Raw genomic sequence first — 144,179 nt, forward strand, 5'->3', positions numbered from 1 at the left:
AATTTTGCTCTTTAGGGTAATTTCGTGATCTACGCTACTACACAAGCTAATTCAGTAATTTTATCAGTTTTATGCAATTTGATTCCACCATCTACCTAATGAGCTAATTTGCCCATCTCTTACCCATATTGGTCCGTAAGCCCATTGGGCCCGCTTTTGGCCCATCGAGCCCCTTTTTCCAAATACGCTAAAACGTCACGCGAACGTGCTTACCACCTTGCGGTGCCGATCTAACAATTACTCTATGACTTGAGAGCATTCGCATACCCACATGACCATGAAATGTCGAATTTGAGATTTCGGCTTTTCAATTGAACTAAAGAAGGGTGTTCAGACACACCGATTTATGACAACGCTTTTGAGATCCCTTTCGATGTCCTACAATTTATTATCACAGTTCTTATTTACAAACCATAATCACTAAACCCCAAAACTTACTTATCCATGATCGAACCATATCCCTAAAAAGCCTTTGAAACCTTACCCTTTACCAAAGTCGATAGCTATCTCCGAATCCGATTCCTCCAACTCCCACGCCTTCAATCCAACACTTAAGAAGACACTAATCATTGACAGAAAACATCAGTTAAAAGCCTTTAGAGCCACATGCCCAAATCGACAGCCTCCCTAGATTTTAGGGACTTCAGCTTTTTTCGAAGTTGTAAAATAAGACTAGATCTGAAGTGATGAGCACTTACCACTTGTTCCTCTTTGATTTCTACACGATCCGATGCGATTTATCCTCTAAATGATGGTAGAACTCGAATCTAGAAGATCTGAAGTTTCGGCTATAAGTCCCTAAATCTATGGTATTTCGACTTTTTAGGTGATGAAGAAGATGATGGTTTGAGGCTATAACCTTGGAGTAACGTTGCCGACAGATATTAAGGGTTTAGAGAAGATGAATGTTGATCACAAGGAACAAAAATACTGAAGGATTTGGCTTTGGAGAAATCGGCACAAGTAGTGAGTTTTCAGGATTTCGGCCTTTTAATGGCGATTGGTGATGAAGGTTTAATGGAAGATGGGATCGACAAAGAAGGTGAATAAGATGGTCGAAGGTTTCGCTAGAAGGAGAAGCATAAAGGAAGAGAAAACATGGAGGAAAAGAGAAGAAGAAAATTCGCACAATGAGAAATAGACTTGTGTTTTCGGCTTTTGTGAGAATTCGTAAAAGATGAAAGAAAGCTTTCAGGTGGCTAACCCTAATTCTCCAAGATAGAAAAGAAAAGAACCTAACCCTAATATTAAATTAGAGCAATCGGCCCATCTCTCTAAGGCCCTTGTCGAAATTTACTTGTGTGATCACATGCCTAGTACATGCCTAAAATTAAAAGAAAAACAATATGCCTACCTTACAACTTGAACCTGGACCTCCAATTCCTTCCCAGCGCCACTTTTTTAGGAACTTAGTGGCGCCACCTTGCCACTTCACCAAGGCCTTATTTGTGTCATAACTTACGCAGTTCTTCTTAAAAGCCCACTTAACCAAATCTCCTATTCACTTAAAAATCCCACCTTGATATTTTACCGTGTTTAGCTTAGTCTTGGGCCTTCTAAAGGTCTACTAACACATTTAAACATAATTCTAATATTTAGAACATGAAAATTTCAAGATTTACTAAAATCACAAAACCCAAAAAAAATCCCAAAAATCGTGGTGTTACAACTAATATTTTTTTCCTTTCCAATAATAATAATAATTTTATAAATATATCTAATAATAAAATTTCAAATATCAATAATACAAGAAATAATAAAAATTTTCATAAAATTTTCAAACATACATACAATAATATTTTTCTAATAATAATAATTTTATCTCATAATACTAATTAAAATTTCATAAAAATTTAAAATATCCGTAATAATAAATACAAGAAAATTTTCTAGTGGTAATTTAATAAAATAAAATTTTTCTAAAACGATAATATTTAAAACTTCCTAATTATTCGTGTTTTCTTCTATTCAATCCCAGACTCAAAACTCAACTCTTCTAGGCCCCAAATTCAGGATGTTACAAGGCAAGTGTACCTATCGAACAGTAGTATAGTTTTAGCAAGTTCGGATTATCGAACCCAAAGGAACTAAAAGTACTAGTTATGACTGTCTTTTTATTATCTAGCCTAAGAATAAAAAGGTTTCATTTTAATTAACTAATTATCTAAACTAAAAACTCACAGAGAAAAGAATTGGGGAATTGCTTTTGGGAAAATCGATTGAATGAAGACAATACCTAAGGAAAAATCCACCTAGACTTTACTTGTTATTCTGGCTCCGAATCGGACGATTTATTCATTCAAATTATTCCGTTAGAGATCCCTAATTTATGTCATTATCCCTATTCAAGACTAATAACGTCTAATCCCTAGATTAAATAACCGAGACTTTTCTCTAATTAACACTCTAGGGTTGCATTAACTCGATCTATGGATCCTCTTATTAGGTTTCACCCTAATCCGGCAAAATCTTGTCACCTTATTTCTAGGCGCGCAATCAACTCCGCTTAATTATGACAAATGTACTCTTAGATAGGGTCTATTCCTCCTCTGAATAAGAGCATGTCTAGAATCAGTATCCTGGGATATCAAAACAAGAATTAAGAGCACATAATTTAGAACAAGTTAAATATTTATCATACGATTCAGAAAATAATAACAAGATTCATCTTAGGTTTCATTCCCCTTAGGTATTTAGGGGTTTTAGTTCATAACTAAATAAGAAAACATCTCAGAAGAATAAAGAATACAAAACATAAAGAAAACCCAAAACTCCTGAAGGGAAATTGAGGAGAGATCTTCAGTTTTGATGAAGAATCTGGCTTCTGAGATGGATCAATCGGCTTCCTTGAAGTAATTCCTTACCCCCTATTGTCCTCTTATTTTCTTCCTCCTCTAGGGTATATTTATAGGCTTTGGAGTGCCTAAAAGCCCTCAAAATTGGCCTTTCCCGAATTGGACTCAACTTGGGTTCGGTAGGGACACACCCGTGTTCGATTACTTCAGGGCATGCTCGAGCCTGTTAGAATGGCACGGGCATGTGCTATACCCATGTGAGTTGTGCTTCGATTCTGCCAGATTGACACGACTGTGTGGTCTGCCCGTGTGAGGAGGTCCAGGCCGTGTTGATTTCGTACTTTGGCCCATTTTCTCCATTTTTGGCCCGTTTCTCGTTCCTTTCGCTCTCCTATGCTCTCCTAAGTATAAAACATGAAATTAAAGCATTAGGAGCATCGAATTCACCAATTCTAATCAGAAATCATCTATAAAATGCATTAAACATGGGGTAAAAATATGTATAATTTTCGGTTTATCAGCAACCCAAATTGTCAATCGAAGAACCACCTACAGTCGAACTAAAGATACTTCCTTCTCATTTGAAATACGTTTATTTAGGTGGCTGTTCCACTTTGCCTGTGATTATTTTAGCAGAACTAACGAAAGATCGAGAGGAGCAACTAATTTTTGTTCTAAAGAAATTTAAGAAAGCAATTGGTTGGACCATAGCTGATATTCGAGGTATAAGCCCTTCATTTTGCATGCACAAAATTATTCTAGAGGAAGATGAAAAAGCTCGAATTGATGGGCAAATGAGGCTCAATCCTATTATGAAGGAAGTTGTGAGATAGGAAGTGATCAAATGGCTAGATGCAGGAATAATCTATCCTATTTCAGATAGTTCGCGGGTAAGTCCGCTGCAGTTTGTGCCGAAGAAAGGTGGAATTACGATTGTTAAGAATGAGCGTAGCGAATTGATCCTAACAAGAACTATTACTGGTTGGAGAATTTGTGTTGACTATAGAAAGCTAAATAAAGGCACTCGGAAGGGCCAATTTCCATTGCCTTTTATGGATCAGATGTTGGATCGACTGGCAGATAATGAATTCTATTATTTTTTAGATGGTTATTTAGGATATAACCAAATAGTTGTAGCCCCAGAAGACCAACATAAAACAACCGTTACTAGTCCGTACGGTACGTTTACTTTTAGGCAAATGCCTTTTGGTTTATGCAATGCACCTGCAACCTTTCAATGATGCATGATGGCAATATTCACTGATATGGTTGAAAACTTTGTTGAGGTTTTCATGGATGATTTTTCTATTTTTGGTAACACTTATGATATTTATTTGAGTAATTTGGCTAAGGTACTGAAGAGATGCAAAGAGACGAATCCATTTTATGGTTAAGGAAGGAATTGTCTTAGGGCATAAAATTTCAAAGAAAGGAATTAAAGTCGACAAAGCAAAGGTGGACATAATTGAAAGATTACCGGCCCCAATGAATGTGAAAGGAGCCAGAAGTTTCTTAGGCTATGCCAGTTTTTACCAAAGGTTTATCAAAGATTTTTAAAAAAATTTCTAAACTATTATGTTTGTTGTTAGAGAAAGATGCAGTGTTTGACTTTAACAAAGCATGTTTAGAAGCTTTTGAAGAGTTGAAAAAAAGGTTAATCTCAGCCCCAATAATCATTACACCCGATTGGAGCACACCTTTTGAGTTGATGTGTGATGCAAGTGATTATGCTGTTGGAGCTGTGATAGGTCAAAGAAAAAATAAAGTGTTCCACCCCATTTACTATGCAGGTAGAACCTTGACGGGAGCCCAACTCAATTATACGGTAACTGAAAAGGAATTATTTGCTATAGTTTTTACTTTTGACAAATTTCGCTCATATCTTATAGATACCAAAGTTACAGTATTTACTGACCATGCGACCATTAAATACTTGCTCACGAAGAAATATGCAAAATCGAGGCTAATCTTTGGATACTTTTACTCCAAGAATTTGACCTTGAGATCCAAGACAGAAAAGGTATTGAAAATCAAGTAGCTGATCATTTGTCGAGGTTGGAGCAAGATGGGGTAACTTGATCACATGTGCCTATCAACGAGAATTTCTAGATCAACACTTATTTAAGGTGAGTCAAATTCATGAAACACCTTAGTTTGTTGATTTTTCCAATTATCTTACATGTGGAATAATTCCTCAAGAAATGACATACCAAAAAAGAAGAAATTCCTTCATGATAGTTGGTATTATTTCTGGGAGTACTCATTCTTGTTTAAACAGTGTGTAGATAATATAATTCGAAAGTGTGTAGCTGAAAGTGAGATTGTTGAGATCTTATATCCTTGCCATTCATCTCCAAGTGGGGGACACTTTGGTGGTGCACGTACTGCAGTAAAGATTTTGCAAGCAAGTTTCTTTTGGCCTACACTATTTAAAGATTCTTATGTTTATGTGAAGAATTGCGGTAATTTTCAAAGAACTGAAAATACATCACAGAGGAATGAAATGCCCTTAAAAAATATTTTGGAGATTGAATTATTCAACATATAGGGCATTGACTTCTTAGGATGTTTCCTTTTTTGTATGGGAACAAATACATCTTAGTTGCTGTGGATTATGTATCCAAATGGGTTGAAACTGAAGCATACCCTACAAATGATGCTAAGGTAGTCATACGATTCCTACATAAGCATGTGTTTACACGATTTGGGATACCAAGAGCAATTATTAATGATGACGGTTCTCACTTTGTGAACAAATGGCCTAAGTGGTTGCTTGACAAATATGATGTGACACATCAGATTGCTACTGCCTATCAACCTCAGTCCAATGGGCAAGTTGAAAGAGTGAATCGTGAAATCAAAGGTATCCTTGAAAAGGTAGTACCCCTAGTAGAAAAGATTGGTCTCGAAGGCTCGATGATGCATTATGGGCCTATCGAACAGCATTTAAGACACCGTTAGGAATGACTACTTATCGATTGGTTTTTGGGAAGGCATGTCATTTTCCATTAGAGTTGGAGAATAGAGCTCATTGGGCTTTGAAGAAGTTGAATTTTGATTTTAGGCAAGCCGGTGAGAGAAGGATGTTACAACTGGATGAGTTGGAAGAGTTGATGTTGTTTTCCTATGAGAATGCCAAAATATGTAAAGAAAGATAAAAAAAGATGGCATGATAGTCATATACGACCTCGCGAGTTTAAAGAAGGCCAGAAGGTTTTGTTGTTTAATTCAAGGCTGAAGTTATTTCCTGGGAAGCTGAAATCTTGATGGAAAGGACTTTATACCATCTATCGAGTTTATCCTTATGGAGCTATTGAATTATACGACAATTATGGAGGTACGTATAAAGTTAATGGTCAACGTCTCAAGCATTATTGGGATAGTGACGTTGAGCGAGTTGAATCCTCGTTCAAATTAACAGACCCTTGATTTTTTATGAACTCATTTTGTAAATAAATAAATAATTAGAATTTATTTTCTTAATTTAGTACATTTAATTAATTCTGTCTAGGGAGATTGGAACTTAAGCAAGACCGCTATGACCCCTCCGACCTTTCCTGGGAATTAATTTAGTGTAATTTGTTAAGAAGAAATTTTCTAATTAAAATTTAAATTTTTTTCTAGTTTAATTTATTTTGTTTAATTTAAAATGTTTATATTAATAAAAGGGGTCAAATTTGTCCCAAGTACTAATCAGTTTCTTGTTGATGAATAAGTTTGTAAATATAGTCTGAATTTGAGGCCCAAGACAGCAGATAAAAGGGAAATATCCACACCTATTGCCGCCACTTCCATTGCTTGCCTCCTAAGTAACCTTAATGTAGCTAAATTTTTGCTACATGTTGCCCTAGTTTTCCTTATATAAACCCTTCTTCATTCTACTAATTTTTATATCCCTTAAAGCAATTTGCTTAACCCTAAAAATCCCTAAACTTCCTTCTTGCACATCTAGCCTCAAATCCCAAAAGAAACCCCTAGTCCATTTCTTTTCTTTTCCCGAAACCACCTAGTGCAAAGGATCATCGGAGCATCAACGTCACTGCTACACGTAGCTGCTATCACCACCGCATACCACTATTGCTATCGTACGTTGCCATAGCCGCTGCAACCTCTTCGCCATTGCAAGGTTCACCGAAGGAAATCCTACCCACTTGCCAATTTCTCTTTTTCCCCTATAAGCAAAACTTTTCCCAATTTTCAGGAAAATACCATGTCTCGCAAAACAACTAGATCATCGAAGACTACTCCTGAAAACTCGATTGTGATCGATGAAGAAGTAAAAGAGAGATTTGATTCAATTTTCAAGCATCAACCTATGATACCGGAAAAAGGTTTTAATTTGAAGAGTAATGATTTGATGGTTCTCCCTATGCCAATTAGAAAGACAATCAATGCTCTCAAGTGGGAACGATTTTGTGATGCTCGTTCACTTCCCGATGATGAACTAGTCCGAGAGTTCTATGCAAGTTTAACTACACAAGATGCTACTGAGGTCATCGTTTGGAAGAAAAAGGTACCTCTTACTTCTAAGTCCATCAATGATTTGTTTAACTTACCTGATGTTGAAGAAGATGAGTACTACCCTATGATGAACAACATAAATTGGGATGTTATTCAACAGTACTTGATGTTGTGACAAATTCGGGATCCCAATAGATTATAAGAAAGTATGGGAGCCATTCTTGCAGAAGGGAATACTTAAAACCAGTAGCAAAGGTATGGTTTTATTTTGTTCACTATAGTTTTATGCCTATCTCACATAGTTCCACCATCTCGATGGAACGACTGCTCTTGTTATATGCAATCTTGATAGAAAAGTCCATTAATGTTCAGAAAATTATTCTCAAGGAGATTTATGACTGTGCTAAAAAGAAGACAGGAAGTGCTTATTTCTCATCATTAATCACTTCTCTTTGCTTAAGGGCCCGTGTTAAAACACAAGCTAATTTGAAGAGGCAATATGTCCAAGGGTGCATTACAAGTCATGACCTTGAAAAGTTAGTAGAGAAGGTGCATGAGCTAAATCAAGGTGAGCAAGAAGAATCAACTGAGCCAGATACTAAGGAGTCAACTAATGAAACTGAAACTGAATCAATTACATATATTGAAGAAGAAGAATCTGATAAGGAACCAAACAATCCTAAACCAGTGAAGGATCTGAAATCCCTGAACTAAGGGTTGAGCCAGAAGAAGAACCAATCAAGCTAAGTGTTGAACCTAAATATATAAGTGTTGAACCTAAATATATAAGTGTTGAACCTAAATATACAACTCCCATGCCAACTTCTACAGGTACTTCAAGGAAATCGGAGTTGTCAATTTTGATGGATATGTGCAAGTTCATGCACAATCAACAAAAAACTTACTGGAAATATGTAAAAATTAGAGATGATTCGATTTGAAATACTTTTAAGAATATCTCTAACACTTTTGTTCCTGAGTTCTCAGATGCTATCTTTGAGACATAGACGGAAGATACTGACTATAAAAGCAGAGAATGAGCTAAAGAAGACAAGGGGAATGAGTCAGAAAAATAAAGGGGGGATTATTGTCTTTTTATTTATTTATTTTAGGTCTTTAAGAATCTATTTCTTTAGTAATTAGGATTTAATTTCTATAAGATAAAGCATATGTAACACCCCTAACCCGTATCCATTGTAGGACTAGGGTTAAAGGTGTTGCCGAACAAATCGAAACATTTTACGAACAATTCATATACCTTATTAACAATCATATTCAAACATTACCATAGAGTCCCTTATATAGGTCATCGAGACCTTAAGCATGCATTAGAAAGCGGTCGAGACTAAACCGAGCTCATGCAATATTTTTGATAACTTGAACATTTTTCAAAGTTGTATAGGTCACACGCTCGTGTGAACAGGCCGTGTGCCTCACATGGCTTTAGACACGCCCGTGTGTCTAGGCCATGTCAAATAGGGCATACATACTGACTTGTCCATACGGCCACAAGACACGCCCGTGTGCCAAGCCGTGTGAAAATTAGAGAGGCTGCTGACTTGGCTACACAGCTGACCACGGTCGGAACTGACTTTGCCACACGGCCTAGCACATGTCAATGTGTGCAACCATGTGGTTTACCCAGGCTCATTTTGAAATGGCCCTCGAGCAACACGGCTGAGACACACGCTCATGTCTCTTCCCATGTGGGCAAAAATAGGCCATTTAAAAGGCCAATATGCCACCCTTTTAGGGTCCTCCCTACAAGTAACATTCAAGCATCAAATACATCATATTTCCAACCAATTTCAACCACAAAACATTCATCATTCATATCATGTATTCATCAACTAAATTCATGCTCATTATCCAAACTAAAACATACCTTATTTACCTATCAAACACATTCAATTATACATGTCCTTATCACTAAGTTTCACATTCTTTCTCATGCCAAACTATTACCAAATTCCAAAATAAACATATACCATAACTTACCAAAATCAACCATTTCATTTAGTCATTCAAAACTCTTTCATTTACACAATCAAAACCAAGCCAAATCACATGGCTAGATATATACATAACCAAACATATACAATTACTTCTAGCCTATACATGACATACTTCAATATATACATTTTCAAAAGGTACCAAAATATAGTTTGATAGTGTGGTGATAATCCTCGATGATCCCCAAGCTCCCAATAGCTTCGATATCTAAAAAACTGTTGAAAACACACACAAAGTAAGCTTTCAAAAGCTTAGTAAGTCATATACAAATAAACTTAAAAATATAAATATACAAGCATCATAATATACATATACTCTTTAGCCAAATGCTATCACAAACCACATAGCTCAAATACATTTCACATATTCCCCATTCATTTGCACATATAGCATATTTTCTCATACTTTTGTCACATATAATCACTTGATTACAAAGATGCATATACTTATCTTTCAACATCAAATATGATACACAATTTCAAACGTACCTGAATCGAATACACATTTCATATAATCATTCATTTCTAAGAAAGCCCATTGAACCGTTTGGAATCATAAGGATACGCGGATAGCTCGGAAAGCTCGTACAATGCCAACGTCCCAGATGTGGTCTTGCATGTAAACAAATATCGATGCCACTATCCCAGACAAGGTCTTATTGAAATCAAATATGATGCTGATGTCCTAGGCATGGTCTTACATGTAAATCATAAGTCGATGCCAACGTCCCAGACGTGGTCTTACATGAAAACATATATCGGATCCTATGTCATGACATATGTATCCTAACTATTCCTATGGTTCGTACGAGGCTTTTCAAACGTCGAAACTTTGTTGATGATTTCTCAGATATCTCATACTCAACTCATATAATTATTTATCATTTTTCAATAGCATATAAACATTCAAAACACATTTATTTGTATATTGACTTACCTCGTACGGAAATGAACGAAAACGAGCAACTATTCAATAACTTTTGTTTTCCCCCGATCTAATTCCATTTTCTTTGGTTCTTGATCTTAACACATTCAAATTTAACCCTTTTCTTCACCAAATCATTCAATTCAATCCAAAAACACATATTTAGGGCATTTTACAAATTAGCCCTCACATTTTCACATTTTGACATTTTAGTACCTAATTCACAAAATTACAAAATACACAAAATTTCCTTACACATATGCTTAGCTGAATTTTCATAGTGTTCATATAAGTCAATATATTTCATTTATTTCACATTTTAGTCCCTTAAAATATCATTTTCACAATTTAGCCCAAATTACTCAATTTCATCAAAAATTCAAAGACAAAACTTAGTAATCTAACACATATCTTTCATTTACTAACATAAAACTTCATAATGCTCATAGTTTAATCAATGGCATAACTCAAAATCATGAAAAAAATCAGAAATTGAGAGATGGGCTTGATAGTATACAGAGCAACGATTACAAAAACATAGAAATTATCAAAAACCAAACAAAAACGGACCTTTAATCAAACTTGGAAGTAGCCGAACCCTAAAACAACATGGAAGCTTTATTTTATTTCTTAATATTCGGCCAACAATATGATAATGAAGCCAATTTTTTATTTGATTTTATTCAATACATAAAAATTACACTAATTACTATTATATCCTTAATGAATTTCATTTATAAACATAAAATAAACGGCTATAATGGTCCACTTACACCTCCAATGATATATTAACATTATAAGGACCTCAAAATTAAGAATACATAGCAAATAAGTACTTTAACAAATAGAAGGCCACTTTTACATTTTACGCGATTAAGTCCTTTTATCAAATTGAGCATACAAACGATTAAATTTTCATACGAAATTTTCACACATACTAATTCACATATAATAAGCATGGAAAATAATATTAAAATATTTTTCTAACTTATATTTTTTGTCTTGAAACCACTATTTCGACTAGGGTCTAAACCGGGCTGTTACACATAGCAAGCATGAATAAATGCTTCTTTAAAAAGAAAAAGACTAAGTGATGTGGTAATGGGAATGAACATGCCTAGGATTGGATTATGAGAAAGACTTGGTATTTAAGCAGTCTTAATGACTCACCTCTCTTTCTTTTTAACCCTACCTGGTGTTCAGTTTTCATTCGTTACTTTGTTCTTGCAATGAGGACATTGCTTCTTTTTAAAGAGGGTAAGGTAAATAATTGCTCAAAATCTTTAAAATTTTAAAGTATGTTTCAATCATTTCTTTCATGAGTATGTTTTAATAAATGAATGTTTAGAGAAATTCTTTGTTAATGAGATAGCTTGTATGCAAGCATGAATGATGATTTTATCTGAGTGATTGTATGTTATCATGAAAAACGGAATGATTGTATGATCTTAATCATAGGTAATGTTTGCCATGAAAACTTAGTTTCCTTTGAGATTAGACATGCATGAAGGTTTATATCTTTATAATTGAGTTAGTAACTTTCTTGAGGCAAAATCTTAGGAGACATAAAAATCTAAGATGATATAGACACCATTTTCTTTGGATCGTTTGAGCCTTTTTAAGCCCACCTTATGATATTAGGCCTTTGAAACCATAATTTTAAGCTTAAAAGGCTTGTTTATTGCAGTGAACCTACATTACAAGTCATATCTCCATCTTTTGAAGTTATCCTACCCGTCTTAACTAAAATTGTATTGGTAAATGACATTTGAGGAAATTTTCAGAGGATGTACGTGTTCATGCTAAAAGAGAGAGAGAGAGAGAGAGAGAGAGAAGAAAAGTTTGCTCAGTTTCCACAAAGAAAAATGTATGAGCATGAGTTCAAAATAAGTTTGGGGGTATTCCAAAGAATCACTTAAAGAAAAAGGTGGAATTTCGAGAAATCCAAGACAAAGTTAACGGTTAAGATTTTGAAATTGAAATGTCCCATCTCTTAAAACCTTACTTCTAATCGAGCCCCATTCCAGCCTTATCAAAGACCTACAGATTTGATGATTATGTCACCTACATTAGTGGAGAGGAAGTACTAAGTTCAACATATGAAGACCATAAATAAGCCTTATGATTGTTTTTCTTGATTGAGGAGAAATTATGTTGAATGAAGAATATTATCTATGGATGTGACTTATATAAATACTATGATTCATGTTGGCATATAATGAAACTTAGTATAAAATTTTCTAAATGTTTGTGTATGATTTACTTGTTAATAAAGAAGATCTATTAGCATGAATTTATTAATACATGATTATGGGGCAATGATTGATGCTGCTTACACTTTTAGCAATTTTGCTTTAGTGAGACCCTGTGCTATGCATGACCATTACTCGTGATTTAGCAATGATTTAAGTTTGGGGTGTGTAAATGGAAAAATATATAGGATTTTTCCTATATAATTCATCACCTTTTATTTAACTTTGTTGTTAAAACCAAGTAATTATTTAATAAGTTAATGAAATAGATGAAAATATGAAATTGGGACATAGAAATTATTAAAATGTGATTTTATGCTTTATTATATAGTTTTCATGCAAAAATAGCTTCTTTTATATTAATTTGAGCATATTATATTTTCAAGCTATAAAGTGGGTCATGCATGATTAAATTAAATAATAAAATATAAAGTTATATTTAATAATTTTTTTAATATATTTAATTAATAAATTGGGTTTTAATTAATTAAGTAAATTGATTAATTAAAGTGGTTAAATTATATTATTTGGTCCTCTAAATTATCTACTATTGTTGGACAGGTCTGAGAGCTTTATGTTGATTACGAAACTATCCAAATGGAGGACCAAGTCAACCTAAAATTCAGCTGCATGTGGATCTTCATAAATCAAATTTTGGTTTAATTACACAAAGTCTTGGAAGAGTTGAAGAAATCAGAGATTTACCTGGAGATTTGCAATTGACTGAGTCCTAATCCTGATGATGTTATGGCACTTAAATCAAGAAAAAATTAGCCACAATCCCACAAATCATGGCCAGCCACTCTTGGATGAAGTTTCAAATGATGGACATTCCTATTTTTAGCAAACTAGCTCCCTTGCCTCACCTATAAATAAGACCTCATGTCTCACTTATCCAACATCCCTCACCCATTCATCATTCTCTCCTCTCTCAACTCTCTTATCTTTCTTTCCCCCTCACACCTATCCTCATCTTTGCATAAGAATTTTTAACAAATTAGCCTCTTAAAGAGCTCTTGGTTGGCCATCTTGGAGAGCAATCAGCAAAGGAGCAAAGCAAAGGAATGAATGAGCCCTCGTCAGTCACAGTCTTGGGTGACAGCCACTTTGATTTGGGTTTAACCTTTGTTTTCTTTAACTCAATTCCAGAATGTTTGCTATGTGTTTACTGTTCTTGTTTACAACAATGATAGCTTAATTTTATTTAAGTTAGGATGATGTCTTTGATTAAATAATAATTTTTTGATTCATGCTTATAATGTTTGTGCCCCAATCGATCATGTTTTCAATTAAAATCAAGTATGTATTTTGTTCATACGTGATTGAAATGCACCTGAATTAGCTAACCAATCCTAACCAAACGACGGCTAATGCAGACCTAATTGAAATGTTCATGCTTAATTTAGATCCTAACCCGATTAAGTTGCAGGTTACATAACAACCCTAACCAGGTTCTGTTATCAGCATAGTTTTTAGATTTGTGTGATTAAACTGTTTCAAACCTAACACGTCCCAGTTACCTCGCACGAATACTAAGAAACCCTTAATAAATAAGGATCAGTAAAATGTGTATTTACTAAGTAAAGGATTCCGAAAGGACCTAATGTGGTTTCCAAACTCATGAAAGATCGAGTTGTCATGGAATGTTTTTTTGAATATTGATAAGCATGTTGATAATAATTTGATTTTAATTAAAGTAATTTTCCTAGCTTATTTATGTTATAATTGTTGCTTATGGTGTTAGTTCTACTAAAATCTATTTCATTCATATAGTTGTATGTTAGGATAAATCACATTAGGGATCATTGCATCTAGATTAATTTTACATAATTTTAATCAATACTTCCAAATCAAATTGTGTTTCTATTTACCAAGTTGTTAATAATATTTTTATAATTGAGTAACTTAGAACAAATACAATCCCTACAATAACTAGATACTTACTTATTACTTGATAACGACTGTGTACACTCGCACAAACCTGAGCGTTACAAGCAAAAAAAATGTATAATGATTTGAAACAGTTGTATTGGTGGTAGGGCATGAATCGAGACATTTTATAGTTTGTGTTGAGATGTTTTGAGCAAAACATAAGGTGCCTTCGAGATTGCTACAACCAGTGATGATACCTGAGTGGAAATGGGATAGAGTTACGATGGATTTCGTATCGGGTTTGCCCTTGTCTCCGAAAAGAAAAGATGCTATTTGGGTCATCGTTGATCGGCTGACGAAATCAACACATTTCATTTCGGTACGTACAGACTATTCACTTGATAAATTGGCTGAGTTGTACATTTCAGATATTGTTAGATTATACGGAGTACCAATTTCTATTATTTCGAATAGAGATCCGAGGTTTACATTACAATTTTGGAAGAAATTACAATAAGCTCTGGGTTCAAGGTTGAACTTTATTATCGTATTTCATCCACAAACCGACGGTTAGTCTGAGAGAGTAATTTAGATTCTCGAAGATATGCTTCTTCGTTGTGTTTTTTTGAAGGAAATTGGGAGAAATATTTGCCATTGGTTGAATTCGCATATAATAATAGTTTTCAATCGAGCATAAAGATGGCACTGTTTGAAGCATTGTATGGTCGCAACTCCGTTGTACTAAACCGACCTTAGTGAGAAAAAGATTCACGGGGTTGATTTGATTAGAGAAACGAAAGAGAAAGTGAAAGTAATTCGTAATAGTTTAAAAGCAGCTTCAGATCGACAAAAATCGTATACGGATTTGAAACATAAAGACATTGAATTTCAGATCGGTGACAGAGTATCTCTGAAAGTATCTCTATGGAAGAAAATTCTTTGATTTGGTCATAAAGGCAAACTGAGTTCGCGATTTATCATGTCGTATGAAATTATTGAAAAAATAGGGCCAGTGGTATAACGGCTAGTGTTACCATCAGAATTAGAAAAGATTCAAAATGTATTTCATGTGTCAATGTTACAACAGTATTGATCAGATCCATCGCATATCATTTCTTCGACTGAGATAGAAATTCAACTTGATATGACGTATAGCGAAGAGCCGATCAGAATTTTAGCTCAAGAGGTTAAAGAATTGAGAAATAAACGCATAGCTTTGGTGAAAGTATTGTGGCAACATCACAGGGTCCAAGAAGCCATGTGGGTATGAGAAAACAGTATCCTAACCTCTTTTCTGGTAAGATTTTCGAGGACGAAAATTCTTAAGGAGGGAGAGTTGTAACAACCCGTTTTTAGTCAAATCAAAATAGTGGTTTTGAGACCACAAATCTAAGGTTAGAATAATTATTTTATTATTATTTTAATGTCTACAGCATGATAGTATGTTTGTGTGAAATTTTTGTCAAGAAATTTTATTGTTTGAATGCTTAATTCGATAAAAAGGACTAAACCACGTAAAGTGCAAAAGTGATGTTCTATTAGTTAAAGGTACTAAATGGCTATTAAATTAAAAAGTGGAGGCCCTTATGTGGTAATTAGACATTATTAATGTTAGTGGACATTTATGGACATATTATAAGTGAATTTTAATGTTAATAGCCCAGGTTAGTTTAGTAAATTAATATATAAACTTAAGTAAAATAACATAAAATAAGATATCATCTTGTTCATGAATTTTTCACCGAAAATTAGAATTAGAAACACCCTTAAAGAAACTTCAAGGTTCGGCCAATTATTATCTATGCATGTAAGTCCATTTTTGTCCTATTTTTATTGATTTATATGTTTTTGAGATCGTTGCAGCTTAATCTAGCTAGCCCAGGACTAATGTGCAAAATTTTTAAAGGTTTAGGGTTTTTCCATTGATGAATGTTTTTGTATTTTGATGTTCTGATGATATAAAATGCATGCTTATTGTTAGATAAACAACATTTGAAAAGGGATTTTTAGTAAAATTTCAAATTAAGGATTTAATTGAGAAATGTTGAAATTTTGTGGTTAAATTGTGAAATAAATGAAAAATGTGGGCTGTTAGGGACCTAATTGAAATTTGGCTAGCATGGGTTTAGGTTGAATTGTATGAATTTCTATTTTTATGAAATAAGGACTAAATTGTAAAAATGTGAAATATTAGGGTAAAAAAAGTAAAGTTGCCTTAATATGTATTTTGGACTAAATTAAATAGAGAGATTATTAAATAAGTTAATTATGATTACATTTAGATCAAGAAAAGTGAAATACGAATTTAGATCAGGGAAAGAACAAGGTTTTAGATTAATCGACTCATTTCACTATTTTTGCATTCGAGGTAAGTTCATATGTAATAAGCATTATTATATTTGTGTTTAAAATGCTTTGATATTGTATAAATTGTGAATATGACCTTGAATACATATCCTATGACAATTCAACAAATGAGAATTCCTAGTTGAACCTTAGGAATAGATTAAGATACAAATAACATGTCATTAGGGGTTATGTGATATGGGTGTTGGTTCGTACGTCCTACCGGTGGTTGAATTATCCAGCATGTGTTGCAGATACTCATCAGCTTTTGTGAGCAGCACCGTGTAGCTTCGTCCGTCAGCTTATGTGAGCAAACTCGTTGATAGCTCGAGAGTGAACATTATATTGTGATACGAGAATGAGATAGCTTCGACTCTATTTGTGGCAGTTAGGGTGCGAGATTCCCGAGTATCTAGTAGTATTCCTAATGGTTCAACGGGTATTTCAAAGATATGAAATGGTGAGGAATAGATAAGTAACAATACAGGTATGTACGAAAGCTATATGAGCATTGAATTTATGGAAGCTATAAGTTTATGGCTATATATGTGATTGAGTACAAGTTAACATTTTGATTAAAGGTTTTGTAATATATATAATTTTTATATTATTTGATTAGTGAATAATTGATGAGTTTTCTTATTAATTAATACAAGCTTACTAAGCTTTAAAGCTTACTCTGCTTAGTTTTCCATGTTTTATAGTGATATCAAGCTAGCTCATATTCGGGAATCATCAGAGACTTCATCACATTATCCAACTATCACTTTGGTACTTTTGAACTTAAGTATTTTAAGTATATGGCATGTATAGGGACTTTGGTTGTGACATCCCTAATTTAACCCTAGTCGGGAAGTGGTTTCGGGACCACAAAACTGGGTCACAAAAACATTTAAATACCTTATTCCATGCCAAATATATGTGAAAATGCATGTGTGAATTTTTAATTCTTTGATTTAGTTAAATTGAACGTGAATTGAAAGAAAAAGGACTCATGTGAAAGGATTTAAATATATGTGGCTAATTTTAAGAGGTTAGTAAAAGAATAAAGTAAAATAGATGGAGTTGCATGTCAAATAGTCCATTTCCTAAGGATAGTGGCCGCCATGACAAGATTATGGGCAAAGGAACATGTTTCCAACATGTTAGGTTAGTGGTGTATGTAGGAAGCCATAAAATAAAAGCTAGCATTAAAGAATTGAAAAAAAATGATGAGCATGGATGCCCCCATTTGCCGTGAATTGAACAAGAAAACAAAAAAAAAAGTGCTCATCCTTTCTCAAATTTTTGTATTGCCGTGAGTGAGGGAGAGGGGGTTGGAGAAGCTTGGCCATACTTGCAACTAGATTGAGGTATGTTTGATGTCATTCCTTAAGATTCATGCATGTTTTAGTTGTTAGTTTGAAACCTACCTAGCCCATGGCTTAGATTTCTTTGCTATTTGATGGAGATGAAGTTCGCCATGGAGGTTGTCTTTCTTGTTTGGTATTTTAATGTTGTTGTGACAAAGCATGAAGAGAAGTGAGATGAATGTTTAATAAAAGGAGATTTTTGTGCCATTGAGTTCTTGTTGTTATATGTGTATGTGCATGAGTATTCGGCCATGCTATAGAATCCATGTTGCAAAATAATTAATGCTTAATGTGATATATAATAGTACTTGTGAATGAGCTTGAGAGTATCTAAATTATTAGTTGGAGGTGCCGAATGTGGTCTTGGATGAATTTTAAAGAACAAAGAAATTTTGGGTGACTATAGGTCAAGGACATTCGCCAAAGGCTTGTGTGCTAGCAAAGTCGGCCTAGATGGGGTAAATGTTAAGTGTTAAATGTTCATGAGATAAAATTTTGTGATTTGATGAATTAATGATGATAGTATAGTTGATGTCATGTATAAATATGTGGCAAGACGGTTAAACTAGTTAATTTATTGATTAAGCTCAAGAAGCTAGAGGTGGAGAATCAAGCAAAGGCAAAGGAAAGAACATCGAGTAGCCGAGTTGGAACCATTTTACCCAATACAAGGTAAGTCATTAAGCATATATTTGATATTGCTTAAATGATTGTAATATCTATGCAATTGTGTTTAATGAGATGAAATATATACAAATGTATGTGTATGAAAAGATGATATTGTTGAACGTAAAAGAGATAGTGAAATGTGTAGGAAGTTTGCTTCGGCACTAAGTGTGCGAGAAATAGATGTGTACGGTGATTTAGATTGGCACCGAGTGTGCGAGCTTGTAATGTATGGCACTAAGTGTGCGAGTTTGGACTATATGGCACTATGTGTGCGGGCTTGAATCACATGGCACTAAGTGTGCGTGATTGAGTATTAAGCACTATGTGTGCGAACTCTACACATATCTCCGATTGAATATTTATATGGAGGTGTGACTTTATCGAGATGAGTATGGACAGCGGAAAGAGTAAGTACCTTGAGTTCATGGCTAATAGATGCTATGTTCATGCTCGGGTGGAGTTGGTAAGATTTAAACCTATGTGATGATTTCAATTGCATTCCCGTAAATAAGGTATCGTGGAATAGATGAAAGTTCATTTGATTGCATGATTGTTGCGAAATGAAATGATGTATGGAAATTGCTTCAAATATCCTATTGAATAGTATATGAAATGTAAATGTATGACTTGGTATGAGATTGATCCGAAGGTCTAAGGAACTATGGTATAGTTCGGTATGGTGGAACACTTGGCCTTGTTTCATTATTTCATTTTATGATAATTTTATTAATGGATGGTTGTGGAATGCTTATGACTTCTCGAGTTATAAACTCACTCGGTGTTTTCTTGTCACCCATTTTAGGTTTCTTGGACTCGTCTCCTTTTGGGTGCTCGGAACCGTCAACGAAGTCATCACACCGTGAGCAATTTTGGTATTGTCTTCTTAGTCAACTTAGGAGAACATTTGGCATGTATGGGCTATTTCGCTTTGTTAAATTTTGGGTTGTAAACTTTAAGCCATGTGAAAATGGCCTATGTGGTCGTTTGAGTGGGATGCTAGAATCTATAGCCACGAGTCTTAGAAACCTTAATTTTGATAAGGTGGCCATAATTTGTGTCATGTATGATGGATGATTAGTAAGGCTTAGGAAGGATTCATGAAATTGGCATAGTCTACTGCAGTAACTGTTGCGGACAGCAGCAGTGATATGAGATCGAAAAATCACTAAAAATAGTAGAAGTGGAATTAATTGCTAAAAAAAATTACATACTCGAAACTTGATGGGTCTATTTTCATATGGATGAAACGAAACGACCATATGAGCTGTATTTTAAGAGATATTCAAGATTTCGTGAGACAGGGCCAGAACGGTTTCTGGATTCTATGTTTCGACTTTGAAAATTTACCATAAATTATCCAGAAACAATTAGAAGTCATGCCTTATATGAATAGATTCCCCTTTGAGTGTAGTTTCATTAGAAACAAACGGCATGAGCATTGGAGCTCTGTACGAGATGATATTTAGGTCGTAATGCGCAAAGGTCAGTGTAGTCGAACCCCGAAACAGGGGTGACTTTAACTAATAAACTGTACCAATTGGCCTGACTAAAAATTTTAGAAATAAATCCACGGATGGATATATGAGTCTAAATTCGGGAAAATTTACGAACTGGTTTTCGAGTTCTGGAACTCGAGATATGATTTTAAGGTGACAGGGACACAGCTTGCCACCGGACTGGAAATGTGAAAATAGTCTGTGTGACACATGAGAGTTGGTCCGAGAACCCTCGTGTCCGACTCGCGACGGTATCGGGAACGGGTGTTACAATTTTATTGGTATCGAGCTATGGTTTAGTCGGTTCTAGGACTACCGTAGGCGTGTGAGTCTAGCTATACATGCCAATGTGTTAGTGCTTAAAAATGTGATGACTTCGACGGTTAAAATTTTTGTTTTGATTAGCAAATGGAACCCGGGGTAGAGAGACCCTTGGCCGATGACGTTGAAAGTGTAGCGGCTGCTCTGCGCAAGGGACACCGCTGTTGAGCCTCACCATCCGCGAATAATCAAGATGAAGGGCGAAACAAGCCTTCTTCACCATGATGAATGAATGGGTCACGAATATGCCCGAACCAATCCTACTGTCCAACCATTCCCAAATTTAAATAATCCACCCCAAGAGCCCGTAATGCCATCGCTTGTTGATCCTGTGAGGTCGAGTAAACCACCGTGGACTTGATTAGGAAGCGTGGGACCGAGGAGTTTAAGGCCATAGTTACTGATGATACCGAAAGGGCCGAGTTCTGGCTTGATAACACCATTAGAGTGTTTGATGAACTGTCATGCACACCGATGAATGTCTTAAGTGTGCTATATCCTTGTTAAGTAGACTCACCCTACTATTGGTGGAGGACCTTAATTTCCATAGTCCCAAAGGAACAAGTTACTTGGGATTTCTTCCAAACAAATTTCAAAAGAAATACATTAGTCAACGGTTCATCGATCAAAAGCGTAAGGAATTCTTGGAGCTCAAGCAAGGTCGTATGACGGTATCGAATCTGAACATGAGTTTGTAAGACTTAGTCGGTATGCTCTGGAGTGTGTGGCTGATGAGGTTGCTATGTGCAAAAGATTTGAAGAGGATTGAATGAAGAGTTAAAGCTACTGGTGGGTATTTTGGAGATAAAAGAATTTGTAACACTAGTTGAACGAGCCTGCAAGGCGGAAGAGCTCGGAAGGAGAAGAGGAAGGCGAATTTGAAGCTAGAGATTATCGTAAAAGATCGACGGGCAAGGCTCCTTTTTCTACTGTAAAGAAGTTCAGAGAGGACACAAATAAGTCGAGGGTGATTGCGGGGATTTCCATTAGAGCACGACCACCGATGGACTCACGAGCTACTTCGGTAGCTAGTGTGGGCAATAATCATCAAGAAAAGCCCGAATGCCCCCAATGTGGAAGACGACACATAAGTGAATGTTGGGGTAAGTCTGCTAATAGGGCTCATTATGGATGCGGTTCAAGGACCACTTCATTAGAGATTGCACGAGCTAGATGAGAAGAATAAGATGCAAGGTGCAAGATCTAGTGGGACGACGGCTAGAGGTAGACCCCGAGGATTTCAGGAGGTAGGGGTGGTAATCGAGAGGGTCTCGATACGGTTGTTCGATCCGAGACTCGTGCTCCTACTAGAGCATATGCTATCCGCAAGACGAGAGGAGGCATCCTCCCTAACGTTATCACCGGTACTTTCACTCTCTTTGATACTAGTGTGATTGCATTGATTGACCCCGGCTCTACTCATTCATATGTATGTGAAACCTTAGCATCCAAGAAGACTCTACCGTTGAGTCTCTCGAGTTCGTAATTCAGTGTCAAACCCTTTGGGTCAATACGCACTCGTTGATAAAATGTGCAAGAGATGCCCCTAATAATTCGAGAATCTGCTTTCCCTACCGATCCGATACTTCTACCATTTGATGAATTGATGTTATTCTTGGTATGGATTGGTGACAGTGCATGATGCAAAGGTGGACCGCAAAGGAAAACCATTGATTTGAGGAGTGCAAATAATGAGGTAGTCCGAGTCGAGTCTACTAATTTAAGAGGAGTGCCAGCGATAATATCTTCTATGACCGCTCGGAGATATGTGAAGAAGGGGTGTGAAACATACCTTGCGTATGTGTTTGAGAGTAAAGAGACGGAAAGGAAACTCGAATCGGTACCAATGGTTTGTGAGTATTCAGATGTTTTTCCTGAGGAGTTACCGGGGTTGCCACCGGTTCGAGAAGTGGAATTCGGCATCGAAGTGGTACCGGGTACTATGCCGATCTCAATAGCCCCGTATCGCATGGCATTAACGGAATTAAAGGAATTGAAGGTTCAATTGCAAGAATTGACGGATAGAGGTTTCGCTCGACCGAGTTTTTCTCTATGGGGAGCACCAGTATTGTTTGTGAAGAAGAAGGATGGAACTATGAGATTGTGCATCGACTATCGTCAGTTGAATAAAGTGACGATAAAGAATAAATATCCGTTGCCACGAATTGACGATTTGTTTGATCAATTAAAGGGAGCCTCAGTGTTTTCAAAGATAGATTTGAGGTCGGAGTTCGGTAAAGAGTTTGTCATATACAGTGACGCATCCTTGTTTGGGTTAGGTTGTGTGTTGATGCAAGAAGGTCGAGTTGTGGCTTACGCGTCGAGACAACTAAAGCCGCATGAGAGAAACTATCCGACCCATGACCTTGAACTAGCATCCATAGTGTTCGCCTTGAAAATATGGCGGCATTACTTGTTTGGAGAAAGGTGTCATATTTATTCGGACCACAAAAGTCTTAAATATTTGATGACTCAAAGAGATTTAAACCTGCGACAAAGACGTTGGCTTGAGTTGTTGAAAGACTATGAACTCATCATTGATTATCACCCGGGAAAGGCCAACATGGTGGCCGATGCTTTAAGTTGCAAGGCACTGTTTGCTTTGAGAACGATGGATGCTCACCTATCCGTTTCACCCGATGAGGTGCTAGTAGTCGAATTAGAGGCCAAACCGTTATTGATTCATCAAATACTTGAATCTCAGAAGGTCGACGCTGAATTGGTCGCTAAACGAGTCGAATGTGTTTCGAATGAGGAATCGGAATTTCAGATTGACGACAATGATTGCTTGACGTTCAAGGGTCGATTATGTATTCGAGGATTCAAACTTGTTTCAAGATTCGGACGAGGCTCACAAGAGTCGAATGTCATCCACCCGTAGTACTAAAATGTACAATGACCAAACGCCAATTTTGGTGGCCCGTGATGAAACGAGACATTTCAATTTGTTTCAAGGTGTCTGATATGTCAACAAGTGAAAGCGGAACATCAAGTGCCATCGGGATTACTTCAGCCAATCATGATACCTGAATGGAAATGGGATCGAGTGACAATGGATTTTGTATCTGGGTTACCAGTGTCGGCAGGTAAGAAAGATGCGATTTGGGTTGTTGTGGATAGACTGACTAAGTCGGCTCACTTTATCCCCGTGCGCACGGATTTTTCGCTCGATAAGTTGGTAGAGTTATACATCTCCCAAATTGTTCGATTGCATGGGGTACCTACTTCTATCGTGTCGGATAGAGACCCAAGATTTACGTCGCGATTTTGGAAGAAATTGCAAGAGGCTTTGGGTACCAAGCTGCATTTTAGCACTGCTTTTCATCCCCAAACCGATGGTCAATCCGAACGGATAATTCAAATACTCGAGGATATGTTGAGATGTTGCATCCTTGAGTTTAGTGGTTCATGGGAACAGTATTTACCTTTGATTGAATTCGCTCACAATAACAGTTTTCAATCAAGTATTAAGATGGCGCCTTTACGAGGCTTTATACGGTCGTAAATGCCGTACCCCATTATTCGGATGAACTTAGTGAAGGTAAAATCTTGAGGTTGATTTGATTAAGGATGCCGAGCGAAAGTTCGAGTAATTCGTGAAAGTTTGAAAGTCGCCGGATCGCCAAAAGTCGTATGCGGATTTGAGAAGAAAAGACATTGAATATCAGGTTGGGGACAAGGTATTTCTCAAAGTTTCACCCTGGAAGAAGGTGCTTAGATTTGGTCGTAAGGGCAAATTGAGTCCAAGGTTCATCGGTCCGTATGAAGTATCCGAACGAGTTGGGCCAGTAGCGTACCGATTAATTTTACCCCCTGAGCTTGAAAGGATTCACAACGTTTTCCATGTCTCGATGCTTCGACGATATAGGTCTGACCCGACACATGTAATCACTCCATCTGAGGTCGAGGTTCAGCCTAATTTGAGTTATGAAGAAGAGCCGGTTCGCATTCTGATGCGCGAAGTAAAAGAGTTGCGCAATAAGAAAATCCCATTGGTGAAGGTGTTGTGGCATAAACACAGAATTGAAGAAGCCACTTGGGAACTTGAGGACTCTATGAAAGAGCGATACCGAGCCTATTTACCGTAAGATTTTCGGGATGAAAATTTCTTAAGTGGGGAGAGTTGTGACATCCCTAATTTAACCCTAGTCGGAAGTGGTTTCGGGACCACAAAACTGGGTCACAAAAACATTTAAATACCTTATTCCATGCCAAATATATGTGAAAATGCATGTGTGAATTTTAATTCTTTGATTTAGTTAAATTGAACGTGAATTGAAAGAAAAGGACTCATGTGAAAGGATTTAAATATATGTGGCTAATTTTAAGAGGTTAGTAAAAGAATGAAGTAAAATAGATGGAGTTGCATGTCAAATAGTCCATTTCCTAAGGATAGTGGCCGCCATGACAAGATTATGGGCAAAGGAACATGTTTCCAACATGTTAGGTTAGTGGTGTATGTAGGAAGCCATAAAATAAAAGCTAGCATTAAAGAATTGAAAAAAATGATGAGCATGGATGCCCCCATTTGCCGTGAATTGAACAAGAAAAACAAAAAAAAAAAAAGTGCTCATCCTTTCTCAAATTTTTGTATTGCCGTGAGTGAGGGAGAGGGGGTTTGGAGAAGCTTGGCCATACTTGCAACTAGATTGAGGTATGTTTGATGTCATTCCTTAAGATTCATGCATGTTTTAGTTGTTAGTTTGAAACCTACCTAGCCCATGGCTTAGATTTCTTTGCTATTTGATGGAGATGAAGTTCGCCATGGAGGTTGTCTTTCTTGGTTGGTATTTTAATGTTGTTGTGACGAAGCATGAAGAGAAGTGAGATGAATGTTTAATAAAAGGAGATTTTGTGCCATTGAGCTCTTGTTGTTATATGTGTATGTGCATGAGTATTCGCCATGCTATAGAATCCATGTTGCAAAATAATTAATGCTTAATGTGATATATAATAGTACTTGTGAATGAGCTTGAGAGTATCTAAATTATTAGTTGGAGGTGCGAATGTGGTCTTGGATGAATTTTAAAGAACAAAGAAATTTTGGGTGACTATAGGTCAAGGACATTCGCCAAAGGCTTGTGTGCTAGCAAAGTCGGCCTAGATGGGGTAAATGTTAAGTGTTAAATGTTCATGAGATAAAATTTTGTGATTTGATGAATTAATGATGATAGTATAGTTGATGTCATGTATAAATATGTGGCAAGACGGTTAAACTAGTTAATTTATTGATTAAGCTCAAGAAGCTAGAGGTGGAGAATCAAGCAAAGGCAAAGGAAAGAACATCGAGTAGCCGAGTTGGAACCATTTTACCCAATACAAGGTAAGTCATTAAGCATATATTTGATATTGCTTAAATGATTGTAATATCTATGCAATTGTGTTTAATGAGATGAAATATATACAAATGTATGTGTATGAAAAGATGATATTGTTGAACGTAAAAGAGATAGTGAAATGTGTAGGAAGTTTGCTTCGGCACTAAGTGTGCGAGAAATAGATGTGTACGGTGACGAGATTGGCACCGAGTGTGCGAGCTTGTAATGTATGGCACTAAGTGTGCGAGTTTGGACTATATGGCACTATGTGTGCGGGCTTGAATCACATGGCACTAAGTGTGCGTGATTGAGTATTAAGCACTATGTGTGCGAACTCTACACATATCTCCGATTGAATATTTATATGGAGGTGTGACTTTATCGAGATGAGTATGGACAGCGGAAAGAGTAAGTACCTTGAGTTCATGGCTAATAGATGCTATGTTCATGCTCGGGGTGGAGTTGGTAAGATTTAAACCTATGTGATGATTTCAATTGCATTCCCGTAAATAAGGTATCGTGGAATAGATGAAAGTTCATTTGATTGCATGATTGTTGCGGAAATGAAATGATGTATGGAAATTGCTTCAAATATCCTATTGAATAGTATATGAAATGTAAATGTATGACTTGGTATGAGATTGATCCGAAGGTCTAAGGAACTATGGTATAGTTCGGTATGGTGGAACACTTGGCCTTGTTTCATTATTTCATTTTATGATAATTTTATTAATGGATGGTTGTGGAATGCTTATGACTTCATCGAGTTATAAACTCACTCGGTGTTTTCTTGTCACCCATTTTAGGTTTCTTGGACTCGTCTCCTTTTGGGTGCTCGGAACCGTCAACGAAGTCATCACACCCGAGCAATTTTGGTATTGTCTTCTTAGTCAACTTAGGAGAACATTTGGCATGTATGGGCTATTTCGTTTTGTTAAATTTTGGGTTGTAAACTTTAAGCCATGTGAAAATGGCCTATGTGGTCGTTTGAGTGGGATGCTAGAATCTATAGCCACGAGTCTTAGAAACCTTAATTTTGATAAGGTGGCCATAATTTGTGTCATGTATGATGGATGATTAGTAAGGCTAAGGAAGGATTCATGAAATTGGCATAGTCTCATGCAGTAACTGTTGCGGACAGCAGCAGTGATATGAGATCGAAAAATCACTAAAAATAGTAGAAGTGGAATTAATTGCTAAAAAAATTACGTACTCGAAACTTGATGGGTCTATTTTCATATGGATGAAACGAAACGACCATATGAGCTGTATTTTAAGAGATATTCAAGATTTCGTGAGACAGGGCCAGAACGGTTTCTGGATTCTATGTTTCGACTTTGAAAATTTACCATAAATTATCCAGAAACAATTAGAAGTCATGCCTTATATGAATAGATTCCCCTTTGAGTGTAGTTTCATTAGAAACAAACGGCATGAGCATTGGAGCTCTGTACGAGATGATATTTAGGTCGTAATGCGCAAAGGTCAGTGTAGTCGAACCCCGAAACAGGGGTGACTTTAACTAATAAACTGTACCAATTGGCCTGACCAAAAATTTTAGAAATAAATCCACGGATGGATATATGAGTCTAAATTCGGGGAAAATTTACGGAACTGGTTTTCGAGTTCTGGAACTCGAGATATGATTTTTAAGGTGACAGGGACGTAGTTTGCCAGCTGGACTGGAAATGTGAAAAATAGTCTGTGTGACACATGAGAGTTGGTCTGAGAACCCCTCGTGTCCGACTCCGGCGACGGTATCGGGAACGGGGTGTTACATTGGTCTTGTTGGTATTTGTGTTGTTAATGAATTTAGTCATTTGAAATGGCTTGTAAATATTAAGAGTTTGGTTTTGTATATAGCCATGAGAGTTGGCTTAATTTGGTTGGTTTGGTTGTGTATGTATGTATTTGCATAGTGTTGTGAGTTTGTTGATGGATATGTGATCTTAGTTGGTATTTGGAAATTGGAGGTACTAAATGGTTTAGAATTGAATTTGGAATGTTTGTGAGATTAGGCTAAATGATGCATGTTTGAAAGTGATTATATTGTTGATTTGAGATTATGGGTTTTGGTATGAAATTGAATGGCACATTGTGGTGTTGATGTGTTTTGCATTGGTTGGTATTGAAATGGCATTAAATATGCTTGATTGAGGTTGGTTGAATGCCTGATTATGCCATGTTTATGTGCCAATTGGGTTGGTTTAGGTTTGTGCAAATTTGGGTGGCAAGATGGCTTGGTAATAGCCTATTTTTGTCCACACGAGCAGAGACACGGGCATGTGTCTCAGCCGTGTGTGACACATGGTCAAGTTACACGGCAGTGTGTGTAACAGCTTGATTTAGACCCTAATGGTTGGATGACCGTGACAGAGTACGAGCAGAAATTTGTGAGACTCAGTCGGTATGCCCGATAGTGTGTTTGTACTGACATCATAATGTGTAAAAGATTTGAAGATAGGCTGAATGAAGACATTAAACTACTAGTTGGCATACTTGAGAGAAAAGAGTTCGTGGTACTGGTTGAGCGGGCTTGCAAAGCTGAAAACTCGGGAAAGAGAAAAGAAAACCTGACTTTGAAGCTAGAGATGCACGTAAAAGAACATCCAGTAAGTCATTCCAGTTGGCATCAAATAAATTTCGAGATGATTTCAGCCATTCTAAAGCCACTTCAAGTTACTCAAGACGGGATCAGAATAGACCACCAGTGAGCTCGAAAGCTACCTCAGTAGCGAGTGTGGGTAATGTCAGATCGAATCAACCCGAGTGTAAACACTATGGTAAACGACATCCCAGCAGTTGCAGATTGCATGATCTGGCTTGCTTTAAATACGGATCGATAGATCATTATATTCGAGATTGCCCAGTGTTAGCTGAGGGAAATCCAATGCAGAATACAAGATCGGGTAATCCTGTAACTCAAGGTAGACTACCCAGAAATCCTGGTAATGCGAGTGGCAGTCAGAAAGGGACTAAAGATACGACAGTCAAATCTGAGGCTCGTGCATCTGCCAGAGCCAATGCTATCGTGTAACACCCCAAACCCAGGCCAGACGTTATGGTCGGATCCGACGTGTCACATTGAAGTTTTTAAGAAAACCCATGCCTCCCCTCAGATTCTCCACACCCTACTTGCCACTAAGCCACAAGGCTTTTTGTGTCATATTTTATCCCCAATTAATTATAAGGTCTAAAGGCCAAAGTCCAGGTTCCCTGAAAAAAAAAAACCAAAATAAATTGCAAGAGCCAAGGCTTGAACCCAGGCTCCCATACAACCTTAATGACGCCACAACCACTAGACTACAAGCTTCCTTGTGTCATTTATTTAACACAATAATTTAAAAACCCTCATCCAAGCATTCAGGTTTTTTTTCACTTAATACCAAAATTTTTGCTAAAGCCCAAGTTTGAACCCAAGATTTCTCTAACACTTCTCAGGGCCATTAACCACCAAAGCAGACATTTAATTGTGTTATTTCATTGCACAATTAAATACCTATATACAACCTCCTTACTGACTCGCACTCAAGGCCCAATACTTCTAGGCCCAAATTTGGGGTGTTACAATCCGTGTACAAGAGGAGGCTTCATCCTCAGATGTTATTACTGGTGCATTCACTCTTTATGATACTAATGTAATTGCATTGATTGATCCTGGTTCTACTTATTCTTATATGTGTGAGACATTAGTATTCAGCAAGACTCTGCCTGTTGAGTCTACTGAGTTTGTGATTAGAGTGTCAAACCCATTGGGTTGTTGTGGATAGATTGACTAAATCGGCTCATTTTGTTCCAATACGTATGGACTACTCACTGGATAAGCTAGCTGAATTGTATGTTTCTCAAATTGCGACATTTCATGGTGTGCCTATATCTATTGTTTTGGATAGAGATCCAAGGTTTACATCGCGGTTTTGGAAGAAACTGCAAGATGCACTAGGTACGAAATTACATTTCAGTCCTACTTTCCATCCGCAAACAAATTGCCAGTCTGAGCGAATTATTCAAATACTTGAGGATATGTTGAGATGTTGCATTCTCAAGTTTGAAGGTATGTGGGAACGATACCTGCCTCTGATTGAATTTGCGTATAATAACAGCTACCAATCAAGTATCAAAATGGAACCTTATGAGGCTTTTTACAGTCGTAAATGTCGTATGCCATTGTACTGGACTGAGCTCAGTGAAAATAAGATACACGGGGTTGACTTGTTCAGAGAAACTGAACAGAAAGTGAAAGTGATTCGTGAAAGTTTAAAAGCAACGTTAGATCATCAAAAATCTTATGCGAACTTGAAACGTAAAGATATAGAGTTTCATATAGGAGATAAAGTCTTCTTGAAAGTCTCACCGTGGAAGAAAATACTCAGATTCGGTCGTAAAGGCAAATTGAGTTTGAGGTTTATTGGGCTGTATGAGGTTATAGATCATATTGGACCAGTTGCTTACAGACTATTGTTGCCACCTGAGTTAGAAAAGATTCATAATGTATTCCATGTTTCGATGCTTCAGAAGTATCAATCTGATCCTTCACATGTGATTAGTCCGTCTGAGATTGAAATTAAGCCCGATATGACGTACAAAGAAGAATCGCTTCGCATTTTGACTCGTGAGATTAAAGAATTGCGGAATAAGAAGATTTCGTTAGTTAAAGTTTTATGGCAAAAAATAGTGTTAAGGAAGCAACATGGGAACCAGAGGATGCAATGAGAGAATGCTATCCGAACCTATTCATCGGTAAGATTTTCGGGGACGAAAATCCCTAAGGGGGGAGAGTTGTAACAACCCGATTTAGACCCTAATTGGAACGGTGGTTTTGGGATCGCGAATCTGAGTTAGAAAAATATTTTAAAATTTTTTCTGTGTTTATTATGTGTTGAATTTATATCTGTGAAATTTTCGTGATTTAATTTTGTCGTTTGAGTGTCCAATTAAATAAAATGACTTAATCGCGTAAAATGAAAATTAGGTGGTTATTTCTAAAAGGGGCTAAATTGCACTTGGATTTTTAAATGGAAGCCTTAAAGTTGCAATTAGGCCAATATAAGTGAAGTGGACGGTTAAATACATATATTATATAACTTTATTATTATTTCATTAAGGTTATTTAAGTAATTTATTTAATAAACATATAATAGTTAAAATAAGGTTATGAAATTCATTTTATTCATTTGTTCTTTTGACCGAAACATAAACAAAGAAAAAGAAAGAAAACTAAGCTAGGGTTCGGCATACATTCAAGCTCAATCAAGGTTTGTTTTTGTTCGATTTTTGATAATTTCTACGTTTTTGAGATCATTGCTTAGTAATCTTCAAGACCCATACTTTAATTTTTTATTTTGATGAATATTTTGATTTGTAACATTGTTGATAGCTTGTGATTTTTGTTGTTTGATGATGAAAAATGAAAGGTATGTTTTAGATTAACATATTTTGTATTGGAGTTTTTGATGATTTTGAGTAATTAGGACTTAATTGCAAAAATAATAATTTGAGGGACTAAAATGTGAAATAAGTTGAATCTATGGACTTGTTCGAGAGTGGGTAAAATTTGGCCCAGCTTAGGTATTTGCCCAATAAGTTGAATGCGTATTTTGTGTTTTATGCAATAGGGACTAAATTGTAAAAATTGTAAATGCCAAGGGTAAAATGGTAATTTGCCCATTTATGTGTTTTTTGGACTATTGAATGAAAATATGTTTGAATGCGCTTAATTTGAATATGTTTAGATCAAGAACCAAAGAAATTGAATTTGGATCGAGGGAAAGCAAAAGTTGTCGACTAGCTGCCCTGGTATGTTTTGTATCGTCCGAGGTAAGATTATAAGCAAATAGACGTACTTAGCTTCAATTAAATGTAATATATTTATGCTAAAATGAAAAACATGATTTTATACATGTCATAGTCAAATATGACTAAGCTTGGTTGCCATGATTTCAAATTTGTTTCGATCGAGTTACGACGTCCAAAAGTCCTGTATGAACCTCAGGAATAGTTAGGATACATATGTCATGACATAAGATTCTGATATATGTGTACAAGTAATACCATGACATCGATATGTGTTTACGAGTAAGACCCTATCTGGGACAGTGGCATCGATATGTGGTTACATGTAAGACCACGTCTAGGACGTTGGCATTGTACGATTTATGTGATTATCTGAGTGTCCTATCTGATTCCGAATGGTTCATCGGGAATCAATAAGTAGGGAAAAAATGTGTAATATTAGCTAAGTGATCAGGTATGTATCAGTTTGGTATTTATTTGCAATAAGGTAAGTGAGTGTTACGATATTAGTTACAAGCATGTGTAACATAAATGAAAAATATATGTATAAATATATCATGTGTATTCGGGTTATTGGGAAAGAAATATGATCCTTGTTGATGTGATTTTATTTTCGCATATATATAATGTTCTTGCATGTTCTGTTACTCAGTTAATGTGTGTATGTAAATTTTATTTTTCTTTAAAAGCTTATTTGTACAAAGGTATGTATATTATGTTTATATTGATAATTTGGCTTTGAAAATGGAACATTGACTTGATGAATTAATCTTGTGTACATTCGGCAAAGGGTACAGATGTATGTGTTCAGGTATATTATTATTGAAGTTGAAAGTTGAGAATAAGCTTGATATTGATATTTTGGTTAGTTAAAATAAGTTAATTATATTATCGGTTTGTTATTTTGCTTATGACTTACTAAGCTTAAATAGCTTATGGTGAGTATATTTTTTCTTTTGTTTTATAAATTTTGGATTCGAGTTACAAGCTCGAGGATCATCAGCAAAGTCTATCACACTATCTATAGCTTCGATATTTAAATGTTTGAATTCGAATTATGGCATGTATAGGTTGAATTATATTTTGAGTATGCTGAAAGTTGGTTGTGTATATAAGTCATGCGAAAATGGCTAAATTATTATATTAGTGTTCAGTTATGATAGGTAAGACTTATATTAATCTTGATTACTAAGTTGTGTGCCTTGAATGCATAATATATGTGATGAGTACAATATGTTTTGATAATGGCTTGCGTATTATGTTAAACTAGGTTGTGCAAATTTTTAGTCAAATGCATAATGAGCTTGTCTATTGGAAATTGATGATAGAATTCTGGATGTGTATGTGATTTTTAAGCAGCAAGATTCGACCATGAAAGAGTACTGGCATAATGTGTATTTAGTATGCTTATTAATGTGTGATGGAACATATTAAATGAGGCATTGTTTCAATAAAGGGTGGTTATTTTCTAGCTTGGTTAGTTTGATTATTAAGTGATAAATAATGTACGTGGTTCATGATTAACTTAGTCGACTAATTGATATGTATTTGGTGTTTTAATGTTAAGCATAGCCTTGGCTTTTGAGTAAATGCGCATCTTGCATGCGTTCATGATGAATAAGATATACATGAATGTCTTGTTTTATATTAAGTCTATTTCAAGGGCGTAATCATAATATACATTTGATTTGTTTTGATAATATGTATATTCGGTCATATAGTTTTTTATAAAAAAAAAACATTGCATTATTATAAATTATGAAGTTAGTGGGTAAGGAGAAAGGAATACGCATGATTCAAATTTTGAAGCTCATTTATGTAGTAAGTCAAAACATGCATTCATGATATTTTAAACTTGTTATATTATTTAAGTTGTTGCATGCCTTGTATATGCGTAAAGTGCTTATGATTATGGGTTCTTATTACCTATATATACATGGTTATAAGAACTCGTTAAATAAGAGTAAATAGTGAGTGTGTATAATGTAATATAAATATACGGGTTAGTCGATTAAACCAAGAAATAGAGTGAGTTGACTTATAACCAAATGCTTCCTTTTAGTGGTATTATTATGTAAAACATATGAGATTCATAAGGATTACCATGCTAATGATGTATATATGAAATTGTTGATACATTATATTTTATATTGTAATATGTGAACGATATGACTATGTATATATATATGATGTGAATTGTCCTAATTTAAGAGTAGTATTAATTTATGAAATAAATTATGATTAACTTTCGAGACTTGGGTTTGTGAATAATTATATATATTATATGTACTTGTTTGAGATTGTGTTTTATTCTGTGATGCCTTATGACCTTATTCCGGTGACAGAAACGGGTTAGGGGTGTTACAGTGTGTCCCCTGGTGTTGAATTAGAAATCAAGTCAGTATGCTCCACATGGGCCAACACACGAGTGTGTGACTTGGTTGTGTGGCATAAGCCAATATACCCTACAGGTTTGGCACAGCCTAGCACATGGCTTGGCACATGGATGTGTGTGGCCATATCTTAGCGTACACGGGCTAGTCACACGGGCATGTATGTTGGCTATGTGACCCAAGTCAGAGAGTTACACGGGATCAGCCACAAGCTAGGACACGGCCATGTGATCCCTTTTCGAATGTCCATAGGCCTGTGACACGAGCGTGTCTTTAGCCGTGTGAAACACACAACCAGGCCACACGGGCGTGTGCCTCCTGTAGTTTGAAAAATTTTCTAAGTTTCGTAAAAATTTCTTGAATTACTGGTTTAGTCCCGAACCACACCTTAAGCATGTTTTGGGCCTCGTAGACTCATATTAGGGACAATGTGAATGATATTAAATGATGATTACTTGGAATTTGAAAATGTATGTGAAATAAATTTTTAATTATTTTATAAGTTCGGTAATGCTTCATAACCCTATCCTGGCGTTGAATATAGGTGAGGGATGTTACAGAAAAATATTTATCGTTGGTTGAATTTGCATATAATAATAGTTTTCAATCGAGTATAAAGATGGCACTTATGAAGCTCTATATGGTCGTAAATGCCGAACTCCGTTGTACTGGACCGAGCTTAGTAAGAAAGATTCACGGGGTTGATTTGATTAGAGAGACCGAAGAGAATGTGAAAATAATTAGCGATAGTTTAAAAGCAGCTTTAGATCGACAGAAATCATATGCGAATTTGAAAAGTAAAGACATTGAATTCTAAATCAGCAGCAAAGTGTTTCTAAAAGTATCTTCGTGAAAAAAGATTCTTCGTTTTGGTCGCAAAGGAAAATTGAGTCCACGATTTATCGGGTCGTACTAGATTATCGAGAGAATAAGGCCAATGGCATATCAGCTAGCTTTACCGTCATAATTAGAAAAGATTTATAATATATTTTGTGTGTTGATGTTATGCCGATATAGATCAGATCTGTCACACATGATTTCTCCAACAGAGATTGAAATTCAACCTAATATGTTGCATAACGAAGAACCGATCAAAATTTTGGCCTTAGAGATTAAAGAGTTAAGAAACAAAAGCATAGCTTTAGTGAAGGTACTTTGGCAACGCCACGGTGTTGAAGAGACTATGTGGGAACTTGAAGAAGCTATGAAAAAATAGTACCCTAACCTATTTTTTGGTAAGATTTTCGAGGATGAAAATTCCTAAGGGAGGAGAGTTGTAATAACCCGTTTTTAGTCAAATCAAAATAGTGGTTTTGGGAAAAAAATTATTAGGTCAAAATATTTATTTTATTATTATTTTAATGTCTACAACATGATAGTATGATTGTGTAAAAAATTCATTAAGAAATTTTACAGTTTGAATGCTTAATTTGATAAAAAGAACTAAATTGCATTAAGTGTAAAAGTTGAGGTCTAATAGCTAAAGGGATCTAATAGCTATGGCACTTTAAAATAGAGGTCCTTAAATGGAATTAGCCCATTAATAAGTTAGAGGATGATAATGGCTTCGTATTTAGTGAAATAATTAATGTTTTTAAAGGTTAATTTTGTAATTTAATAAATAATGATAATTAAAATATGTAAAGAAAAGTTATCATCTTTCTATTCTTTCTTCAACTGAATTTACTACCAAAAAGGAAGCCATGAAAGCTTGCTAGGTTCAACCTTGGTGTTTTGTGTGCATGGAATGATTTTTCATCTCGTTTTGTTAATGATTTCTATGTTTTCGGAGTTGTTGTAGCTTAATATAGCTAGCCCAGGGACTAATTTGCAAATTTGTTAAAGATTTAGGGTTTTACCATTGATTAATATGTGTGTATCTTGATGTTTGATGATAGAAAATGAATGGTTGTTGTTAGATAAACAACATTTGTTAAGTGATTTTTGATAAAATTGTCAATTAGGGATTAAATTGAGAAATGTGATAAATTGTGTGGTAAATATGTGAAATAATGAAAAATATGAGCTGCTATGAGAATAGGTAAAATTCAGCTAGCATGGGTGTGGACTTAAGCATGAATTTGTATTTTTATGAGCTAGGGACTAAATTGTAAAGAAATTGAAATATTAGGGGCAAAAGTGTAATTTTGCCATAATAAGATTTTTGGGTTAAATTGAATAGAATGATAATTAAATAAGTTAAATTTGGTTATATATAGATCATGAAAAGTGAAGTTTGAAATTAGATCGGGGGAAAAAGAAGATAGTTGATTAATAGCTCGATTCTCTCCGTATAAACCTGAGGTAAGTTTGTATGCTAATAAACATTAATTTAATTGTGTTTTAAATGCTTTATTATTGAATTAATTGTGAATACGACCTTATGAAAATGTTTGACGAATATTCAGCAATTTGAAATCCCAATTGAACCTTAGGAATAGATAAGATACAAATGACATGTCATTAGGGTTTATTGTGTTTGGGTGTTGGTCCGTACATTCTACCAGTGGCTGAGTTTTTCGGCATGTGTTGTGGATTGATGTGAACAAATCATGAAACATTTTATAATTTATGAATGTCCGTTCTTGAAAACTAACTATTATCATGACAAAGGCAAGCGCACCTTATCGAACAGTAGTATAGCTTATGGCAAGACTGGGATGTCGAACCCAAAAGAACTAAAAATGCTAGTATTAATTTTCTTTTTATTATCTAGTCTAAAAATAAAGCGGTTTGTTTTATCTAAACTAATTACTAAACTAAGAATGCACAGAAAGTAAATTGGGGAAATAACTTTTGGGAAAACTAAATGATTTGAACAATACCTAAGGGAAAAATCCACCTAGACTTCACTTGTTATTGACTCTGAATCAGACGATTTATTCACCTGACTTGATCAGTAGAAATCCCTAAGTTATATTATTATCTTTCTCGAGACTAACAACATCTAACCCTAGGTTGATTAATTGAAATCTCTTTCTAATTAAAACCCCTAATGTTGCATTAACTCAATCTATGGATTCCCTTTTTAGGTTTCACCCTAATCCGGCAAAATTATGTCACCCTATCTCTAGGCATGCAATCAACTCCACTTAATTATGTTAGATCTACTCTTAGACAGGGACTTTTGCTCCTCTGAATAAGCACATCAATATTTGAATCAATATCCTAGAATATTAAAGCAAGAATTAAGAACTCATAATTAAAAACAAGTCAAATATTTATCATATAATTTAGATAATAATAACAAGATCCGTCTTAGGTTTCATTCCCCTTAGGTATTTAGGGGGTTTAGGTATTTAGGGGGTTTAGTTCATATTTATGAAAGAAAATATCTCAAAAGAATAATGATAAAAAAACATAAAGAAAACCCAAGAACTCTTGAAGGGAATTGAAGGGAGATCTTCAGTCTTGAAGGTGAATCTGGCTTCTGAGAGGGATCAATCAGCTTTCTTCAAGTAATTCCTTGCCTCCTACTCCATGTCCCCTTTCTAGGTACCTCCTGGGGTTTTTATATAGGCTTTAGAATGATTCAAAACCCTCAAGTGTGGCCTTTCCTGAATAGGACTAGATTTGGGCTCGACAGGGACACGCTCGTGTGACACGCCCGTGTGCAAGTGCTTCAACCCGTGTTCGAGTCGGTTGAATAGACACAGGCATGTGGTCTAACCATGTAAGAAAGTCTAGGCCGTGTTGATTTCCTACGTTGGCCCATTTTCTCCGTTTTTGGCCCGTTTCTTCCTCTTTTTATTCTCTTATGCTCATCTAAGTATAAAACATGAAATTAAAGGATTAGGAGCATCGAATTCCACGAATCTAATGATAATTCATCCAAAAATATACTAAGCATAGGATAACAATATGTATAAATTAGGACTTATCAAATACCCCCACACTTAAGCGTTTGCTTGTCCTCAAGCAAAATCCTCAACTCACAATTAGGAATTCATTTTTCTCAACTTATAATTTCTGTCAATAATATCTCAGAATAAACCATAAGTAATCATACATTGAGAATTCGACTAAAAGAACATCAAAGTTTCAAACATTCCAAGTTGAGCATTTTATCACGAAAACATTAGGTGTCTCCCCTCATATAAGTAATCACCTTTGATTCAAAATATCACATAATTCAACATCCTCACTAATGATTCACTCAAATCACTCGAATTTTTTAAGGACAACAAATGAAGCACGTATTAGTCAATATGAAAAGTTATTACCATAGGCTTGCGTGAAAATCAACTCTCCACCACTATATATTGAGATTATTCATCAATCAAAGGTCTTTAGAGGGTTGTAATGTGGCTTTGGTTAGGGGGTGTGGTCACAAGCTTGAAAGAAAAGGTTAGAATCGAGATTGAATTGAAAAATTACCTAACTAGAAAAATACTAAAATTTGATAAATTACATTCCTAATTAGACGTTCCTAAAATTGAGCTTTTCTTCATGGGATCTGGAATTAAATACTTAAGCTCAAAAACAAAAAGTTACTACTAATATGTATGTAAGTTTCTTTTTTAAAACAAGTTAAATATTATAGAACCTTGCTAAAAATAAAACATAGATAAGCAATTTATTCAAATCTAATCTCGACAAAAAATAGGGATCACATTAATTGAGGGGATTTCAACAATAATAGGTTATGGGTTAATATTGAGGGTAAATCAATGAATGGCTAGTTAGGCTCAAAGGGGTTCACTAAGGATTAATTATGGAGGTAGGATTTTGTAGAGTGAGTGGGTTAAACCTAGGTGCCTTTATCATCTCAACATATCAAATCAATGGTGTGGTCTTGACATGCATAATCAAGCAAGTTCTAGAATAACAAATCAATATTGACGCACTCATAGCAGTAATAAGAGTGAGCATGAAAGAAATAATAGATGCTCTAAAGGCTCAAGATCTCACAAAAATTATGGCTTTTTTATGTTAAACCTGTGAATTTCAACTCAAGATAATACCTAAACTTGGGGAAACCACCTAAAAAAAATCAACTTATCATGCTTGATTCTCTAATTCCTTAAAGTTTATACAATCAATGCATGAATTCCTATGTTTTAATCCAAGACATATCAATAAAAATCATAAGTTAATCAAAATTCATTCTAATAGTGATATGAGTGAGTTACGTGAGAATAAGACAAAATTCAGGGATTTTTCTAAAAAGATATACATAACTCCCCCACACTTGCGATGTACATTGTCCTCAATGTACAAAGATATATAATAGCGATATAAATATGATATCGAAAGAGAGGAAGAGAAGTGAAACTACCCTGAGAGTGGATGAAATCCTCGAATTCGCTAGAGCGAGAATTGAAGATAAAGCTGAAGGAAATGCATGATTCTAAGGGATAAATGAGAAGACACTACTGTGAAGGAGAGTTAAGGGTATAATTCGATGATTACCATAAAGAAAGGTAGAGTTTAAAAAATATAAAACATGAGTCTTCAAAAATAAATAGAAATAAAAGTAAAAAAAATAAAAATAAAATGAGTCTAAAAAGAGGCACGACTGTGTCGCCCAATACTGGTCTCACACGGCAGTGTCACACGCTCGTGTGGCTCGCGTCCAGCCCGTGTTTATCGCAAAATGAGGAATCGCCACGCGGCCTGAGGACACGCTCGTGTGTCTAAGTCGTGTTGTCACATGGTCGTATCGCATGACCGTGCGCGATGTGGTTCGCTTCTCCAACGCCCGTGTATACATGCGCACACCCGTGTTCTTTTGACAGTCTCGACAACGGGTGGTGACACGGGCGTGTCGCATGCCCGTGTTAATTTCTCAGTTTCTTCCACGAGTGTAGCGCACGCTCGTGTTATTTTGACAGGATTGCCCACGGCCATGTCACACAGTCGTGGCAATGTATCGAATCTCGTGTTTTGGGAAAATTTTTGCTCTATTTTTACACGTCCGTATCGCACGACCGTGTGGCCGCCCTGGTATGAGCACAGCCTAAGTCACGTCCGTGGGCTAGGCCGTGTTTGCCCCTGTCAAATGTCAAAATTTCCTGCAGTTAAACTATCAACAGTTAAAGAAAAATTAAACCCTATTTAGTGAGGTTAGTGCTTGGGTTGCCTCCCAAGAAGCACTTATTTATAGTCTAAGCTCGACTTACCTCTCTCTCGTGTGATTACGGTGGATTAAGGAGTTGAAACTCCTCACCTCTGCTATCAATTTTATCAAAATAAGGTCTGAGTCGAGTATTATTTACCTTAAAAGTTTCAAATACAGTATGTGTTACCTCGACTGTACCATGTGAGAAGATGTTCATTATCGTGAATGGAGTCGCTCTGTCCGTATTGTGCTTTAGAGTAGGGGGTCATTTGCATTAACAATACTTTGTCCCAAACTTTAATTTGCCTTGTTTCATCACTATGTTTATTGTGGTGTCGCTTTGGTTTTTTGTGTGCTTTTGGTTTCTCCTTGACAGGTGTTCGCCATTTATCTAGTTCATCAACCTGAAGTCTTCGTTCTTCATAGATGGGTCCTTTGTTGTTCTTGCACATGGCTTATGTATGCTCTTTAAACGTGTTTCCTACAAAGAAGGTTGCACTACAGGACTTGTATTAGTAGCATGAATTATACAACCACCTTCAATATTCGATGTTTTATTCAAATTATGAGCTTGAAGAGTGATCATTTCATCACCTACACGAATTGTGAGTTCACCATGGTTCTAGCAGTTGCTAAAAAGGGTCATCCTAAAATCAAAGGCACGTCACTATCCTCTTCTATGTCTAGAACAACAAAGTCTACTGGGTATATAAATTTATCGATTTTAACAAGAACATCTTCAATGATACCCCTAGGAAATCTAATGGTTTTATCAGGTAACTGAATGCTCATCCTAGTTTGTTTGGGTTTCCCAAGACCCAGCTGTTTAAACATTTTATAAGGCATAACATTAATACTCGCCCCTAAATCAGCCAATGCATTATTCACGTTCAAACTACGAATCAAACAAGGAATCGTAAAACTCCCTGGATCTTTCAACTTGCTGGGTAGCTTATTTTGTAGAACGGCTGAGAAAACTGCGTTCAACTCTAAATGCAACGCCTCATCCAACTTCCATTTATTTGCTAAAAGCTCCTTTAAAAATTTAACTGCGTTTGGCATCTGCGAAAGAGCTTCAATAAACGGTAAGTTAATGTGTAATTTCTTTAATATTTTAAGGAATTTACCAAATTGTTCGTCCATGTGGTCTTTCCTTGTCGCACTGGGGTATGGCACACGAGGTTTGTACTCTCTACTTATCGATTTTTGCTCATTGAAGTCTTCCTCACCTTTACATTTACTTACCATAATTCATTGCCTTGGTTCTGGCTCAGGTTCGGCTAACCTTTCTTCATCTTGAGCAGTAATCGCATTAAGCTGCTCCCTTAGATTAGACTTAGTGTTACTCGTCAGGCTACCTTGTGGTCGTTCAGAAATCAGTTTGGCAAGCTGGCCTATCTGAGTTTCAAGCCCTTGAATTGACGCTTGTTGATTCTTAAGTGCTATTTTGGTATTCTGAAAACGAGTCTCTAACATCGAGATAAATTTCGTTAGCATCTCCTCAAGGTTCGGCTTCTTTTCCTGTTGGTAAGGTGGTTGTTGAAAACCCGAAGGACGTTGTGGCCTTTGATTCCCTTGACCACCCCACGAGAAGTTGGGATGGTTCCACCAACCTGCATTATATGTGTTACTATATGGGTTATTTTGAAATCTAGAATTATTATTACCCATTTATTGAACTTGTTCCTCCTCGGTGCTAGGATTGAAAGGTTGATATTCTGTGTGCGCTCCTCCTCCATTAGAATCGCACCTCATCACTGGATGTACCTGAGTAGAACCATATAAATCGTCAATCTTTTTATATAAAATTTCTACCTGGTTAGATAGCATAGTAAGCGTTGAGGTTGAAAACACCGACTGCTTTTGTCGACTTTATTCTCATGACTTGCCACTGATAGTTATTCAGTGACATCTCTTCAATAAATTTGTAAGCCAGTTCAGGTGTTTTGTTATTGATAGTCCCACCAACAGCTACGTCTATAAGTTGCCTTGTTGAGGGGTTCACGCCGTTGTAAAACGTTTGAACCTGCAACCACAGTGGTAACCCATGGTGAGGGCACCTTCTCAATAAATCCTTGTATCTCTCCCATGCATCATAGAGTGTTTCTAGATCCATCTGTACAAAATAAGAGATATCCTTCCTCAACTTAGCTGTTTTAGCCGGCGGAAAATATTTAAGTAAAAATTTTTAGGTCATTTGTTCCCAAGTAGTGATTGACCCTCATGGTAACGAGTTCAACCACTGTTTAGCTTTGTTCCTCAATGAAAAGGGAAACAACCAAAGGCGAATGGCATCATCAAAAACGCCATTGATCTTAAAAGTGTTGCAAAACTCTAAGAAATTCGCCAAAAGGGTGTTTGGGTCCTTGTCCTGCAAACCATCAGACTGAACAAACTGTTGGATAATTTGAATTGTGTTAGGTTTTAGTTCAAAATTATTTACAACAATAGCAGGCCTAACTATACTTGATTCAGTTCCTATTAAAGTAGGTTTAGCATAATCATACATAGTGCGTGGAGCAGGATTCTGATTTATTGGATCAGCAGCTATCGCAGGAGGTAGCGGGTTTTCCTGATTTTCAGCTATCTCCTCGGCTACGGTGTGAATATCGTCCTCTTGCCCTTCCTCTATGTATCTTAGGCTTCACCTTATTTCTCTTCGGTTCCTGCGAGCTGTGTGTTCAATCTCACTATCAAAAAGTAATGGTCCTGGCAGGTTTCTTCTAGTCATAAACTATAAAAACCTGTCAGAAGGAAAAAGAAAATTAGTAAAAAATCAAAATAAAATTTAAATTGCAATAAAATAAATGGCTAAAGTAATAAAAATTAAGTGTTCCTAATATCTTAGTTCCCCAGCAACAGCGTCAACAACTTGATGTGATGTGAATCGTGATAAGTTTTATAATTTATGAATGACCATTCTTGAAAACTAACTATTATCACGACATAGGCAAGCGCACCTTATCGAACAGTAGTATAGCTTATGGCAAGACCGGGATGTCGAACCCAAAGGAACTAAAAGTGCTAGTATTAACTTTCTTTTTATTATCTTGCCTAAAAATAAAGGGGTTTGTTTTATCTAAACTAGTTACTAAACTAAGAATGCACAGAAAGTAAATTGGAGAATTAACTTTTGGGAAAACTGAATGATTTGGACAATACCTAAGGGAAAAATTCACCTAGACTTCACTTGTTATTGACTCTGAATCAAACGATTTATTCACTTGACTTGATCCGTAAAAATCCCTAAGTTATATTATTATCTCTCTAGGTTGACTAACAACATCTAACCCTAGGTTGATTAATTGAAATCTCTTTCTAATTAAAACCCCTAGTGTTGCATTAACTCGTTCTATAGAATCCCTTATTAGGTTTCACCCTAATCCGAAAAAATTATGTCACCCTATCTCTAGGCGTGCAATCAACTCCACTTAATTATGTTAGATCTACTCTTAGACAGGGACTTTTGCTCCTCTGAATAAGCACATCAATACTTGAATCAAAATCCTGGAATATTAAAGCAAGAATTAAGAACTCATAATTAAGAACAAGTCAAATATTTATCATATAATTCAGATGATAATAACAAGATCCGTCTTAGGTTTCATTCCCCTAAGGTATTTAGGGGGTTTAGTTCATATTTATGAAAGAAAACATCTCAAAAGAATAATGATAACAAAACATAAAGAAAACCCAAGAACTCTTGAAGGGAATTGAAGGGAGATCTTCAGTCTTGAAGGTGAATCCGGCTTCTGAGATGGATCAATCGGCTTTCTTCGAGTAATTCTTTGCCTCCTACTCTGTGTCCTCTTTCTAGGTACCTCTTGGGGTGTTTATATAGGCTTTAGAATGATTCAAAACCCTCAAGAGTGGCCTTTTTCGAATAGGAATAGATTTGGACTCGACAGGGACACACCCATGTGCAAGTGCTTCAACCCGTGTTTGATTCAGTTGAATAGACACGGGCGTGTGGTCTACCTATGTAAGGAAGTCCAAGCTATGTTGATTTCCCACGTTGGCCCATTTTCTCCGTTTTTGGCCTGTTTCTCGCTCTTTTTATTCTCCTATGCTCACATAAGTATAAAACATGAAATTAAAGGATCAAGAGCATCGAATTCCATGAATCTGATGATAATTCATCCAAAAATGCTAAGCATGGGATAAAAATATGTATAAATTACGACTTATCATGGATTCTCATCAGCTTGTGTGAGCAGCACCATGTAGCTACTTCTTGACCGCCAGCTTGTGTGAGCAAACCCATTGATAGTTCAAGAGTGAGCATTATATGAGATATCAGATTGAGATGGCTTCGGCCTAGTATTGGCACTTAGGGTGCGAGATTTTCAAGTATCCGATATTATTCCAAATGGTTCAACAGGTATATTGATGAATTGGAAGAGTATGAAATTGATACGAATTAGTACAGGTATGTCCGTGAACTATACAATCATTGAATCGAAGAAATTGATGAAATTCACGTCTGACCTTTGGATTGAGTATGTGTTAGGCTTTTGGATTTAAATTGAGTTGAATTATGTGTTGTTTAAGTACTTGAATTGTAGTTGAATTGTAAGTTTTACTTATTAAGCATACGAGCTTACTAAGCTTTATAGCTTACTTTGTTTACTTTTTCTTATTTTATAGTGATTTCGAAGCTTGCTCAGATTGAGAGTTGTCGGAGATCTCATCACACTATCCGACTGTCATTTTGGTACTTTTGAACTTGTTTAACTGGTTATATGGCATGTATAGGTGTTGTGTTTAATATGGTCTATATGTTGGTAATGGATTTAGCCAATTGATTTGGCTTGTAAATGAAGTATGTTTTGGTTTATCTGTATAGCCATGTGAATTGGCTTATTTTGGTATATTTGGTTATGTATATATATGTGCAAATGACCTTTTTTTATGTGGTTGAAAATTGATATGTGAATGCCTTCTTAAGATTTGGAATTGAAGGTAGAAAATGGTTGAAATTGAGATTGAATTAATATGCTGGTAATAGGCAAATAATGCATGTTTGAAAAGTGACCATTTAGGTGATTTTAGAATTGAAATTGGTATGTTTTAAATTGGCAACAAAAATGTTATGAGCAATATAGTTGTTGGTATTGAAATGGCATGAATTAGGCTTGGTTGAGATTTGTTTGAATGCCTATTGATGTTATGTTATATGCCATTTGACATGTTTAGGTGGATGCAAGTTTGGGTGAGAAAGGTGGCTTGGAAAATAGCCTATTTTGTCCACACGGACATGTGTCTCAGCCGTGTGTGAATCACGGTTAGGTGACACGACACTGTGTCCCCTGGTACGTAATTAGAAACCAAGTCAATATGCTCCACACGGCCCTACACACGGGCGTGTGACTTGGCCATGTGGCATAAGTCAATATACCCTAGCACACGGCCTGGACACAGGCGTGTGAGTCCATTTCAAAGGGTACATGAGCTAGTCACACAGGTGTAAGGTTGGCCGTGTGACCCAAGCCAGGGAGTTACACGGAGTCGGACATGGGCTAGGACATGGGCTACGATACGGCCATGTGATTCCATTTCGAATGTCCACAAGGCCTGTGACACGGTCGTGTCTTCGGCCGTGTGAGACACATGGCCGGGCCACACGGGTGTGTGTCCCATGTATTTTGAAAAATTTTCTATGTTTTCCAAAATTTTCCTGGGTTATCGATTTAGTCCGGAACCACTTCCAATGCATGATTTGGGCCTCGAGGGCTCGTATTAGGGACAATATGATTGATTGTGAATGATTTTTATTTGGATATGAAAAATGTATGAGAAATGTATGATTGTTTAATTGTTAAGTCCGATAATGTTCTGTAACCCTATTCCAGCGATGGATACGGGTTAGGGTTGTTACAGCCTAAGACAAAAACACAGCCTGATGTTGATTTCCTTGAATCTTGACACATTTGGAAGTCAGAAACAATATATCCGATAGGAGTGAGGTCTCATCCGAAATATACAAGCATATAATCCCTCATTCTTTTTCAATACTTGAGTATATGCTTAATTGCTTATCAGTGCCTTGGTCCTAGATTCACATGATATCGACTTACCAACCCCACTACAAAACTAATATCTGGGCATGTGGATAGTATATTAACATGAGACTTCCAACTACCGAAGCGTAAGAAACCTTTCTCATGTTCTCTCTATCTTCCACTGTCTTAGGACAGTCCTCTAAACATATATGAAATCTTGATACAGAGGGTTGATTTCCCTTCTTCGAATCAGTCATTGCATAATGCTCCAATAACTGGTCTATATATGAAGCCTGAGTCTGTGCTATCACTTTGTTCTTTTGATCCTTTAGGATTTGAATACCTAGAACAAAATTAGCTCCTCCCAAGTTCTTCATGCTAAACTATTGGGTTAACCATAGTTTAACTGATGACAGTATCCTTACGTCATTCCAAATGAGTAGAATATCATCGACATCTAGAATGAGAAAGACCACATTTTCATCCCTTAAACATTTTTAAACACAAGGTTAATTTACGTTTTGCTCAAATCCAAAACTCTTGATCGCTTGATCGAATCTTTAATTCCATGAGCGAGACACTTGTTTAAGTCCATATATGGATCTAAGTAGTTTGCAAACTTTATTCTCATTTCCTTTAGCTATATATCCAATGGGTTACATCATGTAGATGCTCTCTTCAAGATAGCCATTCAAAAATCTGGTCTTAACATCCATTTGCCAGATCTCGTAATTGAGAGTTGCCGTAATAAATAGTAATATGCGTATTGACTGGAGCATGGAAACGGGAGAGAAGGTTTTTTTGTAACCAATACCTACTTTCCGAGTATAAACTTTTGCTACAAGTCTAGCCTTATAAGTTTCCATTTTCCGTCTGAATTTCTTTTCCTTTTGCGACAAAGACGTTGGCTTGAATTGTTGAAAGATTATGATCTTGTTATTGACTATCACCCTGGAAAGGCTAATGTGGTTGCCAATGCTTTGAGTCGCAAGTCACTGTTTGCTTTGCGAGCAATGAATGTTCACTTGTCCGTTTCATCCGATAATGTGTTAGTAGCAGAATTAAAAGCCAAATCGTTATTGATTCATCAAATATGTGAAACTCAGAAAGTTGATGATGAATTGGTTGCTAAACGAGCTGAATGTGTTTCGAATGTGGATTCAGAATTTCAAATTGACAACAATGATTGTTTGAGGTTCAGAAGTCAATTGTGTGTTCCAAGAAATTCGGAACTTATTTCGATGATTTTGAGCGAGGTTCATAGCAGCCGAATGACAAAAATGTATAACGATCTGAAACGTCAGTATTGGTGGTACGGTATGAAACGAGACATTTCTGACTTTGTCTCGAAGTGTCTGATATGTCAACAAGTGAAAGCGGAACATCAAGTGCCTTCGGGATTACTTCAGCCGATTATGATACCCGAATGGAAATGGGATCGAGCCACGATGGATTTTGTATCTGGGTTGCCATTGTCACCAAGCAAGAAAGATGCGATCTGGGTTGTTACTGATAAATTGACAAAGTCGGCTTATTTTATCCCCGCACGCACGGATTATTCACTTGACAAGTTAGCCAAACTGTATGTTTCTCAGATTGTAAGGTTACACGGGGTACCTACTTCTATTGTATCGGATAGAGATCCGAGATTCACATCGCGATTTTGGAAGAAATTGCAAGAAGCATTGGGTACCAAGTTTCATTTTAGCACCGCTTTTCATCCCCAGATCGATAGTCAATCTGAGCGGATCATTCAGATACTCGAGGATATGTTGAGATGTTGCATCCTTGAGTTTAGTGGTTCATGGGAACGATATTTGCCTTTAATTGAATTCACTTACAACAATAATTTTCAATCAAGCATTAAGATGGCACCTTACAAAGCTTTGTACGGTCGTAAATGCCGTACACCGTTATTTTGGACCGAGCTTAGTGAAAGTAAAATTTTTGGGGTTGATTTGGTTAAAGATGCTGAGCAGAAAGTAAAAGTAATCCGTGAAAGTCTGAAAGCAGCTTCAGATCGTCAGAAGTCGTATGCGGATTTAAAACGAAAAGTCATTGAATATCAGGTCGGAGACAAAGTGTTTCTTAAAGTTTCACCTTGGAAAAAACTGCTCAGATTTGGTCGTAAAGGCAAATTGAGTCCAAGGTTCATCGGGCCGTATGAAATATCCGAACGAATTGGACCAGTCGCATACAGATTGATTTTACCCCCTGAACTTGAAAAGATTCACAATGTTTTTCATGTCTCGATGCTTCGACGTTATAGATCCGATCCATCGCACATAATTAATCCATCAGAGGTGGAAATTCAATCTGATTTGAGTTATGAAGAAGAACTGATTCGTATCTTAGCTCGTGAGGTAAAAGAGTTGCGAAACAAAAAGGTTCTGTTAGTAAAGGTATTATGGCTCAAGCACGGGATCGAAGAAGCTACTTGGGAACCCGAGAACTCTATGAAAGAACGATATCCTAACTTATTCACTGGTAAGATTTTTGGGGACGAAAATTCCTTAAGTGGGGGAGAGTTGTGACAGCCCTAATTTGACCCTAGTCGGGAAGTGGTTTCGGGACCACAAAACCGTGTCATAAAAATAATTAACTGTTATATTCTATGCTTATTATATGTGTACATGCATATGTGAAAGTTTCATGCTCTAATTTTGTCATTTGTATGTGAAATTATTAAATAGGACTTATGTTAAATAATTGTGGAAGGTGATAGGTAATTTTAAAAAGGGGGTCTATTAATGCATGTCACAAAAGGTTTGGACTTGCATGTCAAATATACATTTTTGTTTATAGTGGCCGGCCATGATGATGCTTTTATATTAAATATATGTTTTAATTATTAGTTAAATGGCTTTATACTTTATAATATAGATGAATAAAATAAAATAATAAAAGAAAGAATGGTGAAGAAAACAAAGTCTCAGCTTTGTTCTTCTTAGCTGAATCTAAAGAAAGAAAAAAAAATGGAGCAAGACATTCGGCCATTTGAATCATAAGGAAGGTTAGTAAATTGTGTTAGGTTTTTTTTAAATTCTAGCTTGTTTTAGGTTACTCATCATGTCTCTTACTTAGGCCATGTTAAAATTTTGGATTTGGGTGGTGAATGGAGCATTCGGCCATGGTTGTTAATGAAGAGATTGGATTATTTTCTCTATGTTTTGATGAATAAGTGTTGATGAGATGATATATTTTCTTTTCATCTTTTAATTAATTAGGTACTTTGCTATTTCCAAATTAGTCCTTGCCCTTTTTCTATAATTCTATGATGAGTCACCAAGAAAAATCTACATACTACTCTTAATGGTCAAATTACCATATAAGGACCTCTAGTTTTGAATTCCATAGCTATTTGATTCTTATAGCTACTAGAATTCAATTTTCGTATTTTATGCGATTTAGTTCTTCTCGTAATTAAACACTAAATTGATAAAATTTTCATATCACAATTTTCACACGACATATCTACCATATTACGAACCATATAATAAAATAAAAATAAATCATATTTTTGGGTTAGATTTGTAGCCCCGAAACCACTGTTCCGATTTCACTGAAAATAGGTTGTTACAGTTTTAATCCTCATCTCATGCTAGGCAAATTCACTAGGGACCTATATCAAGTCATAGAAACCATCATTTCACAATTTCACCATGAAATTTTATCATTTTTACAAATAAGTCCCTAAATGATAATTTCATCAAAAATTACTTTACAAAACTTGTTTATTTATCACTAAGGACTAATAATATTTCATAAAACATCAAGAATCATGCAAGAACATTCATGGAAAAACCCTAATTCTTTGACAGTTTTGCAAATTGATCCCTAGGCTAGCTAGGTTAAGCTACAACGATCCCGAAAACATAAAAATCGTTAAAAACATAACAAAATTTCACTTACATGCAAGGGATATGTAACACCCCAAACTCGGCCTAGACGTTATGGCCGAATCCGGCAATGTCACATGAGAGTGTTTTGGCAAACCGTTTCAACACATAACAATCGTTCCAAATATTGTCTGATACTTAGTTCAAAGAAAACTGTAAATTTATTAATTTTCTCAAAAACATTTCTCAACACGCGGAAGCTTTAAAAATCCAATTAACTCTTGTTACCGTTTTACTTACGAAAACCTTAGTTAAGTTAAAAACATGCTTTGGCGTTGCAGTTTATATTCCAAAATCACAGTTCAAAAACCCAAATTAAAACCAAAAGTCCAAGTCCATAATCAACAAATATCCCAAAAATAATAAAATAACATGGTAAAGAGTTATAAACATAAAACTCATGAGTAGATAGCCGTGGTCTCCGTCGAGTTCAACGCTGAACCGATCAAACAAATAAGGGTGAGTTTTCGCAAACTCAGTATGTACATCCCCACAGTTCAGCATGCATATAATTAGATAATAGAATATAGTCATAATTCGGGCCTGAACCCTTTACAGAATCGATGTAGGCATTGGCCCACTCGGAAACAAAATCAGATACAACTTAGAGCCTTAGCCCATCTCAGATATAACATGCATAACAGATCAGAATAACAAAACATGCCCACCAACCCTGCACACCAACTCCGTCCAACCCAACACACCATGTAGGGATAAAATTGACCCACCCATCCCTACATACCAAATATGGGGTTAAAATCGACTCATCTAACCCTACACACCATAAAGTACCGTAATGCGGCACATGTCATAAATATGCAGCTTAGCTGCCAGATAACAGGCTTTAAATGCCTTTCAGATACTTCCTTCAACTTCATCAAACCCACCTCAATGCAATGCATCATACAAGAATGGCATGCTATAATGCAGATTAACAGACATATTTTCATATTCAGAACAGACAAATATACATGCTAAGTGTAACATGGTAGTACATACATCGCAATATCAGATCACATAATCAAGGGTCTAAGTAAGGCTTACCGACCCTATCACAGGTCACAGTCGACTTGGGCGACCCATGCAACCTTACGGACCGTTTCAAAAAAATGGGCTCACACGCCCATATGGCCTGCCCGTGTGGGCCAACACGGCCCAATTTAGCCTTGGTTGTGTAGATCACACGGCCTGGCCCAGAATTCCACACGCCCATGTGGTTCACCCGTGTGGGCCTACACGTCCGTGTGGCCTACACGGCCCAATTGGTCGAGCCCGTGTCTCACACACGGCCTCGCCAACCATCACACAATCGTGTTCGTCACGCTCGTGTTGCAACGCACGGCTTGGTTCGTCGACCACATGCCCATGTACTGCCACACGGCCTACCACATGGGAGACCACACGTCCGTGTGGCGTCAACAGAATGCTTTTTGACTTTCATCGAATCTCGTTTTCAGTGCATTTGGAGTACACACCTAGTCTCGTTTGAATCCAAACATAACTCTGAACACTTCAGAACCAAAATATTAGCCAACAACACACCACAAACATCCCTACTTTGCGATTAATCGAAATCCCAAAATCAAACTACTCATCCTTAAATTGAAGAACACTTACTGCTAAGCCACGAATTGATTTGTTACGAAACAGTACAAAAAGAGCCTTAAACCTCGTGACGTGATGCTGCCACAAACGTCAGAATTATCTCCAATCAAAGTTGGAAAAAAAATAAAAGTTAAAAAAAGCAAAGCTCTACCTACCAGAACCCCGCGAAGGAACTACGATTCTAGCAATAACGGTGAAAACAAAAGGGATGTGCAGCAAAATTTTGAGAGAGTGGAAGCAAGATGAAAGATAAGTGAAAAGAGAAAGAAAAAACGTCAAAAAAGCAAGGAAAATTCGGTAGAGTGAGCAAAACCAAAAATCATGGGATACTCCCCAGTCCCTTAATTCTCTCCACTAGCCAGCATTTTAATGAAATTCAAACTCCTACACGGAACTGGCAGCAAAAATAAATCCTTTGCTCGCGCAGGGACTCGAATTCTAGACCTCCAAGCACACTAACACTTCTCTAAACCACCAGACCAACAGGCCCATTCTAATATGGTTTTACAACAATTAAACATAAGCCTAATGAACCAGATTAAGGATTTATTCAAAAAAAATCAAAATTTACCAAATACAAGGCTTGAACTTGGGACCTCTCACACACACCTAGAATAATTAACCACTGAAGCAGATACATAGTTGTGTCATATTTTAATAGAATCAGAAATATAAATTTTGGGGCGTTACATGATATACCTAGCCAAACCTTCAAGCCTCTTCAATGGGGTTTTCTATCCCTAAATTCAGTGGAGAGATGAGCTAATGAAGATGATACATTATTTTTATCATATTTTACTCACATTTTTAACCTTACTAATTAACCTTAAAATCACTTAATTTTCTGTCCATCTTTGTCCACTAACATTATAAATGGTCTAATTACCATTTAAGTCCACTAACATTTAAGTTTTATAGCAATTAGACTCATTTTATTAATAGAACTCTACTTTTACACATTTTACAATTAGTCTTTTTTACGTAATTAAACATGCAAACGTCAAAATTTTTTAATGACATTTTAATACGACCCTACTAACATTCCTAGACATTGAAATAATAATAAAATAATAATTTACTCGTCGAATTTGTAGTCCCAAATCCACTGTTATGATTTCACTAAAAATGGGCTGTTACAGTTCCAATGACACTCAAAACATGCCAAAACAAACATCCTAAGGTCTAACCAATGTGCCATCTATGACGCCATATTTCAAGTATTTTCACAATTCATTTCCTTAACTAAGTTTACAACTTACAAGCACATTCAAATAACTGATTTTCTATCTCAAAATCCTATACCATAAAATCAAGTATGCACCTCATTTAGCTACTTATACCACATCATCATATGCACATTAACAACAACACCAATAAGTACTTATGAACCCTTACAAACATAATCAAATTCTCCTATTACATGTGATATAAGCCAAGATATATTCAAAAGCTACCAAAAGATCCCCAAATAATGTGATTCATCGAGCTGATTTGATCTCCCGATCCACAAAAACGTATCTACAAGAAATAAGACAAAAAACACGAGTAAGCTTTCGTAAAGCTTACTAAGTTCGTCGATTGAACGGCAAAGCTTACCGAATTAAACATAATAATAATTCAAATACAAGATTAAGGAATAGAGTTCCTATCAACAAGGTTATTATTTGAATTCCTGTCAATCACAACTCACAAAAGTAGAGAAATGCTTAGTACAATAATACAAATCAATTTCCACTTTTCAATAAATTTTTAGAGATCAATAAAACATAACCTGGTGAACTAAATAAAATAACATTGACTACTCGACAAATACCCATATATCCATGTAATTCCTTAAACATCACAAACATCTTAGTTAACATATCTATATACATATATAGCATATAATCACACCAACGCTTAAATATTCATTACAAATTATACTAGTCAACATATTCATCTCACATTCAATCTTATGATACATATTTCACCCAAAACATATTACCTGAATAGCAAATGGTTGAAGGATTCCATAATGTTTTTCAATCATGGTCTTATTCGTCTGATTCATGATGCCACAGCACCTTTCAGATATGGTCTTACGCGTTAGAATCGTGATGCTATAACGTCTTTTAGCTATGGTCTTACTCGTTAAAATCATGATGCAATAATGTCTTTCAGCTATGGGCTTACTGTTAAAATCATGATGCCATAATGTCTTTCAGCTATGGTCTTACTGTTTAAATCATGATGCCATAACGACTTTCAGGTATGGTCTTACTCGTTAAAATCATGATGTCATAACATCTTTCAGCTATGTTCTTACTCGTTTCCACTATGATGCCATAACATCTTTCAACTATGGTTTTATTCAATTCCGGTATAGTGCCATAGTGTCTTTCAACTATGGTCTTATCTGTTTTATTCAAGCCAAAAAATTTGATTCATATATATACACAAATAGATAATAATTCACCAAAACAATAATTAATTGAATTATCAAGTTACGAACTTACAGGACGAATTTGCAGTAACGGTTCAAAGATCTTAATCAGTGATCGATGTCGTATCAATTCATTATTTCCATTTTCAATTACACACATCAATATAATCTAAAATTATGCAATTAGGTTCATATAATACATTTAAAAATATACTAAAATCAAACTGAATAAACTTACCGGACTAATTCGCAACAACAATCAAAGTACAAAGACTACTCAACAACTTTTTCTTTTCCTCGATTTTCAACACGTTCTTAATCTAGAATAATAATTTCATTCAATTAATTAATTCTCACAGTAAAATTAACTCATTTTATACAATTCAAGTCTTTTTTGACATTTTTACAAAATTTGCCCAAACATTTACTTTTATACAACTTAGTCCTTAAGCCCAAAACTTGCAAATTAACTATTTTCAATAAATTCCAAGTTTAGCCGATTTTTATTATGTCTTGTTACAACCCATAATTTCTATTATTTGACATCAAGTCCTTTTAATTTTATCACTTTACATTTTAGTCCTTTAACATTAAAATTACTAAAAATTACTTTACAAAATAGTCTTGTTTAACAATCAAGCTTAATAATTTATCATAAAACTTCAAGAATATCCAAAACTCATCAATGGCACAATCCATAATCTTTAACCGTTTTGAAAATGGAAATACGATCTACCTGGACCTAATTGCAACGATCTCAAAAACATAAAAGTTACAAGAAATCGGTTAAAAACAACTTACCAAATTGAAAGACAAGCTTGGCTGAAGCTCAAAACCCCTAGCCATGCCTGTTCGGTGCTTCCCCAAGAAGAAAATATGGAAGTGGTGACTTTTTCTTTTACTTTATGCTTTTATTTCCTTAAAATTTACAATTTACTACTTTACCCATTAAAAACAAATGAAAGTTCATGAATATTTATCACTTATGTCGTCCAATTAATACCCATATGGTATATTTACCATTAAATTCCCCTCCATTTAATAATTTAGACCATTTAACCAATTTTAATCAATTTTTGCAACTTTTACGATCTAGTCCTTTTTAATTAATTAACTATCTAATCGATAAAATTTCATGATCAAATTTTAACACGATACTAATGACCTTGTAAATATTAAACAATTAATATTTACTTACTAGCACGTCAGAATTGTGGCCCCAAAACTACCATTTTCGACAGTACTGAAAAATGGACTAATTAGTAAATCCTTAATTAATTAGGATTTAATTGTAATTTACCCCAGTCTAGAGAATTCCACACTATTCCTACCATTTGGCCATTTAAGGAGGATCCAATTACCCATTTGGTCCTTCAATTATTTTAAATTCCACCTAAACAAACTTTATTTCAATTTAACCTTAAACTAATTAGGACTTAATGAATAAATAACCCAAAAGTTAGTGGATTTAATCATGTCACCACCACTTGGACTTTTTGACCATGTTTTAATCACCATTTTGGTCCCTTTAGTATTTTAAATCTATAGCAATTCACTTTTGCCTCTTTTACATATTAATCCTTTTACCTTAATTAAGCAACCAATTGTCAAAATTACCGGGCCAAACTTCAATTTACCTATAATATGACTCTGTAAATATTTACTGCCTTAAATTATGGAAATGAGGTCCCAATACCTCATTTTTAAAAATCACTTGACTTTTGGACTAAACCACTTATATTTATTTATTCGTTCAATTTACAAAAACAAAATATTAAGCCAAAGTTCAATATAATATTATAATTAACTCAAAACATTACATAATAATACAAACTTATTCATCGGATTTGTGGTCCCGAAACCACCATTCCCGACACCATTAAAAAATGGGTTGTTACACGTATACTTAACGCACCAACTTTTGGTTCCTTATTTATTTTAACTCAGGCTTTTACTTACATCAAAGTGTACGAGTCACGCATACATAGTCTGCCATCCACTTAAGATTTAGGTATGTCACACTCTGAACATCATAAGTGAATAAATCCATAAATGGATTTAAAATCTAATTTGCTTAGGTCTTGCCCGATTTACTATCAGTCTAGTTAGTCACATCAATGTCTCTATCTTCTAGGAGTCATCTGCTTCGATGCCCAAGTTAAGGTATCTCCCCAGTTAGACTTGATAGACAACATATTAGTCCTTTAATCGATTTTCTCATTTCCAATTAGACTAAGGACATGTTTAAGTTCATCTACTAATGCAAGTTGTTTTTCCGTACTATGATTCGACCACGTAATACCACTTAGTATTAGTTAAAAATTTCCTTCCATTTTTCTTTGTGTGCAAAAACCATGTGAGGACACTTATACAAAGTATATTAATGTAATCAATGAATTTGTTTTATTAACTAATCTGTTTGAAAAATTACAAGTTTACAAATGAATACACTACACTCAAGGCACCAAATCCAACAAATATTGAACAAGATTTAGAAGAGAGCCCGATTGAGAATGGGGATGATAAGAAAAGGCACAAGTTTGATATTTTGGACTCTGATGTTTTTGAATTTACGGATTCATTAGGGGCTATGGATGAGAAGTTAAATGCTCACTTTCAACAATTATCGGCGATTGCCAATGTGCAAGTCGATCAAGCGCCATGAAAAATATTATGTTGGAATGTTTGGGAATTGGGGAGCCTGTGGGCTATTTGAAGACTTCGACAGGCATTAAAGACTCATAATCCCTAAATTTTCTTCTTCATAGAGACAAAATTGAATGGAGTTTGAATGGAAAAGGTTCAAAGAGATGTAGTTTTAACAACAACCTTGATGTTCAGGCTAATGATACTCGGGGTGGCCTCAGTTTAGCATGGAATCAAAATGATACGGTCTATGTTCGGAGTTACTCAAATAATCACATCGATGCAAAAATTCAAGAGGATAAAGGAAGAATAAAATGGAGACTAATGGTTTTTTTATGGGGCCTGAGGAATGTTAGGGACTACTTCAAAATTTAAGGAGCAATCAAAAGCTGCCATAGATAGTATGGGGAGATTTCAATGAGATCATGTATTCTTATGAGAAGGTTAGAGAAGTGCTGTGGGAAAAGAGACGAATGGAGAAAATTCACGTGTTAGAGGAATGTCAGCTAGTGATCGTTGGATATTCGGAACCATAGTTTACTTGGAAAAGAGGGAATATACCAAAAACAAACATTCGTGATTGATTGGATAGAAGAGTGGTAAATTTAGAATGGATGAATGTGTTTCCTAATTTTTTTTTCCATTAAGCACCAACCACATTCATTCTCAGATCATTTTCCTCTTTTTATTCAAGCAGGTAAAAGGAGGGGAAAGAGAAAATTTAGGTTTGATGCCTAATGTGTTTTTGATGAGTCTTATAAGAAGGAAGTAAGATGGATATGGGAGTCGAGTCCGAAGAATGTCATGGAGAGATTGGTAGCCCTTAAATTTGGCTTGTAGAAATGGGAAATGCGCATCAAAGCAAAGCAAGTAGAGGTATAAGAAAGTTTAAATAGAAGACTGGAGTATTTGAATGACTTAGAAAGGGATTATGAGATGCTTGCAGAGCTAATAGATGTAAAAGTGCATCTTAATCTAGAAATTAAGAAAAAAGAAGTGCATTGGGAGAAACAGGCTCGGGCAAATTGGTTAAAGATGAGAGATAGTAATACAGCTTTTTTCCATAATTTTGTGTCCCAACAAAGGTGTATGAACTAAGTTCGAGGCTTGCAAAATGATGCGGGAGATGTGATCACGAATGAGCGTGAAATGGAAAAAATTGCCTAGAATTATTTCAAAAATAAGTTCACTACAAAAGGTATGTTATTTAGGGTGAAAAAACGTGTAACAGATAACATGAACCAGATGTTGACAACCAAGTATTCCGATGAGGATGTTTTTGCTACTTTGAAAGGAATGGCCTAACATAAGCAGCAAAACTAGATAGCTATCTAACGATCTTCATTTAGAAGTTTTGGCATATTATCAGGTGAAAGGCTAGTTCTTTTTGCCTCAAAATTCTGAATGAAGGTAAGTCATTGGAATCACTTAATGTTACGAATATTGTGCTTATAACGAAAGTAGCTCGCCCTTTGAACTTGACAAATCTTAAACTTATAATCCTCTATACGGTGTTATATAAAATAATTTCTAAAATAGCTGCTAATCGACTTCAACAAGTTAGATTGTTGCATTGATAAGGCTCAAAAGCACTTTTGTCCCAGGGCAATTGATTACGGATAATGTTCTTCTTGCTTATGAAGTTCTACACATGTTTAAGCAAAAACAAACGGGGAGGAAAGCCTCACAGGAATTAAAGCTGGATATGAGTAAAACCTATGATCGGGTAGAATAGCCTTTCTAAAGGCACATGATGCTACAATTGGTCTTTGCAAACTTGTAGGTAGAGTTTATTACGCATTGTATAAGCTTTGTCTCGTAATCAAAAATACGCATTGTATAAGCTTTGTCTCGTAATCAAAAATGGTCAATGAAATGGGAAAGGTGTTCCGTCCTACTAAAGGCTTAAGGTAAGGGGTCTGTTAAGTCCCTTTTTATTTCTGAGTGTAGCGAGGGTCTCTTATCACTAATGAGGCTGGCTAGGTAAAAAGGTTTTGTGGAAAGGGCTAGGATAAGTCAAAGGGGCAAAATTTTGGTGACAAAAAGGTCACGGAAAGCTTGGAATCCATTGCAAGTGGAGGAAATTATATAAAGTAAAGAAAAATGGGGGGTTGAGACTTAGATGTTTGGCTAAGTTTAATTTACCGTTACTTGCCAAGCAAGGATGGAGGTTAATTAATTTTTCGAATTCTTTGCTTGCTTGTACATTGAAAGTTAAATATTATTCAATTACTGATTTTTTAAGTGCAGGTTTAGGAAATATACTTTCCTCTACTTGGAAGAGTATGTGGGCTACTAAGGGGCTCCTCCAAGCTGAAATGTGTTGGCGTGTTGAGACCGAAACAAAAATTCCAGTAAAAGAAGTTGCGTGGGTGCCGGAAGCTATGGAATAATAAATTCAAAATGGGGAGAATTTCTCAGACACTACTGTGGTGGCAGATCTAATCGATAATGATACAAGGAGATTGAAATAAGAAATCATAAAGAATACCTTCTACAAAAGTGATGCAAGCAGAATCTGAAGTTTTCCATTGGAGAGATTTCCGCATAAGGACTATTAGGTGTAGCGAGGAGAGACGTCAGTGGAATATTCTGTCTAAAGTGGCTACAAGCTTTTATTACAAGGGACTATCGATCCTAATCATCTATACAGCCAAACTGCACATATGGATTTCTACAAGAAATTATGGGGACTAAACTTGTCCTCAAAATTGAAGATAACAATATGGCGTTTTTCCATTAATTTCCTTCCTATCCAATGTAATTTATAATATAAAAGACTAGTAGCAACAACAATATGCCCTAGATGTGCGGGAGAGATGGAAACCAGAGAGCATGCACTGTGTGATTGACCTGTGACAAGGGAGATATGGCAACAATCGAATTTTGCATGGCCACATTCGGTATCAGATCTCGAATATATGGAATGGGTTACTTGGTTTTTCGAGCATAACTCTGTCAATCAATGTCAGACCTTTGCCTGTGCTTTATGGGCAATTTGGATAGAAAGGAACAAATGGGTACACGACAGAAAAAGGAAAACAAGGTTAGTTATAGCAGAGTTCATCAGAAGCTATATTTGAGAACTAGATGGCTTGAGAAACATTTTACCTGCCAGAAGGATGGGGGTTGAGAAGTGACAATCACCGGAGAGCCCAAGTGTGAAGATAAATTTCAATGCAGCTTTTAAAAACATGAAAACAGATCTTGCTCAAGGGTAGTTATAAGGGATTCAGAGGGTCAGGTTTTGGGATCAATGTCTGCGTTAAACGAAAACATACCTACGGCGTTTGTGGCGGAGGCCCTTGCATGTGTTCAGGGACTTCAACTCGATTTAGAATTGGGACTCTTGGTAGTAGAGGTTGAAGGAGATGCTCTTTCAATCCAAGCATTAATCACCCATTTGCTACTTATATAATTATCATTATGAAAAAGTAAATTTATTTATTATATTTTTAAAAAATATTTATAACATAAAATTTAGAAAATAAATTGAATTAACCACCCATTTTCTACTTGGCTATTCAAGTACACCAATAATTATTTTAAAGAAAGAATTAATTACATTAAACATCCTCAAATTATAATCCTCATTCTAATTTAATCCTCAATTTTAAAATATTCTATTTATATCCTTAAACTATTAAAGTTATATCAACTAAGTCCTCTCTAGTAACCATTAATTTATTCATTAAATTACTCATCAAAACTTGTGTGACATGATTTAAAATGAAAATTTTAATGAAAATTGAATATCCTAAAATATATATGGAAAATATCTTGGTTTTGAGGTTTTGAAACTTTTACAAAAGATCTATTTTTCGCTCTCTTTTTTCTATTTTACTTTATTTTTAATTTTTACATTTAAAATTATATTGCAACATTTTACTCTTCTTTAAAATTTTCATTTTAGCTTATGTTACATAAGATTTGAGATGCCATTTAATGGTGAAGTTAATAATTTTTAATAACGGAAGGGCTAATTCATATAACATCAATATTTTTTAAGTTTGAAGACCAATTTAAAATGTGAGCCATAGTTTAGAGGTGTCTAGTGCAATTTAACTATTAAGGAAATTTATATTTTTTATAATTTTAATATATTAATTGTAACACCCCTAACTTGTGACCGACGCCGGTGTCGGACACGAGGGGTTAACGAGACAAATCCTCTTAAAGTACCGACCAATTTGGCATTTCTGGACAGGCTGGAAAACTGCGTCATCGTCGCCTTAAAAATCATATCTCGAGTTCCAAAACTCGGAAACTGGTTTCGTAAATTTTCCCTGAATTTAGACTCATATACCCATCCATGGATTTATTTTTAGAATTTTTGGTTGGGCCAATTGGTACAGTTTATTAGTTAAAGTCACCCATGTTACAGGGATCGACTGCTCTGACCTCCGCGCGTTACAACTTGAATATCTTTCTGTACAGGGCTTTAATACTGGTTCCGTTTGTTTCTAATGAAACTAGACTCAAAATGGAATCTTTACATATAAGGCATGACTCCTAATTCTTTCTGGATAATTTATGGTAAATTTTCAAAGTCGCGACAGGGGACCCAGAAACCGTTCTGGTCCTGTCTCACGAGAACTTTAATATTTCCCAGTATACTGCTCATATGGTCGTTTCGTTTCGTCCATATAAAAATAGATTCATCAAGGTTCAGTTCCATAATTTACTCACTATTTAATTCTACTTCTACTATTTTTAGTGATTTTTCAATCTCATCTCACTGCTGCTGTCCGCAACAGTTACTGCAGTAGACTATGCCAATTTCATGAATTTTTCCTTGGCCTTAATCATCCATCATACATGACACAAATTATGGCCACCTTAACAAAATTTGAATTTCTAAGACTCGTGGCTATAGGTTCTAGCATCCCACTCGACGACCACATAGGCCATTTTCACATGGCTTAAAGTTTACAACCCACAATTCGACAAAATATAATAGCCTATACATGCCAAATGTTCTTCAACAACAAAAAAAAACAATACCACAAGATTTCAGCCGGTGTGATGACTTCAACGACGGTTCCGAGCACGCAACAATACGATTCCAAGAGACCTAAAATGGGTGACAAGAAAACACCGAGTGAGTTTACAACTCAGTAAGTCATAAGCATTCGTCAATCCACTGATAAAGTTACTACTACATGTACAACAAATGAGGCTAGGTACTCGTCCATATCGAATCTATACCATAATACCTCGGACCTTTCGGTCCAAACTTGTACCAATTCATACATCCACATTTCATATTCTACACAACAAGATAATCGAAGCATTTTTACACATTAACTCAATTTCCAGCACAACCATACAATTTCAATCATCACATAGATTTAAGGCTTACCAAATTCAACCCCGAGAATGAACATATTTTCTATTTGTCAAGAGCTCGAGGTACTTACCCGATCCGCTGTCCGGGATTAGCTCGATAATGTCGCACACTCAGTGCCAATTGTAATGCAAGAACATATAGTGAATCCGCACACTTAGTGCTATATGTATTCAACTCGCACACTTAGTGCTATATAATCAAACTCGCACACTTAGTGCTGTACAATTTTAAACCCGCACACTTAGTGCCAATCTTGTCACCGTGTCCATTTATACCCGCACACTTAGTGCCGAGACCAATACCTTATGTATTTTGCTGCCTTTATACATTCAACAATGGCATCATTCCATACACATACATTTCCATTTACACACCAACTCATTTAAACACATTTGCATATATATATTGATCATTTAAATCAACACCAAATATACGCTTAATGACTTACCTTGTGTTGGGTAAAACAGTCCAAGTCGGCTACTCGATGACCTTCGTCTTTCCCTTGCTTGATTCTCCTTCTTTAACTCCTTGAGCTTAATCAATAAATCAACTAGTTTAACCCTCTTGCTAAACATTCACAATTCAATTACACATGCATATGTATGTTTGTATATTCGCAACCATCCTCACTTATTACCCATTTGGTCAACAATCTAAGCCAAGATAAGGCTTCAATATGGTTGCCTCTAACCGAATACATGCACACCAATCTACTTCCTTTGGCGAATATGCATGTCTATATGGAGGCTAATTTTACACTTAATACTACAAAAAAACAGCATACATTTTCCTAATTAACGATTACATATTGTAGTTCTATACACATCTCTCATTTATTTCATAACCGAAACAACATCACAAGCAAATAGACACCTTAAAATAGTATACTTGTCATACCAATTCATCATGTGCAAACATATATTCATGTAGGTGCAATGGCGAATTCTCAAGTGGCTTATATCCAAATATACACACATATCCAAAGCTTAAATCTTACTTACCATGCAACATGCATGAATCATACTTATGGATACAACATGGCGAATACCACAACACCATACCGCTTCAATTTGGTCATGGTTAAACAAAGAACTTAGTATCTCATTCAAAATGCTAAAAGAAAATCTAAGAATCCTCAATCTACCATCACATGAATCATTATCAAGCTTGATATTTAGCATGCAATGGCATTAACACCATATTCACTTTGGCGAATTTCATTCCCATGACATAACAAAGATTTGAATCATGGGCTAACAAGAACATCAAGCTAGCAACTAAAATATACATGAATCTCATGGCAAAACATCAAACTTACCTTAATCTAGGTACAAGTATCGCCAAACCTCCTCCTAAACCTCTTCCAAACCAACATGAAACAAGAATTCCTTCCTTCCTCCTTAGAATTTTCAGCCCAAAGGAAATGAAAATGATGAACAAAAATTCTTCTTTCTTTCTCCACACTCACGGCAACAAGGGCATCCAAGCTCATCTTTCTCTTTTTTTTTCATTTTTTATGCTTATTTTTATTATAATACTTCCTACATAACTCACTAGCCAAACATGTTGGAAACATGTTTTCCTTGCCCATCATGCCCACCTTGGCGGCCACTATAGTCAAATTTGGGGAATTTGACATGCAAGGACAACATTTCCTAGTGTGCATCAATAGACCACTTCCACATTTGCCTATCTCAATTCTAATTTTCTCACACAAGTCCTTTCTAGTGAAATTCACCTTTATAACACTAAATCAATCATCATAAAATGTCATACATGAGCACACACATATTATAGGCATCAAAATAAATTTTTAATTATTTTTATGCCTCGGTTTTGTGGTCCCGAAACCACATTCCGACTAGGGTCAATTTTGGGCTGTTACATTAATAATTCATATATAACTTTGTTGATGCCAAGTTTGTGATAAATCGAGAAATGAGATTGGGTTACTCACTGAGTTGCAAAACAAAAGGAAATTATGTAACACCGCTCATTTATCCTGATGTTCAAAATGAATAGGATATGATATCGGAGCACTTTCTAAACCATAGTAAAAAAATTCCATTGATAAAACACTATTTGGTAACCTTATAGAATTTATTTTAAACAATTCTCAATGTTTAAGAAAGAGTAATATACAATTTTCGAAATCATTTTGGGTCATTGAAAATATGTTAACACCTTTTTAGTTCATGAACCAAATGTTTGAGGCTTTTCGAGCTGAGGGAAAAAAATTTTTTACCAAACTTGAAACTCTAAAAACATTTTCATAAAATCATTGATCCAAGTTTTGACCAATTAAAATACTTTAGAGACAATTTAAAACCATTTTAAAGATGCCTGGGGTGGTTGGAGTTGCTTAGGATTTAAAACAGATCCCGAAAAGTCAAAACAATTCAAAACAGTGCAGTTTCTTGAGTCTAGGGCACTTGTTGCTGTAGAAGCGCCTAAGTGTACTCATACAGGTACTCCAGACAGCACGTTGAGGCCTTCTAACACACTCATGTTGATACTTCTAAGCTATTCTATCGATACTTCGAACTCTAAAGCCAAAAATTGCCTTGAAACACCCATTTTTCATCCCCAAACTTCACCATCACGAAAACCAAACTTTGGGATCTTAAAAATCACATGCTATTAACCGATAACGAACATCAAAACACCTTCAAATGAGTTGTTTATAAAACACACTTTGAGATTAACAAATTTCCAATTAAAACTTAGCATAAAAAATAAACAATTGGAATGAAAACTTGTCAAATATGCATACTTCTTGAAACCATTTTAAAATGTATATAACCTCTTCAAAACTAAGTTCCAATTAAATTCAAACAAGATCATGCATGCCACCATTTCAAAACCATAACAAATTGTCTCAAAGTCATCCAAATCATGTTCAAAAGTGAAAACCATTAACACAACCATTACAAATTATGGTATTGTGAAACAAATATGTATGTATTCTTGGAAGACCTTTCTAGTACATGCCACTAAGAATGGTTATACAAATATAATTGTTTTATACCCTTTGAAAATGGTAATGGTGCATGCTTGTGATCTCAAGTTGTTCCAAGCCTCAAATCCAAAAACCTACGTGCAAAGACAATGGCGCATTAAGCGTAAGGCTTAGTAAGATAATATGGAAATACCTTATATAATTACATTTAAAATTGACGTTTAGACAATATACAAGGTTTTTAAACATTTAGAAGTAATGTAAATGTCAAATATATCACTATTCAGAAAACAGAGAGTAGTTTAGTACCGTAAAGAATGCGTATGAATATTTGCATCGAACCGTTTAAGTATTCACTTGTATCATGTCAAAATCAATTTAATTCTCATAGTCAAAATTATGTGGAAACTATAATAACAAAAGCGCTGAAGCATGGGTGTCCAAATACCAGACCAGGATCACACCATAGTGCCAGGAACAGGAGAATCCCGTATTGGTATGCCAATCATATCCTAACTATTTAACTAAGCTACTAGGGTTATGTTTCATTACTTTTAGAGTATTAGTAAGTTCCATATCAAATTTGATATAGTTTAAGAACAATATTCGTGCTTTAGCCACTAAAATAGAAAATTATCCGTTCCATTCATAATAGTAAATCATTGTATTACAAATCAAAACTTTCATTTACATCTTCATAGGGAGATGAGACTTCAATCGGGAATCACTATCCTAGTTTTCATGTCATTAACTATATTTTACATTATTTGACATTGATTGATTTTTTTATAAACAAGTCCAAAACCATATTTTAGAAACATTTACCTATCAATATACGTTAATATGCTCATAAAAATTAATAAATCAAATTTTAAAGCATAAAATAAGTAATTTTAGAGGTATACATAATATCTTACCATACAAAACTGTAAAAATAGTGGAGAATCTCCCTTTCTAGCTTAGTCCACTATTTTCCCTTTCTCTTTGCCCGTATTTCTTCACCCTTCTTTGATTTTTTCATGATCTAACAAAAAATCTAGTAAATATCAAAATATTAAATAGTCATTAATATAGCTTAACAACACCCAAAACTAATAATAAACATGAGTTCATGCATGAGTGAGATGAGAACTACAAAACTCATACCTTGATAATTTTCTTTCTCCCTCCTATTACATTTTCTCACATTGAGGCTTAAACACTAACTTCTTGAGTGATAGAGATGATAAGGAATATAGCTAAATCAAGATTTTGGTGAGGAGATTTTACAAAAAAAATAATGAAAAATAGGGAGGGAATGAGTGAAAATGAAGGAAAACCCAAGAAAAATATGAAAAATATGAGAGGATTTTTCTCATCATTTTAATTATTTTGGTGTTATAAAATAATACCACATGGATCAACAAGTCAAAACAATTTTAACGTGTGATCAAAAAGTTGTTTATTAATAAATAAAAAATCAATTTCAAAAGCCTTATGATCATCTCATTACCATAATTCCATATTTAAACTAATATTTGATGTCATATAGATTCTAAGTGTCAAAAATACTATCACACCCAAAAAATCAGGTTAGTAGAAATTGGGTTAGTGAAACTAAGAGTGGTCATATCCTGTTTTGGAATTAAAGTTGTGGAAATTTTGTCAAGTAGTTTGATTTGTCTTAGTGAATAAGTGTTTTAAGAAGAGTGTGAGAGGTTTTGGGTTCGAATTTTTTTCCCTTGAATTTTGTTAAATTTTTGTCTAATTCCCATCTTAGACCTTTTTGCTTAAGTAATATTTTCACGCAACTGATAATAGAATGAGCCTACTGGTTCAGTAGTAAGGTTTCGACTTACCTTCTGGTCTTGTGTTTGAATCCCTACGTGTGCATATAGAAAAAAGCTTATTTCCCTCTTACTCTATCGCCCAAGTGGTTAGTAGTTGGGCCAAATTCAAATTCAGGGATATTTGATAAGTTGTTAACTAATCTGTTTGGGTAGGATTTTATTAGATATTTTTATTTAAAAATATAAAGTAATTATCCCCAAAAATTTTCCCAAACTCACATCCCACTCTTTCCTCCACTCTCCCATTTTTTAGTTTTGTGTATTTTGCGATTGGAATATATTTTTTTCATCAGGTTTTTTTCTGTTCCTAAAGTTTTCTTTGTGATTTTTTTAAATACTCATAATTAGACTTTTGATCATGCCATTTTCGTTTCTCCTTCTATTTTCTTATTTTCTTGTCTTTCTCGATTTTCATCTTTACGTTCTGCCAAACGGTTGTTCTTCTTCGGGTAAGTTACGAGTGTTCTTCTTTTTATGATGCGATTTTGTTTAAATTTTTCTTGAGAGAGTGGGAGGATTATTTGATTGATGGCTAACGGTTTCAGATTTTTCTAATTTGTGATTTTGTTAGGTGCAAATTAGGTAGCGCATAATACCCTCCGGCAAATAAGGTTGTCATTGATTTATATCAAGGGTAAGGACTATTTTGGTATGTTTAGGCTAATTTTCTTACAGTTAAGGACTTAATAATTAGTTTGTACTTGGTATCGTTGCTAATTCGATTCGTTCTGAATGTCGTTTTTAGGTTCTAAAATTGCTATTGTTGTGTTGGCATTGAAAAACGAACAGGTGTGTGACTTAAACTCATAAAAATAGTGTTTAGCAAAAAGCCAAAAAACTCATTATCGATGCCACGCAGCCGTGTATCAAGCTATGTGAGCGACTATATGGGCCACACGGGCGTGTGCCAGGCCATGTGGGTCACATTGGCTGGGTTATTTGGGTTGTCTAGGCAACACGGTCATGTGTTAGACCGTGTGTCCACACGAGCTGGGCCAATTTGGGTATGTGAGCCCATTTTCTGAAAATTGTCACCTAGGGCCATTTGATCTATGACTTGTAATTAGACTTTCTGTAGGGCTCATACTGTTTAAATAAGGCTTGGAAACAAGGAATCTATTAATATGCTTTTGTATATGATGCGTTTTAGGTATACAAAATATATTTGCATGACTTGATATTGATTGTTCTGATGGTATATTCTGATTTGCTATGTTTGTATATGTGTGTATGATGTGCCAAATAAACAAGTTGATGTAATTCCTCAAAATTTCGTCATAACATCTAGACTGGATTTAAGGTGTTCCATTTAGTGGTATCAAAGTGAGGTTGCAAAACTCAAGCTATGATTTTTGGGTTCAAAAATCTCCATGAAATATGTTTTAAATAAATTGAATTTTTGAATAATTTTGATATTTGTGGTTTATAAAAAATGTGTATTCAGATTTTGATTATTTTTATATTTGAGTCTATAAAAAGAGAATCTGAGACTTCGGTGTTGATCTTGTAAGTATCTTTACTTTAGCCATACTAGATAAACTAGCAAAACTGTAGTTCTAGCCAAAGACTGTGGTAGTTTTGTAAAAAAAACTCAGCTAAAACTGTAACAGCCCATTTTTAATCAAATAGAAATAGTGGTTTCGGGACCACGAATCTGAATTCGAAATTACTATCTTATTATGTTAATGTCTATAGTATGATAATATGTTTGTGTGAAAATTTCATTAAGAAATTTTATAGTTTGAATAGTCAATTTGATAAAAATGACTAAATCGCGTAAAGTGTAAAAATGGAATTCCATTAGCTAAAGGTAACTAATAGCTATGGATTCTTAATGTAGAAGTTCTTAAGTGGTAATTATACCATTATTAACTTGAGTGGAAAATTATGGATAAGTATTAAGTGATTTTTATGTTTTATAATTAAGGTTATATTTGTAAATTAGTAATTAAACTTAAAATAAATAAAAGAAAGGGCATTATAATCATAATCTTCTTCATCCAACCGATTTTAACAAAGAAAAGAAACATTTTTAAGGTTTGAAATTTGAAAACTTCAATCTTGGCAATTAGATATGCACTTTGTCCCGTTTTTAATGATTTCTATGTTTTTGTGATCGTTGCAACTAGGTCTAGCTAGCCCAGGGACTATTTTGCAAAATTGTCAAAGATTTTGAATGTTTCCATTGATGAATAAGCATGTGTTTTGATGTTTGATGATAGATTATGAATGTTTGTTGTGAATTATACAAGTTTTGTTAAGTGATTTTTAATGAAAATGCAAATTAAAATTGTGAAATGTGTAAATTTAGTGGTTAAAATGTGAAATAAATGAAAATTTTGGGCTGCTATGAGCATAATAAATATTTGGCTAGGCTTGGGTTGTGATGAAATTGAATGAATTTTATTTTACGAGTCTAAGAACTAAATTGTAAAAGATGTGAAACATTAGGGGCAATTGTGTAAAAATGCTTTAAAGTGAAGTTTGGACTAAATTGAATAGAGAGATGATTAAATAAGTTAATTTTGATTATATTTAGATCAAGAAAGATGAAATACGGATTTAGATCGGAGAAAGAACAAGGTTACAGAATAGTTGATTCGTTTCATCGTTTTAGCATCCGAGGTAAGTTCTTATGTGATAAATTTCATTATAAATGTATTTTAAATGCTTTGATATTGCATAAACTGTGATTACGAGACTATGCATATGTTCGATAATGATTTGACGACGATTCGGCATTTGAAATCCCGGTTGAACCTTAGGAATAGATTAGGATACTAGTGACATGTAATTAGGGAATTATTGTGATTATGTTATCCAGGTGCTGGTCCTATACATCCTACCGATAGCTGAGTATACCGGCATGTGTTGCGGTTACTTGACAGCTTGTGTGAGCAGCACCGTGTAGCTATGTCTTGACCCACAGCTTGTGTGAGCAGGCCCGTTGATAGCTCTAGTGTGAGCAGTATATGTGATATGAGATTGAGATAGCTTCGGCTATATATGTGGCACTTTGAGTGCGAGTTTCCCATGTATCCGATAGTATTCTGAATCGTTCAACGGGTAAATAAAATATGTGATTGTGTATGAGATTGATACGATATGGTACAGGTATGTACATGAACCTTATAAGCTTAAATCGAAGAAGTTGTGAAGTTCATATAAAATATTGTGATTGAAAATGTAAAAGGATTGTTAAATAAATGAATTACATGTTGATATGTTTAAATTGATAATTTGTATATTCATGTTAAGATTGAGTTTATTTCATATGAGCTTACTAAGCTATAAAACTTACTTGGTTTATTTTTCTATGTTTTATAGTGACTTCAAAGCTAACTCGGATCCGGGGATCGTTGGAGACTTCATCACACTATCCAACTATCAATTTGGTACTTTTAAGCTTGTGTTTTGGTCATATGGCATGTATAGGAACGTTGGTCATTTTGGTATATTTTGTAATGTGCTGTGCCATTTAAGTTGGCTTGTAAATGCTTATGTTGTGGTTTGTGTATATAGCCATATGAGTTAGCTTACTTTGGTTGATTTAGTTATGTATATAAATGTATGTATATGGCTTATTTATGAATTTGAGGTTGGTTTTGTGGTGCTTATTGATAGTAGATGTTGTGGTTGTCAAATGATAGAAATTAGAGAAGATATGTGCTTGTGAAATTGAGCATAATGATGCATGTCTAAAAATGTTTACCTAGTTGAATGGCATAAGTGAAGTTTTGTGTGAATTGGATGGTACATTGTGGAATTGATATGTTTTGTATTGGTTGGTGTTGGAAATGGTATGAAATATGATTAAGAAAGGTGGATTGAATCCCTATTATATGTTATATTTTGGTGCTAATTGGGTTGATGTAGGTATGCATAAGATAGCGTGGCAATATGGCTTGGGAAATAGCCTATTTTTGTCTAAACGGACAAAGACACGGGTATGTGTCTCAGCCATGTGTGATACACGGTCATGTACACGGTCGTGTTTCCCCTGGTGTTGAAATTAAAATTAAGTTAGTATGCTCCACACAGCCTCACACACGAGCGTATGACCTGGCCGTGTGGCATAAGTCAGTATACCCTATAGGTTTGGCACGGCCTAGTACACGGCATGGAACACAGGCGTGTATGGCCATTTTTATGGTACACGGGTATGTGTGTTGGCCGTGTGACCAAGTCAGAGAGTTTCACGAGATTCGGTACGAGCTAAGACACGGCCATGTGCTTCCATTTCGAATGTCCACACAGCCTGTGACACGGGCGTGTCTGTTGGCCGTGTGAGACACACGACCGGGCCACACGGGCATGTGTACCCTATTTTTGAGAAAATTTCTTTAGTGTTCTAAAAGTTTTTGAAGTTATCGGTTTAGTCTCGAAAAACCCCAAATGCATGTTTAGAGCCTCATAAGCTCGTATTAGGGACAAAATATTTGGTTTTGAATGGAATGTATATGATTTGATTAAATGTATATTTAAAATGTGGTATAATTCTGGTAATGCTCCGTAACCGTATTCCGGCGTCGAATATGGGTGAGAGGTATTACAAAAACTCTAGACTTAGGACTTTTAATAAACCTAAACTAATTCATAAAATTTCTGAAACTATACATTAGTATAATGAGTACTCATGGTCATGATGTGTGAGGGTGTGGTGGACATAGCCGAGTGACTTTAGCTGAGTCTCTTCTTGGGACAGTAAGCCCAATCTAGAAATTTGCGAGTCTGCTAAGATGTCTGAATATGAGGGCGGTAATCATGAAGTTTGGGACACTATTGTGCCCTAAGATGTGTTTAGAGATTTACAGAGGGTCAATGAGACCCGGATCTGTGGGTCAAGAATCTGTAATTAAGAAACCTTAGATGTATCAAGCCAAGTTAGCGAAATAGAGTAAACGCTCAGAGGGCGAGATTAAAAAAAGGAATAATGTGTGAAATAAAAGGAATCCTGGTCTTGTTGACTTGAATTAACGACCAAGGAAACAAGCTAGAATATACAGGCCTCAACTGGGTGAGGCAATTGTGAATGTGGATCAGATTCTGATTTGTACTTATTGTGATAGGAGCCATTCGGATGAATGTTGGAGGAAAATAAGAGTATATTTTAGATATGGATCCATTGAGCATCATCTCCATTGTTTGCGACATTCTCTAGGTCGGATAAAAGTTTCGACTCAAAAACAAAATCGAAGATTGGGTTATGCAACTAGGCGTTAAAAGGATCGAGACGCATCTGGCAGCAATCTAGGTACTTCTGCGATTCATTTCAATTGTACTATGCATTGATAAGAATCAGTTTTACCTACATGTTTATGGTAAATGATGTTTTGGAGAGTCTGGAGTTATAGGATTGGTAGTGATATTTCTGTAAAAGTTTATGGAGGCAACCCGAGTTGGTGAGTGGGGAGTTCATTAAAAATATTATTTGGATTGAGAGTGAAATATTGTTTGGATTACATTAGAATCAGAGTTGTGTAGCGGTAGCATGATGGTCAGTTTGGAGAGAGGAATTTAAGATTTTGCGGTTAAGTGATTGGTGTGACAGTAGGAATTTTGAGGGTAAAATTCTTTTAAGGGGGAGAGTTGTCACACCCAAAAAATTGGGTTAGTAGAAATTGAGTTAGTGAAACTAAGAGTGGTTACGTCCTATTTTTGAATTATAGTTGTGAAAATTCTGTCAAGTAGTTTGATCTAGTTTAGTAAATAAGTGTTGTGAGAATAGTGTGAGAGGTTCTCGGTTCAAATCTTTTCCCCTTGAGTTTTGTTAAAATTTTGTCTAATTCCCATCTTGGACCTTTTGGATTAAGTAATATTTTCACGCAATTGATAACAAAATGAGTCTGTTGGTTCAGTGGTAAGGTTTCAACTTAACCTTTGGTATTGTATTTGAATCTCTGCGCATGCGTATGGAAAAATTTTTATTTCCCTCTTACCGTGCCGCCCATGTGGTTAGTAGTTGGGTCAAATTCGAATTCTAGGATATACGATAAGTTGTTAACTAATCTGTTGGGTAGGATTTTATTAGATGTTTTTATTTAAAAATATAAAACAATTATCCTAAAAAAATTTCCCCAACTCACGTCCCATTCCTTCCTTCACTCTCTCATTTTTCAGTTTTGTGCATTTTGCTACTGGATTATCTCTTTTCCATTGTACCTTTTTTCTGTTCCTAAAGTTTTCTTCTTTATGATTTGTTTTAAATACTCATAATTAGCCTTTTGATCATGCCATTTTCGTTTCTCCTTCTATTTTATTATTTTTTTCTTTTTCGATTTTCATCATTTTATTTTGCCAAATGGTTGTTCTTCTTTGGCTAAGTTATGGTGTTCCTCTTTTTATGATGGGGTTTTGTTTTTCTTGTTCTTGCAAGAGTGAGAGGATTATTTGATTGATCGTTAGCGGTTTCGAATTTGCCTAATTTGTGATTTTGTTAGGTGCAAATCAAGTAGCGCATAATACCCCTCTAGCAAATAAGGTTGTCATTGATTTCTGTCAAGGGTAAGGAACTATTTTGGTATGTTTAGGCTAATTTGCTTGCGGTTAAGGATTGAATAATTAGTTTGGCCTTGGGATCGTTGCTAATTTGGCACATTTTGAATTTCATTTTTAGGTTCTAAAAATTGCTATTGTTGTGTCGGCATCAAAAAACGAAAAAGTGTGTGACTTAAACTCGTAAAAATAGTGTTCAACAGAAAGCTTAAAAACTCACTGACCATATGGGCCACACGGGCATGTGTTAGGTCGTGTGTTAGCCCATGTAGATGACACAAGATAGGCCAGTTCAACCGTGTGGGCCTACACACATTTTCTGAAAATTGTCACCTAGGGTCGTTTGATCTGTGACTCGTAGTTAGATTTTCTGTAAGGTCCATATTGTTTAAATAAGGCTTGGAAACAAGGTATCTGTTAATATGCTTCTATATATAATGTTTTTAGGATATGCGAAAATATTTGCATGATCTGATAATGATTGTTCTGATGGTATGTTATGTTTGTATATGTGTGTATGATGTGCGATTATGTTAATTTGTATTTCTAAATCTTTTATATGACCATGCATGTGACGTTATGGAAAATTTTATTTGTTTATGTTGTATTTGTGATACGTCTGTTCTATTCAAGCATGAAATGTCATGCCTTTTGATCTCTGATATTGCACGGCTTCATGTTTTATATGTTTTTCATTCTAATTTAGTACATGCATGTCATGTCACATTGTATGGGGTTTGGGATAATATGTAAATGAGGGGGTTCGAGCAGTTTAATGATCTACATTATCTAGTGATTTATCTACATTTCTATCAGGCAGCTTGTCTGCAATTACGGTGGTTCTACCACATATGTTTAATCTGGTAGCTGGGTTGTAATATAGTGGTTTGACCACATATATCTGATCTGGCAGTTTTAACTGCAATCTCTGATGGCATTGACCATAACTATTCTGTTGGTATGATTTGGTTAGATGAGTTCTAGGGAACTCTATTTTGGTGTGTAGCAGAATTGGGTAGGAAGTTTTTTGAAAATCTGCACTATGATTTTTTGAAAAATACGACATTGTATAATCATGCATTCTCAATTCTATTTAATTGTTTGTTATGAAATTTTATGTGATTAGGTGATTTGTATATTGTATTGTGTGTGTGATCTCAGTTTGAGCTTTAGTTATACATCGAGTTTTATAGTTCACCCCTTTGTTTTATCTCTGACTTTTCAGGTAACTGTGAGTTTAAGAACGGATGGCATGTCATAGCTCGGATTGTTTCTTGATTAATAAAATAAGATACTTTACGTTTTAATTATTTTGGATTGTAAATTTGTTTAGAATCATTTTTGGTTTTTGTTTTATTTGTTTGTTTTTTAGTATTTTAACATGAAACTGCAGAACCACACGGGTTAACAATTTAAAATTTGGTTTTCAAAATTAAAACTTTAAAAAATTTTCACTGCAAAATTAAGTAACATATTAAATGTTTTTCTAAAAATAAACAAATAGTTTTAACGTATGTTTGCCTTAAAGCTGGAAAAGATTTGTCAAATTTTACGTTTTCGAAACGCACTTTGAGTTTGATTAAAACAAAAATTTTTAAACAAGTTGATGTAATTACTCAAAATTTGGTCATAACGTTTAGGCCGAGTTTAGGGTGTTACAAATACCCTCTTTGATGGTAAAATTATCATTTTGCCCTTTTTCCAACTTCACGATTTTTTCTCAAAACTTAATACTCATGCCAATCTAAGTTATTAATTCTTATCTAACTCTCGATATAAGTCCTTGAGCTGTGAGAATTACAATTTTCCCATTTTTGAAGAAAATAGGAAAATTACAACCTAGTCTTTGTACTATTTGATTTTATTCAATTTTGTCCCAAAAGTAATTTCCATCTCAGCACGTCTCATTCTAATCCATTCTACGTCAAGTGATCCATAATAAATCTTATTCTCCATTTTTAGATTATTTGCACTTAAGTCCTTATACTCTTCAAATTTTACAATTTAGTTTTTTTGTTAATTTTCACTTTTACAGTTCTTCTCACATATCTCCATGTTCAATTTAAAATTTCTCCATATCTCCATATCTCCATGTTAAAAAGCTCCTTTTGTATTTCCAGATCGGATCCCACTACAAACTTCCCTTTTCTCCTAAAACGTACCATCCCACCAATTTTTTGGATGTGAGTTGAAATTCTGTTGCAATTCGACACACAACTTACTTAGCTTCGGGTCGTGTTTCTATAACTACTGCACATGGTCACAACTCCGAAACAATATAACTTCCCACTATTGGGAAAAGCTACTCCGAGGAATAATCGGGTTACCGAAAAAGAGCATCGACCATCATATTCTTACTCCCTTTCTTGTACACAATATCAAATTTATATCTTAGCATTTTGGCAACCTATCTTTGTTAGAAGGGCGTGATAGCCTGTTGATCGGAAAGGAATCAGAGGCTCTGATGGTCAGTTTGAATCTTGAAATGCCGACCTACCAAATATTGATGTCATTTCTTAACAGCTAATAATATTTCTAGCATCTCTTTCTTGTAAATAGACAATGCCTAATATCTCACCCCTAAGGTCTTGCTGAAAAATGCCACTGAATGACCCTGTTGATAGAGGATGGCCCCGACTCCAATGTCGTTGGCATCTATGTCAACACGAAATTCCTTGTTATAATTGGGTAACACAAGAACAGGGGTTGAACTGATGGCCACTTTTAATGCTTGGAAAGTTTCACCGGCTGACTATGTCTATGTCCACTCATTCTTATTCAAAAGTCTGGTATGTGGTTTAGCAATGGTACCATACCCCTTTATGAACCGTCTATAGTACCCTGATAATTCCAAAAATGATCTAAGCTCCTTGACTGATCTTGGTTTAGGCCAATTTAACATGTTATTGGCCTTCGATTGATCCATCGCCATGGTGCCACAAGAGATAACATAGCCTAGGTACTCAATGTTAGTGGCCCCAGACAGACACTTATCTTTTTTGGAAAACAATTGGTGGAATCACAACAAGTTCAACACCCTTTATACCTGTAGCAAATGCTCAGACCATGAGCTAGAATATACCAATATGTCATCGAAGAAGACGAGTACTGATTTCCTCAACAAAGACTTAAAGATTGAATTCATTAGAGTCTAGAAGGTGGATAAAGCGTTAGTAAGTCCACAAGGCAGCATTAAAAATTCATAATTACCTTCCTATTTCCGAAAATTGGTCTTGTAGATGTCCCCTTCATGCATACAGATTTGATGATAACATGATCGAATGTCAAGTTTAGAGAAAAACATTGTCTAACCAAGCTTGTCTAATAGTTCTTCTATTAATGGAATAGGGAAGTTGTCTTGTGTATATCCCCTTTATGCATGTGGATTTGATAATAACCTAATTGAAGGTCAAGTTTAAAGAAAAATATTACCTGACCAAGCTTGCCTAATAGCTTATCTATTACTGGAATCGAGAAGCTGTCTCTGATAGTCAGCTGATTTAATTACCGATAATCCACACATAGTTGCCAACTTCCATCTTTTATTTTTACCATTACAATTGGAGAAGTAAACTCACTGTTATTGTCTCTTATAATTCCATTGTGTAGCATCTCATGTACCAATCGTTCCATCTCGTTCTTCTGGATGTTTATCAACAATTTTCTTGTGTAAGCGGGGATCCGGTATTTTTTGAATCCTTGTGTAAGGAATTACAAAAGAAATTCTTTCAACAAAGATATGAATTAGAAATGATTGGTCGACGAAATATGAACCAGAGATTGAATCTTAATATACCTCAGAACGATACATTTTTGTTACCGCGAGATATATTGGCAGTTGCTGATCGTTTGATTGGAATAAAATTTGGAATGGGTACACTTCACGATATGAATCATTTGAAAAATAAGCATATTTTTCTGTAGCAGATCTCTTACAAGATCAATTCGTATTGGCTCTGGTTCGTTTAGAAAATGTAGTTAGAGGAACTATATGCGGAGCAATTAGGCATAAATTGATACCGACTCCTCAGAATTTGGTAACTTCGAATCCATTAACAACCACTTATGAATCCTTTTTCGAATTACACCCATTCCCTCAAGTTTTGGATCGAACAAATCCATTGACACAAATAGTGCATGGGAGAAAATTGAGTTATTTGAGCCCCGGAGGATTAACCGGGCGAACTGTTAAGGGTAGCAATAAGGTTTCATCTTAACTAACGCTGATTCATCCTTGAGTGGAATGCAATGATCTTGTAAGCATGATGGGGGTAACCCAGTTGGTGTTTGAAACACCTTATGGAACGCCTCTAAGAGATTAAGCAAATCCTTAGAGATTGGTTTAGGTGACAATTGTAGTGACGCATGATCAGCAGTAGCCACTTAGAGTGTATAGGGCCCCAAGAATTCCCCGTGATGGAAAAACTTCTAGCAACCTCACGATCCCACAAGACTTGTATAGCCCCTGACTGAATGCCCCGTAACAAGCATATGTTTTCTTTATAGTTTAACTGCATGGTCAAAGCCTTGAAGTCCTAAGGAATGCTTCCCAATGATAGGAGCCACTGCACTCCCAAAACCATATTACACCCCTTAACTGGTAGAACAAAAAATTCTATTGAAAAACTCAGCCTTTGGGTGAACACATTACCCCTATTAGCCACCATGACCTTCAATTTATGTTCTTTACTGAAGGATATGGCAAGCTATCTCACCAACCTTGCACTTATGAAATTGTGCGTACTTCCTAAGTAAACTAAAATAAAACATGAGCAGTTCCCACAGATGCTGCCACCTTCATCGTATGGTTACCTTGGGACCATTGGATAGCATGGAGTGAAAGTATAAGATCTTGAACCATCATTTTGGTTAGAGAACCCTCCGATTGATCAAAATCCTCGTGGGACTCCTCCCTTTCCCTATCCAATTTTGATTCCAATAAAAACTAATATAGCTAAAACCTAACACATTTATAGCCCACACTATATTTGGAACCACACCAAAAGCACAATCCCTTCATCCTCCTATGATCAATCTTTATGATTGTTAATGTTCTTTTAAACTTCATGGATGAACCTATTGCCATGACTGATTTGTGAGTTACACTCGGGCCAGTAGAGTTACTACTACTATGAGTTCCCCGTGGAGGTAGTTTATGGCTTTAAAGTCTGAGAAACGACAGTTGTATAAGTCGAGGATTTTGAAGTTGTAGGACCCCCGTCAAGAACAACCTCCTAGGAGATTTTTGTAATATACCCTCCACTTGATGTGCTACTTGAAATCCTTCCACCAAAGTTTTCAGCTTAAACAACTATAGGTATTGCCCGATTTTAGTTTTCAAGTTGTTGGTAAATATGCTCAAGTCATATGGTTTGGGTAGCTGCAATTGATTCAACAAGCTAACAAAAGTTTCATGATATTAGTCCACCGACCCATGTTGCTTCAATGACACAAGTCAGACATGGGGTCTTAAAAATAACTCAATGCAAAGTGCTCCCACAGGCTCTGGTCATATATCCCTAAAACCAACATGTGGAAGCCTTCTTGCCTCTATGTATAAAACTGGTGCCAGTCGAGAGCCTTGCTCTTTAAGTGTAACATTACCATTCGGACCCTAACATTGGAAGGGATCCCCTCAGCCTGAAAATATTGTTCAAGTTTAGCCCACCAACCCTTAAAATCGGACCCGTCAAAACGTGGACATTCCAACTTGTGTGACTTAGGGAAATGTTCATTGACATGAGACCTCAAACTGACATCAACATTGGGCAAAAAGGAAGGAGTGTCCTTTGAAGGCGAATTAAAAGACGGTTCCCTAGGCGAGAACCCGGTTGGTAGCACGCCTAAAATCCCCTTCCCTTTATCACTCAACTATCCAGCAGGAACGGGAACAGATGACTATCCACCAACAACGGAAGCAAATGGTCGACCCAAATACAATTCCAACAAACTCTGCATTTCAGACTTGATCTGCCCCCGTAACCTATCTTTCAAGCCCCACAACTCCAGCTTAAGTTCCCCTTTGAACTCTATCCTTAATTCCTTCAAACCATCCTTCAATTTTGCACTCCACTGTGAAACGTCCTTCTACAGCTTTGCCACCGCCTGCTGCAGACCCCCCACATCCTTTTGAAGCCGAGTAGAAACATCGTTGCCAGACATCGCAGATCGTCAACTCTGATACCTTGTTGCGTTTTGCTTGAGAATTACAACACACTAACAGCAGAGAAACAACAACACAAGAAAGAAAATAAAGAAGTAGCAGACAAGAAAAGAAACAGAGATGACAATTAAGAAAAGAGACTTGTTTATTTTTCAAGCAGATATCCCTGCAACACCCCATATCTGCCTATTTAACGAAGTCTTGGTGTCGTTACAACCCAAATAATCAGAACCACCTAAGTATTTACAACCATTAAGATCGGAACCACCAAAACCATATGCTTTGACTTCCAAAACTCACCATATTATTCTTAAAACATAAAGAAACAAAACAACATGTCAATAGTGTAAATGAGCACGTGACAATGTAGCATCATTGAAATGAAAATTGCTAAAGAAAAATGGCGGACCTCGAAACTCCGACGTCGAAGATAGTTTTCAAGTTAGATTTTACTTTTGCTTTTTCTTTTTTTCTCTCTCATATGCCTCCTTTAAAATGGAAACCAAACTATCTAAAATCTTCTTTCCTGTTTGCAGTTTATGCAGCAGCAGCAGCAACAATTATAACCTCAAGGCTCATACCAGCAGCAATTTCCACCACCAAATTCAACAGGGGAGGGATGGGAGACCGTAGACTGAAGACGGGTGAGGGATTTGCCTAACCTCAGAAAGCCTGGTGAACCGATGAAGAAATGAAGAACATTGGAGAGTTTTGATTTAGATTTTAGAGATTTTAATTTGGGGGGTTTGATTTAAATTGCAGGGATTTAGATTTTAGGGATTTTGGAATACGAATAGGAATAGGAATAGGATTTTGATTTTGATTTTGGGAATGTAAAATAATTAGACTAAATAATAATTCAAATTTAAAATTTAAAAAATAATATAATATAATTTAATATTTGTTTTATTCAAATTATCTTGAACTTAAATTTTTTTAAAAATTCGAGTTAGTTAAATTAACTTCATTCGAATAAACTAAAATTTAATTTTTTAATTTTTAAATCAAATTAAATTTTACTTACTCTTTCTAACAACTAAAGTGTGGCGAACTTGACTATTCAACAACCATTTCTTGGTTATATCTGCTATAAAGAAGCAGGCTTGCCACTATCAATGGGCTCGATAATGTACTTTCGTATATCTGTATATTAATATTAAATTTAAGTTAGTTTTTAGTATCATATTTTGTTATTGAAGAATGAGTTGCCGACTCATAGGCAGTGGCTTGGTTAAAGGAACCTACCGGAGCCGTAGCGAAAGCAAGTCTTCATAGGGCAATTGTCATTGCTTATGGACCCGAACCTGGGTGATTTATCCATGACCAGGATGAGGTTTGGGTGAAACTAAGTAGAGATCTGAACAGACTGACGTTGAAGAATTAATGCATAAGTTGTGATTAAGTGTGAAATACCACTCATACCTAGAGTTAGCTAGTTCTCCTCGAAATGCGTTGAGACACAATAATTGATTGGACATCTAGGGATAAAACACTATTTCGGTACAAGCCACGAGAATAATACCAAATCAAGACAAACTTTAATACTAGATATAACCAGTCTTATTTTTCATATCATTCCCCTTGTTGAGTCTATTTTGCTGCCAATAAATACCTCTATAGCTCACGACGAATGAGCCTTTTATCATTTAATGACGCATTGAAGAATCCGTAATTTCATTTAATTAGCTTAAATTATTATTATCGTTAATTGATTTCAAATTTTCAATATTTTATAAGATTTCAACCTCTTCTACGCAAGGAAGGAGGCTGAACCAATAAAAATACAATAATTTCTACCCTTTATTGGAGAATTCATATAATGAGATTCTTTAACCCAAAAACATTATTAAGAAAACTTCATCGACAATTTATAAAGACCTAATAAACATTTTTACTTGTATTACATTCGAATAACCTCTTCATTAGGTACTAATTAAAAGGTAAATATTTATTTAAATACAACAAAAATATTTAAAAGTGAAATAATCCAGACTCATTTAATATTTTAGCCTAAGCACCAAAACAAAGGAAAAAAATCATCCTCATTTAATATTCTCTTTCTTGCATTATATTTTTTCTTTTCTTTTGACAATTTTTTATCGCATTATGTAACAGTCAGTGTTGATGAATTTCCTGGACAAACCACAGCTCGAAAATAATAATAACAATAATAATAAATACATAGCTTTGTGACAGTTTAACTTGGGGAAACACCAAAAATTACATAACAAAATAATGAAATTTTTCATCCCCGTTGACTAACAAAAAAAAAGCAAATTTATTACTACAAATAATAGCAGCATACAATATGCATAAACAAGAAGCAAGAAATTAGAAAAGGCGGCAAGTAACCCCTAATCTAAAAAGAAGGGTAAGTGGGAATGTTTAAGTGAGTTTACGCCATATATAACCTTTAGTTGCCGTCAAACATTTGACCCTTGGAAACACAAATCCTGTCCTTGGAGGCTTCCCACCAACAAGTGAGTTCTCGTAGATTTCTTTGCATTCTTGCACCACCTGTTGTTACCCATCCACATTTTCACCAATCATTCCAAAGCCTTACTATTTCTTACAAATTTACTAGCAAGGATATTCAAGTAAATAGCATTTGCAGAAGAATAAGACGTTACTAGACAAGACCAGCAGTCGATGCTTCTTTTTAACTTGAGTTAGTCTTTAATAGATCAAACAAGGCGATTTTATTTTTATGCAACTTCATGTAATTGCAATATATTAATCTAAACAAATAGATAAACCGGATTAAAGGGTGGCAATTACCTCCTTTGCATCTTTGCGTGGGATGCCTTCCCGCAGTGAAACAAGCTTCTCAACAACATCAGGCTGAAATTACAAAATTTTGAGATTTTTACTTAGAAATGCAACATGAATACAACCTTTTAGGACAAATACTAGAATAGCAAGCATCTTATTGTATACTTAATGTTTACCGGGCAGTCAGGTTGATGCTCAAGAATATTTGAATAAATTAGTGTGAATGTGTCAAGACTCTCAGCTGAAGCAAGGTCTCTTAGATCACTCAATATCCGGACTCTGCTTTCAACTTTCTGCAGTAAGCGAGAAAAGCAGGATGAAGAAAGACCTAGCAGAAACCATTTCATAGAAATTTATCCAATAACTGACCCAAAAGGTTGAAGGAATGTAGAAGAACTGAAGACGCTATATAGGTTGATTGCTTTGAGAGAATGCCTGAATTAAGAAGCATCACTTACTGAGACACTAATATACTCCCTGAAGAAATCCATAAGAACCTCCTCATCTAGTCTCATCCGTTCAATAGTTTCCTCCTTGATGTAGTTTTTCTATGGTCATGATGAAAAGGAATAGATGTTACAGAGGATAAAAGCATGCATTTAACCACTAGAAAGTGAAAACAACACAGAAATGTTTCCTTGTATTCAAATAAAATATAATAATCAAACCTGTGTTAAAAGATGATCAACATAGACAATTGCTGTTTCCTCTAAGCATGCTTCAACAAATCTTCTGAAAGATCGCTCTTCAATATACCTTAGTAGCAAAGCATTAAATCAGTAAAACAATACACAGTAAAATTAAAAAATCATGGAGGTTATTACATATTGAATCATCAGCACCTACTGCTGAATATGAAGCGCTAGATGATAAAAGAAAATTGGAGGATTAAATTTCCAGATGCATGTCCTTTACAGATCCAATATGGAACATTTATTGCTTGTGTGGCTTATGAAGGAAAGAATTAAAATGTTGCTGATACCCAAGATTAGGTAAAGATAACTTACATCTTAACATCTGTAAAATAATCACCAAATGTTGCAACGAGGTACTCGGTAACCTGCCCTTCACACCACTCTGAAAAACCACAAGTTAAAAGACCCAAATCAATGCTTTGATTAAGCAACTTTCTTTCCCCAGTATGTTTGGAACAAAAAATAAGCAGTCTGAACACAGCTTCTCTTTCCCTCCTCCTCACTCAAATAGGTGCTCAAACCCGGTACATTGAAAAAAAAGAAGGTTATTGCATGAATAAGCTTCTATTTTTACCAACATAAAGATTCTCTTTCAACAACCTGAATGTCACATGTAAAACTGAAAATAGATCCCCTTAAATGTTAGGAAACCGGTGCAACACTGTTTTGTCAAGGATAAATTGGGATATTGATTATTGTTTTAAATTTTTTTAACAAAATCATAAATCTTTTTGTTTAAAATTCATGGACTTGAAAGTATTGTCTGGAAGAATCTAGGATCTAGCATTCGGAACCTTCACAAATCCTAGATTTGAGAAGGAAGAAATTTTTGCTTGGATAGATGTGGCAAATACATAGCTCAAAAGATAATTTCAAATCTTAGATTTGGACATCTTAAGCTCCAAGTGAATTTGACTCAGACATAAATCCAGCTTTCCAAAACATTCTCTAAAATGAATTTAATTTTAAGACCAAATCCAATTTTACAACCCTCCAAATTCAGGCATCTAAACAGACCATAATATCATATGCCTCTTGGCATGCATTCCAAAAAAGTTCAGCTCAAAATTGAAATTCTATAAGATTTGAATGAAACCTTTTTGGGGGCATAATCTGTGCATACTACATTGTAAGAGAGTGTACAACCTAGACTCTCATGTTTGGTGTCTAGATTAGATGGTTTACAAACAATATAACCTAACAGTACCAAAGACTTCTCAAAGAATGAGGAAACAGAAGAGAACAAATTCCATGAGAAACCACCTAAACTGTCGGCTTTATGTAATAGTACAAGTTATTAGTAAATAGAGGTCAATCCAATTTAAGAAAATACAAGTCCACTTTCCACATAAATTGATCAATTCTGTTCTTCATGTAATAGACCTAGAATTGTCCAAATCAGATGCAAAATGGATTGAGTGGCACTACATAAGATAGATTATCCTCAATTCATAAGAATCACAGAAAGTTTAGATGGAAGAAACTATCCATGCAGGACTGATAGAAGACAATATCCTAAAGCATGGAAATAAAAAAATAAAAAAAAATGAAATCAAAGTGCCACATTAAGTTTTGTGGGAGTGGTTATTGATCAACAATGCAACCAAAGGAAACTTGCTACAAACTTCAGGTTTAAATTCTACAAAATATTTCTCCAATTGGCTCGTTCTAACACTTCAGATTTTGAAATAGGAAGAATATCATCCAACTTAGGGGCAAATTCCAATACAAGACCATGGTTGGCCAAAAATAAAAAAAATAAAAACATGTTTGTGTGAAAGGGGAGACAGAAAATGCTATATATATTATGTCAGAAATTGCAAGATAAAAATGTCAAAGAACCAAATATTAGAATAATGCATATGGTAATAACATATTCCAGGGAGGAGACTAAAAGTATACTTTTAACTCTTCATTCTCCTTACTTTTAACTCTTCATTCTCCTTCAATTACTCTTATGTGATACATATTCGAAAGATATGGGCATGGAGGACCAATGGTCTAAATGTAAGAAAAAACTTGCATAATTTAGAAGATATATATCTGACACTCACCCTAGCCTAGTTAACATAACTAAAAAAATAGTAACTATTCCTCTAGTGTGCACATTTGTAGAAGCATGATTATCCATTCTTAAATTGCACCAAGCAAGTGAAGCAATAGCAGATATTTGAACCATTTTAAGAGAGAAAAGGATCAACATTGTATTTGACATGTAAGATCAAGAGAAGAAAAAGTGAATTACAAGAATAAAAATTACTGTACCTGTATGATAAAGTTTTACAAGCAACTCTTGCACTCCAGGATCCTCAAAGATTACATTAACAGTTTGGCGTACTGCTTCCTATTAACGATGCAGAAACTGTACTTTCATTCTTTTGGGATAGTAGAACTACTATTACACTAAAGCCATTTGAGATTATACAGTATGTAATATACAGAAAATATTCAGCCTAGATGCAATCAACAAGGGAAAAAATATTTGAATTACGGAAATTCCATCCTGGATTAGCTATTTGTTGACCTGCCCATGGGCTGGACTAAGCCGCAGCCAGAATCTCTTATTTTCTTTGCTCAGGCCCATTTCTGGCGCAGGTAACCCGAAAGTCCGAATTTACTATTCATTGAATATTAAAAGTTAAAAATATTAAAAATATCAATATTTATGTATTTTTAGAATTGAACTTAAATAAAAAATGTTTTTTTAATTAATAAATAGTAATTCGGACCGAACAGAATTTAAATGTATCTTCTCCAAGCAGGGGCCAGGCCTACCTAGCTGGCGAGCAGCCCCAGCCCTCAGACAAGTCTAGTTACAAGATTAAAATCCCCCATACCCCAAACCAAAATAAATAAATAAAACAGGAAATGTTCAACCAAAGCCACAAACCATTATCAGTCCGTATGTGTCCCAACTGATTTTGATTCAGCTCTCTAACATATGAACAGACACATGGAACAAACGAATTAACTAGCAAAGAGCTTACGGTGACCAACAAGACGAACATTATTAAAAAAAACTTTAGCAATTATATGTTCCAGGAAAGTGGTTGTAATATAAAGGCAATTTTCGAACTTTACGGAATAAATAATAAGTACAAAACAGGATCAAGCCCAAAATACCTCAACAAGTTCAAACAGATCAAAACTAAATTTCACCTTAAATCCAAAAGAAAGGGAATGATAAAAGGGTAGCGAGGGGATAAAATGGTACAATTTTGAGCATACCTTTGCAACCTCCAAGAAACCTTTGCATGTGTCTTCAAAATTTACCTGTACAGAAGGCTAGGATATTGGATTTCAAAACAGCACAATGAAGGATAGTAACATTTTTATAGATCATGTCCACTCATGTGTGGCTACACATGAAATAGGCAAGGATATTGGATTTGGACAATGGAAAGAAGGCTAAACATGAGCACAAACTTCTTTCAAGAGAACAAGACAATAGAAGAACATGAGCACAACACAATCATGGAAATTGAAATATTTAATGTAGATAATATATGTACAAGGAACTTTCTAAAGCAACAGTTAGTGCAAATTGAGAAAATTTGACTAACTCTATCCCATCATTTGCAATTGCTGTCAAAATAATAGCAGGAAAGAAAACAAAACCTGGTCAGCATAGTTTTGTGGAAGAGCCTCTATGATGCTGTTACTTAACTCCAGTGCAAGGTCATAGCAGCGCAAATTGTTGTTAATCTGGGAAGGGTATGGTGGAATACAACCCCAAGGGTAGACAAGTTCAGCAAACAGTAAGACCAAAATGACATGGCCACAAACTTAATTATCCAGAGAAAAAAGAGAAATAGAGACAAACTAAGCCCCCAGAATATCTACAAACCATTGCACATAGAGGTTCCAGACCAATATCAGAAGCAGGTTCTTCAAGTCTCTGCTTTTCAGCTGCTTGAAAATCAATCATTACCTGAAAAAGAATCATATAATACATGCCCAATTCAATAAAAGAATAAGACCTCGTAGGTATATTTGAAAACCTATAAAATGTGGCAAGGAAAAACAATGATGAAATAGATTGAGTGATGAGAACATCAAAAGAAAATAAGCTCAATCGAAGTCAATTCTCTCAAGTAAACCTTGTAAAAGCTGGAAATTGGGAAAAATGTAATATGCTCCCATCTAAACTCAGTACCTGAGGAAGAGGTTGACGGGAGAATAAATTTGGGCACTCCTTTACAATTAAGATTAGAGACATTTTAAAAACATTGAAGGACAGCCCAAGCTGTACTAGCATAGAAATACAGCCATAAAAAGGAAAAAAACACAACGATGTTGATTATATAATATTTACATTAGGAACTAACTCTGACAAATGTTAAAAAAACATTTTGTTATATCCCCGGCAATTCCAACAGAATCGCCCAAGTCAAGAAGCATAGTATCTTTGTCAGATTCCACTAACTTGCCTGAATTATTGCCAAAGCAATCCTGTAAAGCATGGCATCAGTGCTATTATCCCTAACAATTTGTACTTGCTCCCCGAGTATCCTGAATAAATCAACTGCAGCAGGAGTATATAGCTTTCCCTCTTCCGTCTTCTTTGGTGGTTGGACCTTGTCAGCCTCCAAGATGTTTAAATACCATTTCTAGAAAAAGAATAACGAAATGACAAATAGAAAAGATCTAAGCTACAATTTAAATTTCCCATACAGTAACCAAGATTAATAGGGTTGTATATTGTTACCCTTGTTGTGGCTCGCATTCTCTCGACATATGAATTCATGAGAGGATCCATGGCACCACTCTCAGAACACACTTGAGCAAGAGTCTCATCAACACCAAGCCCGATTAAACTTTCTTGGTATTCAACTACCCACCCAGTTACCTACATGCAAGCATTAATACCCATAAACTACTAAAGTTACATGAGTTAAAACAAGATAGAAATACAACACTGATACAAAGTTAAGAAAAAGGTTGTGCCGTAAGAAAATTAAATTAAAATGTTAAAAAATAAATGAAACTCGAAGACATCAAAATGAAAGTGATTAACTGACTTCTTAGGTCAAAGTTAATTCATCTCTATTATGAAATACAATACTTGAAGATATGCTTCTTTCCATGTTGCTCTGATGTTAGTTTTCTGTCTTATGGTCAACTACAGTGACGGATAAATCAGGAGATACTTGTCGTAAAAAATATTTGCTTTCGCAAAACTTAGCCCAGTAGCTAATTCTTCTCATAGGAGAGACACACTTAAATGTCAAGTTGTACACGCTTTCAGATTCAGTTGATCTTTATTATGGATATTCATTCCACCAAATACAGGGTTAGAATCGTCAGCAATTATAAACTGATAATAATGTGCATACTGCACAGGTCAAGATCCTCAATGAGCAAAGTTGCAAAAATGCAAAGTAATTTGGGTGTCATATTTGAAAACCATGGAAGATTCTGGAGAGTACCTTTAATATCTCAATGTTTGTCAGTTCATTGGCTCTGTCACTAAGCAATCTAAGCATTTGAATAAATCTCTCTGTATACAGATTTACCATGAGCTGGAATATTTCATATCTGCCAGAAAGGAAGATAGCATCAGACATAGAACAATTCATAGAAGATTTCCAAGTGCAAAGCACACTGCCATATTAATCCCACACACCAAAATCAGGTCACATACAGCCACAATTTATCAAAACTACAGCAGCAGCATGAACAAACTCTGTGGACAACCTTTTAAAACAGCTGGGATTATGCCATTGGCTGTTGGTAGTACAAAGATGGGAGAGAGCTATCCCATTGAGAAAAAAAAAGCAAACTTCAACTATAAATCAAAATAATTAAATTTATTTATCTCATATTCAATCTAATTTCAGCAGATAATTTATTTGAATTGAATTAGCGTGCCTACACAATACTTAGAACAAGAAGACAACTTAAGCTAGCGATGAAGCCAGAATTTTTGTTTTTGGGGGGAAGGGGTGGAGTTAAATTATAAAATTTTAAAAGGGTCAAATTACAATTTTATCATTGTATATGCTTATCATTTTTGAAATTTTAAAGGGATTGAACTAAAATTTTATCATCTTGAAGGGGGCAAATTATATTTTACCATTAAAATAACTTATAATTTTAGAAATGTAAAAAAGACTAGAATGATATTTTTCCATTTTTGGGGGATCAGGGCCTACCCCCCTTCGCACCGCCCCTGACTTAAGCTTGCATGAGTAGACTGTGATTGATAATAATAGTAACTAATAGTAATAATAACATGAGTGTGTAAAACCCCAACAGTAAACCACAAGTTTTCTCAGCTTGAAAAGTGAAGCAGAAAAGGAATGTAAATTAGTCAAAAGCCACAGTAGCATTTATAAGAAGTCCCTAGTGGTAAAAATTGACTAGTGATAACATAGCAAATGAAACTAGGACTTTGAGGTACTGCATTTGACTAGAAAGCTTGGCATAATTCAAACACACCTGCATGCATGGACATATTAATATTAAGTAATATAAGATAAACATGCATGCGGACTCACAATCTTATTGATAGAAATATGTACACGTACATCAAAATGCACTTCTGCATCTTTGATAATTAGCTCTTCAAATGATTTCATATATAACCACCACAGAATAAGTGAATAGAGGCACAAAGCATAAGCTTAAATTTCAACTTCCTTTATCACCTAGGAGTTAGAGCAGATCAAATAGTGTAATTTTAAAACTGACTCAACATCAACTCTAATTCAGAAATAGCAAATAACAATTTATGCAAGCAGCAAGAATCCCATTAGCTAAAGTAGAGAACAAGAAGATGGAACAAATACCATGGTCAATATCAAGTTCCAAAAATCAGCAAATAGAATGTTTAACACCGAACTTCAACATGCTTATACCTAGTTCATATATCTCTGGTGGTCAAACCCACTGATGCTTACACCATGTTCAATTTATTCTAGCTGTCCCTTTAATGGTAAATCCACTCAATTACTACAATTTACAAGCTATTCATATGTAAAAGCTAATCTGTTTAGTATGCTTCTTTGAAAATTATAAAAGTTTCATTGAAATAATTTGTATAATAGATAGTTATATGATCAAAACTATGTCTACACTGTGGTTATATTGAGAATTCCACCCAGTTTCCCTTTTATCTTGCCCCTGAGTTGCCAACTTGTTAAAGGAAACAGACAATAATGAAACCAGAACTTATAATAGAACAACCAGGCCTAGGAGGACAAAGCTTCAACCCTCCATTGTACATTTGCTTGAACTAAAGTTTTCTGGGTCACTAATCAATTATTGAGGATTAGAACTTAGACAATCCCATATGCTCCATCCAAAAAAAACTGCGGATTTACCAGACCTCAGTCAAAGGGTCAAGTTTTCAAACATACAAAGCAGGTCATATTTACATATGAAGATAATGGGATGCCAATAGAGCAAACTCAAGGCAAAAGACCAAATTGTTCCATCAAGAGCATAATGCAATTTCAAAATGGATATCAAAGAAAAAATTTCATCAGAAATGTAAACATGGAATCTAGAATGAGGGGGATACATAGTCTAATTGCTCGACATCAAACCAAATGAACTCAGAAAAAGAAGCAGGTCTGTAGCAAGACAAACCTTGGAGGAAAACACGGAGCTACGTAATCATAAATATCTCCAAGCTCTTCTCCAAGCTAATTATCAAAAAACAAAAAATTCACACGTATCAAATACAAAAGCAATTTTATCTAAAGAAAAGGTCAGAACTAAAAAAAAAAAAAAAACTAAAAAATGCTACAAGCAAAAACTATTAGCAATCAAACTTGAGCTCCCATGATATACACACACGTGTATGTATGTATGCATGTGTAGAGGATATGAAATAAATAACTATCATGATAGGCTACAGAAGTCAATGTTGAAAGTGCAGCAAGAGATGAAGTGTCATGAGCGTTTCACAAAGAATATTTGCTATATGCTCATCAAGATATTAATACCATATTAACCCAGAACAAGAAACCTCTAGACTAGAACTTAAACGACAGGCATAGAAAGATGACTTAGATAAATGTGTTTTTAAAGTCTGCAAATGGCAATGTAGAATTGCAATTATACTATGTAAACCTAGAATCTAATTTTAAAAAAGAAAAATAAACATGCAAGTTTCTTAACAAAAATATGATAAGCCGACAATTGTAGAAACCCCTTATATCAGAGGCTTAGTATGATTTGATTTTTCTAAAGGAAGTAATAATTCCTCGTTGCAACTACTTAAATCATTATATCATCTCTAATCTTTCCCATTAGATGGAATGATTTACATTAAGTAATTTAAGTATTATATTGTGGACTAGGGCTGGGTAATATAAAACTTTGCTGTGTGTCAGAACTTTGCAAATCATGCTGCTATCAATTATCTTTCAGCTAAATTGAAGCATGATTGTGAATTCCATGTAAAACCTTTATTAAGCTTCTTCTAGGTTTATTTTTCTAACAATGTTTTAGTTTTTATCACTGAGTTGAAGTGTTTAAATAATTTCTATGCAGAACAGCAACCAGTGTACTAAATTACCATATGTGAGCCATTTTGAAGTCCCTTCAGTAAGAATCAGGCACAAAGTTAGAAACCAATAAAGTGATCAGTTGAGCATACCGTTTTAACTTCCTCCAGAGCTGCTTTTAGGTCCTCATAGACAAGCTGGGGTAAAAAATACCATTAGAATCATATGAAAGGTTAAGAAGGATTCAGTATACCATTCTCATGTACTAAGTTGATTATTACGAAAAGTACCTCTGTCAAAAGGTGGTTGAACCGCTCTTCAACTGTCTTCCTTATTTGCTCATAGCATTTATCCTTGTAGCCTTTCCCCTGAACCTTCAACTTTTGCTGTGCTAAATTTTTAGAAGAAGCTGAAGACTTGGTAGATTTTCTACATTGTCATAAAGGATAACTTTAACATATAATTATTAATTGATCATTCAAAAGCATTAACAATAGTTTGCAAATAAAATATGCGGCAGTAAACAATCACACCAGATACATACTTGCCAGCTCTTCGAGGGTTTGCAATAGCTGCCATTGCTTCATCACCCTCAGCCTCAGCTGCCTCCTCAGCAAGTTGTTGATCAAGAATTTCTTGCATTTCGACAACTCTAGCAGGGAAGTCCAAGAAACTTATTAGAGAGAAGAGGTCAAAAAGTTAAATACAACTACTCTTTATCATACCAACCCAACCACAAAAAACCAAGTATCATTACCAGGCATTACAAAGCAAAAGTACAAGCAGAAACCTATATACCTCAATATAAAAAATGCTTAAATTTTCAAACTTATCCTAGAACCTTGAAAATACATGGCAGCAAAATAGAAATGATTTTAAAAGCTTATTAACAGCATACCTCAAAGCACGAACCAGAGTTTGTGGACTGCAAAATAGGTAAAGGTTGTAAAAGTGAGAATAAAAAAATAAAACAAATTGTTAACCTATTTAAGGTTGAATATGCTAACAATTGAAAAAGCAACTCTAGGAAAAAATAGCACAGGGGATAATTATTACAAAACAATCAATCCAGGCAGAGAATAAATGCTCTGATTCCCAGTGGAGAAACATTGTGATAAAATCAGATGCATGAAAAAACAAGTAAAGAAATCCATTATTTGCTCCTTTCTAATATTCTGTGATATAGGTAAAGAAACTCCATCCCAAGTTATGCCAGCACTTCTACCATAAGCTTCACTAAAAAAAGCTTAGAAAAAGCTTTTACCAAAATATCTAACGATTTACCAATATTTCTAAGGATTTATCAATATTGACTTTACCAATATTTCTAACAGCTTATAAGTGCAATGTAAGAAGGAGCGGTAAATGCAAATAATAGTAATAAATAATAGACAGTTGCAATTTTGGAAATTCAAGAGGTTGCTTTTCTGGACCAAAAGCTTGATCTTAAATCAAGGGCATCATTTACAAGACACCTTTCACCAGCTAGAGACTTACTTAAGCCAGGAAGCTTTTAGAGAGTAGAAGTCCCCTCTTTCAAACTGAATATAAAATTTTAAACATCATTTCCCCATCACTGAAACAGGAAATTTATTTTATTTTATTTTATTTTATTTTTATAAGACATATAGTTAGATGACTAGAATTATTAATTATCAGTTTAAATCTAGGGTTAGGATTAGAACTTTATTTGCAAGAAAGCTTATTATAAATTAGCTGCAAAATATTTACAGGCACAACATCAACATTCTCATTTTTTTTCTTTGAAATGATAAAGAGAAACTAGAGGTTTTATGACCCTATGTTTTCTAGAGTTCCACCTTTCTTACTCATTTGTTCAACCATTATTCTATTGATTTACTGTAGTTTTCCTTAAAACCACATCAATTTTGATATTAGAGCCTAATTGTATCCTAGGGTTTAAATTAGGTTCGCTTTTAAACCATGGTCAAAAGTGGTAGAGATTGAGGATAAGGAAATTGGGATCAAGAAACAAAATTAATTGTGATGCAATGCGCAATTGAAGAATTGTCATGTGCAATTTTTACTTGATTGCAATAAGAACAAGTGGGAACCCATATGGAGATTCTAGAAGGTTCCCACAACTAGTTTGACATGCCATAAGGTAGTCTTATTAATGAATTTGAATTTAGTAAGGAAGAAAACCCCTTTCATGATACTAGACCCACAAACCTTGCGGTACAAGGTCGATTGGAAGATCTAATGGTGCATGCCCTTGAATTAAAAGGAGGAGTAATTAATGTTGAAGTTGCTAATTTTCTTATCTAGATGCATGTTGAAGAGCAAGACTATGATCTATTGGATCCTATCTATAATGAGTGATGTGCATCTGTCAGATTTCAGAATATTTGAGTATATCAAATATGATTCTAAAAATATTCTATCCCTAACTTTAAGGCTGTACAAGATCCCTACAATTATTCTTTTCCTAGCGTAAAGTTACCTTAGTTAGGCTAACTATGTGTATAAATATGTATGTAATCTCTTGTGGAAAATATAATAGAAAAATCCTGTTTTCACATAGTATCGAGCCTGTTATTTAGCCCGATTTCGGGATTTTTAGCCGATTTCTTTAGCCTGTTTTTTTCGACTCCCAACCAGTCCTCAAGTCTATAGAACTTGTTCGACACAACATGACTGGCTCTGTCAAGACCAAGAATAACTGGGAGGGCTCGAAATTTCGTAAACAACTCAAATCCAATGAGTGAGTTTCAGAATATCCAAGTAGCCTCAAAGCTAAATGGAAAAATTATCGAAATGGTCCCAACTGGTTACCTTCTTGAAAGGAAGAGGAAAGTGAGTCACTTACTCGAAATTGGACCTAAAGAAGGGAACCCTAAGTTTGATGCTTGGGATGAACAAGACTCTATGGTAATGTCTTGGTTATGGAACTCTATGATGCCGTAAATCGGTGATACATGTATGTTTCTTAGCACATCCAAAGAAATATGGGAAGTCGTGAAGCGGACTTATTCTAAAGTTCGAGATGCTGCTCAAATCTATGAAATCAAGACTAAGATTTCATCCACCAAGCAAGGAAGTCGATCAATCACGGAGTATTCCAATCATTGCAAAGTTTGTGGCAAGAGATGGATCATTACCAGTGCATTCAGATGAAGTGCAAGTGAAGATGCAGACTCTGAAAAGGTTTGTTGAAAAGGATCGAATTTATGATTTTCTTCTTTGGATGAATGTTGAGTTTGATGCGAAGAGTTCAAATACTTGGAAAGAGGAACTACCATCACTAAATGAAACAATTGCAATTGTTCGTCTTGAGGAAGGAAGAAGAGGAGTTATGGTGGAGAACAATCAAGTGGATAGTTCAGCCTTGATTACTAATGCTGTAAATGAGAGGAGATTTGGCCCGGAGCAGCCAACTAGTGAAGATAATAGATGATAGAACGTACAAAGTCTTTTAACAAGGATTCCGTATGATGCACCTCTTGCAAAAAGGCTCGTCACACTAAAGACAGATGCTGGAAACTCCATGGGAAGCCACGGACAACAAACAAAAATTTTTCGAAAAAAGGTGGACAATCAAAGGGACAAGGACGAGCAAATACAGACTAGACAGCTAGATAAAAAACAATTCTCGTGAATTACCTATTGAATTCAATAAAGAAGAAACGAGAAGTTAAAAATTTGTTGGGATCATTGGAAAAACTTCTTCAACAGTACTTGTAGTTTGGCCTTTTCGTATATCCTCTCCTCAAAGTTCTAAAGTCTCAAATACAGATACCAAAAGTTCTTGGGTCATTGACTCAAGAGCTACTGAACCACATGACCCACTCCTCACAAAAATTTGTTTCATATACACCTTGTTCTAGTAGTAGAAAAATAACAAGAGTGATGGTTCTGTGATCACAATGGCAGGTCAAGGTGATATTGTTATAAACAAAACCTTACTCTTAAAAATGTCCTTCATGTTCCAAAATTATTTACCAATCTTTTATCCATTAAAAAATTACCAAAGACTCTAACGTAAAGTGGTTTTCTATCACAATCGGTGTCTTTTTCAGAATGTAATACGAGGATGATTGGACATGCTAAGGAAATAAATGGCCTATACTATCTTGAAGAATCCAGTGAAGAAGTTAGTGTTCTGAATTCCTCACATTTATCTCTCATATCCGAGTCTATTAAAACCAATAAAGACCAAATTTGGCTCTATCACTTTCGTCTTGGTCACCCATCGTTTAGAGTCCTGAAAATTATGTTTCCTTCACTATTCAAAGGATTAACTGTTGAAAAATTTCATTGTGATATCTGTGAACTTGCAAAACATAAACGTACCTCTTTTCGATAAGCAATAAAAGAACATCCACTCCTTTTACTCTTGTTCATAGTGATGTTTGGGGCCATCCACTATTTCAAATATTTACGGAGCTCGGTGGTTTGTATCCTTTATTAATGATTGTACTCGTGTGTCTTGGATTTTCTTTTAAAACAAAAATCTGATGTTAGGTCTGTCTTTCCAATTTTTTACAACATGATCAAAACACAATTTGGGGCCGAAATAAAAAGGTTTAGGTCGACAATGCCAAGGATTATTTCAATCAATTCCTCTCAACATATTTTCAAGAAAGAGGCATTATACATAGTCATCTTGTGTTAGTACACCCCAACAAAATGGTGTAGCCGAAAGAAAGAATGGTCACATTTTAGCCATTACAAGAGCCCTGTTGTTCCAAAAAAAGTCCCTAAACAATACTTGGGGAGGCTGTTCTAACTGCTACTCATTTGTTAAATAGATTGCCTACAAAGGTCCTTGAATCTCAAAGTCCTATGCAAGTTCTAGCCAAATTTTTCCTGATTTCAATACCTCCAGAATCTTACTCCCAAAGTATTTGGTCAGGTCGCCTTTGTCCATGTTCATTCTCAAAATAGAGGAAATTTGATCCACGGGCTGTCAAGTGTGTCTTTCTTGGATATTCTTCTACTCAAAAGGGGTACAAGTGCTATCATCCACCACAAAAATTTTTTGTAACAGGTGATGTTACTTTTGCTCAACAAGAAAATTTCTTCACTCGTCCTTATCTTCGGGGAGATCTTATTCACGAAGATAAAGACAAAGAATTCTTTCTTCTTGACATTCCAGCTCTGTCCAACAACCAAACACTCTCATTCCAGACTTTAAACACTCCCATTCCGGCTCTCGTCCAGCAATCAAACACTCTCACTCGGACCTTGCTCGCTACCCAACCCGCCAAACTTGAAACAATGACCCTATACAACTTGAAACCGAGCCTAGTACACCCAAATCACCAAGAGGAATTCAAGACACTACTCGTCAATTCTTGGTTTACTCAAGGAAGAAGGCACCAGCAAGTTCAATCATCTTCTTCTCTATATGACCCGAGGTAATCTTGAACCTACTTTGAATTCTAATACTACTGATTTAGATGATTTTCCCATTGCTATTAGAAAGGGACTAGAGCTTGTACAAAACATCCTTGCACCTATTCATGTCTTACAAAACTTGTCCCATAACCACAAAGCCTTTCTTACTAGCCTAAATTCTATTTCCATTCCTAAAACTGTATTCGAGGTATTAGAAGATGAGAATTGGAGAAATGCCATGAAGGTTGAAATGGAAGCTCTTGAAAAAAATAAGACATGGGACTTAGTGAAATTACCGGAAGGAAAGAAACTGGTGGGATGTCGCTGGGTGTACATAGTGAAATATAAGTCAGATGGTTCTTTGGAGAGGTACAACGCAAGGTTGGTTGCTAAAGGGTACAGACAAATGTATGGGATACACTATCTTGAGACATTTGCCCCTGTTGCAAAGATGAACACTATAAGAGTGTTATTGTCACTAGCTGCCAACCGAGGCTGGAAATTACAGCAATTTGACATCAAAAATGCCTTTTTACACGGTGACCTTGAGGAGGAAGTCTATATGAATGTTCCTCCAGGATTCGGTCCAAATACGTGATGTGCGGTTTGCAGACTAAAAAGGCTTTATATGGACTAAAACAGTCCCCGAGGGCTTGGTTTGGAAGATTTACCAAAGTGATGCTCAAGTTGGGATATAAACAGAGTCAAGGAGATCATACTCTGTTCATAAAACATTCATCTTCAGGGGGAGTGACTGCTTTATTAGTCTATGTTGATGATATTATTGTAACTGGTGATGATCTAAAAGGAATGGAGAAGTTAAAAAAATGCCTAGTAAAAGAATTCTAAGTCAAAGAGCTAGGTAAGTTAAAATATTTCCTTGGTATTGAAGTGGCACACTCTCGGGAAGGAATATTCATATCTTAGCAAAAATACATAATTGATTTGTTGATGAAACAGGCAAGTTGGGCAGTAAACCAGCAGAGACACCCATAGAGGTGAACCACGACTCGGAGATGTATTAGAAGATACAAGACTTGATAGAAGGTCATATCAAAAACTTGTGAGGAAGCTTATTTACTTGTCCCATACCGCACTGATATTGCCTATGCAGAGGTGTTGTAAGTCAATTTATGCACAATCCTAAGGAATCACATCTTAGTGCTGTATATCAAATTCTACATGATTTAAAAGGCACGCCAGCAAAGGAATCTTATTTAAAAAGGAGAAAATTTAACCCTTGAAGCCTATATCGATGTAGATTATGCGGGATCTATGGTTGATAGAAGATCAACCTCTGTTATTGCACTTTCCTAGGAGGCAACCTTGTGACTAGGAGGAGTAAAAACAAAACGTTGTGGCTAGATCTAATGCGAAGTGAATTTAGGGCAATGGCTCTTGGAGTTTGTGAGTTGTTATGACTAAAGATTATATTGGAAGACTTGAAGATCAAGTGGGAAGGTCCAATGAAGTTGTATTGCAATAATAAGTCGCTATCAATATCGCACATAATCCAGTTCAACATGATCGAACGAAGCACGTTGAGGTGGATGACATTTCATAAAGAAAAAAGCGGACAAAGGCTTAATTTGCACTCCATTTGTGTCCACCGATGAACAACTAGCGATATACTTACCAAAGGATTGTGCAGGAAGTTGTTTGAGAATTAGTAAGCAAGTCGAGAATGGATGATATCCACTTCCCAACTTGAGGGGAGTGTCGATTTCGAATATTTGAGTATATCAAATATGATTCTAAAATATTCTATCCCTAACTTTAAGGCTGTACAAGATCCCTACAATTATTCTGCTTCCTAGCGTAAAGTTACCTTAGTTAGGCTAACTATGTGTACAAATATGTATGTAATCTCTTGTGGAAAATATAATAGAAAATATCTTGTTTTTCACAGCATCCATTTGAAGAAGTCTTTCATTGTTTATAGAATGATAACCACATCCTGGAAAGAAAGGGAGGATTGGAGGTGAGTCGAAAATTTTTTGGATATCTCAAGGGGCACAACTTCAGCGAATGGTTTTGGAGTACAAAGAAATTGATTTAGTTTCTACAATCGAAACGACCTTTACCAAGAGAAAAAATCAAAATTGAACTCAAGAAAAATCACAAAAACTAATAACGATGTAAAGAATCTTTCGAAGAAAACTACCCGCAATCAACATGAAAGTAGACATTTTGAAAGTTGTTGAAAATCGAGTTCTAGTGACTTCTAGAGAAAATCAATTGCTAGTGGATGAAATTCATGAGAAACATATGAATGAGGACCTTTTGCTAATGATTTGGAATCCATATGTAAACATAGTATCTATCTTGCATGATTATTTTCCTCAACGTCCATATGTAAACATAGAGTTAGATGATACTAAGGATATTGGTGAACTACTAGCAAAAATCAAGGCAGCTAAGGATCGAAGTAAATGGAAGATATTACATTGCAAACTCATATTTAAGAGGTTATTTCGAGAATCTGATCTAAAGGATCCAATGTTTGTACAACTTACCAATTTTCAGTTACAACATGATTCCACCATGGGCAACTATCCTGTTGGAAGAGGTGATGTTATGCAATTGTCTGCATTAGAGATCTTGGCTTACATTGGATTTGTTGGTATCCCTAAATCATGCATTGATTGGAATACTCTCCTAGAAAGATTCATTCCTAGACAAATTGTAATTATTCAAGCGTGACGAGAGTGGGAATTGAATATTCTTTCTTGTTACCATTTAATGGAACATCTCGCAAAAGATTTATTCAACGGCTAATACTCGAAACCAAAATTAGCATCTCCAACTATCATGTCCCAATGAAAAGGTACCAACAAGTGTTATCAGCTAAATTAAGATCTTTTTTTACTCCCAATCATCTATTAGCTGATTTTGAGTTCTTTGCTTAACATTCTATAATATCCCATATTTAGTTATTATGTTAAATCCATATGTGTTGTTCTTGTGTAGACCGATTGTTTCAATTGAAAAACCAAGCCTAAAGATGAAATGGAAGTCATTAAAGGTGTTATGCCGCAAGGATTTAGTTTGGGTTCACAAGGCCCTTAAATTTAGGTCTCTTTAGAAACTGGTTTTGGATTGAATGCTTAAAAGGCACAAACTAACAATCAAGTTTCATGATCAAATTTAATGCTCAAAGCTTTTCAATCAAATTTAATACTCAAATAAGGCGGTTTTTTATAGTTTGGTGAAACACTTAGAAAAACAATCTACGGATTTAGAAAATTTAGAAAAATGCTCAAACTAGAAAGAAGATATGTTACATGCATATTTATTAGAAAAGGAGGCGCAGGTTGAAAAGGCGTGCAACAATAGAAAAAATGCAAAAGAGAGGGGAGATCTTTATGACCATGTTGATTGATGTTATGATATTATTAGTACCTTTTGTGCATAATTCTAGGGGTTAATTAGCATTAGTTTAGATACCTTTCCTTCATTGTATATCTAGGTACTAGTATAAATATGTAATGAAGCATAATGTATATACACAAGAAATTATTTCAGAAAACCCTTTTCTCTCTACTCTCTTCTTTTCTTCTTGTTCAAAGCTGATTACAGCCAAAGCAGTGACAGCAAAGCTGTCTTCTTTCTTCCTCTTTCTCTCCCTCGATTTCACAATGACAAGCTTTATATCTAGAGTTCTCAACTTAGTTCTTCCTTCCTATGGATAAAAAATTCTCAATTGAAAATTTATCATCCCTAAAGCAAAAAATTACACATCTTTCCAATAGGGCTGAGCAAAAAAACCAAGAAAATTGAAAATTGATTTGAACCATAGTGTTTGGTTCGCTTTCAGTTTGGTTAGTACTTAAATCTATGTGGTTCAGTTTTCAGTTCACTAGATAAAAAAACTTCTATTATCCATATCAAATCGATTTTTTATTTTTATTTACTTAATTTATAATTAGTTTTTATTTTTATAATTTTATAATATAAAATAAATATTTTATATAAAATTAGTGAAAATAAATTTAAAAAGTACATAGAATTTGTTTTTAAACTTCTTAAAAACGATGAACTGAACTTATCCAAACTGTTGGAATTCAATTCAATTCGATTACCTTGATATTTGGTTTGGTTTATTAAAAAACAGAATACTATAGGGTAATCACAATTTTTATTCCAAAACCAACCTGATCCGAACCATATCACCCCTACTTTTCAAGCATATTCATCCATAGATCATTGCTAAAATTCCATTAAAAATTTAAGGTAAACTACCTTAAAGTAGTCATTAGAATGAATATTGTTGTAAATATACTGAACACCGAAATAAAAAGAGAAAAATGTTACTGTCATGAAAGTGTGTGCTTAAGATACTGACAAGAATCATAAAATTGGTAATTTCAAGAAATTTAAAAATGCTTTGAGAATAGTGCAAATAGATTGCAGCAGACAGGAACCCCTTGTTAGGGGGATCTTAATGAAGTGTGATGACAAAAACATATTATGATTTAGGCACAATATTCAAACAAACCAGTTTCAAAGATCCTCAAATTCCTGTGTGCATACCTTTCTTTTGAGAGTTTGTAGAAATTGGAAATATGACCCCACAATGTTTTCTCAAATGTTTCCCAGGTTCGATCAACATCTTCAAAATATTCCCTGGACACAACCAATGTTAAGATTCCAATAAAAATAAGTCAAAAAATCTTTTACTATAGAATGAAGCAAAAGAAATATGACAAACGTGAGACCAAAGCTACAAACATTTTTTACAATCTATGACTACCATCATCATATGAGATTTCCTATATTACATTGTTTTAAGTCCGTTCTTGCATCAAGAAGGATCAAGTCACACGATTTAAGCCCATTAAGAGCAAACCTGAGTTGAACAGCCTCTTGTACAGGTGAACCTAAGAAACATTTGTTTGAATTGGCCAAAATCAAAAGGAAATGGAACCGTTTCCAATGCATACCACCAAATATCCAGGCTGGCTTGTGAAACATTGCAATTGCCACTTCAGACAGAGGTGTAGGCAGAAAAAATCCAGTCATCATAAATCGCATCTCATCATTACAAACTCTCATTATGTAAACACTATAATTTTATATGTTTTATTATCAAAAAGAACTTCTACATTAATTTCAAAAACTTTAAATCCAGAAAAGAAGGTAAGTTATCTTATTACTTCAAAAAAAGAAAAGCTCCTATATTAAGATGCAATCTCATGTCTTTGCTATAATAATCCATGAATTTTTACTAGTCAGAGATGGTTTTGCTCTTACCCTTTTTCATTTGCCTTTCACTTATAAAAGCAAAAAGTAATAGATCTGTTTACATACAAAGTAAATATTTTATAAAGATAAAATATATTAATCTTTGTATTAATACATTAAAATGCATGATGTACTTTTGTATAGAGCAATTATATTTGAATGTGTATCACATTTTAAAGTTTAATTAGATACCCTAATCTAGCCATATTCAGAAAAAAAATCCCAAAATAATCAATTTACAGATTCTTAGTAAAATAAATTGAATAGTTAAAGATATTTATTTTAGAAAAAAAGTCCTAAAATGTTATAAATGATGCATTTTATATTTTCCAACATGAATATGGAATACTCATTGTTCAACAAAATATACATATCAAACAATTTATTTTCTTTTAAAATAAAAAATGGGATCCCAAGCAATGCCAGGTAATTTTCCTAGTTTTACTTATTTGATATCCTCCATTCAAGTTTTTGTTTAATTTCAGTCTTTAATATAAATGGAGGGGGGCACTATTCCACATATTAATTTTTCAAAACCTGAGAATTGACCCCAGTCAAGCATATATCACTTTGTCAATGATTGCAGAGATATTATTCTTTCTTAACATATTTTACAAATTTGTCAAACTAACAACAACCATTTAAAAAGATAAGGCATACAATAGAAAGAAATTAATGTCTAATACATAGACAAATATTTCCACATCAATTTTCCACTAAGCATGTTGGCATTGCTATAATTATCATATATTTTACATGACAAAATTGAAGGAGATGCACACCTTAACCTGCCGACCTCTTCTTTATGAGATGCCACAGCTGCTAAAGCAAATCGCCGCTTCCCATCAAGTGCAGTTAACCTCTGAGAAATAAAGGATGAAAAGAGAAATAGAGCATCAATACACAATTTCTCAAACATTAAACTCATTGAGCCCCCAACTTGCTGTGATTATTTAGAAAAAATTATACCTCATAAGTATTAACAAGTTCTTTATCATCACTCAAAGAATCTCGAGCCTCAGAAGCTTCAACTGAAATGGACATCATACCCTCAACATCCTACAATAAATCAATATATCAAAAACAATGCTACAATATAAGAAAATTTAATACATTGAAAAGCACTAAAGCCACATAACCACAGCTTTACACTAGACAAAAGTAAGTTTCCACATAAAACTTGACAATAAAACTTATAAATAACTGACAAACTTCTTTTTTCCAATAACATTACCATCAGTCTTTCCAAGAGTTAGTCCAAGCCTTGAAAAGCATTCTAGTTGGGAACAACAATTAAAAAGGCTGCAAACCTTAAATGGTAAACAAAAAATTTTAGGCATGCTACAAAAAGGGATTTATGCCCTTCCACAGGTGTGTACTCAAAGAATAATCAACTAATTATGATTTGTTTCTCTTCATGATTGTTTAATCCGATCAAGAGAAAGTGAGAAACACCACTGATCATGGTTTTCAAATTATAAGATACTGAAAGCTCACCTTGAGCGTTGTATTTAAGTTGTTCCTGACATTGCTAAGAAGCTTTATCTGATCATGATTTTCAATTAAGTTTTGGCACTCTCGACATAACCTGATAAACAAGGTAATCCATATATTTGAAAATTTTCAAGAAAAATCAAGAGAATAAACATTGATAGCATCTAACAATGTAATAGTATCGAACATACTTTTCAATAGATATAAAGTTTTCACGCAGCTGGCTTATTGTTTTCTGAGATGAGTTAAGCGATTCGAGTCCCGCTTGGGCCTGCTCAACCTGTAGTGGGTAATATTTTTCCATGCAAAAACAATTAAAAATAATAATAGGAGCTTCCTTAGATCCATATATGTAATTAAGTAATCTTTGGTTTTGCTTTTGCTACTTGCTTTTTGCTTGCAAATAATATTCAAAATCTATAGCTAGTTCTTTGCTCATTTTTTATCAATTAAAAAAAACATCGAAATCAAGTAGCTAAAGCAATAATAACCAAACGAAACCTGTGATCAGTAAAACGAAGATAAAAATCGTTAAGTTAGATACCTGCTCTGCAACCATTGTACTAAGTTGTGCGTCATTTGCCTGACAATTAAGAGAGGGGAAAAAAGAAGTTGGCCCAATTTAATTTCAACGCAATTGAAAGCCTCAATTGTGAAAAGATTAAAAGAAAAAGAGGGAGTGCGTTACCTGTTGACGGGTAATATAATCAGCTTTGATGGTAGAAATGGATTGTAAAAGCTCAGGAAGAGGAAGTATCTTCGCCACCTCACGAACCGCCGCTTCCTTGGCTTCCACGCCCAGATCCTCGACCATCATCTTTACCTGATTCACAAAGCTTATTCTCCAAACAACAATTTGAGGAACTGAAGCGAATCTAGAATACGGAGAATTGTGTTTCCGTGGAATGCGAATTTTCAGAGCATTTATTTTTTCTTTATTTTATTCATTTGATTATTTTTGCCATATATAGAGATAGATGGGGAGGGAGAGATCTCCCGCACACAAATGTGGATTTTACTTTTCCTCGCCTCCAAATCCTCTGTTAAGCCCAGACCCGGTCTCAATCGGGTCAAATTTTGAATCACGAGGTTTTTCCGACCCCAATGAGAATAAAGGGTTAAAAGAAAATGGTTAAAACCAATCATAAGTCCCTGTATTCTGTAAATTTAGAATTTAATCCTTAAAATTTTAGGAATTTAGTTGCTCTACTTTCCAGATTTTAAAATTTAAATCCAATTGTCAACATTGTTAAAATTATTTTGTTAAATTCAGGATCATTACACTATTAATTTTTAGCTATATTATTACCAAGTGAAATTTTTTATTTCAAAATGTCACACCAATCAATTTAACAAATAATAATAATAATAATAATAATAATAATAATAACAATTGAATTTAAAATTTGAAATCTAAAAAGAAATGAGACTATATTCCTAAAAATAAAAGCATAGTTACTAAATTTCAAATTTGGAAAGAGTACAGAACTTATAGCATATTTTAACCAAAGAAAATTTCCATTGAAAATTATTTTCATTGAAAATTCTAACTTAAGCTAAGAAAATTGTACAAGAATGCTCACAAAACATTTGGGTTATTGTTATTCATTAGATATAGGACCCAAAAATCTCAACTACTAAAAAATAAACAAAATAGTTAAAACCAAGAATACCCCATTGTAAGTTAATCAAAACATAGCTTTCCTCATTCCTTTCATTAGAAAACTTCACTAAAATATGGAAACTCTCCCCTTGCTAAATCCTCATCTCCTATTCACTTCAAATTAGCTCCCAAATAAGTACAATTTTTCTAAAATTTCAAACTTTTTTGATGTCTCCGGCATCTCTCATGTAGATTTGTGTAGGTTGAAAAGAAATGAAACCTAGCTACCTAAGTCAAATTTGACCAGCTCAGCTCAAGCACAAAACTCCATCAAGCTTAACCTTTTAATCTACTAATTTATTGATCTTTGATGAAACTCAGCCTAAGCCAATTATTCATAATTCTAACTCAAGGGCTCTTTCTTAATGTTTAGGGAAGTTTTTTTTTTTTTTAAGATTTCCAATAGAAGGAAAATTTGTGCATATAAATAAATGTTTTGTCTTTGTGTTTTTGATTTATCAATTGGATGAATGATGATGTTAGGTGGCTTTTGTTCCTTACTATTTTTTTGTTTTTTAATATGGCCTTTTTTATTCGCAGTATATCAAGTTCTATTCTTTGTGAGATTTTGTGCTTAAGAGTGAAAATCTGTTAGTTGATACTTGTTCTAGCTTGATGAGCTAAGTATTTTGGTATGTTCTGAATGGCTTTTTTGGTAGCTAGAATATCTAATTTTTTTAAAAGAGCTACATGTTTGTAGTTGACTTTTGTTTTTTGACTGCTTAAGTCACTAATGGGAGCAAGGAATAACAATTATAAATCATGATTTCTAGAGTTGGTCAAGGCACATCAAATGTAGAAGTTGCTAAAAACTAGCCTTACCAATCAACACTGCAAATTTGCAACTAGTATTCTCTAGATTCAGCAACAGCAAACAAATAATCCTATTGGACAAGGGACAAGGAGTTAGTTGTAATATCTTCTTCATCTAGGTAATTATCCCTTCTATAACTTTATTTTCTTAAATGGATACATGCTTAACTGGTTAGTTTAGGAAATTGTCTTAGTATTTGTTTAGTGTATGATGATAGTTGTTTATTGATTGTTTTAATCATTCTTTTAGATGGTTGCATATGTATGCTAAAAATTATGCATAACCCTTCGAGTTTAGAATTTAGAAAAATGTCATTAGTTTTTAAAGCAATTGTCATTAGATTTAGCTAGACCTTTTACTATTTTCATAATAGAAAATGGGGCATTAATATCAATGTGTTGGGATGTTATGTCATGTAATGATATGATTGGAATTTTTTTTTCAAAGTATAAACTTGTATAATGGTGTTTTGAGAATGTTATCGGATTGGTTGTGACAATAAGGATATAAGAGTTAATCACAAATGTAACAATCTGGTTTTCAGTGGAGTCAAAAATTACGATTTTAGAACCTCATTTCTGTAAGCCAAGTTCATAAATATTAAATAGGGATATTGACGGAGTTATTATATAGATATATTAAAATTTAATTAAGTAATTTAGCCGAAAATGTTGTTAATGAAGGCTTAGGGACTAAATTGTAAAAGTTAAATTGCTATAAAGTTTTAATTTGGAAAAAGCTTGAGGACTTATATAGAAATTATCCAAGGGATGGTTAATAAACCAATTTAAAATGGATGTTAGTGAATGATGATGGTGGATGTCTTTAGTTTAATTAAAGCATGATTAGTGTTAGTTAAACAAGATTAATTTAACTAATTAAGTTTAATTACAACTAAACCTAGTATATAAGTTAAACCTTAATGGAGAAAGTCATCATCTTTTTCATTTCATGACCGTCCACCATAGCCAAGAAAAAGAAGAAAGTTTCAATCCTATTTTGATATTCGGCTAACAATTTCAAGTTCTTAGTCTTTTTTTTATTTTTATGAAAATTGAATCATTGGAACTTAATTTAGTTAGCCCATGTATCAATTTGTTAAATTGGTGAAATTTGGTAAGTTACCATTATTGAGAAATTGAAGAATTAGGCTTGAAATTTATAGAAATTAAGCTTAGATTATGAAAATAACTAAATTGTAAAGCTTAATAAGCTTGATTTGTAGCTTTGTTACATTAGGGACCAAATTGAATAAAATGAAAATATGTTATGAAATTATGCTAGGGATAGAATGTATAAGGTACCTAATAGGTAAATGTGAAATCGAATTTTAATCCGAAGTTTCATATCGAAAGTTATACTTGTTTTGGGTTTAGGGATTAAATTGAATAAATTGTAAAACATACTTAACTTTATGTTTGAATGTATATTGATGGAAATTGATATTGATTATTTTGTTGTGTTGTCGTACGTAGCTAACTTGACACTGAGCTATCGAGAAGGAAATAAAAAGTGAGAGTTGTTGACAAGTGACGCAAGATCTCGGTTTGTACTTTTATGATTCGAGATCATTATATATATACATATACATGTTGATTGCATGATTAACTATGGAGATAATCTTATATTTTCGTATGAATTGATTCGTATTGAATGATATTGAATGTCAAGAATTGGATTGAATTGAATAGAATATAAAATCACAAGAATTAGTTGAAATATGATATGTGACATAGAAAAATGAATGGAAATATGTTATATGATGTAAATACATGTATATTGATGATGAATAGAATTGAGATTATGAAATTGAATGTGATATAATAAATGAATCAGATGATATAATGAGAATAGAACATTGGTACCCTATTAGTTGTTCGGACTGTGTCAGATATAGTTGGAATGCCATAAGATTGGATTGTGTATGAGTTTATACGCTTATACACCAAGATACACTTTGTGTGTTGGGATGCATTTTGTGTGATAGGATACACTTCATGTGTTAGAATACACTTTGTACGCTAGGATGTACTTCGTGTTCCAGTATGCACTATCATTGTCAGTTTTCCCTACTTCAGCTTATCCGATAATGCACTTCGATGCTAATTTAGTGTGTTGGTTGGATGATCCGTGTATCTATCCGAGTTTAAGTTAGGTTAATTAAGGGTTATAAATTGCAAACTTGATAAATGATACTGAAATGAGATCATATAATGCTATGGAATCCATTATGTATATATGTGAATTAAGATAGAGAATGCATGTAACCTATTATGCAAATCAATTGAAAACGAGCCCTAGGGACCGAATAATGCGAATGAGTCAATAAACTCTGGAAAATGATTTTAATGGTAAGTTAAAAGGTAAATGATATGGATTAATCATGGGATTTGGATGGCTTAATGTCAATGGTATATATGTATAGATATTGAATTTATGAATGATAATGAATACTAAATGACTTAATGATAGGAGCTTAGTAAGTGAATTGAATTGATTAAATATGATGCAATGTTGAATGGATTGGTTTGTCATTGTCATATTTGTATACGATAATGGATTGATTGGCATTATAGAACATGAATTGGTTAGATATTGAGTGTATTTGTATTGTGATATGCTACTAATGTGTATGTTACATTATCTTGAACCATAAAAGTATCATTAAATTTTATCGCTTAATGTTTGGTTTGTTTATCCCTTACACAGGTTTAGGTAATTCTTAAAGCCCCAAGAGGTGAAGTCAACATCCAGATCACAACTTTCAACTCAAGTAAGTTTGTATAGCTCTTTTCGTTTTGTCAATTGGAATGTACCTAAGATTATCTAGTTTCAAGTTGAAAATGGTCAATTTTGAGTAAGATGTAGTGAATAAATAAAATTTTTAATAGTTATGCATGAAAATGGATTTTATGGTTTAGAAATTGTATATTAAGCATGTTTTATATATGTTGACTGGTCAATTGGGAGCTTAAAGCCAACTATTATTGTCATATGTTAGTTTGGAAATGTATGAAAATGGAAGTGTAGTTTATTGTTGATGATGTCTCGACTCCACTCCTTAGATGCCACGTCACCGATCCTCTTCGTTGCGACATCCTCTATTTGATGTCATGACGTTGACTCTGTAATATTTTGAAAATTTTACAATTTGGTCCTCAAGTTAGGAAACTTGCTTACTATCTTCAAGGCTGTGACACCAAGCCATGGAAGTCGTGACACCCATTTGAGATGTTTTACAAACTTTACAATTTAGTCTTTTTTTTACCCAGAATAGTATTGAGCTTTCATAAAATCATATATGACCCATAAATGAATATATGTCGCATTAAACACATGTAATACTCATATCTAAATGTATAAAGATCTAATTTGTGTATAATGTATCGTAGTTGCTCCAACAACAAATATGGCATCCTATAGCTTGGACCCAACAACCGGGTCGGGTATAGGGTGTTACACTAAATCATCCAAACAAAAATTATATGTAGGGATTCCATTTTGATTTACCTTAAGGTGGGATTCATCTACCTAATCTTAAATCATTGAAACAAAAATTATTCTTCAAAATTCACTTTTTTTTAAATAACTTATCTGAAGATTATTGAAATATTTTCAAATTAATTTGGTATATATATGCACACACTAAGAAAGCAATATTCATAAAATAGAGTTATTTTGATAGTACATAAACAAAATATAGAGAACTATTTATACTATATATAAATCTTAATTATGACTCTATTTGTAACCTTTCCTAGATCTTTTAAGTTAATCTTTAGGAACAGGCCAGGTACTTTTGGGCATTTGAAAAGCTAGTCAACCAAATTCCAAAATGCATTCGAATTTAGTGTCTAAAATTTGAAGTTGTAGTGTCATGGGTAACTAAGGCGCTTCATTATAAACATCTACAACTATTTTGATTTTAGGGGGGATTCAATTAAAGTTAGGTATCGAACTAGTTGGCTTTGCTATTCAATTTATATCATCTTCTATTTAACTTGAACTTTGACGAAGCATGTTGTAACGCCCCTAATTTTCGTAAATTCTGGCTTTTGTAAATCAGTAGCGCAAAAATATTTGTATATGTTTTTGGTAAATTATGGCGCAATTGAGTATTTGCTTTAGTGGTTAAGTGTTCTGGGTGTGTGTGAGAAGTCCCAAGTTCAAGCCTTGTCTTGGGAAAATTTTTGGTATTCTTCTGAAATAAGCCTTATCTCTAATCAGTAGGCTTTTATTTTAATTGATGGTAAGTTTATATCAGAATGGGTCTGCTGGTTTGATGGTTAGGGTGTCTGTTGGTGTGCTAGGGGTTTTGAGTTCGAGTCTCTGCATTAGCAAGGGGTATTATTTTTGTTCGAATTTCTGTAAGAGTTGTGCTGAAGTTGGATTATGAATAGTTGGCTGTTAGTGGGAGATATTTGAGGGATATGGGGAGTTATTGGAATTATCTTCATTATTTTTTCTTTTGCTATTTTAAAAATTCGGTTCTCCCTCTCAAGGAAAAACTCTATTGTTGGTGTTTTTTCCCACTACCGTTACTTCCTTTCTCTTTCGCCATTTGACAATATTTATCCGTTACTCCTTGTTTCTTTGTTATCGTAAGCTAATATTTCGATACTTCGGTATTGTTATGCGCTCTGGTAAGTGGGGTAAGTGTATTTAAAATTCTGTAATATTGAATCGTGGATTAATAGGGTTTATTTCGTGTTTAAGAGACGATTAAGGGGTTATGGATTCCGATTGGTGCTGGGGTTGTTTGGATTCACTGTCGTTCATTCTAAGGTAAGAGCTTTTATGGAATAAGGGGTTGGCCGTGTTAAGGTGTTTCAAATTGTTCTTGATTTAAGTGTTTAATTGGTGTTTGTTGGTCAATTATAGGTGCTGGTAATCTTGGGATCATGTTTGCTGCGTAAACTAACCAGGTGTGTACCCAGAAACACAAAAAATAAGAATCGGTGAAAGCCGAAAAATAAAACTGTCGATGCTATACAGGCCTATAGTCGCCCCTATGGTAGGTCGTGTAGCAGTACATGGGCGTGTGATCGACGAACTAGGCCGTGTGCACATGACACGGGCGCATGACACGGTCGTATGAGGACAGGCGAAGCGGTGTACTAGACACGGGCTCGACCAATTAGGCCGTATAGGCCATACGAGCGTGTACCGCACAAGCGTGTGGAATTCTGGGCCAGGCTGTATGGTTCACACGGCCGAGGCCAACTCCGGTCGTGTGGGCCCACACGGCAGGCCACATCGGCATATGAGCCCAATTTCCTAAAATACTCTAAAAGGTTGTTCGGGTCGCCTAAGTCGACTGGGACCTACTGTAGGGTTGGTAAGAGGTACTTGACCCCTGATTACGTGATCTGACTATGTGATATATGTGCTCTAGCATGTTACTCTTAGCATATAGACCGATTTGTATGTATGATCTGTTAATTGCATATTTGCATGTCATGTATTGCATCTTGCATTGCATCGGGGTTGGGCTACTGTATATAGAGGAAGTGTTCTGAAAGGCTCCTAAGCCTGATATCTGGAAGCACAGTTACAATTATCTGATTATGTGCCACATTTCGGGACAACATGGTGTGTAGGGATAGGTGGCTCGATTTTATCCCCACATAGTGTGTAGGGTTGGACGGAGCTGGTGTGTAGAGGCTGGTGGGTAGGACTCTGTTATTCTGTTCTGTATTTGATTCTGTATTTGAGTGGGCTAAGGTCCACACCGATTCTGTAAAGGGCTCAGGCCCGAACTATGTATAAATACATGACTGATTTCGGATATGTAACACCCAATCAAGACAAGGACATTTTCATTCGTATTATGGTATTATGACCTTTATTCATACCTCTACTACTTTTTATTTATTCCGTTCATCTTATCAAGTAAGCTACATACACTACATCGTATGAGCATTAAGCAAATATAGATATTTATCACAACATGAACTTTCATCTCACATATTATCACATATGTATCATAAACTTTTATTCATACTTTTTTGAACCGAGACTTATCATAATCATAATTTTACTCAAATATCTTCACATAACATTGAACATGGTCGGCACATTTCGGTTGGAGAGTACCTGTCTAAATAAGACGGTACTTATGCGGCGTCGGAAGACATCACACTATCACGCATCGCTGGCATGTATAGCTAAACTTTTACACATCCTAGGTTAGTCCGAGAACCGACTAAACCTGCTCGATACCACTAAATGTAACACCCGTACTGAGACCGTTGTTTGAGTCGAACACGAGGTGTTAACGGACTTAATTCATTAATTAAACATTTCATACAATTCATTTTAAAATTTCCGGACAAGTCGGCTAACGCATCATAGTCGCTTTAAAATCATATCTCGAGTTACGAAACTCGAAATCCAATTCTGTAAATTTTTCCTGAAACTAGACTCATATATATATCTACTAATTTTTTCTAGAATTTTTAGTTGGGCCAATTAGTACAGTTTATTAGTTAAAGTCTCCCTGCTTCAGGTTCAACTACTCGACCTCTGTGTATTACGAATCAGATATCTCCATGTACAGAGCTTCAATGACTATGCCGTTTATCTCTAATAAAACTAGACTCAATAAGGAATCTGTACATATAAAGCATGACTTCTAATTATCTTTGTAAAATTTATGGTGAATTTCCAAATTCAGAACAGGGGATCCAGAAATCGCTCTGCCCTGTTTCACAAAAATTTAAACATCTCATAAAATATAGCTCATATACTGTTTCGCTTATTCCATATGAAAATAGACTCATCAAACTTCGATTCCATAACTTATTCATTATTTAATTCCATTTCTACTATTTTTAGTGATTTTTAAACTCATGTCACTGCTGCTGTCTCGAATCTATTTTATGGTAAATTTTACCTATTTCATGGTTTCCATGGATTAGCTAGCAATTTGACATACATAATACCAAATATGATCATGATTAGCCATTCCAATGGCTAATCATTACCAAGCATTTCTATTTCCATACCACTCAATAACCATATCATAAGACCATATATACAAAATGATTATAATGCTATACATGCCATACTCAAAATATACAAGCCATTATGCCAAGATGGTATACGGATAGTGTGAGCGTGCCTCCGACCGCTTCCGATTTCGAGCTGGCTTGTCAACACTACAAGGAATGAAAAGGAGGAGTAAGCATAAATGCTTAGTAAGCTCACATGCAAATAGCAAGTAACATAACCATATAAGCAAACATAAAACATCATTTGCATAATCATCACCAAGACATTCATATCACCTTTTCATTTATCATCTTACCATATTGTTGTTATATCGAGTTTTCAACCCGAGGGTTAAGTACATACCTGTTCAAAGTATCCATTTCACAACACTTACCAATACGTCTCTTTCATCTTGAGTATTCCTCCATTTGAGTAGAACTTTACCCGTTGAACACATCGAATATAATTCGGATACATGGAAAGTTTGCACATAAGTGCCACATATGTAGCCAAGCTACCATGTAACCCGCCCATAAGTGAACTCGGACTCAACTCAACGAGCTCGGGCGTTTGCATCCATAAGTGAACTCGGACTCAACTCAACGAGTTCGGATGCCTAGTTACATCTCACGAACTCGGACTCAACTCAACGAGTTCGGACGCGCATCCATAAGTGAACTCGGACTCAACTCAACGAGTTCGGATGCCCAAATATCCCAATGACATGTCACTTGTATCCTAATCCATTCCTAAGGTTCAACGGACCTTTTTCCCAATCATGTGTCTCAACCATCTTCTACGGAATGCCGATACGATACTCGGTAGTATTTCATATTTTCCAAGTATATCACATAATTTGACATATTATCAAACAATTATCACAAGTATAATATTTCATAATAATTATCATATCATTTAAAAACATTAAAACATTTAAAATAATAACTATGTTACCAACATTTACATATGAACTTACCTCGTATGCGAAAATGGCTATTTTACCATTTCGTCCACAACTTGGTATTTTCCCCATTTTAGCCCAATTTCAGTTTTCCTTGCTCTATCATTTAAAATATAGTCTAATTAGGACTCACATTATTCAAATTGACCCAAAATCATATTTTGGAAAAATTACAATTTTGCCCCTAAACTTTTGCATATTTACACTTTTGCCCCAAAGCTCGTAAATTAAAATTCAGCCTATTTTCTTATGTTTTATGACATGCTGATCATTTTTCCTTCTATGGCAACATCAAATTCTCACTCTAACATGTACTTATGACTATTAGGTATTTTTACCGATTAAGCCCTTTTGCTCGTTTTCACTTAAAACCGAGTAGCACAAGTTGTCTAACATAATTTAAAACCTCATATTCTATCATAAAACACCAAAATACACAAATTTCACCTATGGGTATTTTTCCAAATATAAACCCTAGGTTAAATTATTGCTAGCATAAGCTAAATCGAGCTAAGGGACTCCAAAACGTAAAAATCATTAAAAACGAGGCTAGAACGGACTTACAATCGAGCTTGGAAGCTTGAAAACCCTAGCCATGGTTTCTCCTTGCTATATTCGGCCATGGGGTTGAAGATGAGCAAAATTGGCTTTTAATTTTGTATTTTAATTCATTTTACCCTAAATGACCAAAATGCCCTTACTACTAAACTTTCCAAAAATTCCATCCATGTCCAATTTTGTCCATAGACTTAGAAATTGGTAAAATTACTCTTTAAGGACCTCTAATTAATAATCTAATTCAATTTTATGCAAAATACTTCTAGAACACAAGTTTTGCAATTTATTCAATTTAGTCCCAAATTTCAAATTAAGCACTTTATGCATAAAATTTCTTCACGAAATTTTCACACAATCATGAAATCATATCATAGACCTTAAAATAATCATAAAATAATTATTTACATCTCAGATTTTGTGGTCACGAAACCACTATTCCTACTAGGCCCAAAATCGGGATATTACAACTCTCCCCCTTCGAGGATTTTCGTCCCAAAAAATCTTACCGAAAAAGTGGTCTTCACTTTTAATCTCATATTTGGTGCCAAGAACTTGCACTTAGACTGTACCTCCAATACATCTCTTCAATTTCTCATATGATCTAAAAGCTTACGCCTCAACTCTCAACTGTTCTTAAATTTTCAACCCTTCTCAATTTCCCATGATATCATGACATAAAACACGGATCTCAACTTGATTTAATGGAGACCGAATTCCAAGAAATCCGACAATCAAAGAGACACGAAATTCCATGAATCGATGAGTAGGAATTCATTCAATATAGATGTGATTTATAGATCTCGCCAAACATTTAACAATAGGATACATCACATTTTCCTCTTTCCGCCATAGAAATAATTACGATATGGCCTCAAGAATAATCCTTCTCATTTCCATCCCAATATCAACATTGACAAGGATAATTTTGATAGATCCTAATGCTCGGCTTTAACCCCTTTAACAACTCCGATTTTATGTAACATCGGATGCTCTAAACTATCACATTACCTCACCGTCTTGAAACACATCACAATTCATACAACAATACATTCTTGAAAGTCGAAGTCTTTGCTCAATGTAGACTAGTCTAGTTCAGACGCCTTGGCTACCAATATTCTCATCTATCCGAACTCATCAACATGTAATAAACTTTTAAGCTTTCACAAGATGGAAACCTTATCATTCGTAGTGACTTAAACTAATATTCAACTCTTTCTATTAAATATACACTTCTCGTTCAAACTATTTACTCTTTGATTCGTACAAAATGAAATTCTATTATCAAACTTGGGAAAATAATCCGACATAATTGTCACATGAAATCTTTCAAATAAATAATTTACCATACCGATTGAAACTCGCGCTTTTATCACCTATGCCTTTCTTGATGTCAAATCCTTACGAAATTAGAAAAATCCCAATACTAAAATCTCCACATTACCAAGATCAAATTAGAAGTATAGTCATATTTGACATGATTATCACGAGTGAAGAACGACTTGAACATGAGTCATAATTGACAAATTATGGAACAAAGATAACAAGAAAACCGAATAAAGAAATCCAAGATAGAAACCCGAATAAAGAAATCCGAATAAAGAGATCCGGGATAAAGAAACCCAAGATACGATACTATGCCGAGAATCGAAAACCAAATTCATAGAGAAAATACGAATACCGATAATTCTTCAAAGAAAGAAAGTCCAAAAGAAAACATCATTTAATCCCACTGAAATCAAATATAACAAGATCAATATATCTTCCCATACATATATATCGATGAAGCATCAAGTAGAAGAAAGCAGAATCATAATATCATATGAATTCTCTCATCAATTCTTATCGAGGCGAAATGAAATAGAATACCCGATGAAATAGAGCAATATAAATTATAAACCAATCAGACTACCAATGCTTTCATCCAACACCAAATTAGAAGACATTCCCATATAACAAGAATTTCTTCAAGATCAATAGCCATAGAAATATTTACGAGAACGGGTGAACACATAGAACATCTCAAAAGAGATCGCTAAATCATCCGGTCATAATCTGTCACACTCGGATAATTCACATTTGAAATATCATTTCCCCAACTAGTTCTGCCGTCACAAATTTCATATTAAATCATTCATTAAAGAATGTCAGTTCGAATAAATTTCGATTTACACTTTTCTCGACCTTGCACTTGAGTAATTCGATTTACCAAAGAGAATTCCTTCTCTAATCAGGACAAAGGCATAATTCCAATAATCTTTATATCAATCGATACTTTCGGCTCGACTTTACTTATCAGCTCATTTTCAATCTCGGATCATACTTATAATTATTCTATCACCGAACTCTTTGGGTTTTCAACAGAAACTTATTCAATACAAATCTCATGAAATTCCATTATAAGTACCACTTTGGTAAGGGGAGGGTTGTAGGACCTCGACTCGACTTTCTTATACATACACATATGACACAACTTCCATCATCATAGTAACATCATCAAAATCATGTCATTCATTCATGTTGGCTTACACCAATTTTCCTATTGTCCCATTTAGACAATATACTTATGCATACATTCTATGTTTTCTAGATAGCTTTACTTATCCATTCATTTAATTAAATTAATTCATGCTCATGACATTATATAAGGCCAAACAAACATAAATATTTGCATCACAATCACAACTTTCATTTCGTGCATCATCATGTACATATCATTACAATCATACAATTCAGGTCTAACAATTTAACATAGATAAGTTCATTTCATTATAATCCTTTATCTCATAAAAAATTGTATATCATTAACATTCATCAACATTCAACGTCCAATCAAGACAAGGACATTTTCATTCGTATTATGGTATTATGACCTTTATTCATACCTCTACTACTTTTTATTTATTCCGTTCATCTTATCAAGTAAGCTACATACACTACATCGTATGAGCATTAAGCAAATATAGATATTTATCACAACATGAACTTTCATCTCACATATTATCACATATGTATCATAAACTTTTATTCATACTTTTTGAACCGAGACTTATCATAATCATAATTTTACTCAAATATCTTCACATAACATTGAACATGGTCGGCACAGCTCGGTTGGAGAGTACCCTGTCTAAATAAGACGGTACTTATGCGCGTCGGAAGACATCACACTATCACAGATCAGTGGCATGTATAGCTAAACTTTTACACATCCTAGGTTAGTCCGAGAACCGACTAAACCTGCTCGATACCACTAAATGTAACACCCGTGCACCGAGACCGTTGCGGAGTCGAACACGAGGTGTTAACGGACTTAATTCATTAATTAAACAGCTTTCATACAATTCATTTTAAAATTTCCGGACAAGTCGGCTAACTGCATCACAGTCGCTTTAAAATCATATCTCGAGTTACGAAACTCGAAATCCAATTCTGTAAATTTTTCCTGAAACTAGACTCATATATATATCTACTAATTTTTTTCTAGAATTTTTAGTTGGGCCAATTAGTACAGTTTATTAGTTAAAGTCTCCCCTGTTTCAGGGTTCAACTACTCTGACCTCTGTGTATTACGAATCAGATATCTCCATGTACAGAGCTTCAATGACTATGCCGTTTATCTCTAATAAAACTAGACTCAATAAGGAATCTGTACATATAAAGCATGACTTCTAATTATCTTTGTAAAATTTATGGTGAATTTCCAAATTCAGAACAGGGGATCCAGAAATCGCTCTGGCCCTGTTTCACAAAAATTTAAACATCTCATAAAATATAGCTCATATACCTGTTTCGCTTATTCCATATGAAAATAGACTCATCAAACTTCGATTCCATAACTTATTCATTATTTAATTCCATTTCTACTATTTTTAGTGATTTTTTTAAACTCATGTCACTGCTGCTGTCTGAATCTATTTTATGGTAAATTTTACCTATTTCATGGTTTCCATGGATTAGCTAGCAATTTGACATACATAATACCAAATATGATCATGATTAGCCATTCCAATGGCTAATCATTACCAAGCATTTCTATTTCCATACCACTCAATAACCATATCATAAGACCATATATACAAAATGATTATAATGCTATACATGCCATACTCAAAATATACAAGCCATTATGCCAAGATGGTATACGGATAGTGTGGCGTGCCTCCGACCGTTTCCGATTTCGAGCTGGCTTGTCAACACTACAAGGAATGAAAAGGAGGAGTAAGCATAAATGCTTAGTAAGCTCACATGCAAATAGCAAGTAACATAACCATATAAGCAAACATAAAACATCATTTGCATAATCATCACCAAGACATTCATATCACCTTTTCATTTATCATCTTACCATATTGTTGTTATATCGAGTTTTCAACCCGAGGGTTAAGTACATACCTGTTCAAAGTATCCATTTCACAACACTTACCAATACGTCCCTTTCATCTTGAGTATTCCTCCATTTGAGTAGAACTTTACCCGTTGAACACATCGAATATAATTCGGATACATGGAAAGTTTGCACATAAGTGCCACATATGTAGCCAAGCTACCATGTAACCCGCCCATAAGTGAACTCGGACTCAACTCAACGAGCTCGGCGTTTGCATCCATAAGTGAACTCGGACTCAACTCAACGAGTTCGGATGCCTAGTTACATCTCACGAACTCGGACTCAACTCAACGAGTTCGGACGCTCGCATCCATAAGTGAACTCGGACTCAACTCAACGAGTTCGGATGCCCAAATATCCCAATGACATGTCACTTGTATCCTAATCCATTCCTAAGGTTCAACGGACCTTTTCCCAATCATGTGTCTCAACCATCTTCTACGGAATGCCGATACTGATACTCGGTAGTATTTCATATTTTCCAAGTATATCACATAATTTGACATATTATCAAACAATTATCACAAGTATAATATTTCATAATAATTATCATATCATTTAAAAACATTAAAACATTTAAAATAATAACTATGTTACCAACATTTACATATGAACTTACCTCGTATGCGAAAATGGCTATTTTTACCATTTCGTCCACAACTTGGTATTTTCCCCATTTTAGCCCGAATTTCAGTTTTCCTTGCTCTATCATTTAAAATATAGTCTAATTAGGACTCACATTATTCAAATTGACCCAAAATCATATTTTGGAAAAATTACAATTTGCCCCTAAACTTTTGCATATTTACACTTTTGCCCCAAAGCTCGTAAATTAAAATTCAGCCTATTTTCTTATGTTTTATGACATGCTGATCATTTTTCCTTCTATGGCAACATCAAATTCTCACTCTAACATGTACTTATGACTATTAGGTATTTTTACCGATTAAGCCCTTTTGCTCGTTTTCACTTAAAACCGAGTAGCACAAGTTGTCTAACATAATTTAAAACCTCATATTCTATCATAAAACACCAAAATACACAAATTTCACCTATGGGTATTTTTCCAAATATAAACCCTAGGTTAAATTATTGCTAGCATAAGCTAAATCGAGCTACTAGGACTCCAAAACGTAAAAATCATTAAAACGAGGCTAGAACGGACTTACAATCGAGCTTGGAAGCTTGAAAACCCTAGCCATGGTTTCTCCTTGCTATATTCGGCCATGGGGTTGAAGATGAGCAAAATTGGCTTTTAATTTTGTATTTTAATTCATTTTACCCTAAATGACCAAAATGCCCTTACTACTAAACTTTCCAAAATTCCATCCATGTCCAATTTTTGTCCATAGACTTAGAAATTGGTAAAATTACTCTTTAAGGACCTCTAATTAATAATCTAATTCAATTTTATGCAAAATACTTCTAGAACACAAGTTTTGCAATTTATTCAATTTAGTCCCAAATTTCAAATTAAGCACTTTATGCATAAAATTTCTTCACGAAATTTTCACACAATCATGAAATCATATCATAGACCTTAAAATAATCATAAAATAATTATTTATATCTCAGATTTTGTGGTCACGAAACCACTATTCCTACTAGGCCCAAAATCGGGGATATTACAACTCTCCCCCTTCGTGGATTTTCGTCCCCAAAATCTTACCGAAAAGTGGTCTTCACTTTTAATCTCATATTTGGTGCCAAGAACTTGCACTTAGACTGTACCTCCAATACATCTCTTCAATTTCTCATATGATCTAAAAGCTTACGCCTCAACTCTCAACTGTTCTTAAATTTTCAACCCTTCTCAATTTCCCATGATATCATGACATAAAACCGGATCTCAACTTGATTTAATGGAGACCGGAATTCCAAGAAATCCGACAATCAAAGAGACCTGAAATTCCATGAATCTGATGAGTAGGAATTCATTCAATATAGATGTGATTTATAGATCTCGCCAAACATTTAACAATAGGATACATCACATTTTCCTCTTTCCGCCATAGAAATAATTCTGATATGGCCTCAAGAATAATCCTTCTCATTTCCATCCCAATATCAACATTGACAAGGATAATTTTGATAGATCCTAATGCTCGGCTTTAACCCCTTTAACAACTCCGATTTTATGTAACATCGGATGCTCTAAACTATCACATTACCTCACTGTCTTGAAACACATCACAATTCATACAACAATACATTACTGAAAGTCAGGAAGTCTTTGCTCAATGTAGACTAGTCTAGTTCAGACGCTTCGGCTACCAATATTCTCATCTATCCGAACTCTGTCAACATGTAATAAACTTTTAAGCTTTCACAAGATGGAAACCTTATCATTCGTAGTGACTTAAACTAATATTCAACTCTTTCTATTAAATATACACTTCTCGTTCAAACTATTTACTCTTTGATTCGTACAAAATGAAATTCTATTATCAAACTTGGGAAAAATAATCCTGACATAATTGTCACATGAAATCTTTCAAATAAATAATTTACCATACCGACTGAAACTCGCGCTTTTATCACCTATGCCTTTACTGATGTCAAATCCTTACACAGAAATTAGAAAAAATCCCAATACTAAAATCTCCACATTACCAAGATCAAATTAGAAGTATAGTCATATTTGACATGATTATCACGAGCTGAAGAACGTACTTCGAACATGAGTCATAATTGACAAATTATGGAACAAAGATAACAAGAAAACCGAATAAAGAAATCCAAGATAGAGAAACCGAATAAAGAAATCCGAATAAAGAGATCCGGGATAAAGAAACCCAAGATACGATACTATGCCGGAGAATCGAAAACCAAATTCATAGAGAAAATACAGAATACCCTGATAATTCTTCAAAGAAAGAAAGTCCAAAAGAAAACATCATTTAATCCCACTGAAATCAAATATAACAAGATCAATATATCTTCCCATACATATATATCGGATGAAGCATCAAGTAGAAGAAAGCAGAATCATAATATCATATGAATTCTCTCATCAATTCTTATCGACGAAATGAAATAGAATACCCGATGAAATAGAGCAATATAAATTATAAACCAATCAGACTACCAATGCTTTCATCCAACACCAAATTAGAAGACATTCCCATATAACAAGAATTTCTTCAAGATCAATAGCCATAGAAATATTTACGAGAACGGGTGAACACATAGAACATCTCAAAAGAGATCTAAATCAATCCGGTCATAATCTGTCACACTCAGATAATTCACATTTGAAATATCATTTCCCCAACTAGTTCTGCCGTCACAAATTTCATATTAAATCATTCATTAAAGAATGTCGAGTTCGAATAAATTTCGATTTACACTTTTCTCGACCTTGCACTTGAGTAATTCGATTTACCAAAGAGAATTCCTTCTCTAACTGGGACAGTGCATAATTCCAATAATCTTTATATCAATCAGATACTTTCTGGCTCTGACTTTACTTATCAGCTCATTTTCAATCTCGGATCATACTTATAATTATTCTATCACTGAACTCTTTGGGTTTTCAACAGAAACTTATTCAATACAAATCTCATGAAATTCCATTATAAGTACCACTTTGGTAAGGGGAGGGTTGTAGGACCTCGACTCGACTTTCTTATACATACACATATGACACAACTTCCATCATCATAGTAACATCATCAAAATCATGTCATTCATTCATGTTGGCTTACACCAATTTTCCTATTGTCCCATTTAGACAATATACTTATGCATACATTCTATGTTTTCTAGATAGCTTTACTTATCCATTCATTTAATTAAATTAATTCATGCTCATGACATTATATAAGGCCAAACAAACATAAATATTTGCATCACAATCACAACTTTCATTTCGTGCATCATCATGTACATATCATTACAATCATACAATTCAGTCTAACAATTTAACATAGATAAGTTCATTTCATTATAATCCTTTATCTCATAAAAAAATTGTATATCATTAACATTCATCAACATTCAACGTCCAATCAAGACAAGGACATTTTCATTCGTATTATGGTATTATGACCTTTATTCATACCTCTACTACTTTTTATTTATTCCGTTCATCTTATCAAGTAAGCTACATACACTACATCGTATGAGCATTAAGCAAATATAGATATTTATCACAACATGAACTTTCATCTCACATATTATCACATATGTATCATAAACTTTTATTCATACTTTTTTGAACCGAGACTTATCATAATCATAATTTTACTCAAATATCTTCACATAACATTGAACATGGTCGGCACATTTCGGTTGGAGAGTACCTGTCTAAATAAGACGGTACTTATGCGCGTCGGAAGACATCACACTATCACGCATCGCTGGCATGTATAGCTAAACTTTTACACATCCTAGGTTAGTCCGAGAACCGACTAAACCTGCTCGATACCACTAAATGTAACACCCGTGCACTCGAGACCGTTGCGAGTCGAACACGAGGTGTTAACGGACTTAATTCATTAATTAAACAGCTCATACAATTCATTTTAAAATTTCCAGACAAGCTGGCTAACTGCATCACAGTCGCTTTAAAAATCATATCTCGAGTTACGAAACTCGAAATCCAATTCTGTAAATTTTTCCTGAAACTAGACTCATATATATATCTACTAATTTTTTTCTAGAATTTTTAGTTGGGCCAATTAGTACAGTTTATTAGTTAAAGTCTCCCCTGTTTCAGGGTTCAACTACTCTGACCTCTGTGTATTACGAATCAGATATCTCCATGTACAGAGCTTCAATGACTATGCCGTTTATCTCTAATAAAACTAGACTCAATAAGGAATCTGTACATATAAAGCATGACTTCTAATTATCTTTGTAAAATTTATGGTGAATTTCCAAATTCAGAACAGGGATCCAGAAATCGCTCTGGCCTGTTTCACAAAAATTTAAACATCTCATAAAATATAGCTCATATACCTGTTTCGCTTATTCCATATGAAAATAGACTCATCAAACTTCGATTCCATAACTTATTCATTATTTAATTCCATTTCTACTATTTTTAGTGATTTTTAAACTCATGTCACTGCTGCTGTCTGAATCTATTTTATGGTAAATTTTACCTATTTCATGGTTTCCATGGATTAGCTAGCAATTTGACATACATAATACCAAATATGATCATGATTAGCCATTCCAATGGCTAATCATTACCAAGCATTTCTATTTCCATACCACTCAATAACCATATCATAAGACCATATATACAAAATGATTATAATGCTATACATGCCATACTCAAAATATACAAGCCATTATGCCAAGATGGTATACGGATAGTGTGGCGTGCCTCCGACCGTTTCCGATTTCGAGCTGGCTTGTCAACACTACAAGGAATGAAAAGGAGGAGTAAGCATAAATGCTTAGTAAGCTCACATGCAAATAGCAAGTAACATAACCATATAAGCAAACATAAAACATCGTTTGCATAATCATCACCAAGACATTCATATCACCTTTTCATTTATCATCTTACCATATTGTTGTTATATCGAGTTTTCAACCCGAGGGTTAAGTACATACCTGTTCAAAGTATCCATTTCACAACACTTACCAATACGTCCCTTTCATCTTGAGTATTCCTCCATTTGAGTAGAACTTTACCCGTTGAACACATCGAATATAATTGGATACATGGAAAGTTTGCACATAAGTGCCACATATGTAGCCAAGCTACCATGTAACCCGCCCATAAGTGAACTCGGACTCAACTCAACGAGCTCGGGCGTTTGCATCCATAAGTGAACTCGGACTCAACTCAACGAGTTCGGATGCCTAGTTACATCTCACGAACTCGGACTCAACTCAACGAGTTGGACGCGCATCCATAAGTGAACTCGGACTCAACTCAACGAGTTCGGATGCCCAAATATCCCAATGACATGTCACTTGTATCCTAATCCATTCCTAAGGTTCAACGGGACCTTTTCCCAATCATGTGTCTCAACCATCTTCTACGGAATGCCGATATCTGATACTCGGTAGTATTTCATATTTTCCAAGTATATCACATAATTTGACATATTATCAAACAATTATCACAAGTATAATATTTCATAATAATTATCATATCATTTAAAAACATTAAAACATTTAAAATAATAACTATGTTACCAACATTTACATATGAACTTACCTCGTATGCTAAAATGGCTATTTTTACCATTTCGTCCACAACTTGGTATTTTCCCCATTTTAGCCCAATTTCAGTTTTCCTTGCTCTATCATTTAAAATATAGTCTAATTAGGACTCACATTATTCAAATTGACCCAAAATCATATTTTGGAAAAATTACAATTTTGCCCTAAACTTTTGCATATTTACACTTTTGCCCCAAAGCTCGTAAATTAAAATTCAGCCTATTTTCTTATGTTTTATGACATGCTGATCATTTTTCCTTCTATGGCAACATCAAATTCTCACTCTAACATGTACTTATGACTATTAGGTATTTTTACCGATTAAGCCCTTTTGCTCGTTTTCACTTAAAACCGAGTAGCACAAGTTGTCTAACATAATTTAAAACCTCATATTCTATCATAAAACACCAAAATACACAAATTTCACCTATGGGTATTTTTCCAAATATAAACCCTAGGTTAAATTATTGCTAGCATAAGCTAAATCGAGCTACGGGACTCCAAAAACGTAAAAATCATTAAAAGCGAGGCTAGAACGGACTTACAATCGAGCTTGGAAGCTTGAAAACCCTAGCCATGGTTTCTCCTTGCTATATTCGGCCATGGGGTTGAAGATGAGCAAAATTGGCTTTTAATTTTGTATTTTAATTCATTTTACCCTAAATGACCAAAATGCCCTTACTACTAAACTTTCCAAAATTCCATCCATGTCCAATTTTTGTCCATAGACTTAGAAATTGGTAAAATTACTCTTTAAGGACCTCTAATTAATAATCTAATTCAATTTTATGCAAAATACTTCTAGAACACAAGTTTTGCAATTTATTCAATTTAGTCCCAAATTTCAAATTAAGCACTTTATGCATAAAATTTCTTCACGAAATTTTCACACAATCATGAAATCATATCATAGACCTTAAAATAATCATAAAATAATTATTTATATCTCAGATTTTGTGGTCACGAAACCACTATTCCGACTAGGCCCAAAATCAGGATATTACAACTCTCCCCCTTGAGGATTTTAGTCCCTAAAATCTTACCGAAAAAGTGGTCTTCACTTTTAATCTCATATTTGGTGCCAAGAACTTGCACTTAGACTGTACCTCCAATACATCTCTTCAATTTCTCATATGATCTAAAAGCTTACAGTCTCAACTCTCAACTGTTCTTAAATTTTCAACCCTTCTCAATTTCCCATGATATCATGACATAAAACCTGGATCTCAACTTGATTTAATGGAGACCGGAATTCCAAGAAATCCGACAATCAAAGAGACCTGAAATTCCATGAATCTGATGAGTAGGAATTCATTCAATATAGATGTGATTTATAGATCTCGCCAAACATTTAACAATAGGATACATCACATTTTCCTCTTTCCGCCATAGAAATAATTCTGATATGGCCTCAAGAATAATCCTTCTCATTTCCATCCCAATATCAACATTGACAAGGATAATTTTGATAGATCCTAATGCTCGGCTTTAACCCCTTTAACAACTCCGATTTTATGTAACATCGGATGCTCTAAACTATCACATTACCTCACTGTCTTGAAACACATCACAATTCATACAACAATACATTCTTGAAAGTCGAAGTCTTTGCTCAATGTAGACTAGTCTAGTTCGGGCGCTTGGCTACCAATATTCTCATCTATCCGAACTCATCAACATGTAATAAACTTTTAAGCTTTCACAAGATGGAAACCTTATCATTCGTAGTGACTTAAACTAATATTCAACTCTTTCTATTAAATATACACTTCTCGTTCAAACTATTTACTCTTTGATTCGTACAAAATGAAATTCTATTATCAAACTTGGGAAAAATAATCCTGACATAATTGTCACATGAAATCTTTCAAATAAATAATTTACCATACCGACTGAAACTCGCGCTTTTATCACCTATGCCTTTACTGATGTCAAATCCTTACACAGAAATTAGAAAAAATCCCAATACTAAAATCTCCACATTACCAAGATCAAATTAGAAGTATAGTCATATTTGACATGATTATCACGAGTGAAGAACGTTACTTGAACATGAGTCATAATTGACAAATTATGGAACAAAGATAACAAGAAAACCGAATAAAGAAATCCAAGATAGAAACCCGAATAAAGAAATCCGAATAAAGAGATCCGGGATAAAGAAACCCAAGATACGATACTATGCGGAGAATCGAAAACCAAATTCATAGAGAAAATACAGAATACCACGATAATTCTTCAAAGAAAGAAAGTCCAAAAGAAAACATCATTTAATCCCACCGAAATCAAATATAACAAGATCAATATATCTTCCCATACATATATATCGGATGAAGCATCAAGTAGAAGAAAGCAGAATCATAATATCATATGAATTCTCTCATCAATTCTTATCGAGATGAAATGAAATAGAATACCCGATGAAATAGAGCAATATAAATTATAAACCAATCAGGACTACCAATGCTTTCATCCAACACCAAATTAGAAGACATTCCCATATAACAAGAATTTCTTGAAGATCAATAGCCATAGAAATATTTACGAGAACGGGTGAACACATAGAACATCTCAAAAGAGATCGCTAAATCATCCGGTCATAATTCACACACTCGGATAATTCACATTTGAAATATCATTTCCCCAACTAGTTCTGCCGTCACAAATTTCATATTAAATCATTCATTAAAGAATGTGGATTCGAATAAATTTGATTTACACTTTTCTCGACCTTGCACTTGAGTAATTCGATTTACCAAAGAGAATTCCTTCTCTAACTTGGACGGTGCATAATTCCAATAATCTTTATATCAATCGAGATACTTTACGGCTCGACTTTACTTATCAGCTCATTTTCAATCTCGGATCATACTTATAATTATTCTATCCTTTGAACTCTTTGGGTTTTCAACAGAAACTTATTCAATACAAATCTCATGAAATTCCATTATAAGTACCACTTTGGTAAGGGGAGGGTTGTAGGACCTCGACTCGACTTTCTTATACATACACATATGACACAACTTCCATCATCATAGTAACATCATCAAAATCATGTCATTCATTCATGTTGGCTTACACCAATTTTCCTATTGTCCCATTTAGACAATATACTTATGCATACATTCTATGTTTTCTAGATAGCTTTACTTATCCATTCATTTAATTAAATTAATTCATGCTCATGACATTATATAAGGCCAAACAAACATAAATATTTGCATCACAATCACAACTTTCATTTCGTGCATCATCATGTACATATCATTACAATCATACAATTCAGTCTAACAATTTAACATAGATAAGTTCATTTCATTATAATCCTTTATCTCATAAAAAAATTGTATATCATTAACATTCATCAACATTCAACGTCCAATCAAGACAAGGACATTTTCATTCGTATTATGGTATTATGACCTTTATTCATACCTCTACTACTTTTTATTTATTCCGTTCATCTTATCAAGTAAGCTACATACACTACATCGTATGAGCATTAAGCAAATATAGATATTTATCACAACATGAACTTTCATCTCACATATTATCACATATGTATCATAAACTTTTATTCATACTTTTTTGAACCGAGACTTATCATAATCATAATTTTACTCAAATATCTTCACATAACATTGAACATGGTCGGCACATTCGGTTGGAGAGTACCTGTCTAAATAAGGCGGTACTTATGCGCGTCGGAAGACATCACACTATCACGCATCGGTGGCATGTATAGCTAAACTTTTACACATCCTAGGTTAGTCCGAGAACCGACTAAACCTGCTCGATACCACTAAATGTAACACCCGTGCCGAGACCGTTGCGAGTCGAACACGAGGTGTTAACGGACTTAATTCATTAATTAAACAGCTCATACAATTCATTTTAAAATTTCCAGACAAGCTGGCTAACTGCATCACAGTCGCTTTAAAAATCATATCTCGAGTTACGAAACTCGAAATCCAATTCTGTAAATTTTTCCTGAAACTAGACTCATATATATATCTACTAATTTTTTCTAGAATTTTAGTTGGGCCAATTAGTACAGTTTATTAGTTAAAGTCTCCCTGTTTCAGGGTTCAACTACTCTGACCTCTGTGTATTACGAATCAGATATCTCCATGTACAGAGCTTCAATGACTATGCCGTTTATCTCTAATGAAACTAGACTCAATAAGGAATCTGTACATATAAAGCATGACTTCTAATTATCTTTGTAAAATTTATGGTGAATTTCCAAATTCAGAACAGGGATCCAGAAATCGCTCTGGCCCTGTTTCACAAAAATTTAAACATCTCATAAAATATAGCTCATATACCTGTTTCGCTTATTCCATATGAAAATAGACTCATCAAACTTCGATTCCATAACTTATTCATTATTTAATTCCATTTCTACTATTTTTAGTGATTTTTAAACTCATGTCACTGCTGCTGTCTGAATCTATTTTATGGTAAATTTTACCTATTTCATGGTTTCCATGGATTAGCTAGCAATTTGACATACATAATACCAAATATGATCATGATTAGCCATTCCAATGGCTAATCATTACCAACATTCTATTTCCATACCACTCAATAACCATATCATAAGACCATATATACAAAATGATTATAATGCTATACATGCCATACTCAAAATATACAAGCCATTATGCCAAGATGGTATACGGATAGTGTGGCGTGCCTCCGACCGTTTCCGATTTCCGAGCTGGCTTGTCAACACTACAAGGAATGAAAAGGAGGAGTAAGCATAAATGCTTAGTAAGCTCACATGCAAATAGCAAGTAACATAACCATATAAGCAAACATAAAACATCGTTTGCATAATCATCACCAAGACATTCATATCACCTTTTCATTTATCATCTTACCATATTGTTGTTATATCGAGTTTTCAACCCGAGGGTTAAGTACATACCTGTTCAAAGTATCCATTTCACAACACTTACCAATACGTCCCTTTCATCTTGAGTATTCCTCCATTTGAGTAGAACTTTACCCGTTGAACACATCGAATATAATTGGATACATGGAAAGTTTGCACATAAGTGCCACATATGTAGCCAAGCTACCATGTAACCCGCCCATAAGTGAACTCGGACTCAACTCAACGAGCTCGGCGTTTGCATCCATAAGTGAACTCGGACTCAACTCAACGAGTTCGGATGCCTAGTTACATCTCACGAACTCGGACTCAACTCAACGAGTTGGACGCTCGCATCCATAAGTGAACTCGGACTCAACTCAACGAGTTCGGATGCCCAAATATCCCAATGACATGTCACTTGTATCCTAATCCATTCCTAAGGTTCAACGGACCTTTTCCCAATCATGTGTCTCAACCATCTTCTACGGAATGCCGATATCTGATACTCGGTAGTATTTCATATTTTCCAAGTATATCACATAATTTGACATATTATCAAACAATTATCACAAGTATAATATTTCATAATAATTATCATATCATTTAAAAACATTAAAACATTTAAAATAATAACTATGTTACCAACATTTACATATGAACTTACCTCGTATGCGAAAATGGCTATTTTACCATTTCGTCCACAACTTGGTATTTTCCCCATTTTAGCCCAATTTCAGTTTTCCTTGCTCTATCATTTAAAATATAGTCTAATTAGGACTCACATTATTCAAATTGACCCAAAATCATATTTTGGAAAAATTACAATTTTGCCCCTGAACTTTTGCATATTTACACTTTTGCCCCAAAGCTCGTAAATTAAAATTCAGCCTATTTTCTTATGTTTTATGACATGCTGATCATTTTTCCCTTCTATGGCAACATCAAATTCTCACTCTAACATGTACTTATGACTATTAGGTATTTTTACCGATTAAGCCCTTTTGCTCGTTTTCACTTAAAACCGAGTAGCACAAGTTGTCTAACATAATTTAAAACCTCATATTCTATCATAAAACACCAAAATACACAAATTTCACCTATGGGTATTTTTCCAAATATAAACCCTAGGTTAAATTATTGCTAGCATAAGCTAAATCGAGCTACGGGACTCCAAAAGCGTAAAATCATTAAAAACGAGGCTAGAACGGACTTACAATCGAGCTTGGAAGCTTGAAAAACCCTAGCCATGGTTTCTCCTTGCTATATTCGGCCATGGGGTTGAAGATGAGCAAAATTGGCTTTTAATTTTGTATTTTAATTCATTTTACCCCTAAATGACCAAAATGCCCTTACTACTAAACTTTCCAAAATTCCATCCATGTCCAATTTTGTCCATAGACTTAGAAATTGGTAAAATTACTCTTTAAGGACCTCTAATTAATAATCTAATTCAATTTTATGCAAAATACTTCTAGAACACAAGTTTTACAATTTATTCAATTTAGTCCCAAATTTCAAATTAAGCACTTTATGCATAAAATTTCTTCACGAAATTTTCACACAATCATGCAATCATATCATAGACCTTAAAATAATCATAAAATAATTATTTATATCTCAGATTTTGTGGTCACGAAACCACTATTCCGACTAGGCCCAAAATCAGGATATTACAGGATATGTACTGTGTGTATATTTTTTATGGGGATTACGCACTGAGTTTGTGAAAACTCACTCTTTTCTGTTTAACTTGTTTAGGTAATCCCCAGCATTATGCGAATCGGTGCAGCGGAGGTCTCGGCGGTGACCACCACAATTACGTACTATATTTTGCAGTTTTCTTAGTTATATGCTTCTTCTTTTAATTTAGGTTTTACTTTGTAATTTCTAGGACTTTGGACTATCTAGTTTTAACTCGATTTATACTGTTGATGTTTTGTTTTTGACAAGCATGATCAAAACTCTGTTCTCACTAAAAATAAACGAATTTTCTTAAAAACTAAGGTCTTCAAAAATTAATTACGAGTTTCCCTAAAATAGTTTATTTTCAAAGTTCCCGTGAAAAAGAGATGCATTTTATTCATAACAAAGATTAAGTAACTAGAACAGTTTTTACTCGCCAAGTACGATTTCAAAAGCACTATCATGTGACATCGCCAGATTCGGCCATAACGTCTAAGCCGGGTATGGGTTGTTACATTTAGTGGTTCCAGAGCCAAGTTGAAAAACTCGGCTATGGATTTGGGTTTGAAAGATTGGTTTTAAAGAAATGATTTGTAAATAATTTGAAATATTTTTGGAAAAAAGTATGTGGCACATCGAGTCTCCGGTGCCGATCTTGTAAGTTTCTGAAACTCTGTTTAGAATTGTCTGAAAGTGTGATAAAAATATACTGAAACTACTCTAGTTAGTATATTACACTGAAAACGCTCTAGGGAGTGTAAACTGAAACCAGTAGTGAGACTGTGATTTGCGATAACAGACTCTAAACTTCTAATACTGTTCTGGATAAAATATCTGTCAATAATTATTGGAACTATAACTAATGCATAAAACTGTTAACATAGATAAATTCTGAAATTTACAATGAGCACACGTAGTACTCATAGACGGGGTACTAGAGGTCGTGGTAGGGGCCATAGGGGGCTCGAGCTGAGTCATCGGCATTTGATACTATTCCGAATCTAGATACTAGCGAGACGCTGGTATTACAGTTCTGCGATGAGACCTAAGAAAAAGGTCAGACTTGATAGGCTAGTCAGAGTTAAGGCTTCTGTTGTACCTATTGGGGTGACGCTTTGTGGACATTGTGGTAAACGCTACCCGGACGAGTGTTGGAAGACCACTTAGGCGTGTTTAAGATGTGGATCTACTGAGCACCGTGTTTGTGATTGTCCACTAAGAACCTATCAGATGCAAGCTTCAGGTTATGTTACTGCACAGCCGCCGAGGGTAGTTCAGCAACCACCTAGGGGCCGTGGTCAGGCTAGGGGTGGTAACTGCATGGGCCAAGGACAAAGAGTGCTGGATAGAGGTACTGGACCGACTAAGGCGAGGTAGCCTACTTTGATTTATGTTGCTCGTCGCCGTAAGGACAGAGATGCTTCAGATGTCATTAAGGGTATGTTTTTAATCTATAATGTACCTTATTTGGCATTGATAGACATAGGCTCTACCCATTCATATGTAGTTAGTACTGTGTCTGAAACCTTGGGGATTCTAGTCAAAGGTACTGATAGTAAGATGATTGTGTTTAGTCCTTTGGGGCAATCTGTTCGAGTAAGTAAACTGTTTAGAGACGTTCCGCTAGAGGACCAAAGAACAGTATTTTTGGCTGATTTAATAGAGCTTCTGTTTGGAGAGTTCGATCTGATTTTAGGAATAGACTGGCTGGTTAAACACCGGGTGAGTCTGGATTGTATGACGAAAAGGGTTGTCTTGAAAAGCGAGGAGGACAGTGAGATAGTGGTGATTGGGGAGCGACGAGACTACCTGACTAATGTGATCTCTGCTTTGGTAGCAAAAAAATTGGTTCAAAAAGGGTGTGAGACATTCTTGGCCTACTTTAGTATTTTTTATTCTAGGGACTCTTCGGTTAAAGACATCAGAACAGTGAGGGATTTTCCAGATGTGTTTCCTGAAGACTATCAGGGTTACCTCCAAGCCGTGAGATAGAATTTGGGATTGAGTTTATTCCTAGCACAGCTCCAGTATCTATCGCCCATTACGGAATAGAACTGAAAGAGCTGATGGAACTTAAGGCTCAGATTTAATAGTTGTTAAATCATGGGTTCATTCGTCCCAGTGTATCTCTGTAGGGAACACCTATTCTTTTTGTGAAAAAGAAAGATAGGGCAATGAGGATGTGTATCGACTACCGTCAGTTGAACAAGTTAACAATCAAGAATAAGTACCTACTTTCGAGGATAGATGACTTATTCGATCAGTTTAGAGGGGCCTCTGTGTTTTCTAAGATCGATTTGTGCTGAAGCTATCATTAGTTGAGAGTTAAGGAGGCCGACATGCATAAGACGACATTTAGGACTCGTTATAGACATTACAAGTTTCTAGTTATGCCCTTTGGTTTGACTAATCGCCAGCGGAATTTATAGATTTGATGAACTGTGTGTTTCAGCCTTATCTGGACCAATTTGTTGTTTATCGATGACATTTTGGTGTATTCTAAAGCAGAGGATCAACACGATGAGTATCTCAAAGTGGTTCTACAGATTCTTCATGAGAAACAATTGTATGCGAAGTTCAGCAAGTGTGAGTTCTGGCTTCGAGAAGTGTTATTTCTGGGACATGTATTTTCTGCTGAAGGGGTACGAGTCGATCCTAGTAAGATTGAGGCTGTGTTGAGTTGGAAACAACCGAAGAATGTGTCTGAAATCTAAAGCTTTCTAGGGCTAACAGGATATTATCGACGATTTGTAGAGGGGTTCTCCCTGATCACCACGCCGTTGACTAAGCTTTTGCATAAGGGAGTTCCTTTTATTTGGACTGATGCACAGCAGGAGAGCTTTGATAAGCTCAAGACTGTCTTAACTTAGGCTCCTATTCTGATGCAGCCTAAGCCTGATAAAGACTTTATAGTATACAGTGATGCATCGCATGTGGATCTGGGTTGTGTTCTGATGCAAGATGGTAAGGTGGTTACTTATGCGTCTCGACAGCTTAAAACTCATGAGGCTAGCTATCCGACGCATGATTTAGAGTTGGCAGAAGTTGTCTTCACTCTGAAAATTTAGAGGCACTACCTGTATGGTGAGAAGTGTACTATCTACATAGATTACAAGAGCCTCAAATATCTCCTCATTCAGAAGGAGTTGAACCTTAGGCAGCATAGATGGGTTGTAAGGATTATGACTGCCCTATCGAGTACCATCCTTGTAACGCCCCCTAACCCTATACCGTCATCGAAACAGGGTTATGAGACATTACCAGTCAGTACAATCCAATTTCGGTCATTAATTAAAATAAATATTTACACACATCCTAGTTTTAAGATGTCGTCCCTTTAATGGGCCCTCATGGTCCAATATGAACATAAATTCAATTCGGGACTAATTTAGAATCACTACAATTTTTAGTAAATTTCAAAATTCATACTACATACCGTTGCCAACCATAATTTACTCATTTCATGAGTACATCTACAACCTAAATTACTCTCATAAAACATCCTAGGTACATGCCATTACCAATAGTTAACACACTTTACCTTAATGAATTCGGGATCAAATTGGGATCTTGATTCAACGTTCTATCTTTACTAGACTCTGCATGCGAAACAAACCGTGCAATGAGTATGGTATACTCAGTGGTATTTCCATAATCCGGACACTTAATAATATAACAATTAAACTTAAAATCACAATAACAATTATAAGTATTCATTTATTTGTTTTATAGATAAAATTTCAATTACTTACCATATAAATTCTATACAAGTCATATAACAAACACAATAACATATTTGTTCAATTCTTTTCATTTACTTACCGTATAAATTCTATACAATATATTCACAATTCACTTGTTTTCACACTTTACTTCTTAACAATATACCATTTTAATTCATTCTAACATCAATCATCATCCATTTGAACTTCACTCATTTCATGAACCTTTTGGTTCATGTTTTCAATCTCATATCTCAATTTCAATTCTCAATTCAATTTCTCATTTCATTCCAATAGCTCAATCAATCAAATTCACTCGACTTATCTTTTCACTTATTTACCCCTATTAACAAGACTCGGACCTTGGCGGATACGGATCCAACCAAACACACCAATATGGAACCCAAGTGCCTCATCGGATAGTTCGAAGCAATATTTGACACCCAGTGTCTCATCGGCCTAGCCAAGTAAAGTTGGTACCAGTACCTCATCGAATCTATCCAAAGAAATATAGTGACACCCAAGGTCTCATCGACTCGAGGTCGAAGAATCCTGAACACTTCCAATCCTATGGCATGCCAACTATATCCGACTCATTCCGATCATCGTTAATAGGGTATTCAATTCACTTTCAATTTTTTCAATCAATACACATTTTAATTAATCACATAAATTCATAATTCAATACAATTCAATTCACTTTTCAATAACAAATATCCAAATATCACAAATCTCATATTTAAAATTTTCAAACAATTTATATTTCAATTCAATTCAAATAATCAATATATATTCAATATTCAATATATATATCTATATATATATCGCCAATTCAATCAATATAAATTCAATAAATTCATCACATACTATATCAATCCATTTCATTTGCAAAACACAATAATTCTTACTTCAAAACACTTAATATACATATTAAGAAATAAATTCAACAATTAAGTATTAGGTTTGGATTATAGAAATACAAACCGTAATTTTCGAGCTAACCCCGTTGACTTTGTCTTGTCCTTTCTTAGCCGAGATTTACGGTACCACATTGACTACTGAAATTAATACAATTCATAATCATTAATACATTACTAATTCATATCTTGAATTATAGAATTCTAAATTAAGATCCGCTAATTTTTCCTGAAACTAGACTCACAAATCTTCTTACAATAAAATTTTCAGAATTTTTGGTTTAGCCATTAAGTACAGTTTATTCTTTAAATTCACCCCTATTCTGCTGTCTGACAGTTTCGTCCCTTCTTCACTAAAAATTAATTATCTCACAGTACAGAACTCGGATAACATTCTCGTTGATTTCTAATGAAAATAGACTCATTAGGGATTCTAAAATATAACTTTAAGCCTCTAATTATTTTTATTTAATTTTGGTGATTTTCCAAAGTCAGAACAGGGAACCCGAATTCATTCTGACCTTGTCTCACAAAATTTATTATATCTCATAATTTACAATTCAATTGCTTATATAGTTTCTTCTATAAGAAACTAGACTCAATAATATTTAATTCTATATTTTATTCATCCTCTAATTCAATTTCTACAATTTTGATGATTTTTCAAACTTAGACTACTGCTGCTGTCCAATACAAAATGTTGATTTACTTTAATTTCAATTTAATTCTAACTAAATTCACTTACTTTTCTATCTTAATTCATACTTTATTTCTACTCAATTTTTAACCAAACTTAGACATAATTATCTATTTTTCATCATAAAACCATAATTTCGAAATTCTTCCAATTTAGTCCTTAAAGCATAAAACTTATAAATCACTTTACAATTCAATCCTTATATCATTTCTAACTTGAATTTCTATCAATTTAGCCCTTAATTCATCATTTTATTTAACATGGACAATATCTAGAAATCTAATAACTTCAAAATATTAACTTAATTTCATCAAAACTTTGTTCTAAAACTTCTAAAACATCAAAATTAAGTAAAAATGGCTAAATTGACTTACCAATTAAAGTTTAAAGCTTCAAAACATCAATTTTCCCTTTTCTCCCTTTCTTTCTTTCTTTCCTTTCTTTCTCCCCTGTTCTTCTCTGTTTCGTTTCCATTCCATTCTGTTTCTTATGTTTATATATAATATAATATAATATAATATAATATAATATAATATAATATAATATAATTAAAACATAAAAAAAATCTTAGATTTTCTTCACGGTACACCGCCTCACTTAGGACAAATGGCATAATTGCCATTTTGGTCCTCTTCATTTTCTTTTAATCTACAATTTAACTTTCATCCTTTATTCAATTTAGTCCTTTTTCTTAATTACTCTTCATTAAATTAAATTCACTTAATTAAACTCTAATTAACCACTCATTTTACTTCGTAAATATTTTTAATAAATATTTACTGAATGCATTTTCGAAATGGAGACCGAAAATACACTTTTTCAAGAACGGTAAAATTCGGTCGTTACAATTCTCTCCCCTTAAGAAATTTGGTCCTCGAAATTTGCCTAAAAGAGAGGTGGGGGTTCATGATCTCACTTTGTTTCTTTCGGTTCTCGTATGTTTCCTCAATATCATGGCTTCACTTACTCAAGCGAGTATCTCAACAGCTTTTTCTCCGCATCGATAAATCATATCAAATCTCATTATTCTTTGTCGATATAACATGTAACAAATCTGATCTATATCATTTTCGAGCTTCAAATCGGGAAAATTATCATAAACTTTCAGTAACTCGAAGCAAAACCAAGCAATAATTTACCGATCCGACTTTTCTACAACTTCACATGGCCCAATGAAATAAGAATTCAATTTCTTTTCAACCGATCTTCAAAATTTTCTTTCAAACTGAATCTTTAAGAAATATCATATCACTAACAAAATATTCAATATCCCAACGTTTCAAGTCCACATATGATTCTTATCTGTCAAAATTACTTTCAATCTATCTCGAATCACTTCCACTTTTCTTCAATTTCACGAATTAAACAACTCCGCATATTCTTTTTCTCACTGTATTTAATCAAATCCCATGAAGTTTTACATCAATCATTATTCAGAACTTCATACAGTGTTGAAAACTATTATTACGCACCCAAAACTTCTTGTACTTGTTCTACAATCAGAGTATAAACCACGTATCTCAATCAGAAATAATATAAACCACCATACCATGTAATCTGATAATCTCAGAAACCTAGATTTCAAACAATTATTGAGTAAGAAACTTATTCATACTAGAATAGAATATACAAGCTTCACCATACCTTCGATGATTACTCAAATACCGTCTTTCTTTTTCAAAGATCGAGATAATTCCAATTCAAACCCATAGAAATTATATCCCACTTCCATTCTGATATTCTTTCTAGCTGTAACAGTTCTGAAGATATCTGTATCTGATATAAACATTTATATACAATTTCAAAGTACTACTTTTCTTTCCCAGTCTTCAACACATCTTTCTCAAATCACTGTACATCTTATTCTTCCAAAATGCATAGACATAGTACTACTATAATTTCATGCAAATTCTCCTGTATAAGTTCTGAATCTCTCTGTTTAGCTTTTATTTCTAAATAGCAAACAACCATCATATCCAATCTGAAATGTTTAATCAAAAATCTGTATACTATATCCATTTAATCGATAACTCATTACCACATTTCTAAGCTTCGAATCTGCTGTAAAGAAGTCGGTTTAATTTTTTTATCTCTACCAAAATTGAACCATCTTCAAATGATAACAGTCAGATGTTCATAGCTCATAACACAAAACAAAGCTTTCAACTTGAATATACATACATTCATTGTCTTTTCGGATGATAATTAATTATCATATCTTGATCTTTTAATGCAAGAACAATAACTACCACTCCGAATCAGGTATCAAATAATTCTTCCCATGTGATTCTAACATTTCGTAACATAAACCATTACTTCACTTTTTTTTTTCTTTTTTTTTTTTGCATCAAAACACTGCTATCCCTGTAAACCACAAGTTTCTTTATCGGATTTCAGACTGAACCAGAACTAGTGCTTTAGTTAACTAAGCTTTCAACTAATCAGAACCTTGCTAATGTCTATCAGATCATTCCAATTCCACATATTTCTGTAATAACCGACTAGTTTTACAAAACCTCTAATTTCAAATATATTTTTCACTATCATTTCAGTTACAAAATCTATAGCACATTCAACTTCTTCAATCAACGAGAGTTCGGGTAACTTTTCCGAAACACATTAGAATTCTCTTGCACTATTGCCACGATTTAAACCTTAACTTAAATATTTTAATATTCAATACATAAACAAGGTAAATACCATGACCCTTTCCTAAGCATATATCTATGTTGGTATGTTTAATATCACAATAGACAATTAGCTCAATCTTCTCGATTCAACAAAACATTTCATCATCTTGATCTTGCAACATATTATACTTACGCTTATCATGCAAAATTAACTATTCCATTATTGAGATTATATCAAGCAAGAAGAACATCAAATCGATCGAAAACAGTAGTATCATTATCAAACAGTTCCAGAGATCTTATCACCCCATAAATACTAATCTGAAAAATTTAATGCTTCAACCCAAAAATTTCAAAGAAACCCAACAGCAAATCTTTAATAGATCTTGAACTTATGTAATCATAGGAATAGTCAAACCAATATCAATTTAAAATAATCATATTAGTGTCGATAAAGAAGAAAGTACCGTAATGACATCCGGTAGAGAAATATCTTCTTATATACAATTAACATATACCCCGATCATTGTTCATTCTCCAGATTTTACAAAGGAAGTCATTTGTCACACTTCGGCTTTCACTCGTATTTTTGAGATTACAGGGTAACCTACCTCTGTTAACTACATTACTCGGTCTTGAACTCTGAATAATGTTTTTTTTTTCAAGCAATCACTAAGATAATAATCAGGAGAATCATGTCTAACACATATTCCATTCCTTATTCTATATTCTTCAGCTTCTGTCTTCATTTAAACCATCTTCAAACCATTTGTATCATACAGTTTCTATCGGAATATACCCTCTGATATATTTATTTAATCAAACAAATTCCCTTCATACACAGTTGCAATTATATGATCCTGTTTAAGCTTCAAGAATTCTGTATGTTTCTGATCAAGAAATCTCTGACTGATATATATATTTTTCTTTCAGAACTCATCTCAGAAAATTTTCAAATAACCCTTTCTTAATCACAACATAATCAATGTTTCCTACCACTGGTAAGCTGAATCTTTTAACATGAATATCATACCCTTCTAACATTTAATCGGTGATCAGAACAATTCATTTACAATCCCGATAGAATTCTCTAACCAGGTTTCAGTTTCTTTCAAGATCATTCTTAACTGTAATTCTCAATTCATCCACACCATATATATACATGTCCGGATCATTAACAGTAGATAACTTACCCATTCGGACAAACTCTATACCTTAAAGCACTTGAGAACCGATTGAGAAGCAGGAGGGGTAGATATCATAACAAATACAATTTCTTCTATTCATTTGAAAAACATCGGTTATAATTCTAAATAATTATGTATCATTTTTATTATTATTTCATCAGTCATCATTCAATAATTAATTACCCATTGAGTTTATACCCGGTGTTGTTGATTCAGGTTTTCATCTAATTCACGAGACTATTCGTCTCGAAGACATATTTAATAATCAATACCATCGATATTTTTTGTCTAACATTTTCACTATAAAACAATACCGAACAAATATATCGACATCCGATCCGAGCACAATTTCGACTCAATTATGGCATGTACCCCTAGACTCAATTCGAGTTCGATTTAGTCGAGAATCGGCTAAACTCGAATAGCTCGATACCACTAAATGTAACGCCCCTAACCCTATACCGTCATCGAAACAGGTTATGAGACATTACCAACAAGACAATCCAATTTCGGTCATTAATTAAAATAAATATTTACACACATCCTAGTTTTAAGATGTCGTCCCTTTAATGGGCCCTCGCGGTCCAATATGAACAAAATTCAATTCGGGACTAATTTAGAATCACTACAATTTTTAGTAAATTTCAAAATTCATACTACATACCGTTGTTAACCATAATTTACTCATTTCATGAGTACATCTACAACCTAAATTACTCTCATAAAACATCCTAGGTACATGCCATTACCAATAGTTAACACACTTTACTTTAATGAATTCGGGATCAAATTGGGATCTTGATTCAACGTTCTATCTTTACTAGACTGCATGCGAAACAAACCGTGACAATGAGTATGGTATACTCAGTGGTATTTCCATAATCCGGACACTTAATAATATAACAATTAAACTTAAAATCACAATAACAATTATAAGTATTCATTTATTTGTTTTATAGATAAAATTTCAATTACTTACCATATAAATTCTATACAAGTCATATAACAAACACAATAACATATTTGTTCAATTCTTTTCATTTACTTACCGTATAAATTCTATACAATATATTCACAATTCACTTGTTTTCACACTTTACTTCTTAACAATATACCATTTTAATTCATTCTAACATCAATCATCATCCATTTGAACTTCACTCATTTCATGAACCTTTTGGTTCATGTTTTCAATCTCATATCTCAATTTCAATTCTCAATTCAATTTCTCATTTCATTCCAATAGCTCAATCAATCAAATTCACTCGACTTATCTTTTCACTTATTTACCCCTATTAACAAGACTCGGACCTTGGCGGATACACGGATCCAACCAAACACACCAATATGGCACCCAAAGCCTCATCGGATAGTTCAAGCAATATTTGACACCCAAGTCTCATCGGCCTAGCCGAAGTAAAGTTGGTACCAGACCTCATCGAATCTATCCAAGAAATATAGTGACACCAGTGTCTCATCGACTCGAGGTCGAAGAATCCTGAACACTTCCAATCCTATGGCATGCCAACTATATCCGACTCAAATTTCGACATCATTAATAGGTATTCAATTCACTTTCAATTTTTTCAATCAATACACATTTTAATTAATCACATAAATTCATAATTCAATACAATTCAATTCACTTTTCAATAACAAATATCCAAATATCACAAATCTCATATTTAAAATTTTCAAACAATTTATATTTCAATTCAATTCAAATAATCAATATATATTCAATATTCAATATATATATCTATATATATATCGCCAATTCAATCAATATAAATTCAATAAATTCATCACATACTATATCAATCCATTTCATTTGCAAAACACAATAATTCTTACTTCAAAACACTTAATATACATATTAAGAAATAAATTCAACAATTAAGTATTAGGTTTGGATTATAGAAATACAAACCGTAATTTTCGAGCTAACCCCGTTGACTTTGTCTTGTCCTTTCTTAGCGAGATTTACGGTACCACATTGACTACTGAAATTAATACAATTCATAATCATTAATACATTACTAATTCATATCTTGAATTATAGAATTCTAAATTAAGATCCGCTAATTTTTCCTGAAACTAGACTCACAAATCTTCTTACAATAAAATTTTCAGAATTTTGGTTTAGCCATTAAGTACGCTTTATTCTTTAAATTCACCCCTATTCGCTATCGATAGTTTCGTCCCTTCTTCACTAAAAATTAATTATCTCACAGTACAGAACTCGGATAACATTCTCGTTGATTTCTAATGAAAATAGACTCATTAGGGATTCTAAAAATATAACTTTAAGCCTTTAATTATTTTTATTCAATTTTTGGTGATTTTCCAAAGTCAGAACAGGGGAACCCGAATTCATTCTGACCTTGTCTCACAAAATTTATTATATCTCATAATTTACAATTCAATTGCTTATATAGTTTCTTCTATAAGAAACTAGACTCAATAATCTTTAATTCTGTATTTTATTCATCCTCTAATTCAATTTCTACAATTTTGATGATTTTTCAAACTTAGACTACTGCTGCTGTCCAATACAAAATGTTGATTTACTTTAATTTCAATTTAATTCTAACTAAATTCACTTACTTTTCTATCTTAATTCATACTTTATTTCTACTCAATTTTTAACCAAACTTAGATATAATTATCTATTTTTCATCATAAAACCATAATTTCGAAATTCTTCCAATTTAGTCCTTAAAGCATAAAACTTATAAATCACTTTACAATTCAATCCTTATATCATTTCTAACTTGAATTTCTATCAATTTAGCCCTTAATTCATCATTTTATTTAACATGGACAATATCTAGAAATCTAATAACTTCAAAATATTAACTTAATTTCATCAAAACTTTGTTCTAAAACTTCTAAAACATCAAAATTAAGTAAAAATGGCTAAATTGACTTACCAATTAAAGTTTAAAGCTTCAAAACATAAATTTTCCTTTTCTCCCTTTCTTTCTTTCTTTCCTTTCTTTCTCCCCTGTTCTTCTCTGTTTCGTTTCCATTCCATTCATTTCTTATGTTTATATATAATATAATACAATATAATATAATATAATATAATATAATATAATATAATTAAAACATAAAAAATCTTAGATTTTCTTCACGGACACCGCCTCACTTAGGACAAATGGCATAATTGCCATTTTGGTCCTCTTCATTTTCTTTTAATCTACAATTTAACTTTCATCCTTTATTCAATTTAGTCCTTTTCTTAATTACTCTTCATTAAATTAAATTCACTTAATTAAACTCTAATTAACCACTCATTTTACTTATTAAATATTTTTAATAAATATTTACTGAATCATTTTCAAATGGAGACCCGAAAATACACTTTTTCGGTAACGGTAAAATTCGGGTCGTTACAATCCTAGTAAAGCCAATGTGATGGCTGATGCGTTAAGCCGT

At 34.5% G+C, this 144,179-nt stretch overlaps 1 protein-coding gene, 3 long non-coding RNA genes and 1 other non-coding gene across 5 annotated transcripts; 2 read left to right on the forward strand and 3 right to left on the reverse strand.

The window, feature by feature from the left end:
• Positions 1 to 42,108: 42,108 nt before the first annotated feature.
• LOC128282744 (small nucleolar RNA R71) lies at positions 42,109 to 42,215 on the forward strand. Its single transcript, XR_008273099.1, has one exon. It is a non-coding gene; the product is annotated as a small nucleolar RNA R71 (small nucleolar RNA).
• A 17,015-nt stretch (positions 42,216 to 59,230) lies between these two features.
• On the reverse strand, positions 59,231 to 60,046 carry LOC108486851 (uncharacterized). Its single transcript, XR_001871560.2, has 2 exons — positions 59,752 to 60,046; positions 59,231 to 59,620 (listed from the first exon to the last, which is right to left on the reverse strand). It is a non-coding gene; the product is annotated as an uncharacterized LOC108486851 (long non-coding RNA).
• A 17,260-nt stretch (positions 60,047 to 77,306) lies between these two features.
• On the reverse strand, positions 77,307 to 79,981 carry LOC128281624 (uncharacterized). The gene is made up of 2 exons (XR_008271873.1): positions 79,846 to 79,981; positions 77,307 to 79,489 (listed from the first exon to the last, which is right to left on the reverse strand). It is a non-coding gene; the product is annotated as an uncharacterized LOC128281624 (long non-coding RNA).
• LOC128281622 (uncharacterized) lies at positions 79,472 to 80,152 on the forward strand. Its single transcript, XR_008271872.1, has 2 exons — positions 79,472 to 79,877; positions 79,973 to 80,152. It is a non-coding gene; the product is annotated as an uncharacterized LOC128281622 (long non-coding RNA).
• A 1,413-nt stretch (positions 80,153 to 81,565) lies between these two features.
• On the reverse strand, positions 81,566 to 104,539 carry LOC108489558 (exocyst complex component SEC6). The gene is made up of 25 exons (XM_017794200.2): positions 104,147 to 104,539; positions 104,003 to 104,041; positions 103,650 to 103,738; positions 103,462 to 103,552; positions 102,934 to 103,023; positions 102,747 to 102,826; positions 101,254 to 101,346; positions 92,258 to 92,284; positions 91,904 to 92,011; positions 91,650 to 91,788; positions 91,512 to 91,556; positions 90,497 to 90,552; positions 88,333 to 88,441; positions 87,612 to 87,752; positions 87,334 to 87,513; positions 86,751 to 86,834; positions 86,522 to 86,608; positions 86,132 to 86,176; positions 85,169 to 85,247; positions 83,216 to 83,285; positions 82,877 to 82,964; positions 82,667 to 82,756; positions 82,385 to 82,501; positions 82,215 to 82,277; positions 81,566 to 81,953 (listed from the first exon to the last, which is right to left on the reverse strand). Exons 1-25 carry the CDS (start codon positions 104,273 to 104,275, stop codon positions 81,822 to 81,824), a joined length of 2,271 nt encoding a protein of 756 aa, XP_017649689.1. The 5' UTR covers positions 104,276 to 104,539; the 3' UTR covers positions 81,566 to 81,821.
• Positions 104,540 to 144,179: the final 39,640 nt, after the last annotated feature.

This window comes from Gossypium arboreum, chromosome 10 (assembly GCF_025698485.1).
Source record: "Gossypium arboreum isolate Shixiya-1 chromosome 10, ASM2569848v2, whole genome shotgun sequence".
NCBI lineage: Eukaryota > Viridiplantae > Streptophyta > Magnoliopsida > Malvales > Malvaceae > Gossypium > Gossypium arboreum.

Coding starts and splice junctions, on each gene's coding strand:
- LOC108489558 (XM_017794200.2), bottom strand. CDS start 104,275: ATGATGGTCGAGGATCTGGGCGTGGAAGCCAAGGAAGCGGCGGTTCGT. Junction 104,042..104,146: donor ATTATATTACCCGTCAACAG/GTAACGCACTCC, acceptor CTTAATTGTCAG/GCAAATGACGCACAACTTAG. Junction 85,248..86,131: donor GTTTCTTGGAGGTTGCAAAG/GTATGCTCAAAA, acceptor CATCGTTAATAG/GAAGCAGTACGCCAAACTGT.